This window comes from Myxocyprinus asiaticus, chromosome 50 (assembly GCF_019703515.2).
Source record: "Myxocyprinus asiaticus isolate MX2 ecotype Aquarium Trade chromosome 50, UBuf_Myxa_2, whole genome shotgun sequence".
NCBI lineage: Eukaryota > Metazoa > Chordata > Actinopteri > Cypriniformes > Catostomidae > Myxocyprinus > Myxocyprinus asiaticus.
In genome coordinates this window covers 23,292,155-23,423,864 of record NC_059393.1, presented here as the reverse complement: position 1 = coordinate 23,423,864, position 131,710 = coordinate 23,292,155, and the positions used below count along the sequence as shown (strand labels likewise).

Here is a 131,710-nt window from a genome sequence, read left to right as displayed (position 1 = left end):
TTGTGAACGTGTGAGCTCCAATTTCCAAGTGAAATGTCCACAGAGTTAGGCCATAAGTTTTTAGTTGAAATTTATATAATACAGCATATTTTTTTAACACTACCTTCTAACCCAACCCCAAACCCTCAACCTAACCATCATTAGAGTATAAAATTTGACTTTAGAGTGAGAAATGCAAACTCTGCATTGTGCTCACCATTATTTATGTGAACGTGATTACTTACTGGTTCCAACGGGACAAGAACCCATTGATTTCACAGCTCAAGATAGTCACTAGCCACATGGGAGTGTGCGGTCACTGCAGAGCTCTTTTGGCACACTTTGTTGGCCATGATTCTCTGATTGGTTGATCTCACTTCAGGATCATGGGTAGCGTAGTCCTTCACTAGGAATTCAGCTATTAAACATAGCTTCATCAGAAGAATATACCATCGATTAACAACCTCAGAGCTCACAGTATGTCTGTCTTTAAAGGTTTTCTAGGTTATCTTAAATAATCAATTCCCCTTTAGAAAAATGAATGGGATTTTTTACTTCCGGAAACATACTGTTGTGCTCTGTTATGAAAAGAGGAGATAAAAGTGTGTGAATAAAGTCACAAGGTTGGTGAATAGTATGTAGTTGGAAATTGGCCGTGTTCCATGCTGTATTTGCGGCTAAACCTCTAATCGTACCGGGGTCAGACCACAAGGGCCGGACTGCTTGGCTGTAGTCTCACCCACGGTGCCCCTCTGGGGGCCAACAATAACAGCACCAGGGAGGTAGGGAATGTGGCCAGGGAACCTATATTTCACAGCACACTGAGCCACCGAGGGACTACACTAGAGTGTCAACTTTCTCCACAACAGAGAATTCCCAAGGATTTCCCAACAGAATCCACTTTAAAAGTCAACATGAAAACAAAATCAGCATTATTTATGCTCTAAATGCATGTTCTTCATCTTACTGAGCATGACTCATCAGTGCATGTTATTCCAAAGCAAAAAAAGTTGTTATACAGTAACTTTACAAAATGGTACGTTCACCTCACATCGGAATAACCGTAATTATGAGATTCCGAAAATCTCTTTCACGTCTTCATAGAATTCGTACCCTGATAGCACACGTACATAGCCCAGACAGCTATTTGATGTGTGTGTCTGGAGTGCTATTTCTTCATTCTTAAACATTTAGCAAGAACATATAGAGCTGATTTAATATGCTAATGTAGTGATAAACATTTCGCTGTTATCAACAACTAAGGCGTTTTGCCGTTGAAAGTGTTGCCATAGAAACAAATAAATTCCAAGGTCTGAGGACATGAACAGCTCCAAGTACAGTCTCTGATTTGTCGTTTTGTAATGTAATTCCGGTGTAGGGATGGGCTTTAGGGGAAGAGACCAATGAGATTAGGGTTATGGGTGGGTTTTAGGGGTAGAGACCAATGAGATTAGGGTTAGGGGTGGGCATTAGGGTTTGAGACCAATGAGATTAGGGTTAGGGGTGGGCTTTAGGGGTTGAGACCAATGAGATTAGGGTTAGGGGTGGGTTTTAGGGATTAATTGTATCTAGTATTCCATTCTGAACATTGACATTTTTTCTCAGTCAAGAAAAACATGTAGTAGGTAAAAATGTAGTAAGTTCAACAAATTGCTTACTATGCACAGTATACGTACTGCACAGTGCATACTGCAGAAATAGTATGGTAGTATGCAATTCAGATTATAATATTTTCCTGCAGAGCAAAGAATGCAAGTCAACTGTACTTAAAGCATAGGGCGCAATGTCGCATTTGTTGAGTCACATTTGCTTTTTGGGGGTCTAATGAAAGACAAGCCGTGCATGATTTACACAGAACCTGTCGCTTTACATTTCGTTTTGATGCATAACATAAAAACTAAGTGTCTCTCAGTGAATTTCCATGTTCCTTTATTGTCAGGCCAAACTGATGTCTTTGACTGTGTGGTTTATTTTGTCGAATTTACATCTGTATAAGGTTTATGGTAAAAATCAAACAAAAAAATTTCATGATATATTTTGGCCTTTTCTACATCTGCGTTCACTCTTCTGGATCAAAATGAAGCTAGAAATGAATTTAGACACAATGTTAACTTGTTCTAATGGTTTCACCTAATGGTCTGTTTGGAATTAAGCATATTCTCTTTTCAGACTGATTCAAACTCATGTTTCCAGTATGTAGACCAACGTTTTCAGGTCTTATCCAATTTGGAGAGGCCGACAAATGTCTTGTGGAGGCGATATAAACATGAGGTAAGATTTGCTAGCATAATATCCTTGTTTGATTCCTCACAGTTTGAGGGGTATTTCTCAAATATCCGTTTATGGGATTAATTAACATGTAAACGTTACCTTAAATCACGCTGATGTCATGTAGAAGCATAATAAACATTCTGGGGTTCAAACATTTGAAAGTAGTTCACACTCTGCTAATGTTTAGCAGAGCCATTGCTTCTAATTACCAGCAATGGTTGTAATTCTATTAAACAACAGATGCACTTCTTTTTCAAATCATTTTGAGATCCTCACAGACAATAGAAAACTATTTACCACATGACAACAGAAAGAGCAATGAATTGATCAATGATTGTGAGCTTTTTTACCCCATATTATGCTCTCTCTTTTATAGTTTTCTATAAACTAGCAGTTTAAGAGTTGAGGTTAAAGGAATAGTTCACCAAAAAAAGTGTGATTCTCATTCTTTATTTACTTATCCTTATGCCGTCTCAAACTCGTATGACTTTCTTTCTTCTGTGGAACTTAAATGAAGATATTTTGGTATGGTTTGTTTATATCCAAGTCAATGGGGTCCAAAACTTTTAAGCGCAGTGTAATCAAGCTTCAAATCATGAGAATGCAGGTGTCCAGATATATACTAAAAAAGAAGTTACATTTTGGTCAATTTCTCACCCAAAATGATGCCTTTATGGAGCTTAAAAACTGTGGACCCCATTGACTTCGTATTGTATGGATATAAAACATTATATATCTTCATCAAAATATCTTCGTATCAAAGTACCTTCCAGCCCAAAAAAGCATTTGCCAATCGAGTTAAAAATTGTCAATGAACGTCAACTGAATTTTATGATTTTGAATGAACATTACATTTATATAGCACTTTTCTGACACTACACTCAAAGCACTTTACACAGTGAACAGGGGACTCTCCTCAAACACCACCAGTGTGCAGCATCCACATTTATGATGTGACGGCAGCCATAGTGCACCAGTACACTCACCACACACCAGCTATTGGTGGAGAGGAGAGAGTAGATTTACAGAGCCAATTATTGGATGGGGATTATTAGGAGGCCATGATTGATGAGGGCCAATTTGGCCAGGGTTACACTCCTATTTTTTTTCAAAATGTGTCCTGGGATTTTTAATGACCCCAGAGAGTCAGGACCTCAGTTTAACATCTCATCCAAAGGATGGTGTCTTTTTACCTTGGCCTCCCTAATACCTCCTCCAGCAGCATCCTTAGTTCTCCCCAAAAGGTCTCCCATCCAGGTACTGACCAGGCTCAACCCTGCTTAGCTTCAGTAAGTAACCAGTCTCGAGCTACAGTGTGATATGGCACGCTGACAAGATGTATTTTAATGTATTTGTCCATTTGAAAAGTGATCTATTTACATTTTACATTCACTTTACATAGTTTTTAATTATTAAAAATACAACTTCTTCATTTTTAAGTGTCAACTCCAATACTGTCCCACTTACCAGCTATAAATATTACTTTGTAAACACCTGCGACATGCTGTTCAGATATAAACTAAATAATGCAGACATGAGATGATGCTTGTTTTGTGTCGTAAACATTTAACTGTTTTTTTGGCATTTAACCATCAAAAAGACCACTGAAGTCATCTTTAGCTCCAAACACATCTTCGAGTGACATTACGACATGCGGTTTCCCAAGTCTTTCATCGTCATTACATGATCTCAGGGTTTCTCCATGTGAGATCATTGCTTGTTTTCATTTCATGAATGATTATCATTATCCAAGACTATTAATTCTGTTCCGACTGCATTATCCACAAGGACACACTGTGCTCGTAAGGCCGATAAGAACCGGATGATAATAGCGACCATATGTGAAAACACATCTGTGTTATAGGATGTTGCTAAGAATCATAACAGGCATGCAGTGGTTTCTGGCAGACAGTCTTTTCTGGGTCAGTATTCAGCGCTTAAGTTCATAAATAGTGTTAAAAATGGAAAATCCTTAGAATTTAGCTGGTAAAAGGTGAAATGTGTCATGAGTTTAGGTGTTTGTTTAACCAATGAAGGCCATGAAGAGTGTTTAGGAAACCAGTATAAAAACTAGTCACTATTATTTGGTGCCACTAATTGCTCAGAAATTCAAGCACTTCCACTGTTTTTATTAGGAATTACCAAAAAATAAAAAGGTTAAGCATTCTGATGCATTACGGTAATGGAAATGTTTAGCAGCAAATGTTCTTAATTGACATTAAATAATGTCAAATGAAAATATTTTGGAGGAAGATTTCATGAGATTCATCAAATCAGCCACTGAAACATAAAAAAGCAATCAAATCACTAACTGTGCATCGTAAACTGTATGAGGTGGGCTAAGGGTTGGGTGATCCAAGAATGTTATTTAGAAATGCATTTGATATTTTCCAGTTTGTGGTTAATGCATTGGGGGATTACCTCACCTGCTATTAAAAGGTGCTAATCAGTTCCCCATTCACGGTCACACACAACATTGAAACCAGAACCGGCAACAAAAGACCAATTGACAACTCGACCACCACACAAGCAAACTCAAAATCAACAACATAGCATCTGTATCCTGTTCCATCTAAACTGCATCCCCCACTTGTCGCGGCCAATCATGAAGAGTTGCCACTCTTTCAGTAACGTCCATGATTGCTCTCGGGAATGCACCTCAATTCACTGACAGCAAGACCTAAATTACCTCATGATTATAAGATGAAAATTAAGACAGCCATAATGTAAAAGCAGTTTTGGTGTAACTACTTTGAAACCGTAGCTTCCCAAACTACTTAAGTAGTTCAACTAGTCAAGCTATACTATTTAGAAAGTTTTAAACTACACTACAAACTACTAGTAACTAAATTGAAGCTATTTAAGAGGGCAATATTGTATTTAAAATATATAATAAATATATATATAATTAATATATAATTATCAGATGATAATTTGGCTTCACAATGGCACAAAAGACAATTAGCTATTAGTCAAGAACATTAAACTTTTTCAATAAATACAAATAATAACTTGAAAACACTAATTTATAAAATATAGTGATGATCTGCTGCACTCAAAAGAAAATGTAAACACAGACACAGAAAGAACTCGAAAATAATCGTTGAATAATTTTTTAACAGGTTTTATTTATGTGCACTGTTTGAACAAACCAACTCACTAAAATGATTTGGACTTCCATATGTTATAAAGAGTGGACTTGCTAAGAAAGTGCGTTTGTTCAGCGCTTTAGTTTGCTTAACTATGAGAAAAAACAGCAATGTAATGTTTTGTCATTCTATACCGCTGCTTGTTGGAAAGAGTAGCTTGATCCTAGAAATGTAAAAGTAGTTTACTACATGGAAGCTATTTAGAGGAGCAATATAAACTAAACATAATGCTTTCAAAAAGTAGACGTAAAGTGCCGCACAATGATTTTCTGTACAGCAACTCAAAACAATTGTTGAATCGTTTTTTGAATAGGTTCATTTACTTGAACTGTTTGAACAAATGGATTCACTAAAATGATTCAAACTTCCGAACGCTACAAAAAAAAGGACATTCTAGGGAAGTACATTTGCTAAGCACTTCAGTTTGCTCAGCTGTGAGAAAAGTAGCAATGTAACGTTTTGTCGCGCTACACTGCCATTTGTTGAAAAAAGTAGGTTGTTGTTGGAGAGTCTACTACACTGAAGTAACTAAAAATAATTATTATATAGATCATTAATTTTTTTTTACATCCAGAGCAGTGTTTATTTGGCACAAAAACAATATTTATATATATATTGTGATGGAGAGCCTTTGCATCAGTCTCCATCACGGGATTTTAATGTGTTCAGTGGACATATTTATAATCTTAGTCAACTTTTCAATATTTATTGGGGTTTTATTGAGCAAGTATTTTTGTCTGTCTCTTGTTCTTATGTATTTATTCCATGATATTGTATTTAAGAATGGGGGGTTGAGGGTTAATTTGATTTAAAATAATGGTATGTTCCAATTTGCAAAGATGGGAAATTTTGTATTAAACCAGCTGCCACTAGGGGAAAAACAAGATGGACGACGAGTGTTTGGAGCACATGGACAAGGCTGCTAGCACTGCTTGAGCACAATATACTCTGGCATCCATTGTTCAGGAATGGGAGTTGGTACTGCTTTAGTATCTAAAACAGGTCTAGTTTTAGACTGTTTTTCTTTTTAATGTAACCTTGTTTTTATGATTGCTTTTAAACACTATTTATTTGCACCTCCAGCAAAATGAAAGTGTAACAAAACAGAAGTGTAAAATACCTCACAGGGACTTGTCTGCAGCAACTAAAAATAATGTTGTTGTTTTTTTGCATTCTGTTTGAAGGAACCAATTCACTAAAATTATTCTGACTTCCCAATGCTAAAAAGGAAAGACATCCTAGGATAGCACATTTGATTATCAGTTCGCTCAGATCAGATGTGCAAAAACCAGCTACAGTATGTAACACTTGGTTGCATTGCACCACTTCTTGGAAAAAGGAGTGGTAAACCGATACTACTGTCACACTACTCAAAAATGTTAAATTAGTAGCATTTCTACTTTTACTTAGTTACTAGCTATCACTGCACAGGACATCAAACGAAATGATCAAGAGGGACAATCGCAATATAATACCCCCATATGGTTTTGTCACGTAAGCATCTCTCAACTCATTAAAATTTTTCAAACTCATGCAACAGGATTATCCAATGCTTTGGAATTTGGTCGTTTGAATGCAGGCCACACTTAAATTCAACAGAGCGAGGTCTGCGCGTAGTCTGTTTAGGCATCTGTTTGAAAAATGACCTCTTTGCAGGCCGAGAGTGGATTTCGCTGAGGAAGAGTGCATTCCACTCCCATCTAAAGTGGCCATGCTCTACTAAATGTATCCCGTGCTGTACTGGGCATACTGTGGCTTCCAGTACCAGCAGAGTGCAATCAAAAGCCAAACTACAACAACTACCAGATGGCGGAGGACATGTTTGAATGAGGCTCTGTAAAGCACTTCCCTTCCTGAGACCACACACCTTCCAAAACAATGGTGGTTTTACCAACACTGTAGATTCAAGGAACATGTGATGCTGCAGAAGAAAATGCTTTTGCTCAAATGTTGCTCTTTCAGGGCTCAGGAGATTTACTCATGGTCTCAGTCATGTTTCATTGAAGCATAAACTTAAGGAAAGTTCATCAAACCCATGTGAAAACAAGAACAAGCAAACTCGTCAACCCTGAGAGAGTGTGTAAATAATAGTTTCTCAGTTATGCTTAATTTAATTCTTAGATTTGTCTCAGATTAAGATAAAGTTAATTTGCAGAAATACAAAAAGACATAAATGCAAATAAGATTCCCAGAGGAAAATCTTTTTACTCGAAGGTTGCCCTTTCATACTCAGGTCTCAGATGTTTCTTCTAAAATTCCTTTGGACAACCAAACAGACCTCAATGTCTCAAATAATGTCTCTAGTAATGACTCAATTAAGACAATTGTTGACATATAGTAAGATTATAGAGCTATAAAATGAATGTGTATGGCAATAGCGTAGCTCAGATCATTTGGTCTTGGGAGAGTTTGATGAGAAATATTTGAGTTCATCTGAGCACAGTTTGAGACACTGTCAAGATCTCTTCTGAAACTCAAAACAAGATGTGACATTACTGGGGTCTTCTTCTCAGGAGTAAAATCTGAGAAGTAGGAGACATCAGCAGAAGTCTCCATTATTGTTCCATTTAATCTGGTTGCTGTGTAGGAGAAACAACTGAGATATTAAGGAGATTTTTTTAGCTGCTTTGGGTGAACAATGACGATAATATTACAATGAATGTTTGACATTCAATCAGTGACCCGGCATATAATGGAAGGTGATGAACTTCTAATTGTCCCCAGTGTGTGGTACCTAACAGCTGGTTGGCTTCACCCAGCAGTAGATGAACACCCCCACTCTCATGCCCGGCGCCAAATGTTGACTTCAAAGCAGCTGTCTGGAGTTCCTCAGAGGTGCTGTTCCTCCACAACCTTCCCTGACAAGATCTCACTTGCTAATGCTAAGCAAACAGACATTTGACTCTGTCTATGAATGAGATACCAGACCATAAGAAATAAAAGTGAAAACTAGATGTCTTTAATATCTTGATTGTTTCTTCTCAAGGGCAATGAGATTAAATGGAAATCAAATTGAGATGAAGTTGATTCATTCAGCCTGAGCTCATGAAAATTACGTGAATATTACGTCGTTCCTTACATGTATTGTGTCAGTTCCAAGGTGAAATGTCCTCTGTGTAGTGCTAAAAGCAAGTTAAATGTTCTTCCAAACAGATGAGGTATTAAGTTTTAAATGAACAAAACCTTCCTCCTCTAAATCTTAAACCTAAACCTAACTATGTCGCGTGGACTCGGTGCTCTCCGGTCCTTTGCATCGCAAGTGCAACGCTCTATCAGTTGAGCTAGCACGCAATGATGCTTAAATAAGTTTGTAAATGTTGTTATGTCATGCATAAGTACATGTTTAGATTTAATAAAATAGCATTGTGTGAGGAACAAGGTGAAAAGTAAGTGTTTACAAACCAGCGCTTGTGAGCTGCGAGGAGCGAGTTGTCGCTCAAAAATTCACTCAATTCAATGCTCAAGTTCAAATGTCATCGTTCTGCTCATGGGCGCTAATAAGCGAGAGTGATGTTGGAGCGGAGTGGCTGCATGCCTCAATAAGAAGTGAATGCACTCAGCCTTCTACCACGTCACCTTAATACAATTTTACACATTAACAAAAAATATCTCTCTAAATTCGCTAGAAATTCCTACTTGGATTTTTACGTTATGTTTATCATTTGAATCATTCAATGATAATAAATAGCCTATGTTTGATATGATTCATTGTGCTTGTGTAACTCGTCCTGCTCGACCCGCTCAGAGCGGGATTCGAACCAGCGTCAGCCAGTATGTGAGGTGGGCATGCTAACGAGGAGGCTAAAGGCCATTTGAATCAGGTACAAAAATAGCAAAAAAAAAAACACATTATGTAGGCATACGGCTTAATCTTTCTTGGCGCAAATGATAAAAACTGCTTAAACAATGTCTTGTTTTACTTAGAAAACTAGCCTCATTCTCTTTTCAGTGTGTGTTTTTTTTTTTTTTTTTTTTTTTTACTGCCTCTGTGCTCTCACCTCCTGAGACGTCTGTTGTTGGTTTCGACCTCTTTCACCAGCAACCTGCAAATCTTTCCGAGCTCGTTACTAACTGCCTCATCCCTGACAATCCACTCAGTTTAAAGTCTTGGATCTAATACAACCGCTAACACCAGATATTCGTCAGTGTAAAAGCGCACACATATTCATGCACTGAGATGAAGCAATTATGAACAACAAAAATTCCCTTTTTAAACAAAGGAATGAGCGTAAAGGAGCTAAAACTACAACAAAACCTGACATACAGTATACCCCAGGCTGTATATACCAGACTATTTCCTCACATTCTCAGGGTTGGTGTTTCCCCATGAACTTGCTTATGTCAGAATACGTGTGTTTGCAGAAGGGTGTGAATGGGTTGATGCACTGGGTTTCCTATTTAGCTGTCAGACAAAGGCAAACACAGCTGGCCACCTGATCCAAACAGCTGAAACTGACCATCTACAAAATGGCACAGAATGTGACCACAAAAGTCCAGGAGGAGTTTGGTGGGAATGACTTTTTGAACCTTATTATTTTACTTCCTGAGCTGCAAAAATCTAACACAAAATATACTCAGTAAGGCTCCTTAGATTTAACATGAAATCAAAATTGACCCTATTTATTTTTAATGGACGTTACTGGTCCTGTTGTGCACAGTTCACTGGTGCATGTTATTCCAATAAAAATGTTTTGTTTTTTTTGTCTTCATAGTCTTTCATCACAATAAAATCACTTCCGAAATAACTTACCTTTTCAGATGATGTCACAAATCCCTCACATTTTCTAGCCACTCCCCTCCTATGACCCACCGTTTTAAGACCACTTTTCACCATCCAGTCAGGTCCCGCCCATCATTTTTCCTCATTGAATTATGTCGTACAGAAGTAGTGTATTGCGAACAGAATTTCACATTGACTTTTAAGCAAGTACTCACTTTTTTCCACATTTCTTAAACAAGAAAATAATACTAAAGGAGAATATGACTTTTTGCCATGTACACACTGAATGCTGCTCTTCCGTTATTCCTAAAGCAACTGTTTTATATAAAAGCTCACTTCTCCATAGCTTGAAAGCACAAACCAGAGAGGACGTAATGCAAAACATTGGTGATAACTAGCAGATATGAAAAACTAATTGAGAATGGTAAGACTCTATGTCTTTAAATTAACCTCAGCGTAAAAATAGCATCAGAATTCCCAAGCGCACAAATACTGACCTTCATACCAGTGCTATTAGATATTTTGCACTGTAGACTCGGTACAGGTAGGATGTTCTGGTACTGAGCCATCAAGCATCTGTTGTTTCCAGCCAGTCTATCCATTTCTCCATGGTACACCTATTTACTTAATTTTCACACCCATAAAAAAGGCTGTTTGATGCTGTTTTCCACAGCACAGCGGTTTGTTGAAGCAACCAAAGGAGACAAGTCAGGCTGTTTAGCATTATTTATTAAAGCTCTTATTAGAAAATGCTTCAGTTCCAGATTCATGCCATTGTCCTATAAACCTAGGATTTTCAATCGGGGGTTCACGAATATAATATAAATATAAAATATATAGAATATAAATCATACATCACTATCATTATACCTCATACTTAAGGCAGAAACATACTTCACTCAAGTACTTATACGCAGATGCGAGCGCTTGGCCAAAGCATTGCTGACATGCAGTCCAGTTTCAATCTTATAACGTGTGTTCTTGTTTACTGTGGCGGTAACAAACCTCAGTACTCAAGGAGGCGATTGGAGATACCTTCAAACGTGTTAGTATGTGTTGCTATAAATACACTGACCTTATCTTACTTGCTCAGCACTATTCTCTTTAAACCATTGTTCTGAAATGACAGTAGAAGTAGTAGACTTGAAGTAGTAGACAGTAGTAGACTTGAAATTAGAAGTGGACAGTTTACACTTATGTCCCCTATAGCACCCTTTGTGGCATTGTTGAGAATGCATCGTGCACTTGCGTTGTGTTACCAATAGAAGTTGGACACATTACAGAACGTAACGACGCATGAAATTAAGCTTGCGTACCTAGAAGCGTCTTCGTTCGAGTACTTACGTAGAGTATACTTTGGACTTCAGGATTCGTCATTTGAACAAACCCCTAAATTTTAAACTTCAGCACGTTACTTCACACTTACAAATTATTTTCACATGCAAATGAGCTTGTAATTCTCCGCAAATTTTTGCCAGAAGTTTGCAGCTCTTCATTGGTAGTGGTGAACCTGCAGTAAACCTTTGGCAACAATGGACAATTTGCTGCAAATTTGGGACAGCTGTGGGCTGTCCCATGCTTGTGCTATAGTCGTAAATGAGGACGGAACGATCAAAGCAAAAAATATAAACCTGCAAAATATTTCATAAACTTATATTGAAGGAGGGACCCAAGCCATATCTAGAGACCAGAATACCATTGAGACTTGTCAAACACTTTTGACTTGAGCCAGTAAGCAGCCACCTTAAGCACCCAAGCTACTGCATAGCAACATGCTTAAAACAAATCCCTCAGCAATTACATAGCATTTCTCTGGCAACCACTGACAACACCCTAGCATTGTGGCAGCAAGATTTACACAGGCAAGCACTCATTTTGTTCATGAAAACATAAACATGTAGTAATGAATAATGTAATTTTTCAATGTAATAATTAAAGTTCTTAAAGTGTTACCAAGAAAATGTGGCTTTTTTAAAATGGGGGGTCCTTGGATCTGTAAAGGGTTGAATGGTCATTCTTCAAGAGCCCTACTGTGCTACACTTACTGCAGAGTTTTCTCTAGTGGCATTATATAACCCACTTAGTTTGCAGTATCTCACAGCTTTAGCTATACTTTAAGCATTGGAGAAGAAATGTCTCTATGTTTGCTTTAAAAAGGATCTTTGCATGAATTGTGATGCCATTTTCACCTTAGACATTAGGTGGGTGGTTGTCCGCTGGTTGAGCCATCTTTTTTAGGTCACTTTCAATGTAAATAATCAGCATTGGTGTGAGTAGATGAAGAACTGCTGTGCAAATAATCGCAGATCTGGACTGAATCTAGGTTTATAATTGCTGTACTGAATGGCTGTCTTCTCTCTTAAAGGAATAGTTCACCCCTAAATGAAACATCTGTGGAATACAAAACATGTTAGGCAAAACGCTAGCCTCAGTCACCATTTTTTTAAAATGTAGTTTTACATCTACCTTTAGTTAAAGGTGCTATATGTAATATTTTACTGTACTAAATCATAAAATGACCATAATATGTCATTAGAGAATTAGGAAACCTGCTAAGTTGAAATACTGGCTTCTCCAATAACAATGCTACAGCCAGTATATTGTACTTTGAAGTTTCCATTCCGGGCTGAAATGTCTATTTATGTTTTGGCCTGTGTGATCCCGCCCACTTCCCACTCACCAATAGTATTTCAACACCGCCGGGTTGCCAGATTTGAACAAGTCTGCAGGCAAACAACACTGCGTGCTGCAGCCATGGAAGCCAGCAAACTAACTGGATCAGAGATAACAGATTCCACCCGACCTAAAAAGCCTCACCATCTGTCTAAAATCCACCATGACCAGAGGCGTAGTAAAACAAGGATAAATATTGGAGATGCCTTTGGAAGATGGAGACAGCTTAAACTCAGAAATAATTTAAAACGGATGCTGAGTTGGCTAATTTACGTGTCAACATTCTGGAAACCTGCGTGAGCTTCGAGTCTGGGGCAGGGCAGACCACTCTCCAATATTTTGAATTTGGACTGCAGTACCCTTTTCAAACACTTGTTGTCAATCTTACATATAGCACCTTTAAAGCAATAGAAGATATTCACAAGGAAGTGTGAAGTAGACATCATTGTTGGGCAACTTGGTGACACAACTATCATTCAATACAAGGTGCAAACTCGTAATTGTTCTGATTCCAAATGCTGAAAAATTTGACCAAAGCTTCACCGCAAAGAGTTAACATCTGCATACCTAAGAGAGGAAATTGGCGAGGATTAGGTCCACAGCAGGACATACTGCATCGTAAATGTCACCGTCTGCAGTAAACTACAGTCAAAACATGTCAGAGTTCTTCTGTTACCCTACTGAAAACCAAAAATGGACCTCCAAATCCTTATCTGAAACCTGATATCTGCTTTTGCACACACCCATGACGCTTTTTGCCCCAGCTTTGGCGACTGCACAACAAGGGTATGTCTAAATTCCACAGCAGGACACTTGCTGACAAAACTGCTTCACAAATGGATCCAGTTGCTGAAGTTTCCAGACAAAAATTTTAAAAATGTTTAAAAATTATCATTGGAACAAACTTACATGACAAGTTTACATTCGGGTTAAACCAAAAACATTCAGGTGTATGAAGACAAGTCACTTTTTGGTTCCCTGAAGAGCAAATAATTTTTATAGCATGGCCTTTGTCTGCTTGCGCTAGTTTAAGGATTTGCATTATCAAGATGTAGCCACCGAGATTAGCTTCCCCATTCTTCGTAATTAACTGAAATTCAAAACCTGGTAGTCCACATCTGATCTGTAAGAGGTTAATGACGGAATAAAGCAAAGGAGTCAAAGTAGTTTTTCATTTTCTTAATTATTGGTGTTTATTCCGTCAAGTTGAATGATTCTGTGGTTTATGAATGGTGTGGGGTGAGAATGGATATGTTCTCGTTGGGGTGGAGGTTAGTTTGAAGACGAGATGGTCTGTGCAAAACTGCTCAGGCTGTGAATTTCTAATCAGGGCCGGATATTCTGTGACCTCATGGCCTGTAGTATGTGGGTGTATTTAAAAGAGTGAGTTAGTGGTTTGGCAGACAGCGTTTTCGAGACCATTTCGACTTAAGACTGGCTTCAAGGTGCGTTACGTCTGATGATCTGGAACAAATTCAAATTAGCTTCATGGAATATTTAAAGGCATACTTTACCCTGAAATGAATTTTTCATCATATACTCACCGTCATGTCGTTCTTAAGTTGTTTGACATTTTTTGAGGCTGTCAAGCTGCACAAAACACAAAAAGCACCACAAAAGTAGTCCATACGTCTCAGCGCTATCTTGCAAGTCTTAACAATAGCTTTGTGTGAGAAGCGAACTGAAATTCAAATAGTTATTTGCTTATTTTATCATGTTGAAGTCAATGATGACTGGTCACAAGACCAGATGAGAACCAATTAAATTTATGTCATGATGTCATACCTGGCACAACCTGTCAACAATAACAAAACATTGTTTACGCAGATGCTTCTTGCTATACAAGCTCAGTTCCATGAGTCACTGCATTCCAATATGTGTCTAAGTGTAATTCAAAAAGCAAGTACATTTAAACTATATCGCCCCCTTGAGTATTGAGGTTTGTTACCACCACAGTAATGCAGGAACTTATTTCGCATTTGCATCCGCATGTGCAAATTTGCATTCAATAAGTTTAAACGTACAGAGTGGAAAAGAGCGCATCACTCAAAAAGTAGAACAAAGACGGAAATGCGTTCATGATTTTCATTTTCTTTAAATAGATTCAGATTCACCTTAAGGTTTTGTTATGACTGCATGCAGTAAATTCCTGCCGTTTCTTAGATTCTCATAAGGCAGAATGTTTTATGTGCGTTAGAGAGTGAGAGACATGCTACATCTGAAATTCATTACTACAGGGTGCAGTTCACAAGCAGACATTTCTAGCAGCTCTATTGGAATTCCACCTCATTGCCAGTTCTTCCTAAACCTAACATTTCTGTATTTTTGTAGTCACAAGGGCCTTGGAGTTCATCAAGTTGTCTTCCAGGAACTTTCAACATGTCCGAGTGATTCTGAAACTCTGCAAACCCTGATATATATATATATATATATATATATATATATATATATATATATATATATATATATATATATATATATATATATATATAAAACAGCCATATATATATAAAACAGCCTTGTTTTTTTACTTTCTATTACCTGGTATCTCAGCCTGGTCAGGCTAGACAGTTTGCTGGTTTTAGAGGGGTTTATGAACTTGTCAGCTGTTCAATCATAGAGACCAGCTAATCAACATATTGGCCAGAAAGGGAGGCCAGCTACACCAGCTAAAGGCCAACTTGGCCAGACTAAGATGGTTTTTCCTGGTCTCCTAGCCTGGCCAGGCTAGACTGTTTGTTGGTTTTAGAGAGGTTTTGGGCACTTGCCAGCTGTTCAGTCTAGGAGACCAGCTGAGCACCAGCTTGGCCAGGCTGAGAGACCAGCTAAACCATCTGAAGACCAATTTGGCCAGCCTAAGATGGTTTTACCTGGTCTCCCAGCCTGGTCAGGCTAGTTAGTTTGCTGGTTAAAGAGGGTGTTTGGGCACTTGTCAGCTGTTCAATTTAGGAGACCAGTAAGCTGACCATCTAAACCAGCTGAGCACAAGTTTTGCCAGAATGGGAAATAAGCTACACCAGCTGAAGACCAACTTGGCCATCTTAAGATGTTTTTTCCTGGTCTCGTAGCCTGGCCAGGCTAGTCTTTTTGCTGGTTTTAAAGAGGTTTTGGGCACTTGTCAGCAGTTCAGTCTAGAAGACCACCTGGCCAACCATCTAAACCAGCTGAGCACCAGTTTGGCCAAGATAGGGGACCAGCTGAAGACATACATTTACATTTACATTTATTCATTTGGCAGATGCTTTTATCCAAAGCGACTTACAAAAGAGGAAAACATAAGCGAATCATCTTAAGGAGACCGTGCTACGAAAAGTGCCGTATTACAAAGTTTCACGAGCATCAGAATAGTATTCAAAACAGAATAAGTGCAACAGGATTTTTTTTTTTTTTTTAATGACTGGTTAAGTGCACATGGAAAAGTCGATTTTAGTTGTTTTTTGAAGACAGAGAGTGAGTCAGCTTCACAGATGGAGTTGGGAAGGTCGTTCCACCAACGTGCTATGATGAAGCCGAATGTCCGGGAGAATATTTTGGTGCCTCTTTGTGTTGGTACAACAAGGCGACGTTCCTTAGCTGACCACAGGCTTCTAGTGGGTGCGTAGCTCTGCATAAATGATTTTAGGTATGCTGGAGCAGACCCAGTGACTGTTCTGTATGCCAGCATCAGAGCCTTGAATTTGATATGTGCATCAACCGGCAGCCAGTGGAGAGAGACAAGAAGTGGTGTAACGTGCTCTCTTTGGTTGATTAAAGACCAGACGTGCTGCTGCATTCTGGATCATTTGCAGGAGTCTAATTGCACATGCAGGGAGGCCTGCAATGAGAGCATTACAGTAGTCCAGTCTAGTTATGACAAGTGACTGGACAAGCAGTTGTGTGGCATGTTCAGAGAGGAAGGGTCTTATTTTCCTGATATTGTAGAGTGTAAATCTACAGACCAACGTGGTTAGCCTAAAATGGTTTTACATGGTCTCCCAGCCTGACCAGGCTAGTCAGTTTGCTGATGTTAGAGGGGGTTTGAGCACCTGTCAGCTGTTCAGTCTAGAAGACCACCTGGCCAACCATCTAAACCAGCTGAGCACCAGTTTGACCAGGATGCAAGACCAGCTACACCAGCTGAAGACAAACTTGGCCAGCCTAAGCTGGTTTTGAGTGGTTTCCCAGCCATGTTAGTCTTTTTGCTGGTTATAGAGTGATTTAAGCACTTGTCAGCTGTTCAGTTTGGGAGACCAGCAAGACCAGGAGAAGACCAGCTTGACCAGCCTAAGATGGTTTTACCTATTCTCTCAGCCTGACCAGGCAAGTCAATTTGCTGGTGTTAGAGGGGTTTGAGCACCTGTCAGCTGTTTAGTCTAAGATCACCTGGCCAACCACCTAAACCAGCCTAGCACCAGTTTGTCCAGAAAGGGAGACCAGCTACACCAGCTGAAGACCAACTTGGCCAGCCTAAGCTGGCTTTGAGTGGTCTCCCAGCCAGGCTAGTCTGTTTGCTGGTTTAAGAGGGGTTTTAAGCACTTGTCAACTGTTCAGATTGGGAGACCAGAAAGACCAGCAGAAGACCAACTTGACCAGCCTAAGATGGTTTTACCTGGTTTCCCAGGCTGATGTTTCATTGTTTTAGAGCGGCTTTGGGCACTTTTTTAGCAATCCATTCGGGGGGGACCACCTTAAGACCACTTTGGCCAGGCCAGAAGACCAACTAGACCTGCTTCAACCAGCTAAAACCAGCATAACAGCATGGGCTAGTTCAAGAATTTTTTTTTTCAGCAGGGAAAACTTGCTTTAATCTCATACCAAATTCCCTCAAGCTTTATATCTGTATCTGTTTGTCACTCCCCCCTTCTTGGTGTTCTTAGAAGCAATTAAGCAAACCTCACTTCCTGACAAAGTAAGAGCCAGATATCACAGGTCATGTTGTAAGCACGTGAGAGTGTTTGACATTGAAAAATAAAAACAACCCAACCAGTCCTCCAATTTATTTTTGGGATGACAGTCTTGTAGGTTGAAAACAGCTTGCGTTTGCCTCCTTTGAAGTCATACATACTTCCGCCACTACATTGCCGGATGTCTACAGCTGCCTCAGAGGAAGGTGAGGTTAGCGTTACAGACTTCGAATTATTAAAAAAAAGTACAAGGTGTTTCAGTTTTGACTTAAGGGCTCTTGAGATAAAAGCACCTGAAATAAGAGTGATGTAAGAGCCACTTCCCAAAATAATGTTGAGTGTTCTGCTCCTCTGATGTTTAGGTAAATGAATGAACGAAAATTCAAGAAAATAAAACAGCCCAATAAAGGGTTTTATAGGAGAGTAAATAGTGGACTCCTTCGAATGATGACCACAAAGTTCCTCTTTCCTCACCACAAGGGCATCTAACAACCTTCTCAATGATGAGCCTGACATGACCATTGTTTTAAGTTTGTTAAAGGAAGAGTACACTCCAAAAAGAACATTTTGTCATCATTTACTCACCCTCATTTCATTACAAATCCGAATGACTTTTTTTCTTCTGTGGAACAGACAATGATGTTGACGTTGGTCTTTTTCTTGCACACATTTTGCAGAAGACCATGAAGGATGTTCTCCTCTGAGTGTAAGATGTTTTTCGGCTTACATTTTTACTAATATATACTCAAGTTGTTTATTCCTCAATCCTAATGCCAGACCACAGAGTTGAAAGCTGGGAGTCACGTTCCTATCTGACCCCTGCGGTCACCACCGCAAACCCAGATCTGAAATTAGTCCAGGCCTCAGTGATTCAATGCTTGCTTAACAACATAACCAACTCTCCCTCCAAACAGGAGAGTATATTCATTCACTAGTTTTTCATTGCTATTTTTGTGTTCCACTGACAAAAGAAAGAAACATGTTTGGAACAACAGGTTTTTTTATTTAACCTTTAGACTTTTCTTGACTACCTTAGACATGCGAGCCAAATAAAAACTCTTTTTAAACACAAGAACCCAAACATATGTGCACGCTTATAGCTTCCACCGAACTAATGTACATAACATTCAATCAAATTCTTCTCTAAAATAAATGACAGGGGTCTCTTACCTTGGCACTCAGTTGCAATGCTCTGAAACACACTGATAACGGATTTCAGTTGAGATGTCTTTACCGGTTCATCATTAACCTATAGAAGTTTCTAGTTTCAAGGAATGTCACAAACCTTCTGCCATTCAATTAGGATCAAGAAAGTATCTGATATCCTCCAATTATCTCTATTTGCTCTTATTTAATCTCATTGCTGTCTTGGAGAAACAAACAAGATATAGAAGATCTCATTTGTGATTTTTCTTTCCTAGGGGTAGTGATTAGTGAAACATCCATTGGTTTGTGTTCAAATCAAAACATGGCCTTGAGCTACCTTGAAGATGAGGAATCTGGATCTGGTCAAATTAGCAGTGCCATTCACAGAACTAATGTGGGAGCAGAACCATATAAGAAACAACTGGATTTTCATCTGTTTTATGTGGAGTTTGTCATTTCTCATCTATAAAGCAGCTCTGGGAGGGCCTCCAGACGTAGTTTAACACCATGTCTGGAATCCTGTTTGTAATTACTTATTTTCTGGGATGTACGTTTGCAATCTAATGACCTGGCAGATTTCAAATTGGCAAATTACTTTAGAGTATCTTGCTATCAAATACTGAGAAATAATAAGGAAACAATTTGTTTTTTACTCAAAGTTAATAAGAATATTGCTTAAGCCGGCACCACACTAGCCGATTTTTCCAGTGATTTCCAGGTGTGAGCTTAATTTACATAATCGCAGACCAGTAGGTGAGAGACAGAGCCCGCATTAGCGTCTGCCAGCGAGGTCGTTAATTACTTGACCGTCAGGACTCCCTGCTGAGTTTATGGCTTCAAAAACTGAAAAAGCACATCCAAGTGAACAATTATCTTCTTTTACTGAAGAACTGACTTATTTTGTCGAGCTCCACGTGACAGGGAACCAGAGAGAGATAGTTGCGGTTAGTCTGTATGTTTGTCACCTCTCCACCATTTTGTATCGTCAAGTGTCTCATACCTCTAACTGAAGAGAGCAAGATCTCAGTAAAACAGTCCGTATGTGTGACACCCTCAGCCAAATTCGTGTTGATTGGAGCTAGTGTGGCGCCAGCTTTACTCATGTAAATCTTGTTTGCAAAATGATAGGTTGTTGTGGGTGGTTGTTACGCGGTTACTATGATGTTCTGATAAGATGTTTTCTTTTTACATGTTGCTGTGTGATTGCTAGGGTATTCTGCATGGTTTCTATGCCGTTGCTATGTGGTGGCAAAAGGCTAGGGTATACTTCATTTTTCCAGGTGGTGTTAAGTCTCATGGATAGTTGAGCGCTGTTGCTTTTCAAAGTATACTCTTTGACCAAGACTTCATATGGTGTGTTCGATGCATGCACACTGTGACTAATTTGTGATGCTCTTTAGTAAAATCAACAACAGGTGCAGACATTGCGCAAAGGTTTTTCGATTTCCTCAATGATAACAATTGGTCATTTTGCACATTATCGTCAACTAAAATATGTTATTTTCTTTGCCTAAAATTATATGGCATTTTAGTCTGAGTAAAATTGACTAAAAGTAAATATTGACACATTTTAAAGGACTGTTTCCTCAAAATGCAAAAATGATTATAATAAAAATTATTTAGTTGCACAAGGAAAACCAAAGTATACTTTAGCCTTAAGGTGTGCTAAGTGGTGGTAGTGGTTTTTGTTGCCATGTGGTTTCTATGGAGTTCTGGGTTGTTGCTAGGTGGTTATTTACAAGCTCTAGACAAACGAGCCCAAATCTCTGGTGTTCTGGTCTCTAGACATGGCTCAGATCCCTCAATATAAGTCTATGTTTTATCATCCACTAGGCGAAAATCAAGTCTGATTGCATGTTAATCATAAAGAGCTGCATGATTTGAGGAATCATTTACAGTATGTACGGTGTGGAATTAGTTACATGCTAAGGTTAAATACTTTTAGGAGTTTGTTCAAATCTCACTACAAGTACATGTATTATCAATAGTGACAGTGATGCTTGCCTTAGCAAACACCATGAATATTCAGGAAAAGTATTATATTAATCCAAAGAAAACAGTGTTTTATGATCAGTTTTAGTTTATAATACTCAAAGTAAACAAAACCCCTTGTTCTAATGAGATAAGAGGTAAAAGCAAAAGACTGTTTGACGCACGTTGCATCCTCTTTGGTCACAAACATACAGTACTGTTAAACAAATTCTGTCAGATATTGAGGGGGAGTCAGGCATTTTTTCCTGGGCTCAGCAGACAATGTGGTTCTGTTTAGGGTGAGCAGAGTCAGTCTTGGGCGGACACACTGCCAAAAACAATTGCTCCCATACTGTTCTATTGCATACACTCCAAGGACGAAGGGGATCGGAAAACACACAGCAAATCATTTCTATGACCCTGCAACACAAAGAGTCTACAGCCGGTTTGAGATTCCACAACAGTATTTCATATGATGTGGATGTTGTACTCACGAGATATGCTCGAACAGTTATGCGCTGATTTCTTCAATTTGTTTTTCCAACATTGGGCACTCCCCTGGGAAAGGAAAATCACAAATGAAATCTTGTTAATTTCTCAACTGTCTTTTCTACACAGCAATAAGTTTAGACAGAGAGCAACTGGGGATTTCCCCTGATTCTCAGATTAAAGAGACACTTGTAATCTCAAATCTATTTCCTCAGGAGTTTCAGAAGAGATCTCAACAGTGTCTCAAACAACACTTGAATTTGCCAAAGATACCAAGATTACTTATCCAATTCTTTCATGACCAAATAACTGAGCAATGCTTACCATATTAATGTTAGATCTACACTTTTACAATATTTGCTAATTGTAATTTTTACAATAGGAATATTAGGAGACACATCTGAGACAAAGTTGATACTTCAGTGAAAATATCTAACTCCATTAAGTCTCCTGAGCTATGAAAGAGCAATCATATTTCCCTCTGGATCATATTTTAACTGTTGAACTATAACAATAGAGAGCAAAACTTTGGCAAAACTCACCATATCTTGATAGTTTTTCACAACTGAGGGAGCGCAATTCATCAATGCTTGCTCAGACAACAAAGACTAAATGTTTTTTAAACCTGCTGACTCACTTTGGCAGTTTCCAAAGTGTTGTCACCCAGAGTAGGGCTGTGCTCAGCTGTTTGGCCACCCAGGTAGCCTGTCGGTCCAAACAAACAATTCAAATAAAGCATTCTGGGGTAAACCACAGGTTAGAAGTGATGCTAGGTAGCAATAAAAATGCAAAGTGAAAACACAATTCCGTGTTCTTTCACCTGCATTTGATTTAACACCACTGAACCATTCAATACAACAAAAACACAATAAAAATCACACAAATTCTAAATATGCTAAATTATTTATTTTTTTAATGTATCAATATCTTGTGTGTGACTTAAAGGAATAGTTAAAAAAAATTTTTTTTAAAAATGTCATTTAAGCCCAAAGTCTACTTAGGCTTTGACGCGAATGCTAAAAATCTGCATATAGTCGAACACTCAGTACATTTTATTTGACTGTGCGTGCATATACTGTACAGGTGGTTGGCGCATGCGCGCTACAACTGCTATGAGATACTCTAATATTTCTCTCCAGAAGTTTAGACCCATAAAGATGTCTTTATATTCCTTCAATCTCAAGTTAAACGCAGGTATCTTCTGACGTGTTCTTGCCGTGCACATCCACTGTTGTTGTTTCTACGTTTGTCTCGTGTTTAGCAGCAGTTACACATTTTTCTAGTGCTACCTTGTGGACTCGCTATTACTGCAAATAATTCAGGCGCATACTGCGCGTTCAGAGTACACAAGGTTAAAAAAATCAGGCCGCATGCGGTTAGAGCTTGATTACTTGAAATCTGCGTCCCGCATTCTGTACGCACACGCCTAGCGTTCACGACTAACCTAAGTATAATTTGGGCTTTACTCACCCAACGGTTGTCGTGTCATGTGAACGATTATGATGTGGCAGTTTGGATATGCAGGGCTGAGAATGAGATTTAAGAGCTGCTGCGAAAGATTTGAAGTGAACAAGGACTTAAATTTTTTTTCTTTTCTCCCCAATTTGGAATGCCCAATTCCCAATGCGCTCTAAGTCCTCGTGGTGGCCTAGTGACTCGCCTCAATCTCAGTTGCCTCCGTGTCTGAGACCATGCATTTTATCACGTGGCTTGTTGAGTGTGTTACCGCGGAGACATAGCACGTGTGGAGGCTTCATGCTATTCTCCGCGGCATCCACGTACAACTCACCACGCGCCCCACCGAGAGCGAACCACGAGGTGGTTACCCCATGTGACTCTACCCACCCTAGCAACTGGGCCAATTTGGTTGCTTAGGAGACCTGGCTGGAGTCACTCAGCATGCCCTGGATTCTAACTCCAGGTGTTGTAGTCAGCGTCAATACTCGCTGAGCTACCCAGGCCCCTAAATTTTGTTCTTTCATTTTAAACTCGAAATTATACAAATACATTTTTAATAAACATACATAAATCCATATATATATATAATTGTTCTTTAATATTCATTATTATTTCTGTAAAATAAATGCTGGCACATGGTTGTATTGCCTTATCATGGTCATACTACCTTTCTCAACCATGACCAAATCAATTAATCATGAACAATAAAACTGTTTCCACATTAGGAATAAAAAAAAGGGAAAACGTCAAAGTTTTCCTTTTCCTTTCAGTGACTCTTTAAATTCCAGTAAATGATGGCTCATTCTTGCACTGCAGCAGGGTTTTGAGGGATGGTGAATGGGTTCAAACTCCCTCCTTTCTTCAACAAAAGTACCTCCCCTCGACCTATCAGGATATTTAACTTACTTTTCTCTTTTTCTCACAAGGGCTTCAGTGCAGTTTTCCATTCAGGAGAATATATCCCGTGACAATAACGGACTCCTCCAGCAATTCCGACACATCTGAGGTATTTCTGCTCCAATAACCTTATTATTTCGGCATGATTTACTTGCATTCATTTTTAACAAAGCGCTCGCAGTTTGCACGGCCGAAATATATTTCAATTTATTAAAAGATCAAATTTAAGGGCAATTAAGAAGTTGGCTATATTGTAACATTTCATTTGAAGGAGAAAAAAAAAAAAAAAAAAAAAGTCAGTAGCGAAGTCAACCGGCTTTTTCCCCCCTTACAATCTGTTGACCGGCAAACGCGAATAAAACATAAATACAACTAAATAGTCTGGTACAGTATTAAGTCTGAAAACAATTTTAAGTTTAAAGACATTAAAAAAAATAAAAAAATTAAAAAAAATTAAAGTTTAAAGACTTTTACAGTTGTTAAACGCATTTAAGTACTATAAACGCGTAAATTACCCCCGGGATGTTGGAACAAGTGAACGAAGTTAACTGCGAAATCTGTCGTGAAGCGAAACCCTTTGGCGTCTAAACGCGTTTACCTCACCAAACTTTTTCTCCACACCACTATTTATTTCTTCTCCTCACAAAAAAAAAAAACGCTCACATGCTCTGATTTTTTACGTCATAATTAAAGGATGTCACCATATGCCTGACGTCATAAATAACGGAAAAGCGGGCGCAGGAATTCGCGGGAATACAGTCGAACGATGTCACTCATGAATGTATTTTTTTTTTTTTTTTTTTTTTTTTTCTTTTGTTCGCGCAGCGGTTAGACCCGCCCCCTTGAAAACTCAGACTTTCCCTCCCTGACTTTACCAGTTCTGTCATCATGGATGGTCGGTAATTTAAAAAACTCATTTTAACTTTATCTTCTAATTAAACCAACTTTTTAACTAGGCAACCCCCCTTTTATGTAATACAATAATTACACTTATTAAAAAAAAAAAAAAAAAAAAAAATTACTGTGTGTTCAAGTCAATTTACTGTAGACTTTAAAATTGTTTATTTTTTTTTTTATCAGTATAGTGGGGCCGAAAAGTCTTAAACCACATTGATTTTTTTTCCCATTGAAACTTAGAAGTAAACAACTAGTTTTAGGATTTTAAAAATGTTAAAACATTTCCTGATATTTTATGTGTGTTTACACCTACAACACATATTATTATTATTATTATTGGCTGAATTTGCTCATCTGCAATACGTCTATAAGATGTTTCCCCTCGGATGTCCGTAAGACATTCAGCAAATGTCTTTGAGACATTTGTAAATGTGATCTATTTAAGATGTTTATCAGATGTTAATTAGAATGTGACGATGTCCAGTTGAAGTGCTCTTAAACAGACATCTCGGAGACGTATGTGTGCTATCTGGGTTGCAAACATTTCAGTACACACACACACACACACACATATATATATAGAGAGAGAGAGAGAGAGAGAGAGTGAGAGAGAGAGAGAAGATATATATACATGTACAATGAAGAAGACCTAACAATCTGCACTATTTCTAACACATAAATCAAATGTATATACTGTATCAATATAATAAAACTTTGTTAAATTAGAAAATTAATATGAGTTTTCACTAGTGGTCTCAGACTTTTGGACCATACTGTGCATCAAATAGGTTACATATCCAACAGCCATACAAAATCTGGGATGATCTTGTAATGCATTATGCCCACTTTGCAAAGGTATATCTGCCGTTAATCCTTAAATATATCACGGTGAAAAGAAAACAATTAAATTTTACAGCACTGCTGTTGCTACCCCCCTGAATTTGAAACCAGTTTCTGCCATGGTTCTTAATCTTCTGGGACCCATTATTTAGTCTAAAATCTTATTTTTAATGAGCCAGTTGAGGACAGAACCAGGAGTCCAGTCTTGGCAAAGAGCGAATGCACGCTAATGCAGTCTAAGTGGGCCTGTAAACGGGTGCGGGCTGGCATTTAAAAAGTCAAACGGTTTGCCTGGAATAATACTACAGTTTATAAAGAACTCCATCATTGACTGCAGGCGATTTAATGGCTAAATTTATGTGGTAATGCATTTGTTCTTACATTAAAGGAATAGTTCACCCCAAAATGAAAATTCCATAGCTTCACAAATAGATTAAGTTGTAAAATGAATGGAAATAAGCTACCAAAATCGATGAAAACACAAGGCACAAAGTAAGCATTTTGTCTTCTGGTAACTCAATTACAGCCTTCAGTCTGGAGTGCTCTTGAATCACTCGCTTGAAGATTGCATCTGAAGAGCTCATTGGAAGGGAACTGTTTTATTACGGGTGAGGCACGTTTAACGGGGGCTTCAGGAGTCACGCAGCAGGGCCCAATGGGAGCATGGAAGCTGGCCAAGGTGGTGCTTTGGTGGGCCGCAGTCTATTCGGTGCAGACACAAGGCGATGGAGACATCCAGGCCAGCCGATTCACTGGAAAACCTGAGGGGGAGGTCCAACAGAGGGTCCGTCGGCGAGGCCAGGAGTCCCTCAGGGGGTAAGACTTTTTTTTTTTTAGCTGCGTCCTGCCCCTATTTTCTGTCAGTTCCATCCTTGAAGTGAAAATGCTAATGGTTTAACCATAAGAGGCACAACGAGGGTTTAACAACATTTTTATTGCCCGAAGTACAGTATGTTTTATTCTGAGGACTGGGATATTTTGCCTTCAACGCTTGAACTGGTGTCTAGACGACACAATTCAAATCCAAAATCAGTGTACTCAGTGCATCAATTTGCTGATGTAGAAATCTGCGGTTACTACCTCTTGCTCTGTTTGGGTTGGAGCCAAACTGCTGTCCAGGTTGAATGCATGATTGTTCCCTAAAAAAGCAACATATGTGGTGGTGCCAGCTGAGAAATTGTCAAATGTGTCTGAATCGGCTGTGAAGGAATTTTAAGTGCTGAAATGCCTCAGTGTGTTGGTAATGACAACAAGAGTGTTTCAAGAGCTTGGTCACTGTCAATTTTACTTGTGTTTATATCTCAGAAGAATACATGGTGATTTTTGATCCAAAGTTTTTATTTTTTGGCTTAACTATCCTTTGAAATATATTAAAAGAGGACACATAAGGATTGCATGATGGATAGGCTATTTTTCCAAGCCCTCCAGTGCCTTTCAAACTTGGGGTGGGCATTTGTGTTCACAAAGCCAGAGCTTTGTAATTTTCTCATTTTTCAGAAAACAATGGCTGTTTTGTGCTTTGCTGTCCTCATTCATTTGAATCAGTTATTCTAATCATCCTCTCATCTGTACTTGCTTATAACTCCCCCTGCAAAATGCAACAGGAAATGAGGTATTCTGATTACTCAGGGCCTCCAACAAGGGACGTTTGTTTGCAATCCGCAGGTGAGAAAGAGCATTTCAATACATGGAACCATATTTAATCAAGATACATCAACACAAAATCCAAAGGGTTTTTGTTTTTCAATAAGGTCTGAATCAAATCAAGACAGGTCAAACAAACACTTTGAGTCAGTTGCATTGGCACTGTGGTTAGCGGTCCAGTTGATAGTGGACTTCAGAAACAATAGGGCTATTCTGTACATGTTCACCAGTGCCAGAAGTGGAACCAATTGGACTCGACCGGAATTCCACACAGAGGTGAGCTAATTAGACATTTTGGCCCATTTTCCAGCTAAAGTGAGAGTATGTGACCCGCCGTGTTGCTTTGAAACTTTTAAGGGTCCATGCAAAACATGGACTGACCCAAAGGTGTCCTAGACTTTCAATACTTACACAGTTTCCAGATTATTTCCATCCAACAATTCACTTTTCAAGGCAAGATGCTAATCTTAAAGGTGCACTGTGGAGGATTACTTGTTTGATTTTCCATTATAAATACCAAAATACCATTATTGAGCCAGTACATTAAAAATCTTCTTCAAGTCTTCAAAACCGCATTCTTGCTGTACCCCGAGTCACTATGGTAAGCCTACAATAATGATTTTACATTTAGAGCAGTTGGGTTCAATTTGGCAGGAAATTTCAGGCTTCTGTCATTCAGCTTTGCATGTTTACGTCATGTCAGTAAACAAAGAAAAGAAGGTCCAGCACAGAAATGCTACTGACTTGCGTAGGCAACATATTTTTCTGAAACATACGTCTTTGTAGGACTTTCTTCTTACTATCAGTATGTTTACATGTGCAGTTATAATCAAACTACAGTGGGTTTTTGCATATTCAGGCTGAAATCTCAGTATATGCAAACTATGACTTGGCCAGTTGTGGTCAGATTAATGTGTATATATGCTGGAAGAAACTGAGCTAGAATCTCATGATCTAATTCATGTAAAGTCTCGGGCTGCTGTCAAAAGTCCACATTTGATCTACCGCTGACCAATCAAGCTGAATTATTCTGGGTCAGCCGGTTTAAGAGAGCTGCAGTAGGTGATTTGGAGCTTACTGGCTTTCCTCACTAAGCATAATTTGGCTGTCACGTTGTAGGAGTCTGATGGCTTTGCAGTTGGGGCCCCTGAAATAAAGGCAAAGTCTGGGAGACTGCTGTAAAAGCAATGGTCTTGGGGTGAGAATATGATTCTGTGGTCCTTGTTTATCGATGTCAAGCAGATTTTGACGAGTTTCACAGAGTATAGTGCCAGCTAAATGCTCAGGGTAGCTGTTTTAATAAGTTTAGCTAGCTGGCTTGGCCAGGATTCTCAAAGCAGAGAACCGTTTTCATTTGCTCAACATGTCTCCAAGGCAATGTCACTTCCACTCGACTCCAAAGATGGACTCCAGCTCGTCCAGAACGCTTGATGTTTTTTCCCCAGAGAGAGTGAGCTCTTTGTCTTGGAACTGTATTCTTTGAACAGCTGAAAGCAAATGCCAGTCAAAAGGAAAACAATTTTTATTGGATACCGAAGGGCCTGACTAGAAGCCAACAAGCATTTTTAAGTTCAAAACAAGAAAAACATATTTAGCAAAATTTATGTGGCATCTAGATATGGGGCCAAATTTAATATCTCATGTGAGAGGGACCCCACAAAATAGAAAAACATACTGCAATGATTCAATCCATAATTGAAAAGGAAGACACAGATGTGATAAGTGTATCCTTATGTGTGCAAAATAGCATGCCCATAAATTCTTATCAACATATCAAATGGACTCATTGTGTCATGTTGTTCTGAACAAGAAAAAACAAAATTCCTAATTACTTTCTGTTACTCATCATTGTTCCCATCAGTCGCTATAGAACTGTAATTGTCAAGTGAAACAATCTTTGCGAGAACACAACATTCCCACAGGGACTCGTGCAATAGCGTGAAATCATATGGAGGGTCTTTCTTTGTCATTGCATCGAAAATTTGTATGGTCTAGACAGCAGTGTGATTTGAGTTCATTAGGGTCAGCTACTTGAAACAGGCCAAGCTGGACATGGAAATGCCTTCAGACCAAAGTATACTTAATTTTCCTGTGTTCCAGCACTTCTTGGGAACAGTCAGGTGCTCCTGCCTTTAAAAGTATACTCTTTTTTTTTAACTGCAAGCGATTTTGTGCTACCCTTTAGGACAGTCAATTCCAGATACATGTGCAGACCTCTAAAATGTCTCTTGAAACAATCTTGGCAAGAACACCACATTCGACTTGCAAGAACGTTCAAGAATGATCCCCATCTCCTCTTTGTCATTGCATTTAAAGTTGGTATTGTCTAGATGGCAATGTGATTTGAGTTCAGTAGGGTCAACTGATTGAAACAGGCCAAGTTGGAAATGGAAAAATTTGAGATCTAGGATCTTTATAAACTTAAAATGAGCGTGCATTGAGCTTACTGGCTCTCAACTAGAGCAATCCTGGGGGCTGTAAACAAATGCCTCTGAACTAACCTTTACCCCTCTTTAGGACTGTTAGCCTTGGTCTAGATAGCTCCCAAGCCTTCACAGGGGCTCCTCTTCAGTTTTTATGACCTCACCACAAACTGGCCACAGGCCGTCAAAGCACGTCCTAATTTCCTGACCTTTTAGCTTACTGGAATTCAGTTTGCAAGGGGTCTTTAGTGGACCTCCCCCATTAATTGTAAAGTTGACTTGGTTTATCCTAAGATCTTTGGCAGAGGATGCTGGCCTTTGCCTGAGGCCTGTTAGCTCTTGTACATGTAAGCAAATTTGACGTAGTATAGTGACGTGAATTAGTCCATCCATTTAGAAGGTGTCACATGGTCTTCCCAGGTGTTTGCCTTGTAGCAGATCTCTCTCTTTTTTCTTTGAGGTGCTGGTTTGCATTTAGGATGCTGGGTTCCTATGTTTTTTATGGAGTAGTGGTAAACTAAACTTAAAGGGATAGACCACACATAATTTTAATTTTCTGGGTGAAAAAATTGATTTGTTTGTAGAAGAGTCCAGTAGGATCCATCGTGGCGTCTTCAACTCGTTCTCTAGGAGTTCAAGATTGTTCAGGCTGCTCAAGTCTCTTCTTAAGAAAGAAGACTCTCTCTTTTCATTTTCTGGCCTTATTTTCGCTGCTGCTTTTGTTTTCAACAGCCCACTCCCCCAACCCCCCAAACTTTTCACTTCCACTTGTTTTCTTTACCTCCCACCAATTCTTGCCCTTTTTCCAGCATTTTCTGTTTCCATTCTCCAACATCTAGCCATTTATCTGCCTCCACTCTCTCTTGCCTTCCAGTTACCTTTACTCTTAGCAGTTGTGTTGTCTGGTATTACCGTTTGAAATCCATCAAACAATTTAAACTACAGCTGGTTGTCCCCAGGTGACTGACATTTGTAAACATCTTGACTTGTAGAGGAAAGGAATTTATGCATGTGTGTAGAAAGACAGATGTACCTTGTGTTTTTTTTAAAGCTCCATTTATGGCAAGCTTAACTTGTTGATGATTTAAATAAAAGTGTCTGTGCTGCGAGAGTTCAGGTTTGACGGATATCATCAGGGCTTGTTAGAAAGAACCAGCGAAAGATTACATTTGGCCTCTTAGGGTACGTTTACATGACAACGATGTACTAAAAACGGAAAAGTTTTTCCTTTGCGTTTTTGAAAAGTTTCGTGTACAGAAGACAACGTTGTCAAAACGATCCCCGTTCACACGGATCCATGAAAACGACTAAAAAGGCTGTATTATGCATACCAGGCCAGTAGTTGGCAATGTCACTTTGTAAAGAAACACTACGCGCCTGCGCACATAAGCATTCTTCCACAGAGCAGTGAATACAAACAATGAAGATGGCGAACGCTGGTCGAAGTAGTGATGCAGTAAATCTACACTTTGCTGGAGAAGCGTCAGTAAACTCAATCTTGAGCAGCACAAACACAGTCCTGTAGTCCGCCATTGTAGTTTTGAATGTCTCGTGCATTGTTTTGAAGTCCTCGCACGCATGCCTATAGGCTGAACATTTAATACGCGTGCGCATGACGTCATCGTTTTCACAAATTCGTGTTTTTGTGTGTTTACACGGAGACGATAACGGCATTGTTTTCAAAAATGTGCACTTTGAAACCCGTTTTCAAAAGTTTGCGTTTTCAGGCCCCAAAATGCCATAGTCGTGTAAACGAACAGCCAAACACATAAAAAGTTTTCCGTTTTTAGTTGAAATCGTTGGCGTGTAAACGGCCCCTTAGCTGTCATTGACCAGTGAGAACCCGTCACAGTCTGCGAATCCATCATGGATGCTTGTTTGAATAGTTCAGCTGTCATCCTGGATCAAGACATATACACTAAACAGTGGCCCTCAAAACATGCTACAGGGCTTGCTTGTGAGAAACAGTACTCAAGAGAAGAATGTTAAAAGTTGTGCTTAGCCCTATAATTAATATCACAAATATCAAGACTAAGACAATCTCATTCCTCTGGAGTAACTCTCACAGTTGGCAAGAAAGTCAAATCGGAGCCAAAAAACAGCTCATGGATAAGTACATTTAGGAATGTAAGAGTGGCTTTGGTAAATATTTCTGTTTCAGGAAGTTTAGTTATAGTCCTTCTCAAAACAAACGCACTCTTTTCTCAGTTGTTTCCTGGAGCAACGTATAAAGTCCGTTGGGGCCATTGTATGTATTGCGCCGTATTTCTTCTCAAAGGTCACAAGGTCTTTGAGACTGTAGAAATTTCATTCTGCTGTATGTGTCTGAGAAAACTTTGTTATTAATATTTGGCTTTTAGATGAATTTTTTTTTTCTCTCCATTTCAGGCCCAATGTATGTGGCTCACGCTTCCATTCCTATTGTTGTCCAGGATGGAAAACACTCCCCGGAGGAAACCAGTGTATAGTTCGTGAGTATCTCCAGTATCATGTGATGCAGGAAGCTTTTGTTTTTAAAGTTGGGGGCTGAGGATGTTAATTAGCAAATGCTTACTTATCCAAAGTAACTTACTATACAATTACAACAGAGTTAGGGTTTACCCTGTGGTTAAAGGGATAGCTCACAAATTGAAATATGAATTGCCCCTTCTGGGGTTTGACCCCTATGATCTTTAGGTTACCACCACAGACCTTTAACCACAACCCCCACAAGAGTTGACAGCTTAGTACAGGAAGATGGAGGAAATGCCCACCAACAGATCTGAGAAACAGGCTATGTTCAGAATGGAATTGTGTACTGCATTGCATAGTATGTACTGCATACTGCACATTTAATAAAAGTTATATGAGAAACAGTATGCTGCATGTAACAAAATTTTTTCAAACTGCAGGTATGCTACAGTACATTTTTGTCACGTGACCTACTACATCACATTGCATCAAAGTATTAAAACGTTTGCAAGACTTACGCTGCTAAATTAAGGTGGAATTGCATCTTCACAGTCTATGAAAGGGGTCCAGAAAAGTGCAAATAACTTATTAAAAGATATGTGTGTGTAATGTCTTTGTCGAAAACTTCTCATGAATATTTTTCTCGCTCCAGCAATCTGTAGGAACTCGTGTGGAGATGGCTTTTGCTCCAGGCCCAACATGTGTACCTGCTCCAGTGGTCATCTTGCCCCCAGCTGTGGGGCAGCCACAGGTGAGTTCATTAATTTCAGTCTCTTTGCATCCCACAATTATTGCAAATTTTCTGCCAATGTACCAATATAAGCAGGGATCCCTATGGCCTGACTGACATGTTGTAACCATTGATATTGGATTGACTTTGATGGGCTTTCAGATAGAGGTAGACCGATATATATCGGTTTTACCGATTAATTGGTGCCGATTGGTCATTGATCAACTATTGGTCATTGGCAAAAATCTATGCTGATAGTTGCTGATAGATTTTTAATAATTTCTTAATTTCAAATTAAGAGTCCCACCACCTTCGTTATCGGCAACTTTCAACCTCTACTTTCATAGTACATGGTTATCTCATTGCATAGAGTAGAAAGAAGACTAGAAATGAAGGGGAACAGATGGGGTAAATATGCAAAAAAGGAGTGAGCTACACTGTCTTGTTTACCAGTAAGAATATTTAAACTTCCTTAAAACAAGATGTATTTTTTTTATTCACTCACAAAATGTTGTTTGAAAAAGAAAACAAAAAAAACATTTCAAAATATGTTCCCTGAAAACAAGTCTTAAAACATAATACATTTACTTGAGAAGCAACATTTTCAATAATGTTAATGTTATTTTTACTAGAAATCAAGACAAAAATATTGATTGAAAAAATTATTGTTTGCAGTGAAAAGGAACAGAAAATTATGAAATCAGATTCTCAGAACATTTTGGAGCATGTGTGTTAGCCACTAGGCTACAGATCCAACAGTAAATGTGTTTTTGTTTTTACTTTTCTCTACATTCAAGGATTTAATCATAGATTTGAACATTCTTTTGACATGTTCAATGATTTATTAGGTTTAAAGTTCTCTCAGTTGAGAGGTGAAACTGAGCAGATATACTGCCGTCACGGAATACCGTGAAATTTCTCTGACAACATATAGTGTTTCGTTCTTTGAATCATTAGCCGATGTCAAGCTATGAGTGTTTTCTGTTGAGATGTGCTAAATTTGAAACCATCTGCCCACCGACGAAACCTTCCAAAGTGTTGTTTTCTATGACAGACTTCGAGAAGGTTTTGATTGATTTTGTTTAGATTGCAGAAAAGTAATGGCTGTAGGTAATTCCTGGATGAGGTTGTTTAACATTAGTGTAAGTTTCTGTTACTACATGCGCTCTGTGCCAGCCCCGTCTAGCCGTTTCTCACCGAATTCCCGGAATATGCGGTCATACACAAATAAACCCAAAGGTACCTAACCATAGGGTTTGGTCTCAAAAGATGTAAAACCAGAGTCAATTTATTCGCCAATGAGAAATTGACCATCTAATTCTGCCGCCAGTTTTGGAGTCATCAGAGTGTTTGAAAGTGAACGGCAAACATACACTTGTTTTGGCGGCTGCATGGGATTTGGGAGATCTGTAATTCTGTCATTACGCCCACTTGACCGCGTACCGTCTGCAGTGGTGGGGAGCGGCCGCTTTTATGAGTCAGCTATGAATCTGCAATTACTTCATAAATAACAAGCAGCCACAGATTTTAACCATTGGCATCCAAAATTTTGCAGCTGTACTAGAGATAACGCTAAGCCCTTGTTCTACCCGCTCAGTAGTGTTTAACTATAATACATCTTTATTTATATAAATCGAATCCCTGGATTTATATGAACGGTTGTGAAACAGCTTTTATTTTGGCTTTCAGTCTGAATCTATTTGCTTTAAAGCCATCACTATGCTAGTATTCTTCAAAAGTTGACAAAATGAACTTTTAGCTTATACAGTATACACATTTAAAATGAGCAGTCTTTTTCATTTTCATTTTTTTTTTTTTAAAGAGACCACCCCTTCAGTATGTCCCGCCCAAACTTCCTGTTCCAATAGGAAATACATCAACACAGGAAACAAAACCATCAGGCAATCCCTGCTGAAATAACCAGCATAAACCAGCCTAAGGTGGTTTGCTAATCTTAGCAGGTTTAAGATAGTTTACTATAGTTCGTCTCCCAGTCTGGCAAAGCTGGTGTTTAGTTACCCAAAACTCCTCTAAAATGATCAAAACAGACCAGTCTAACTAACCTGGCCAGGCTGAAGACCAGCTAACCACCTAGACGGCATAAAAACAAATTGGTGCTCTTGCGCGGAACGCCAAAAACACAAGATGTGGTGCAATGGTCAGATACATTCGTCTGGGGCATGTTTACATTGGGGGAAAAAACAGTGCACATAAAAACACGTTCGGTGTGAACGGCCCTATTTAATCCCAAAGTATACTTCGGTTTTGACGCGAACACTTAAACGCTAGCTTTTAAAAGTATTCTTCATTCAATTGTGCGCGCATACATAGGCAGTTGGCGCATTCGTGCTACGACTGCTATGAGATACGGAACTATTTCTCATCAGGAGTTTAGACCCATAAAGATGTCTATATAGTCTTTCAAACTCGAGTTATTCAAATGCAGGTATCTTCTGATCTCCTCCCACACGTGTTCTTGACATGCACATCCACTGTTGTTTCCACCTTCATCTCCTGTTTAGCAGTGATTGCTTCTAGCTCTTCTTCGTGACAACAACGGCTCTATTCTGAGTGTCGCCACCTTGTGGACCCACTAATTAGTGCAAATAATTCCAGGCGCATGTCCATACTGTGCTTTCAGAGTACGCACGGTTAGAAAAATCGGGACACACGTGTTTAGTGCTCGAACACTCTGCTGAGGACGGAATTTGCATCACACGTCCTGTACGCAGATGCCTAGCGTTGGCGTCTGACCGATGTATACTTTAGGGCTGCAACTAATGATTATTTTGATAATCGATTAATCATCGATTATTTCTACGATTAATCGATTAATCTGCTAAAAATTACATTTCTTTTCCTGTATTTGATTAAAATATGATTTTTCAAAAGACAGATATAAAGGGCGTAAGGATTTGGTTTGATTTACATTACTGAATTCACGATTCTATACTCTCACAAAACTTTGAACAAAGCCTGAATCATGAAAAGTTACGTTTCAAATATCAGGACCATTAGCATTATTATACATTATATTCAGCATTACATACAGTTTAATATAGTACAATCACCTGTAAACGCAGTGCAAACTCACTCTCGCGCTGAAAAGACTCATCCCGGTACTCACTGTATTACATGAGCAGGAGAAAACACTTTAAAACCGGCACACCTTGACTGCTGAGACTTCTGTCTGATATCCATGAAAGCTGCACGATTGATTACATTCAAACTGAAATCGTGGTATGATGTAGGACAGTTCAATCAAAATGATTGCGCTCCTTTTCTCCATTGCGATCAGTTTGATTGACACGGATGCGCACGCTCACTTGCACATTAGAGTTTAACAGAGACTCGCTTCTGGTAAGAACAAACAGTTTTGCAAAATACACAGCTGATTTTGAATTCATAACATGTTTATATTATAAAACAGGAAATAGCTGTAAAATGTAAGTGATGCGTTGGAGAGAAACAGCACAATCACTCAACGCACCTGACGCAGCAACCGCTCCACATTAAAATGTATGCTTATTATGATCTTTTTTGAAGTGTTTATAAAGTGGACATCTTGGGTCGTGTTTTTTCCACTTCAGCTTGTCTCCGCTGTTTTTCATTAGTTTCATAATGCAATAAATTTTTCACTTGGCTATGAAGTGATGTCACTGATGGGGCTTCTCCGTGCTCGTGGCAAATATCCAACTAATCAATAATGAAATTTGTTGTCGATGATTTCCATTATCGATAATTATCGATTTTAACGATTAGTTGTTGCAGCCCTAGTATACTTTTCACTTTAGACTCTTTCAAGTTGTTTTAACAACAGGAAATAGACTGCAGAATGCAAATTCGCACCTCTTGCTACATACTTTCTCTTAAACTGCACGAAGTCTCCGCAATTAACTTGCCAATGACAGGCAATGATTCCCCATGCTAAAACACAAAAGCGCTACAGTCATAAAGAAGCTCTGTTTCTCAACTTCGCTCATGTTTCCTGCCTTCAGTGTAGCTCGTAAAAACTGACAGATGTGACTGCTGCACACAGAGGTGTATTGTGGAGTGGGAGCCTCTGGGAGCCCCGTTTTGGGTGTGTGTGTGTTAGTGTGTGTGTTGCAGCACATGCAGCTCTCTTTGCATGGGTCAGCACGCCAGAGCGCACCCCTCCTCCACCTGTAGGGGGCCATCAGCAGGTTTAGCCAGTGAGCTCATTTCCTGTGCTGTAGGAAAACACAAGCTGTACTTGAACACTTACAGGCTGCACTGTTGAAAGCATGCAATCACCTAAAACAAAACAATAAAGTAGTCACGTTTGATCTCTTGTTTGATGTGAAATCTGATGAAAATCATAATGTTTTCAGGCAAAACTTTTATCTACGAACTCTATTCAACCTTTACCCCATTTTTGCTGTAGTCTTTTTTTTTAAAGAGATTTTGGCTATGTTTTCGGAAAGGAATACTAACTCATTACTTACTGAACAGCGTTGGGGGTAACACGATAAAAGTAACGTGTGTTACGTAATCAGATTACTTTTTAAGTAACGAATAAATAACGCAATATTTGTTATTTTAGACCATAATATCTGAGTTACATTTTAAATAAAGTAACGCATTGCTTTTGTACACCTCTACTTTCCCTGTATTGTGAGAAATCAGGAGTAAAAGTGTGCAAACTTCAGGGAGGAGACGTAGTGCATGATGGGCATTGTAGTTCTATAGAGTGTGAGGCCAGAGACTATTTAGCAGAGATGAGTCACTTCTATTCAAATGAAGAATTGGAGAACTTAGAAATTGGAACTCCCAACCAAGAAGCTCTAGCACCCAACAGTCAATGGATGTAGTACCTTGCAGGTAAAAGAGCCAATCACCTTTTAGATACAGATATCACCTGTCAATCAACTCCCTAACGCACATGCGAATTTCGTGTTTTAGCGTAAGATGAGGTCAACATTCGGTTGAGTGAAATGCGGTTGATTCATGTGTTAATACACACTGCATTAAAAAAATCAGTAAATGTGTTTAGGCAGAGGGATTATAAGACTAATCTTCCACTGAACACGACATGATACACAGGGTGAAATACTCACTCAATTCACTGACTTACGCAGCCGAACTGCTCCGTGATACAACTCCCCGTAAATGGGAGCATGGGATGATTAAAGCTGACTCAGGATCAGTGACTCAGAGCTGTAAAGTTGTTTAAATCGCCATTTTTACAGTAATTTTAGGGTTTGTTGACGTTACATCATCATGGGAACAAATTTGTCAAATTTGCTATAACTTTACACGGAAAAGGTTAGTGATTTTATCACACTAAAATCATGTTTACGTGCAAATCATTCTTTGTCTTGTGGCTATACTTTTGAAAAAGTGAGTATTTTAGAGTTCAAAATTTGTCCCCATTCACTACCATTGTTGATTGAGCTTAACTTGTATTGAACCCGGAATATTCCTTTAATGCTTTTTTTTTTAGTTACAAAATTCGATTTTTTTTTAACGCTAACATTAAAAAACTAAATGCTTTTAACCTTTACTTTTAGTTTTGATTTAGTTTTACTATGTTTTTTTAAAAGATTAGGGTTATGTTTTCAGAATGGAATACTTGCTCACAATTTACTGAATACTGCGCAGTATACTATATTTTTTAAATAGTGCTACTTTTTTTTATATCTATTCACGACATTCTTTATGCGAAATCAGACGAAAAGGTCTTTTAAATGGGAAAAGTTTTTAAATTATTTATTTTTTATAAAAACTATGAACGCTTCTCAGTCTTTACCGCCTAGTTTGATTTAGTCTTTTTTTTATTTTTAAGAGATTAGAGCTATTTTATAAAATAAGGGGTGCAGCAATAATAAAACTAGTATGCTAGTATGCTATTCCAAACATAGCTTGGTAGGTCATGGCAAGAGTAGATGAAAGCAATAAAGGAGGAACTGCTATAAATTCACATATTTCTTTGTAATCGAGTAAATTAGTAATCGTATGAATGATGTTTTTGGCTGAAACGATATGGCGCAACGCCTTTGTTTAGACAGATTCAGAGACAGAGACAAAGTTTGTTGTGGAATGCTTTGATGTGACAGATGGGGAACATTAATCTTATTTTAAAAAACGTGACGCAAGAGTCCGATCAGAGATGATTGATGGTGCTTATGTCATCGTAGTCTGTCTGCGCTGTTTTTCCAATTGTTATTGGATGTAAACATGCACTAGATGGATGTCTTTGGCTGTTGCGCCACGTCTCACTGTTCTTTTAGCGTTGACTTTTAAAAGCGTGTTTCAAGACACTTGCATTTGTTTCTACAGTGCTGTGAAAAAGTATTTTTTCTTCAGTTTTTGTGTACAACAAAATCTAACATAAAACAAAGGCAATCTGAGTAAACACAAAATACAGTTTTTAAATGGTAATGTTATTTATTGAAGAAAAAAAGTTGTCCAATACCAACTGGGCCTGTGTGAAAAAGTATTTGCTCCCTTAGTTACTAAATCCCCAAATCAATGAAACTCCATTCATAATGGGGTTCAGCTGGACTAGACACACCCATGCCTGATTACTGCCAGCCCTGTTCAATCAAATCAACACCTAAATAAAACTTTTTCAGCAGCATGAATTTGGCTAAAAGGTCTCACCCAGTAGCACATTTGCAAAGGTCAAAAGAAATTCCAGAAATGATGAGGAAAAAGGTTACTGAAATACATCTGTCTGGGAAGAGTTACAAAGCTATTTCAAAGTCTCTGGGACTCAAAAAAATCACAGTGAGAGCAATTATCTTCAAATGGAGAAAACTTGGAACAGTAGTGAACCTTCCCAGAAGTGGCCTACCTTCCAAAATTCCTCCAAGAGCACAGCGGCGACTCATCCAGGAAGTCACAAAAAAGCCAAGGACAACATCCAAGGAACTGCAGGCCTCTCTCGCATCAATAAAGGTCACTGTTCGTGACTCCACTATCAGAAAGACACTGGCCAAAAATGCCATCCATGGAAGAGTGGTGAGGCGAAAGCCACTGCTAACCCAGTTTTTGCCAAAACACACCTTGATGATCCTCAAACCTTTTGGGAGAATGTTCTGTGGACTGATGAGTCGAAAGTGGAACTGTTTGGAAGACAGGGGTCCCGTTACATCTGGCGTAAATCAAACACAGAATTCCAGAAAAAGAACATCATACCTACGGTCAAGCATGGTGGTGGTAGTGTGATGGTGTGGGGATGCTTTGCTGCTTCAGGGCGACTTGCAGTAATTGAGGGAAACATGAATTCTGCTCTCTACCAGAAAATCCTGAAGGAGAACGTCCGGTCATCAGTCCGTGAGTTGAAGCTCAAGCGCATCTGGATTATGCAGCAAGACAGTGATCCAAAGCATAGGAGTAAGTCCACCTCTGAATGGCTCAAAAGAAGCAAAATTAAAGTTTTGGAGTGGCCTAGTCAAAGTCCTGACTTGAACCCGATTGAGATGCTGTGGCAGGACCTTAAACAGGCAGTTCATGTTTGAAAACCCCCCAATGTGGCTGAACTAAAGCAGTTCTGCAAAGAAGAGTGGGACAAAATTCCCCCACAGCGTTGTGAAAGACTGATCTCCAGTTATCGGAAGCGTTTGGTTGCAGTTGTTGCTGCTAAAGGTGGCACAGCCAACTAAGTTTCAGGCGGCAGTTAGTTTTTCACATGGGTGATATAGGTGTTGGATAACATTTTTGCTTCAATAAAAAATATATATATACCGTATATATATTTAAAAACTGTATTTTGTGTTTTCTCAGGTTGTCTTTGTTTTATGTTATATCTCGTTTGAAGATCTAAATCAAATTAGTATGAAAAATACACAAAAATAGAAGAAATCAGGAAAAGGGCAAATACTTTTCACAGCACTGTATTTGTTGCGCTGTGTCTAACTTTTTTGCGCAAGAATGCGTTCAGACGGAACGGCCCCTTGTACAGTTTCTAATCACCTGTCTTTGTTGTACAGTCCAGTCCTGCAGCGTCAGATGTATGAACGGAGGAGTTTGTAATGAAGACGCCTGCTCGTGTCAGAAGGGCTACACAGGAACTCACTGTGGACAGCGTGAGTATATAGTTCATTTTCAGAGCATTCATTTATACAAACACACACACACAGACACAACAATACAAGATCTCAAAAATGTTTGGCTTAAGCTACTTCTTGCTAATTTAACTACAAGCTGTTAGAAAGTTACAAAAGATACATTTTCTAAAAAAAAAATAAATAAAAAAAACCTCTTAATATCTTGTGCAACTTGGCTTCTTACCTATTTTTACTGGAAAACACGAAATGAGCGTTATTGAACATAGTATAAAAAAACACTGCAAAAAATCGTATTCTTAAGTATTTTTGTCTTATTTTCTAGTAAATATATTAAAGAAGCAAATTGCCTAGAAATTTAGGCTTCCTTTTCTTGTTTTAAGGATGAACATTTTTACTGGAAAATAAGTTATAAAAACACTAATTAAAAACGTAAGATTTTGTTTGTAGTAAAAACATAATAAACTCTTACATCTGACCAATTTCGCTTTCCGCAGCTGTGTGTGAGAATGGATGTCAAAATGGCGGTCGTTGTATCGGGCCAAACAGATGCGCCTGTGTCTACGGTTTTACTGGACCTCAGTGCGAGAGAGGTAAGCTACCGTGATTTCTCCAAATTTCCCCTCATTTTTTCTCGTTGTGTTGGACTCTTGAAGGAATATAAGCCATGTGAATACATAACTGGCTCAGAGAATTTAATCAATATTATTGGATAGCATTTCAATTGGTACTCTAGTTATTCTGAAGCGCTATAAAATGATTGGCTACTATTTCCTCCCAGAACATCTGCCGCTGAACGCTAGCAAACATGAAATTCGTCAGAGCGTTTTGACTGCGCGCTCTAAACTGCAAGTAACAATTGCATTTTATAAGAGAGCCACAGTGGTTTGAACTTCCATTTTCATATGTATTTTGTGCCAATTTCAAACACATGGGATGGAAAGGGCGTTTTATTCGCAAACTGTTTTTGCAGTATTCCAGATTTGTGCATAAATGAAATTCGTAACTTGGATGGAATCATGATAATTGATGCTATATTTGAACATAAACGAGTGCAAATGAGATTTGAGAGCTACGGAGAAGATGAAAGTTTTCAGCTTTTTAAAGATTTTTGTGAAAGATGTGAGGTTTGTTTACCATGTTTAATACCACACGTTGGGTTAATGCAATGGCGTGACCCAGATACGCTCCGGGAGAGTAATGTACTTCAGCATTGAGGCAGGCTTAAAAATGCGCTTTTCCCTTCGCTTCTAGTTTGAAATGAATATAACAGTTAACATTGTGGCCACATCTCTCAACGCTGGAACAATGAAATCCTTGGTTGGTGTTATGAGAAAATGACAGACTGAGAGGACTGTAAAGACACCGTTCCCATTAGGCCGTCTGAACTGTGGGATAAGAGCGCCCTTAGGCACACAGGGCCGCATACCTGGCCCCTTTTTTTGTTACCCCACCCTCATCTGTCTGTTCTACCCTGTAAACCCACCCCGTCATGAAGCCCCCTTGTGCAGTCGTGGGTCAGTTCCCTTTGAAAACACAATGCAGGGAGGAGGAACGTTTGGGAGACATCTGACAGGGTGGAAATGACAAGGGAGTGTTTCTGCAGACTTTTCTGACAAGAACGAGTAGGTGGGGATGAAATACGGGAGGTGTTCTTTAAGAAATGGAGACCCCAGCTGTGTATACACAACCAGGCCTGAACTAGCACAAACAATCTGATCTTCACACTGAGAGTGTCGTCCACGGGACACCAGATGCCCCCCATCAGCTACCTCCTGGGCCACCTGACCACATTCTTCACCAAACTCATCCTAAAAGCTCTTGCTTGTTTGGAGAAGGTAGTAAAAATATCACACTAAACCATACGCTAAAAATAAATGTGAAGACTTGAGCAGAAAATATCACTTTGGGACAGATGGACAAATACCACTTTATGGATGGATTGAAAAGAAATATGGATGGATGGAAAAGAAAAGAGTGATAGACAGACAGATGGACAGATGGAGAGATGGATAAAAAAGACAGAAAAAATTAATGATGGATGGATTGATGGATATACAGTGCATCCGGAAAGTATTCACAGCGCTTCACTTTTTCCACATTTTATGTTACAGCCTTATTCCAAAATTGATTAAATTCATTATTTTCCTCAAAATTCTACAAACAATACCCCATAATGACAACATGAAAGAAGTTTGCTTGAAATCTTTGCAAATGTATTAAAAATAAAAACGGAAAAAAATAAAATAAAATCACATGTACATAAGTATTCACAGCCTTTGCTCAATACTTTGTTGAAGCACCTTTGGCACCAATTACAGCCTCAAGTCTTTTTAATTATGATGCTACAAGCTTAGCACACCTATTTTTGGGAAGTTTCTCCCATTCTTCTTTGCAGGACCTCTCAAGCTCCATCAGGTTGGATTGGGAGCGTCGGTGCACAGCCATTTTCAGATCTCTCCAGAGATGTTCAATCGGGTTCAAGTCTGGGCTCTGGCCGGGCCACTCAAGGACATTCACAGAGTTGTCCCGTAGCCACTCCTTTGTTATCTTGGCTGTGTGCTTAGGGTCGTTGTCCTGTTGGAAGTTGAACCTTTGCCTTAGTCTGAGGTCCAGAGCACTCTGGAGCAGGTTTTCATCAAGGATCTCTCTGTACATTGCTGCATTCATCTTTCCCTCGATCCTGGCTAGTCTCCCAGTTCCTGCCGCTGAAAAACATCCCCACAGCATGATGATGCCACCACCATGCTTCACTGTAGGGATGGTATTGGCCAGGTGATGAGCGGTGCCTGGTTTCCTCCAGACATGACACTTGCCATTCAGGCCAAAGAGTTCAATCTTTGTTTCTCATGGTCTGAGAGTCCTTCAGGTGCCTTTTGGCAAACTCCAGGCGGGCTTTCATGTGCCTTTTACTGAGGAGTGGCTTCCGTCTGGCCACTCTACCATACAGGCCTGATTGGTGGAGTGCTGCAGAGATAATTGTTCTTCTGGAAGGTTCTCCTCTCTCCACAGAGAAACGCTGGAGCTCTGTCAGAGTGACCATCGGGTTCTTGGTCACCTCCCTGACTAAGGCCCTTCTCCCCTGATCGCTCAGTTTGGCCAGGCGGCCAGCTCTAGGAAGAGTCCTGGTGGTTCCAAACTTCTTCCATTTACGGATGATGGAGGCCACTGTGCTCATTGGGACCTTCAATGCTGCAGAAAGTTTTCTGTACCTTTCCCCAGATCTGTGCCTCGATACAATCCTGTCTCGAAGGTCTACAGACAATTCCTTGGACTTCATGGCTTGGTTTGTTCTCTGACATGCACTGTTAACTGTGGGACCTTATATAGACAGGTGTGTGCCTTTCCAAATCATGTCCAATCAACTGAATTTACCACAGGTGGACTCCAATCAAGTTGTAGAAACACCACAAGGATGATCAGTGGAAACAGGATGCACCTGAGCTCAATTTTGAGTGTCATGGCAAAGGCTGTGAATACTTAAGTACATGTGATTTTTTTTCGTTTTTTATTTTTAATAAATTTGCAAAGATTTCAAACAAACTTCTTTCACGTTGTAGAATTTTGAGGAAAATAATGAATTTAATCCATTTTGGAATAAGGCTGTAACATAACAAAATGTGGAAAAAGTGAAGCGCTGTGAATACTTTCCGGATACACTGTATATATACTATATTCTGTTCAAGGTGATGTTTGGAATTTGTCTCCAAACTTGAATCTCACAGGGTTTTCATGTCCATAACAGCTCACCACAATTTACGGCAAATAAAAAACAATGAAATTTATCTAAAATGTAACTAAAATGTTAACTTTAAAAACTTTAGGATTTTAGAGCAAAGTAACCTTGAGAAAAGCCCAGTGATTCTGTGGTTGTGTCCACTGTCTCGGTCCATTAACTTGGCTGAACTTCAACAAGAGTCGGCCAAGCATGCAATTGTTAATGGAAACAAATTTACTTGAGACTTTGGCACACACCTGTATGCTTAAGTCAATGAAAGGGGACAAGCATTCTATTTTAGTCCTTTTTTCTGGAATAGGAACCCTGTGAGAGAAGTGCTTTCCCTTTTGCTTTTGTTCCAACAAGTGTGAATCCCACATGAGTCATGCCTGTTTATAAATCTTCTGTGGCCAATTAAAAAACAAGAATGTTTCCAAAAGTTGATGCATTTTTACAAAAGATCCAGTGTCTGCAGTAATCTTTCTGTTTGGTCTTTGCAAATCATCTTCTAAGAAAGAAATACAGAAACAAAGAAATAAGATCCTGACAAAAGAATCAATTGTGCAGCTCAATAGATGGAAAGTGTTTTTAGAAAGTCAATAATCTGCAAAATAGTTCTACAAACAAAATGCAAGCTCAGCTATGCACTAGGCACGGATTATAGAGGAAGTTTAACAAGTTAACAGTATGAATGGTGACAGCCTCATTCATCTAATTCATTTTACGCGCTGCCATGTGTGTTCTGCGTCAACACTTACTCTGGTCTCCACCGAAGAAAGCTATGCAGTCTATTTATTTTGCAGTCTATTCCTATAAACATGACCTCACATCTGAAACTAAAGCCATGGTCATTGGTCTCTTTGGAACTCTTAATATGCATTTCTCTTTTTTTGCCACCAATGCCATCAGTATTTGGTTGTGGCAATGGATTCAACAGAAAAATGGTTTTCCGAGCAACAAAGCATTACTAGTTATCCCATAACCACAAGAGTATGAATGAATCAACTGAGGGCCATGGACTAAAGAATGACTCAAATGTGAGGCATAAAACTACAGAATGCTTGACTTGCTGGTCATTTGTGCAAGAGATAAGATAGATTTAAAGATGCTGCCTCCTCTGTTTAGCTGTATTGTAAATCTTTGCGCAGTAAAAGTGTTTGTTGGTCAGTCCATGAAACATCAAAGCTTTTCACAGGAACCCCTTAAACAGCTAATGTTTCCTTTCGCCTCCTCTTCTCAATACTTGACGTCTTTCCTTTCGTCTCCTCTTCTTTTTTCTTCCGACCTATGTAAACGAACCTCTGCTTTTTCCATAAAGTAAAAACATATTTCTTGACAGTTTCCTTATCTCGATGTGCACTCTGATTAGAACCAAATTAGGTCACAACAAAACGGAGTAACTTTTCCCAGTCATTGACCATAGAGCACGTTTTTGGCTGTGTCTTAGGTTTCCACCTGCATTAATTGTGCAGCTGGTCCCCAGAGGCTTGGCGTTCCAGACTAGATTACCTTCCCTTCGGCTGATTTTTCATTTTAAGAAGGTCTCTCATGGCAGGCTATCCCTTTTGGTCCATGTGCATTGGGAGATCATAAAAACAGGTCAAGTCTTTGGACTGTGAAGACAACCGGAGTTCCTTCATCAAATTACGCCACACACAACTTACCGCCAATCTCTGCATAAGTGTGAATGCCATGCATTAGTTATGTTCAGTCATGATTCATTTTAATTTAGGATGTTATGTGAAAGAAGTAATAGTTGGCAGAGACTGCTGGCAAGCAAATGTGGCGGTGACGAAACGGAAAGGAGATGTGAATGAACGTTTGGCGGGAAGAGGGTGCTGGTGAATGGTTTTGATTTGACAAGTCACTCGAACTGCAATCAAGGCAAAATTACTTCAGAATGTTGTCTACATCTCCAGCACATCCCCCCTTCTCAGTTCCTGGGGTATTTGAGCATACTTGTTTTAGATCTGTCAGGCGAAGGAAGGCTGGTTAACCCCAAAGTCTTGATGGCAACTAGACCTTATTTCCCAGAAACGTGTTGTTGCAAGATTTCAATCTAATCTATTATTGAAGTTTTTGACCATTATGCCATGTCTTGCTAATCAGAGTCTTGAGGAGCAGCACCTCAGTTTTTTAGACACCATTTTTACTTTAAAAAACATGAGAGACCTGTGCTCTGTTACAATTTTTGCACTTTGTCTAAGTGTTTTTTAGCGCTAGAATGTGTTCGGTCTGAATGGCCCGTTAAGCAAGCTCGAAGGGTTCCAGCCTTTCGTTTTTGCCTTACCATGTTGCATTGTGTGATTCTTTGACCATGTGCACATACAGATGGAGCTGTGCTGACCTTGGCTAGTTTGAACAGAATAACGTCTTTCGACTGATGTTGGCCAGAGTTTTCAGACTGCAGGGATACACTTTCCTTGCAGATCAAAGTGGTTTCAAACAGACCTGAGAAGCTTATAGGATGTTCTCATGGTAGCCTGTTCTCACCTCAGTTCCTTCAACAATTTGGCCTCTATTGCCAAGCAACTTGTGATCTTGTGATCTATTTAGCCCTCCGTGTAAGACTTCCATGACTATACATTTTACTAAGGCCAAACAGGCGTTTTTTCCTGTAAATATGATTACTAACAGTGAAAGTCAAAGGAAGATCTAGAGAGGCTGATGCGTTGAGTACTGGATACGCATGAACACATCTGGGCCTTCGCTTGTCCCCCTGTAGTTCCAACTAGGTGCAATTAATCAGTCCCAGATGTGCATAGGACGCTCGCAGTGGGTCGCCTCAACTTGGAGAGGGCTTGCATTCCTGGACTCAAATCATCTAGGAAGAATGGTCAGGTCAGGGGGGCACAGGAGAGAGGAAGGATGAGGGGATAGGGAAGGGATTTAAAGACACATGAAGGGGAAATTCTCCCATTTTTGTCTTCTCCTCTTGACCTACTTTCTTAGTGTCATATTTCCGCCTCTCTTGGGTAAGGATATATGATTTATCTTTAGTTTCAAATGCAATAATATGAAGTATACTGAAAGATTTGTCTATTTCTTTGAGAAATGACTGGGAAAATCACGGGGTCAGGAACCGGTTCATTTCCTGCCCATGAAAAACAACACTTGTGAAATACCCCAAACAAACGCTGGGCCTCATTCTTTTACTTTCTCAAAATGTCACTTGCAGAGTCACTGAAGTAGAAATACTGCCTACAATCCCTGTTGAAAAGACTAGCATTACTGGTCACCAGTATTTGTTGTGTTTTGTATGAAATGCTGGTGTGCTGGTGTCCCTTTCAGGCTTTTTAACTTGCTTAACCAGCATAACTTCCCTGGTCAACCAGCTTCATCAGAAAGACCATACTGGTTGATAGCATTTTCTTGCAGGTAAATAGCATGGCTATGTTGGTCCACCAGCTAGACCAGCACCAGACCAGCGTAAGTCAGCTTGGACCAGCATGGATATTAATGGAGGTCTAAGTGTATCTCTCAGCACCTGCTGAAATTAAAAACAGCATAAATCAGCCTAAACTGGTATGCTGGTCTAAACTGGTTTAAGATGATCTAGCTGTCTTCCAGTCTTGCCAAGATGGTCTTCCAGCTAGTTCAGCTTGTCAGTCAACTGGTCTCCCAGATTTACCAGCTGAAGTGTGCCCAGAACCCCAATAAAACCAGACCAGCTTTACCAGTTTTGGAGGTACCTGACCAAGTAGCTAAAGATGTTCTAGGTTGTTCCCCAACCTGGTCTAGCTGGTTTTCAGTTGGTATCCCACTTTTACAAGCTGAAAAGTACCCTAAACCCCTCTAAAACCAGTAAATTTGACCAGCTTGACCAGGTTTGGAGATAGCTGACCAAGTAGCTGATTTAAGATGGTTTAGCTGGTCTCCCAACCTAACCAAGCTGGTCCTCAGCTGATCTAGCTGGTCTTCAGTTTGTCTCCCAGCTTGACCAACTGAAAGCACCCACAACCCCTCTAAAACCAGCAAACCAGACCAGCCTGATGAGGTTGAGAGACTCGTTTAAGACCCTCAAACCAGCTTAGGCTTGTATAAGCTGTTCATTCAGTAGTAGAGCATTTGCTTTAGTGTAAACCTTTGAGTTTTACTAAATTGATTGATATTCAAATGCTCAGACAGTTTATTTCAGCATCAAGATGGTTTGTTTGATATGCAAAACATTGTTAGCGAGATTAAGTCTCGATTGGCAACCAGCACAAAGAAGAAACTCTCAGCCAAACCATCAAAACTGTCCCAGTACCATCTGTTCCAATCCATACCTGACGATTTCAACCTCAGCCAAAAATAAGATGGTTTGTCATGGAGATTGCCATTATTAATGAAATCCTGCAATTTCTTACTCATTATCTAGTTATCCCATTATGAGCGAGTGAAAGAGCACCACTGTCAGAGCATTCCCAGACCAATCTCCAGTTCGGGAATGCTTGAGAAACAGCTGTGTGGTGGAAAAGATTAATTTGCTGAAAATGGTGGCGTAGTGGGCTAAAGCACAGAACTGGTAAGTAGAAGGTTGCTGATTCAATCCCCACAAACGTCACCATTGTGTCCTTGAGCAAGGCACTTAACTCTAGGTTGATCCAGGGGGATTGTCCCTGTAATAAGGGCACTGTAAGTTGCTTTGGATAAAAGCGTCTGCCAAATGCATAAATGTAAATGTATTTGCCATCATTCTTGGCTTTCTTTATCAAGCGCTGATGTGATTTCTTGTGGTCGTACTTTCGCAGTTGCATGTCACATTGTTTATTAGTGCTTGTCTTTTCAAATAATTGAAATGTTGAAAAAATTAACCAAGGCCCTGCTGAAAAAAAGAGCTTAAACCAGCCTATCCTGGTTTAACTTGGTTTTACTGGTATCTAAGCCTGGCCAAGCTGGGTTTTCAGCTGACTTAGCTGGTTGGTCAGCAAACCTCCTAGTCTGACAATCTGACAAGTTCCCCAAACCCCTCTAAAACCATCAAACCAGACCAGCATGACCAGTGGAAAGCGGCACAGTGTCCAGCTAAGACCAGCAAACCACCTTAGGCTGGTTTAAGATGTTTTTTAATATGTGCTTTTTTTAAAGTGTATTTTTCCTGCTGAATAAAAACCAGCTTAAACCAGTCTAAGCCTGGTCAGGCTGGTCTGGTTTGCTATTTTAAGAGGGCTTTTGAGTGATTGTCAGCTGGTCAGGCTGGATGACTACTAACAACTAAACCAGCTGACTACCAGCCTGGCCAGTATGGAAGACCAGCTAGACCAACTCAAACCAGCTAATGTGAGCCAACAACTGTAGGCTAGTTTTTTCAGCAGAGTAACCCAAGGACAGGCGTTTTCATTGTATGAACAAACTTATGTAGCACATTTTGATGTAATGTTTTATTAATCACTTACACAGCTTGCAAAGTTATTGCTGTTTTGCTAAATTCTTCCTCTCTCTTTCTCTTTCAGACTATCGGACCGGGCCTTGCTTCACACAGGTCAACAACCAAATGTGCCAGGGTCAACTGAGTGGCATTGTGTGCACCAAGACACTTTGCTGTGCAACCATTGGCCGAGCGTGGGGTCACCCTTGTGAAATGTGCCCTGCCCAGCCGCACCCTTGCCGAAGGGGCTTCATACCCAACATTCGGACTGGTGCATGCCAAGGTGAGAATGACCAAGTGCCCGTTGCTGGTGCCAAACGGTAGTAGACAGACAGACAGTTATAGAGAGAGAGAGAGATGAGAGTTACTATATCAACATTCCATTCAGTATTTACCTCTCAGCATCTGGCTCACATGTTTGCAAAATTCTTGCCCTAATGACCAGCCTGATGTGCCAAATGATACTGAGAGAGGTCATGACCCTTGTAAGGTAAACCATACCAACACTCCAGACCATGTCCATGTATGAAGACACTTCCCATTGTGTTGGACAGTAATGACAAATGTTTAGATGACTTCCATTAAGACAATTTTAAATGGGATGGCTTGGTGGCTTGTCACATTTATTACAATTATGGGCTTGATGTTTGGACAAATTGTTTAATTTTCAAGCACATAGTTGGACATGGAGCCATTTAATAAGTGAAAAAAAAAAATAGCTCAAAGTCTAGTTGTCTCCAGTTCCTGCCCTACCAGAACATTCTTGTGCCAAAATACCAAATGCCACCCTGACTTCACATATAATCTCAAATAATCCCTAGAATTCCCTCCCAATGATTAGAAATGCCTTTCAAGAAAGAGCTATTAAAGTGGCTCCTCTTTAACTTAAATATTCTTCTCCTCCCTTCAATATCCAACATGAGAGAAAGCTCCTATGTCTGGCCTGGATTTACCCAAAGACAGAGAGCCTTTGGAAAAGTTTTTCTGGCTGAATTACAAAGCACACACATGTGCACTTTTGAGCTGGAGGATCTGTGTGCCATACGTTGAACTTTCCAGAGTCTCTTTGTGTTCAGTTGCATTTAATAGGTGAGACTGTTTTAGAACTATATTAGAAGACAGAACCAATGGTTTGGTGCTTATTGGATGCAGGTTGAAGGCCTGAAGATTGTTTCAACTAAAGAGGAAAACTTATTAGTCAGTGGATCACCTGAACGACTAGTCAACTAAGCAATCTTATAGAAGGCCAGTATTATTTGGCTGGTTTTGGGTTCATCTCAACCTGATTGCATGAGTTTCTTAGAGGCTGTTTACATAAGCCATGCTCTTGAGTTTAAAAAACAGCTAGATGACATGCAACAGAATGAAACACAATGCAGGGGCTCAAGACTACTTTTAACTTTAAATACTACCTTGAAACTGCAACGCTCCACTGCAAAAAAAAAAAAAAAGAAATCTTAATGAATATTTTGTCTTATTTTCTGGTAAAACTATCTAAAAACCCTTAAAACAAGAAAAAATTACTAAAAAGAAAGGCATAAGATATTAAGTCTTGTTTTTGGAAAAATCTAACAAAATTTGGTGGGGTTGTTGCTTAAAACAAGAAAAAAATATTTGCCAATGGGGTTAGAAAAATACATTTGTTTTTGCTTTGAATCAAGTTTTAATTCTTACCCCATTGGCAAATGTTTTTTTCTTGATACTCACCGAGCACTTTATTAGGTACACCTGTACACCTTCTTATTTATGTGATTATCTAATCAGCCAATCGTGTGGCAGCAGTGCAATGCATAAAATCATGCAGATACAGGTCAGGATCTTCAGTTAATATTCACATCAACCATCAGAATGGGGAAAAATAAATGATCTCAGTGATCTTGACCAAGGCATGATTTTTGGTGCCATTTGGGCTGGTATGAGTATTTCTGTAACTGCTGATCTCCTGGGATTTTCACACACAACAGTCTCTAGAGTTTACTCAGAATGATGCCAAAAACAAAAAACATCCAGTGAGTGGCAGTTCTGCGGACAGAAACGCCAGACTGGTTCGAGCTGACAGAAAGGCTAGGGCAGGGGTTCGGCAACTTTTTTGACATGGAGTGCCATTTTTGATTTTCCTGGTCAATGGCTGTGCCGACACAGGTTTCCAGGTTTAATATGTATTTTGAATAGACTTTAGATTTTTAAACCCCACGATGTGGGTTTATGTGTTCTCTTTTAATCATTTAATGTAATTTTGAGTGTGACCATGGTTTAAGGAGGGTGTACCTGTATGCTGGGTTGGAAATCTCAAGGATTAATAGTGGTGTTTTCCTTTTTACATCATGTGTTGTTCTGAAAGCAAAAAGAAACAAATGAAACACAGAATGCAGGCTGTCATCCGCGCAGCCTGACCGAAGTAAAGCGGGCGCGTTTACTCGCGTGATTAACCGAAAGTGAAGCGCTGACAGCTCGTGATGCGTGAATGGCTTGCACTCGCTGCACGAGTCTTTTGGGTATACTGCAGTCTCGTCATATTTTAACTTTTTGTTTAGACTCCCATTCAGCTCATGAAAACACGCTGTGTGATCATGAGGAAGGACTGCATCAAGATGTAGATCAGAATGCAGGTGCGGAATTTCATATAACTAAAATAGTCTACTCCTCTCTCGCCGTTGCTGGCGTGCCAGTGATTACACCTCCGCATGCCAATGCTGGCACGTGTGCCATAGATTGCTGACCCCTGTGCTATGGTAACTCAGATAACCCCTCTGTACAACTGTAGTGAGCAGAATAGAATCTCAGAATGCACAACATGTCGAACCTTGAGGCGGATGGGCTACAACAGCAGAAGACCACGTTGGGCACTTTATTAAGACAATAGTGTTTCTAATAAAGTGCTCGGTGAATGTACATTTTACGAATTTTTGTTCGATTTCTCTGAAAACTAGACTTAATATCTTATGTTGTTTTGCTAAAGTAAATATATCTTGTTTTAAGACATGTTTAGATATTTTTATCGAAAAACAATTTGAAAAAGTTAGAAAAAGTTTTTTTGCAGACGAGACACTTAGCACAAGGGTTCCATGCGTGAGACATAATTGTATGCGGAAAAGCAAAGTATACCCAAGCCTTAACAGCTAAAACACAGTGGGCTGCTAAAAGCACCACCATGAAAAATATCAAAACTAAGAAAAACTAGTTGGTTGTTGGACAACTAGTTGACTCGTCGCTCATCGTGACCCATCCCTTGTATCAACAAGTATGAAAACAAATACAGGACAAGAATTAGACATCTAACACAGGCATTGGAGAACAGACTTGGCTTGATGTTAGCAGTGTTTGTGTGCTAGCCAGACGTAACTGCCATTCAAAAGTCCTTCCAAAAATCTGTCCAATTCAGACAGTACCACAGATTTAAGTTGTGTTATGGAGTCCAAGGGCGATGAGTTTGTGCGATGACTACATGACCAGACAGTGAGCTATCAAAGAGCAAAATTGTGAGGGCAAAGTCTGAGGGAATAATAAATGTCTTCAACTCTCTTAAAGAAAACACCTACAAGAAATACTCACAGAACCAAAGTGAAATCCATACTCGGTCTCAAAGGTTTAGATGCTGCTGTTGTAGTTATTAGTATTTCCTTTCAACAAAATAAATGTTCTTCTGTGTGTTTAATTGCAATAGGTTTTCCATATTATCTCACAATAGATATAGAACTGATGGTTGCAATGTTCTTCATGTTGTTAGATGTGGATGAGTGTCAGGCCGTTCCTGGACTGTGTGCTGGAGGGAACTGCATTAACACCGTGGGATCTTACGAGTGCAAATGTCCCGCAGGCCATCGGCAGAGTGAAACCAACCAGAAGTGTGAAGGTACGTCACTCAATGCACTTATTTTACCAATGCAATTAAAAAAAACCTAAAACACGAACTGTTGAAGATTGACAGTAGTGAGTGGATTTTATAAACTAGCAATGATTTCACTCCCATTCTGAGCTCATAATTGGGGAAAAAAGCTTGAGTCATGCATTTGGCTTTTTTCTGTTGCTGAAATATACATGTTGACAGTGTCAGGTCCAACTCTCCAGTAAATGTTGGCTGGAATCACTTTTGTGTGCTTTCTAGTTTAAGCAGCAGCCTGATTGAGTTTTTAGCCACAGCTTTTTTCCTCTTTGGGTCCATCTTGGTCATCTTTAATGTTAGATAGTGCCGCTTGAGTGGAATTTAAACAATGCAGAGTTAAAACAAGCGGGCGTGTTGTAAAGCGGGGAATCTGTAGTTGTTGGAACCAAGCCTGCCCTTTGGGGGTATTTAGATAAATCTTAGTGAGATTGACAGATAGTGGATTACAGTTATGTTCACATTCCAGCATGTGTGTTCTTCCTTATATACCACAGTATTGTAAATGTCTCCAAATGTGAACATTGACAACAACTTTTATTTTTATTGCTCAGAGGTTTTGCATTCATGGCTAAAAAGATTTTAAGGTGTTCTTAGTTCTGTTTAATTGAAGTATCAACTGTGTCTTTGGTGATGTTTCTCGAATGGTTAACATTCCCATTTGTGGCTTTGGTTGTAGTTCGGTCTGATTTTGACCTAAAACTCGGAGTTAAAAGTTAAGAATGTTCACCAATAGGGACCCAACACACTTCTAGTTAGTCATCCAGAGATAATCCCAACCTTCGAGGTTATTAGCTTGACTCCTAATCAGATTCTGACCCCAGACGGCGTGTCCGCAACTAAGTGAAAGTTTGGAGAAGAAACAGAACCTTTGTGTGCAGGCCTGGACAAAGCAGCTATTTTCTCAAGGTCAGAGACCAAGAAAACCAGAGAGAATTCGGTAATTAGGTGCTCAGTTATCGTCCATGGTATCTTCTGTTCACTAAAACAACCAGTACTAGAGTCTGAACGGCTGGAGTTTGACTGGAAAACTGCTCTCTGATCTTTGAAGCCGTATGAAAGGGTGGAAAAACCCAGGTAGGAGTTCTGTTGGGGTGGTTAATTACAAGACAATTGTGTAGTGGAAAAAGTCTTGCCCCAAGCGAGGTGGTAGGACAAACCTCTTAGTGCTGACTAGGGCAGTTTGAGACTTGGTGTGGTGGAAAGAATTCAAGTTTACACCAGAAAGCAATTGTTTCATAGCTGTTTCAAAGCTATTTTCTTAAGTTTGCATGTACACTAAAAATAAATCCACCTCGTATCAAGAACCACTTCTTTTTGAGTTGGCTAATATATTTCTTTGGAGATGAAGAAAGTTCTTGATGCTATGTTTTAGGTTCTTATGGATCAGTGTATTGTTCTAGGTATCATTAGCGACGTGAAGCTTAAGGTTTTCATATGGAATTATTGGAACTAAATTGGAACATATAACTGGAACTAAAATGTTATAGGAACTTAAAAATGTTTCTTCTGTAAAGAACCTAAAAAGGTTTCTATAGTACATAAAGCTCTGAAATTTTTTTACAGTTTTAAAATTCTGGGTGGAACCATTTTTTTGTCCAGTCACATTTCTTTTCACAAGGAACCCAAATGATGGACTTGGATAAGAAATAATGGGGCTGCAGTGCTGTAGACATTATGTTTTCATTGATTCTTTTTTTTTTTTTTACATCACTATTAATCTTTTTTTCATATTTTTTCCCCTCCTCCTTTTAATTTAAGTGCCAAGCACTCTGGCAGTGAACCTGATGTCAGTATCTGATCAAAGAAACAATTACATCTGGAATGCCAAAACCACAGAACGCTCTCTTGTCATGTAAAAGGGCCTCTAATGACATGAACAGACATGTGAATACGCACGCAAACTCAGTGTACACGTGATCTTGGGCTGTACAGTGATGTTTCTTTGGTTGAGACCCTCACAGAACCCATACTCTGACCAGGGGCCATTTATCCAGGTGGCAAACGTTTCCCTCTGAATACAACTTCATGTCTGCTTTGTGTAAAGTCTGGGCCGTTCTCGGGTCACACTGACAAGCCTGTTTGTTTTGCCGAGGTTTTTATGACTCCAGCAGGACCGTTCTCAGTCGGTTTGGGATGTTGTCTTCCAAAGTTGGTCCACATACACATACTCATCAAACACGCAATAATACATCATGTTCGTACCACATCCTGCCTCAAACTCATGTGACAAACCCTACACACAATGTCTACATATAATTTTACTAAAAAAAATCTAATTGCACGTGTGTATAAATATAAGAACGACACACATTAAAAACCAACATCTTCCATCTGTTACAGTAGTTCACTCTGAGTTTCGGTTTGGAATTTGCAGTTATAGTCGCGTTATGTACCATATGAATGTGGATGGTGTCAAGAAGCGACAATTTGTTACTGCTGATGCTGTTGTCTAGATTTGTCGAACCACTGGGCTCATCTTTGATGAAGTGTTGACGTGCATTGTTTATACAACTGCAGCTCTCAAAGTCTCAATAGGAAAGTAAAGTCACAAATGAGATTTCTTTAGGATCTCCATTGTTTCTCCAACATGGCATTGAGATTAAATGGAGACTTTTGCTGAATTCACATGCTTCTCAGATGTTTCTCCTGAGAAAAAGACCCCATTAATCTCATGTTTCATCAAGTTTTAGAAAAGATCTCACCAACATCTCAAACTGTGCTCAGATTTGCCAAGATGCCAAACTCTGCAAAACAAACTCTCAACATAGACTCAAAGATTTGTCATCAACCTCTGCCAAGACCAAATTTCAGAGCTATGCTATCCACATACATTTTATAGCTCTATACTCTTACTGTACGACAACAATTGACGATTTTAACTTCTCCTAAAGACTTTTTGGCGAATCATCTGAAATAAGGTTGATACTGCAGAGAAACACAACTATAAACTCCATAAAGTCTCCTGAACTATGAAAAAGTAACCTCTGACCATTAAAGAAATTTCTTCTGTGTTATTCTAACTAGAGGTTTGTGATCACAATTCAGAGTTAACATGTTTGGAAATGCATCCATCAACAGGATACTTCTGGAGATGCACAGCTGATTAAATTAATGAATTCTACATGAAGTAATGAATGAGTTTGGAGTCTTTTTAGTTTCTCAGCTATGGTGCTGGCATAATCAGATTTGATTTCATGCGAGCGTCTGCAGCTGCAGTGGTTTTCTGCAGTAATGCTTCAACTACACTTGGGGACAACCCAAGTATGTTTATGTTTCGATTCAACAGCAAGACTTTGCTTTTAGTCTGGAAACCAAGTTTAACTGAAAAATCGCAAGTGATAATTCTGCGATTTTTACAGTTTTTATCAAGGCAGAGGATGCATCAATAAAAAAAAATCTTGTTTTTGTGTTGTGTTTCAGATATCGATGAATGCACAACTATATCCGGCGTGTGTGATGGTGGAGAATGTACCAATACCGCCGGCAGTTACGTGTGCACCTGTCCGCGAGGGTATGTCACCAGCACTGATGGATCCAGATGTGTTGGTAAGACTCTTTCATCCTGATACAGAAACACACACATGCATGCAAGCACACATTTGTACCGCTGACCTTACACTCCTGGGCCAAATCTGAGATGTACTTCATGTTGCTTGTATGACTCATGACAATGAACTCTGTGTGGTCAACCACTTTAAGCATAGGCAAGTGTGTTTATATCTGTGTGTGTGCATTTAACTTAATATTTCAGTACAAAATAAACTTCTCAGTGAATGACTTCTCAACGCTACATGAGATAAAGGACAGTTTAGGCTAGTGTGTTTGATTATTATCTCAGTTCCTTTGGCTGTAAAGCTGTATTTGCATGTGACATTAAAACCAGTATTGTGATACAACACCGCTACTCTTGGAAAAAGTAGCTTGTTACTAGAAAATTAATAAAGCTGAGCTACTATCATGCTTCTGAAAAATGTCAATAGTAGCTTTGCAACTTTTAGTCTTTTGTAGCCAAACACTGCGAAACAGCTTCAAGTGCGTGTCTTTGTGAATAACAGCATTTCTTGTCGTGTCACTACGAGGCGTCTTACAGGTTGTCCGCCTGTTGTGGGTAGATGAGCAAAAATGAAGCGTGCATGAAATACATTTGGATGAGGAACTTGTGAACTGGTTTCAGCTTCGTCGTATCTTGTGGGTGGCGGGTGCTAGTTTCACACCCTGGCCACTGTTTAATATATTTGCAGACTTCCCAGATCAATGGTTTTGCCATTTCCCGATATTGTCGATCATCGTCTGTTCGCAATCGGCATTGGGATCTTTGTAAGACATCATTGATATCTGATTATATCATCTTATTGCCCAGCCCTAGTACCTTCAGGCATTTGGAAATTGCTCCCAAGGATGAACCAGACTTGTGGAAGTCCACAATTTTTTTCTGAGGTCTTGGCTGATTTCTTTTGATTTTTCAATGATGTCAAGCAAAGAGGCACTGAGTTTGAAGGTAGGCCTTAAAATACATCCGCAGGTACACCTCCAATTCAGAACACCTCCTATCAGAAGCTAACTGGCTAATTTTCCAAGCTGCTTAAAGGCATAGTTGTATGTAAACTTCCGACCCACTTGAATTGTGATATAGTCAATTAAAAGTGAAAACATCGGTCTGTAAACAAATGTTGGAAAAATTACTCTTGTCATGCACAAAGCAGATGTCCTAAACGACTTGCCAAAACTATAGTTTGCTAATATGAAATCTATGGAGTGGTGAAAAAATTAGTTTAAATGACTTCAACCAAAGTGTATGAAAACGACTGATTTCAACTGTAGTAAGGGTCTATTTAGGCAGGCAACATGAAATAATGCAACCTTTTAACTTTAAAATGTTGCTGGTCTTGGTGTGCATGAATCATCAATGTACATTATGCACAATGATAGTTTTTTAAATGTTTTACATGTGAATTTGTTCTGCTTGTGTTTTATAAATGTGACAGTTTTTGTAAGAATGTTTTTTCAAATGTTTTATATGTGAATTAAAACTGCTTGTATTTTATCAATGCGACAATTTACGTAGGAGTAGTTTTACGAAGATTTTCGTTCTGATCGTGTTTCATGAAAGCCCTATTTACACACAAAAAAATTTTAAATCTTTTACATGTGAATTAATTCTGCTCGTGTTTCATGAATGCTACAGTTTGAGTAAGAACGGCTTTTTCAAATGTTTTGGAAATTAGTTCTGCTCATGTTTCATGAATGCAGAAATTTACACGAGTGGTTTTTCAAACCTTTTCCATGTGAATTCTCTATGTTCAACAGTTTGTGTAAGAATGGCTTTTATGAATGTTTTACAAGGAAATTTGTTCTGCCTGTGTTTCATAAATGTGACAGTTTGCATAAAAATGGATTTTACAAAAGTTTTACTTTTAAATTCGTTCTGCTTGTGTTTCATGACTGCTACAATTTATGCAAGAATGGCTTTACGTATGTTTTACTTGTAAATTCATTCTGCTTGTGTTTAATTAATGCAAGAATTGACGTGAGAATGGCTTTACGAACGTTTTACATTGAAATTCGTTCTACTCGTTTTTTATGAGTGCGACAATTAATTTCAGAATGAATTTACGCAATATTTACCTGGAAATTCTTTCTGTTCATGTTTCATGAATGCAACAATTTGCGCAAGAATGGTTAAATGAACAGTTTCGACAATTACAACTGTTTCATGAATGAGGCCAACATTTTTTTCCAGATGACTGCAAGAGCAGATTTTTCAGCTGATCTAGTCAAGTCAGATTTATTTCTAAAGCACATTTAAAACAACAAAAGTTGACCCAATGTGCTGTACAGCAGGCAGATAAAGGAAAACAAGAGATTATTATAACAACAATAATAGTAGAAATATACATAGCACAAACATAAAATATAGACAAAAAAAGTAGGAATACTAAAACCATTTACTCAGAAGCTCTATATACTCCATCAGAAGGCTTAAAAGGATAAGGAATAAAAATGGACCTTTAGGCTAGATGTAAAATAAGCTATAAAGGGTGCGGACCTGATGTGGACTGGAAGACTATTCCAAAGCTTGGGGGCAGCAACTGAAAAAGCCCGATCTCCCTTCGACCTACGTCTAGAATGGGTAACAAGAGAAATTTATTACTTGACTTTAGAGACCTAGATGGCGAGTAAGGGTGCAAGAGATCGCCAATATATTGTGGGGCCAGACCAAGTAGGGCCGTAAAAACAAAAGTAAAATCTTGTAATCAATTCTATAAGTAACTGGTAACCAATGCAAAGAGGCCAATATGAGAGAAATGTGCTCTCGTTTCTTTGTCCCTGTTAAAAATCTGGCTGCGGCATTCTGAACCAACTTTAATCAGTGGGAATAAATATGAAGTGTTGTGTTGACATTCAGCTGTCAGTTGATAGTCAGTTGCCAGTGTGTTATTAAGTGAAGTATGAAATGTGGGTCCAGTCTGAGGCTAATAAAGTGCAGTGCTGATATATGTATCATGAGCGATCAAGAGTTCAGAAGTCTGATTGCTTGGGGAAAGAAGCTGTCATGAAGTCGGCTGGTGCAGGTCCTGATGCTGCGATACCACCTGCTTGATGGTAGCAGTGAGAGCAGCCCATGGCTCGGGTGGCTGGAGTCTCTGATGATCCTCCGAGCGTTTTTCACACTGCCTGGTATAGATGTTTTACAGTAATCCAGTCGAGATGTAATTAACGCATTGACCACTACTTCCAGATCCTTGCGTGTGAGAAAATGTTTTAATTTGGCAATAGACCTTAGGTGAAAAAACTTCCTAAATGACAGCATTTATTTGCTTCTCAAAACTCATAGTGGAATCAAAAATAACTCCAAGATTTCTCTATTGTGCACATTATTAGATAGGTAACCTAACTGACTTCTGAGGTCAGCAGAGAGATCTGATGAACCTAGGATAATAACTTCAGTTTTATCCTCATTCAACTGAAGGAAGTTTTTTGCCATCCAATGCTTAATGTCTTTCCATACAGTTGAAAAGATTGCCAAGAGAGCAGTTACTGTCAAGTCTGATGGGGAGGTAAAATTGGGTATCATCAGCATAACAATTATACACAATATTGTACTTGTGAAAGATGGAACCCAAAGGAAGCATGTAAATCGTGAACAATAAAGGACCCAAAATAGATCCCTGGGTGACGCCGCAAGTTATAGATGCAGATGCTGAGGAAAAACACCCTAGATTGACAGAAAATGTCCTGTCTTTAGAGGCAAACCAACACAAGGCTAAACCCTGGATACCAACCACTGTCTCAAGCCGGTCTAGGAGAATGTTGTGGTCAATGGTATGAAATGCTGAGCTAAGTTCGAGCAAAACTAAATCAGCACAAGACCCTGAGTCAAGGCTGATCAAAATGTCATTTGTTACTTTCAGTAAAGCGGATTCAGTACTATGAGCCTGTCTAAAACCAGATTTTAATCTGTCTAGAACATTAAAAGTAGTTAAATATGATGAAAGCTGGGGGGCCTGGGTAGCTCAGTGGTAAAATACGCTGGCTACCACCCCTGGAGTTCGCATCCCAGGGCGTGCTGAGTGACTCCAGCCAGGTCTCCTAAGCAACCAAATTGGCCCAGTTGCTAGGGAGGGTAGAGTCACATGGGGTAACCGCCTCGTGGTCACTATAATGTGGTTTGTTCTCGGTGGGGCGCGTGGTGAATTGAGCGTGGTTGCCGCGGTGGATGGCGTGAAGCCTCCACACGCGCTATGTCTCCGTGGCAACGCGCTCAACAAGCCACGTGATAAGATGCACGGGTTGACTGTCTCAGACGAGGAGGCAACTGGGATTCGTCCTCCGCCACCCGGACTGAGGCAAATCACTATGCCACCACAAGGACTTAAAGCGCATTGGGAATTGGGCATTCCAAATTGGGAGAAAAAGGGGAAAAATCCCCCCAAAAAATAAAATAAATAAAAATTTGATGAAAGCTGAGAAAACACAACTTTTTATAAAAGCTTAGAAATAAAAGACAACTTTGATATTGGTCTATAGTTATTAAAACTAGGGATGTGCCCGAAGCCGAATACCATATTTAGAAAGGCACGAATTATGACTAAAATACAAATATTGAAAATATTAGTTTGACTGATTATCCTAGAATCACAAGGATAAAGCGACATTTAACCAAAATTACAATTAATTTATGAATCTATGCAGCCAGTATTTCTAGTGTGAACCTTATGGATGAAAATGCGCACGTTGCGATTTCAGATCGGATGGGCACAGTCTCGACGTTTGTGGTCTCTGTTAATTATGTGCGTCTGGAGCTTGTCAATTGTAACATTAAGATATGACATCATATACACATATACACATATATATATATATATATTTTTTTTTATTTTTAAATAATGGTGTCCTTTCGTAAAAATTCCTAGACTTACGGGACTTTCACCTGTTTGTAAGCTATATTGATTTATTTTAATTTATTTTAATGTTTGAGTAAATATTATTCACTGCTAAATGTGTGTTTGACACTTCACATTTTGCTTAGCACCTCCTGCCTTCAGAATAATGTTGTTATACATGCACAGACAAATAAAATTCTGTTTCATGAAAATAATAATATCTGAAATACCAGGAGAAACCACAATTAACCACATATTCCATAGTTAATGTAGCCTACAAAATCAGCTTCATATGGTAAAAAATAAGAATTAAATAATAATGTAATTAAATAATAATTGTATAATAATAATAATTATTATTATTTTATGGAAAGGCATATTTTATTAATAGAAACTATAAATGTAAGAGTAGCATTTAAAAATGGTTCATTTAGTTTTGTATATCATATACATCATATGATAGCCTTTTGAAAGTCAATATGCAATTAAAATAGACCTTTTTCTTAATACATGTTCCTTGTCTTATTGTGCATTATACATTTGTGTTTTTTTTTTTTTTTAAGTATTGTCATCTTAATGAATCACCCAGTTCCATCCTGTCCATCCATCTACAACTTACTCCACCTCTGAAACAACTTTCCTTAAAAGTTGGATAATGTTAACCATTAGCAAAATAGCTATTTAAGCATTGTTTTAGGTAATGTGGCCTTTCTACTGTATTATCTTACCAATAGTAAACATTGTAATTTAATGCCAGTTCACGCTAATGAAATAAAAGCAAATAAAAGCAAATAAAGATTGATTTGAAAAAGAAGTGTTTCCATTGGGATATGCTGAGATACTCTGAAGGGTGACCTTGAAGCAAAATTGGTTTCAAATGCCATTTCATGTCTACTACACTGCAAAAATTTAATTTCTTACCGACAATGTAGTCTTTATTTTACGGTAAAAATTTTTAAACATCATTAAAACAAGAAAAATTACTTGAGAAGCAAAATGACAAACAATATTGAGCCTTGTTTTCTGAGAAATCTAACAAAATATGGTGTGGTTTATGCTTAAAACAAGAAAAAAACTATTTTCCAACTGTGTAAGAAAAATAAACTTGTTTTCCCTTTGAATCAAGTTTTTTTTTTTTTTACCCCATTGGCAATAGTTTTATTTGTGTGTTATACGCATAAACGCAAGAGGTTGACCGATAGTGGATTTTGCCGATACCGATAACTATGGTGGTGGGAAAGGCCAATAACCGATTAATCGGCCAATAGTTTTTAAAAATCTATTTATTGAGCATTAAAAAAAATCGTATTCTTTCCTTACTATGACGGGCGTGGACAAAGAGTCTAAAATGAATAAAATCTCAGATGTGGTTATGTACTATTGTGCAACCAAAATCCCAATAATAACCAGACCAGGGACTCTTATTTTGAAATGACGAAATGCTGAAAAAAATACCGGCATAGATTTTTCCGATAACCGATAATTCCAAAATGCAACGATATATCGGTAAAACCGATATATCATTCTACCTCTAATAAATGCTACTAAATTTAGTTACATTTAGTTACATAAGTAAGTAAAAAGACTTAATATCTTATGTCATCTTGCTTCTCAAGTAATTTATCTAGTTTTAAGAACGTTAAGATATTTTTCTGGAAAACCAGACAAAAAATACTAATAAACGTGTTTTGTTTTTTTTGTTTTTTTTGCAATCTAAGTTCCACAGATAACTTTTTATTCGCTGGTTCATTAGAAAACCATCTATTAGCTGGTGTTTTAAAGAACTCAGAAACAAATACACTGATCTGAAGAACCTAGAATTAAACATCAATAAAAAAATTTAATCTCCAAATTACCATATAGCATCTCAAGAACACTATTCAACCAAAAATGGTTTTTGACAAGAAGAATGTTCATTGTGAGCCCTGCATTGTTGCCTCAACACCTCCCTGTATTTAAAACAAACCCTTCACCTTCATTTTCTACACAGCTTTCTGCCTTGGCTGGTGCTTTGTATCTTACAGAACCAGACCGTTGGGAGTTATTTAGGCAGATGCTAATCAGCGCTAATGCCTTGTCGCTGTAAGTTCGCTCTCACTTGATATAGCTACAAACACAAGAAAGCTCACATTAGAGCAAGAGGGAAGGTCTGGTTCCAATTGAAACCAGCATTTCCATCACCACCCTACCTCCCCCAGTTGGGCCAATCCCAGGGGGTTTGGGGTTGGAGAAGCGTGTAGTATGGACTCTGCAACTAGACTCGCCAGATGAAAGGCTTCTTATGTCCAATGTAATTGGCTAAGATTACTCCAAATGGACTTAATTTATTCTAGTCTGCTGGCTCATTAACCAAGTTTATCGACTTTCACCCCTGTCTTGCCCCTTTAACATGGTTTACACACACATATGTGCTTTCTTGCTGACATCCGTGTATGTACCTAGCCCCCCTCGTCGACTTTGACCGGGTGAAACTTCCATTTGCAATCCTATTCCAGGGGGCTTTTGGAGCACCACTGGTTTACAGTGGCTTCCTCAAATTTTACAGCTCTCACCTCATAAATTAACTTCCTACTAGAGGACAGTGTAAAGGACACACATGAACATGACTTCCTGTGACCGCAACTGTACTCATGAGAAAAGTATTTGTTTTATTTGGAGACGTCTGTTATGTGTAACGTCCATTCCATGGGCACGGTTTTAGTAAACACTATCTTAAAGCACTTTGCTTGCTAGTATATGCTAAATTATTGCTTTGAAATAGCCTAAGAGGATTTTCAGACCAAATACATTTTAGCACTTAAAAAGGTATAGGCAGTGCAACAAATTGAACAGAACGCATGTGTCTCAAGATGTGGTTTTAAACATGCATGCTTCTGCGAGGAAACCCCAGCGAGATGCGGCGCAACACTCAAAGATGTCTGTCTAGCAAATGTTCACATAAAACTATTTTTTAATCTATAAAACATAGATTTTTTCTTTGGAGTAACGAGCATTGATAAAACATACACAATTGTAATCGTACGTAAGTCCAGGAAGGTGTATTAAATAAATCAGACGTAAAAAACGTTTTATGTTGACTAGGTTTCGTCAGTCAGATCAAACTAGAAAAATCACATTTGTTATTACTTTCAGTTCATACATTCCATGCATATAGAAAATGTGCACATTGTATACAGTTTACTTATTGCATACTAACATATTTACCTAACATAACTGACCTCTCTCTCTCTCTTTCAGATCAACGTATTGGTACTTGTTTCTCGTCTTTGGCGAACGGTCGCTGTGCGGGTGAATTGGCCGGTCAGTACACTAAGATGCAATGCTGCTGTGAAACGGGTCGCTGTTGGGCGCTCGGACATATTCCAGAGATGTGCCCTGTCAGAGGTTCAGGTGAGTGCGTTACTTAAATACTTCAAAAACAGACTAATTCTTTTAAGTTGTTTTCATGTCAAATAATTTTTGTCTTGTTTTCCAGTAAAAATATCTAAACATTCTTAAAAGAAACAAATTACTTGAGAAGCAAGATGACATGAGATATTAAGTCTTGTTTTTAGAGAAGTCTAACTAAATTTTGTAGCGTTTATGCTAATATCAAGCAAAAGCTATTTGCCAGTGGGTTAAGAAAAAAACTTAATTCAAAGGGAAAACAAGTTTATTTTAAGTTCCCCATTTGCAAATATTTTTTTCTCGTTTTAAGCATAAACCGCACCAAATTTAGTTAGATTTCTCAGAAAACAAGATTGAAATATCTTATGCCATTCTGCTTCTCAAGTCATTTCGTCTTGTTTTAAATTGATAGTTTGCAGTGTAGAGACTTTGGGGTTGACTCTTGACTTGAAGCCAGTAACCTAGCAATCACATAATAATGCTTAAAACCACTCAGAACACCTTAGCAACCACCTAACGACACCCTTCCGAACATCAACCCCTTAAAGTGTTTTGTATGAACAAACACCAGTTACATTTTCTTGAGAAAATTGTGTAAATTTTTTTGAGAAAATTAAAAACATCTAGTTGAAATATCACTCTTGACATAAGAATGCGTGTGGTATTTTTATGTAGTTTTGAGCCACACAGATGTGACCTTAAAGTACATCATAATCCTGTCATGATGAGCCAAAAGTACTGTAGTTATAAATTACACTTCTCATACTGTATTACATTCAAAACAACGTTCAGAGAAGGAATTTCTTCAGATGTTCAAGAGTTGGACCTTTATGTAGCGCTCTTTAAAGACTTACTGCACAGAGTAAAATCAAGAAAAATACATCTCAGGTCAACAGAGCGACTTCAGTTCTTCCCACAAGATAAAACATTCTTTCATTGCCGCCTCCTTCATCCCCATGTGTTTTGTGTTCTTTTCTCTTTTTTGACAATGTCATGTTTGAGCCGCAAAAATGCACTGAGGTTGCCAAATCCCTTGCCAATTCCTCAATTTTCTTGTTTAACACAATTAGAGCCCAGTAGAAAGGCATAGATTATTATTTACAAGGGAGTAATTTGTCCCCAAGTATTGTTTTAAAATTCTGAACATAAACGTTGGCTGAAATTGGCAAAAAGTTGAAAAAATGGAAGTATTTAAGTAGCTGAAACATTTTAGCGATTGTAATTTACGTTTTTTCCGACTTTGACCATTTTTTTTACTATTGTAGACGAATACAGACGGCTTTGCATTCAGAGGCTTCCTTTTGGAACTGGCAACGGTGGTAGCATCCACGGCGGTACCATCAACGGTGGCAGTTTCAATGGTGCCGATTTCAACAGCGGTGGTTTCAACGGATACGGCATCAAAGTTCCTGCGCAAAATGGAAATGGGGGCGGCTACCCATCTGGAGGCATCGGTGGTGACACAACTGGAAACGGCAACGGCGGCACGAAGACGCAAATCAGTATGTTGCCAACTTTGTCAACAAATCCCCAACTTGGTTGCGAAAGCCACAAAAATAATTCTGTCTTGTTGTTCGTTATCAGGCCAGTTGAACGAGACTACCATCGACGTGTGCAAGCATTTCACCAACCTGTGCCTGAACGGACGCTGTATTCCAACGCCAACAAGATACCGATGTGAATGCAACATGGGTTACAGGCAGGATGTACGCGAAGAATGCATTGGTAAATATGTATATAGGTGCCGGTACTAGGATGTGATTTGGAGGGGGGTTTTGACCTGTAGGGTGGGCAATAGGATCCCTATTCATCTGACCAGGGGAGTCCCCTGTAGTTGTTTTACCATCCATCTTGGGGGGGTGGGTGTACAAGGAAAATCTAGGGGCCAATGCTTCCCCTTAGACCCGGCCATGTATGTATACAGTATATTCTAAACATATTCTCTAAAACTGTGAGATCTTATGGTGGAATTCAGCAAAAAATAAATAAAAAAAATTTACAAGTCTCCTGGACTTGTGAAAATGCCCATCTAAGACAGCCTCTGCTGCCATCTGTAGGTGATTCATGCCATTGCATGTCTGTACCTCAGGCCTGAGCTTGCTGAATATAGCAAAAGTTGCAGATTGTGCCATTTTATTTGGAAACATATTCTTCACTAATTGTGTTAATGGTCTCCCAAATGTCTGCTTTCGTACATCAGATGTGGACGAATGCATAAGTAACCCTTGTGTGAATGGAGACTGTGTCAACACTCAAGGATCGTACCATTGCAAGTGTCATGAGGGATACCAGGGCACCCCTACCAAGCAAGCCTGCATTGGTATGTTCCATATTGGTTTCACCTAATGGAATTTGAGTTTCTAGTTTTGTGCCTAGAGCAGTTTTTGTGTCAGTTTCAAATGTTTGGGGTTTGAAAATGTCTTAAAACCACCTTAATAAGCACATATCTTTGCAACGCTCATATTACTTACAGACAGTATTCTTGTAGATCAATATTTTTTCTGTTAAAACCGATAACTACGATTTGTTCCGTAACAGAGTTGAACTATTGTGCTTGACAAGGCCAATAACAGTGTAAATGTAATGGCAGCTTATCTCCGTTTGAACCACTTTATGATGTCACTACCTGAAATATGATGTTACAGAGATTTTTAAGCAGCAGTGTTCAATAGAAATTGCAGGAACAAAGAGAAATTCAGCATTTTCTCAGAAAATTCATTAAGCATTTTAGAGTAATAAAAACTACATTACAGAAAAAGCATGATATTTTCATTTTAATAAAATCGAAATGTTGGTAGAATTTAATTTTATATACTATATAACCCATTAAAATGTAACGGTGATGAAGAGAGACCAGCAAATTGGCTGTTAAACAATCATTTGAAGATTCAAAAGTCAGCATAACTTTTCTTTACGTGGCACAGCACCCTATGTCGGACAGTTGGAACTAACACATTTCTGTTGTTTTAGACATTGACGAGTGTATCGTGAATGGGGTGATGTGTCGAAACGGCCGCTGCGTAAACACAGACGGCAGTTTCCAGTGCATCTGTAATGCTGGCTTTGAAATCAGTCCGGAAGGCAAGAACTGCATCGGTAAGCATTGAAATTGTAACTCTGTAAACTACATACATACATACTTTTTGGTGGAATATGAATAACCTAATCTATATCTTTCCTTCAGACCATGATGAATGTGCCACCACTAACATGTGCCTCAATGGCATGTGTATAAATGAAGATGGAAGCTTCAAGTGTATCTGCAAACCAGGATTTGCTTTGGCACTCAATGGACGCTATTGCACTGGTGAGTTTGAAACATTGAAACATTCAAATAAAATAAAAGTTCCATAAAAGTAGTCTGTAGAAAATCTTCCCATCGTAACTCTCAAATTCAGCAAATATTTGCAGTTTCGACATCAGTGACAAACAATCATATTGACTTAAATAATTAACGATCACTAGATTTGACTACAGTGACATCATTTATGTCAAACCTGGCTTAACATGTCTTGAAACAGCAGGTTTGATGTCAGTGTTATCGATCCTCATTGATTCTCGCCTCTCATGATTCTTCTCCATTGACGTCAAACCTGTCGGGAAGTGTCTTGAGGCAATTGAGTTTGCTTTCCTGCAATATGATTTTTCAGTAGTGGTTGATGAGTCTTTATTGATAATGCAACCCTTATTATAAATGCTTCAATAAGACAAACGCCTGACTTTCTATGTATTAATGTTGTATAGCAATTTACGGTGTTTGTGCAATCTCCTTTATTCACGTTTACAGACATCGATGAATGCCAGACTTCGGGTATCTGTATGAATGGCCGCTGTGTAAACACCGAGGGCTCTTTTCGCTGCGAGTGCCCACCAGGTCTGGCCATCGACATGGACGGGCGGGTGTGCGTGGACACCCACATGCGCACAACCTGCTACGGGGCCATAAAAATGGGCACCTGTTCTCGCCCGTTTCCCGGAGCAGTGACGAAGTCTGAGTGCTGCTGTGCCAACCCGGAGCACGGATTCGGAGAGCCTTGCCAACCCTGCCCTGCTTTCAACTCAGGTAAACCACAACAATACTAATATTTTTTGTTATTAACAATTTTTATTGATTCCAATAACAGATCAAACAAACATAACAGGAAACACGGAATCAAACTACATGAATTTAAACCCTTCCCTCCGAACATTCCCATAATCTCCCATAATCTCTTGAGAGAAGTTAAAGCTCCATCCCCCAGGCTCTGAATTAACAGGGAGTAATACATTGATGCCTCATGACATTTTCCAAAGGCAGTAATCACCACTTCCAGAGTATCTGCCGCTTTAGGGGGGTTTATACTACTCCTAAAAATAGTACAGAACAGGTGGCGCAGCTGTAAATACTTAAAGAACTGAGATCTGGGAATCCCAAAATGTTTAACCAAATTTTCAAAAGATCTCAACCCTCCACTCTCATATAGGTCACCGAGTGTAGTAACCCCCCTTACAATCCACTCTGACAAGCAGAAAGGGGACTTATTAATACATAATTTAAAATAAAAAGTATTTTGATTACTGAAGAGATTACTTTGCATTTTATTGTCATTTGTTTCATTTAATATTTAGTCCTTTCAGATGGAAAACATTTATACATATAAATGATGCGATCCAAAGTGCATTGGAACAGCGGTGAAACACTTTCTTATGATGTGTTACATTCATACGAGCAGACAGAGAAGTAAGTCTGAAGTAAGTTTGGAGCAGAAGAAATAGAAATAAACCTTGTGTAAATTGTCAGCTTTACGATATTCTAAAATGCTATTTCTAGCCATATTACATGCACATGTTACCAGACAAGATCGTACCTTTTTTATCAAGAAAATTCACGTTGGATCATAATTTATTTTTTTCTAGTAAGACCTTTGATATTAGGGCAAAATATCATTCTTGATGATAATTTTTGTATTGTTTTCCGGTAAAAATATCTAAAAATCCTTAAAACAAGATCAGTTAGATTTATCTTGTTTTAGAAACAACACTGCATAAGATATTTAGGTTTTTTTAAGAATGTATTTTTATCATGTGTATTTTGTCTTACTGTACTGGCAGAGTTTTTATAGTCTAAACAAGTGAAAAAATCTACCAGTGCTGAAGAAGTAATCCAAAGTATTTAGATTACATTATTGACCTTGAGTAATCAAACAGAATACATTACACATTACATTTTACAGCATGTATTCTGTAATCTGTAGTGGAAAACATTTCAAAAGTAACCCTCCCAACCCTGCTTAGACAAACACGAAACTGAACTGGTCAGACTATAAAACAGAACTTTTTTTTTCTTTTTTTTAATTAGTCAAAAAATCAATAAATCAGCCACAATGCTGAACACATCATTCATCGTTATTACTTGTTATTCTACTCATTTCACACACTCATTGTTTGTTGATCATTTTCACTTTTTTGAATATAGAAGTTTGCCATTGAAAATGTTTATTATTCTGTTTGAATTATCACTGCACATTCATATTAATTTTCTTGATTTATATCGAATGACTTTACTGAGTTAATGATTTACACATTTTTGAGTTACAAATATTTTTATGTTTGATGGTTTTGAGCGGCAAAGTGTACTCAGTACTTGTATATTTGAGGTAAGCTGTTTTGACGTTGAATTTTCTGAGCTTTGATTGATTACTTGGATGCTAGAAGTGTTATCAGATGGCTAACGTAATTTGTTTATTCTTAGCTGAGTTCCAGGCGGTGTGCAGCAGCGGGCCTGGAATCACCGCAGACGGGCGAGGTGAGTTTCGGTCTACGGCACTGCTGTTATATCTAAAAATAGCACATTTGTTCGTACGCAGCTAATGGCGATTGACTGTATTGTGTTTCTATGTAGACATCAATGAATGCGCTCTGGATCCAGACATCTGCCAGAACGGAATCTGCGAAAACCTGCGCGGGAGCTACCGTTGCATCTGCAACATCGGCTACGAGTCCGACGTCAGCGGCAAAAACTGCGTGGGTAAGTCGAGCTAGCTACGTTTTTTAGTTTTCAGTTTACTTTATATGTATAGCATTAACCTTACAAAAAAATCGAGAGTTCTGGCAAACTAGCCGCAAACTTGCCACAAATACAGTATGCCGCAAATTTGCCACTCGTTATTTACACATACAAATGAGCTTGTGATTCGTCGTAAACGTTTGCCAGAAGTTTGCAACTCTTCACCGGTAATGGTGAACCTGCAGCAAACCTTTGGTGATAATGGACAATTTGTCGCAAGTTTGCCACAAAGCTCATTTGCATGTGAAAATGACCAGTGGCAAATTTACGGCAAGTTAAATTTTTGTACACACTGTATTGTTCTAAAATAAGCTAACGCAAGACCACGTTTGTTATGAATGTTACAAATTTGATTTACGTTTTTTTTTTATACGTGCATAATAACAATATTTGGTGTAACACCTGTTTAATAGTTTAGGGTAAAAAATATGTAAATACATTTTTCGTTAACTTATGTTGTGTATTTTTCAGACATTAACGAATGTTTGGTGAATCGTTTGTTGTGCGATAATGGAATGTGCCGAAACACACCTGGCAGTTACACCTGCTCTTGCCCTAAAGGATTTTCCTTCAAAGCAGACTCCGAAACATGTGAAGGTAACTAAATTTCCTTTTTCAAATGTTTTAAATTTTTTGACATTTTCATCCTTTTTCGCGAAAGTGACGTTGTCATATTTAATGTATATTTTTGTGTTATTGATTTTGACTCATGATTCTCTCATTCAGACATCAACGAATGCGACTCAAACCCCTGTATTAATGGCATTTGTCGCAACGTGGCCGGTTCCTTCAACTGCGAATGTTCTCACGGGAGCAAGTTGGACTCTACAAACACCATTTGCGTGGGTGAGTACGATCATTCGGTTTTGGCTAAACGTCAGCACAATTTGTTTCGACAGCTATATTTTTAAATAACATATACAGTGGCCTTCAAATTATTTTCTAGCAGCATGTGTTTGCAGATGATACTCAGTTTGAAATATTGTTTTCTAACATTATACATTTTGAAAAGTGTGACTTAACTTTTTGTGGTCTGTTATGTCTAAAAACCAACCAAAGAGAGACTCTATCACACAATGTTAATGTAGTGATGTGCATGTCAGTGTTTATTTCCTCCTTTTAAAAGTGACTGGATGTTATTTTGCTACTTTCATTGTGCCTGTTTTCCAAGTGAGGGGGGTTTCATTTATCTGAAACTGAACGTTGTTTGATTTAAATTAATGGGGTGTGAAGGCAACAGGTTGAGCGTTTGTGCTTTCAGGATGAATGTCCATTATGATTCTATCCCACTACGCTATGGGGTGTCCGTCGCAGACATCAGAATTAGTTTATATCTGCAGAAATACATTGATTCTCGGTAGGGGAGCCATTCTAAATGTCAACGTGTCCATTTATTTTCTTTCGTTTGTTGATTTCGTCCATGCAGACAGCATGAAAGGCACCTGCTGGTTAAATATTCAGGATGGACGCTGTGAGGTGAATATAAACGGGGCAACGCTGAAGTCGGAGTGCTGTTCAACGCTTGGGGCGGCCTGGGGAAGCCCGTGTGAACGCTGTGAAGTTGGTTAGTTCAGCTATATGCACATACACACTCACACACATTTACTCAGCAATCTGAATGAGAACATACAAAAGAGTTATTTAATTTTTATGTAAAAGCGAATTATAATTAATGTAGACAACACCTAACCCAAACGCTATCCTTAACCCTGTTTTTTTGCATTTTTAGAATTTAAAAAAAGCATTATTCACTTAAAAAAAGTCTTAATTAGTATGTTTGTCTTGTTTTGTTTTTTTCAGTAAATATATCTAAACATCCTTAAAACAAGAAAAATTAAAATACATTTAAAATGAGTAAATATTAAAGAGCACCTATTACGTTTTTTCAAATATGACCTTTCATGTAGTGTGTTATACAGCTGTTTGTGAATGTAAAAAAGTCTGCAAAGTTTCAAAAATCAAAGTGCACGACAAATGGAGTTATTGACTCCCAAACAAAAGAACTGATTCTGAACATCTGAAATGAGTCGTTTGTAATTCCAGACTTACTTCCTGTACTAACCTACGTAATTTGGTAACAAAAAAACCCACCTCTGGTCTTCACTGGCTGCTAGCGAACAGCTTTGACCCGCCCTCAAACACTACACTAAGCGATAGACCAATCACAACAGACTGGGACATCTGACCAATCAGAGCAGAGTATGCTCTCTGAAAGGAGGAGTTTAGAATGAATCCTTTAGAACGGATCATTGAACGAGTCGTTTTCTTGACACTGAGCAAAAAAGGTAATGCTGCAATTTAAATGATGAGCAAATTAAAGTGTTTTTTGACCTTGGATGCAGGTAAATCTATTGCATGAGACCTTTAAAACTAAATTAGGCACGTTTAAAAACCATAATAGGTGCTCTTTAATGCCTTAATTTGGTGTGATTAATTATATAAAAGATAATAAGGAATATTCCTACCATCGAAACAATTCAATCTTGAAGTACCACCTGTTTTCAGCGGGGGGCAGTAAGTAAAACTCCATCTGTATGGGCAACGTATAGCTGTACAGAGAACAAACCATACTCAGCTTGCATAAAAATACATTTATCTTGACACAGTGACCTAAAAACTTTAAAGTGACACAACCAAAGTGAGATGCTCTAAAAGCGTCCGTCTGATGCATGTGTACATTGACGTGTCCTTAAAAAAAGCCCTTATAATAAATCTATTCAGGACAGATTTATGAATTCAATTGCAAAAAGGCTTTCTGTGGACTGTGCAGTAGTGAGGAAATAAACAATATACTGCCGTCTACAGACACTTTTTGTATTGTCTAATTGTTTTTCTCATCTGCCACAATAATGTAATGCATTTAAAAAATATATATCATTATTTAATCATTATATATTGAATGATTGTTATTCATGAGCCTTTCTCAGCAAATATTTTATATAAACGATTAATCACGATTAATTCGATTAATCGGCATATCATGTAATTAATTTGATTTAAAGATTTTAATTAATTAAAATATAAATGAACCTAATTTATATTTTACATTTATATAACATTTATTTATTAATATTTTTTCCTAATGGAAATAATAACTTTATTAATCAGTTTTCTCTTTGAAGATGTGACCAGAAAAGGTTTTGTCGGACAAAATTTTAGCAAGTTAAATGTTCTGCAATTTTGTCACCAAAACACTCAGATACACAAATTAACAGTGCTGTGCAAGTTTTCACATTCGTTAACCTGACCCATATTTTCTCCTCACAGATACGGCCTGCTCGAAAGGTTTCGCCCGGATGAAAGGACTCGTGTGTGAAGGTAATTTTTAGCCAGAGTCCTTTGCTGCATTTACCTCCCAGAATATCTTGTGCAGTTGCATAAGACATCAGACCTATTATACATCACATTTCTGTTCTGTCTTTAGATATTAATGAGTGCGAGGTATTCCCTGGTGTGTGTACGAACGGCCGCTGTGTGAACACCCAGGGCTCGTTCCGATGCGAGTGTCCGGAGGGACTTACACTGGACGGAGCCGGACGAACTTGTGTCGGTATGAGAACGCAGCGCAAATGTCTTTTAATATTGTACTCTGTGCATTTAATTTTCCTTTTGAAATAAATCATGACTTTGGATGATTTATTGGTTCAGACAGCACAATATATCATTTACTCAAAGTTGAATGTTTTTTTAATTAAAACCAGAAACTAGTAACTTTATTTCTGACTGCAAAGAAAAAAACGAATCCAAAACAAACTTATTTTTATTCATCCGATAACATATGTAAACCATACTATGAAGAGCGATTTGGTTGATTTGGAAATGTTTGTGTGTGTGTGTGTGTGTGTGTGTGTGTGTGTCTGGCAGATATCCGTAACGAGCTGTGTTACATGAAGTGGGACGAAGATGAATGTGTCGAGCCGTTAACGGGCCGGTACCGTGTTGATATGTGCTGTTGTACGGTGGGTGCGGCATGGGGTGTGGACTGTGAGGCGTGTCCCAAACCTGGCACGCCCGAATTCAAAACCATCTGCCCACGTGGACCTGGAATTGCCAACCGGGGGGATATCCTGACAGGAAGACCCTTCTACAAAGGTTTATTGTCAAAGATGTCTTTAATTTCTGAAAAGTTTTGGCTCTGTATTTTTTAATGACAAAAGAGTAGAAATTATCATGTATAAAAATTTGGACCGATATCTATAATTTTTTATTAATAGATATTATTTCTATTCTGTTTAGTACAAGATTTTACCATTTGAATTGGGAAAAAAACAGTTCTGGCATTTTTGGTTTAAAAAAATTGCAGAAACAGACCAATGTCAATATAAATCTATACGGTTTAGTATTTTCAAAACCTATTGTAGAAAAAAGAGTTTATCATTTGAATTGGAAAAAAATATGTTCTGACATTATCGTTTCCAAATATCTGCCATATCAGACTGATCGTTTTGAAAATACTAATATTAAAATGTAAAAGTTTAAATTGGGAAAAAAATCAGTTTTGACATTATCGGTTTTATAAAAAAAAATAGCAGAAACAGACCGATTATTTTGAAAATAATAGTATTGACCAATGTCAAGATAAATCTATACTGTTTAGTATTTTCAAAACCTATAGTAGAAAAAAAAATTATCATTTGAATTGGAAAAAGAAATAAGTTCTGATATTATCGGTTTCAAACCGATAATTTTGAAAATAGTAATGTTGGCCGATATCAGCAGAAATGTATACTGTTTAGTTTTTTTGAAAAATCTGAAGTAGAAAGAGTTTACCATTTGAATTGAGGAAATTATAAGTTATAAAAAAAAAAATTTTTTTATCATTTTAATTGAAAAAAACAAAACAAAAAAAAGTTCCCATATTATCACTTTCCAATATTGGCCTTATCAGACCGATAATTTAAAAAATACTAATATTGACCGATTACAATATAAATCTATATTGTTTAGTATTTTCGAAACCTATAGCAGAGAAAGAGTTGATCATTTGAATTGGGGAAAAAAATTCTGATATAACTCATTTCCACTATTGGCCTTATCAGACCGATAGTTTTGCAAATACTAATATTGGCCGATATCAGTTTAAATCTTTACTGTTTAGTGTTTTCAAAACCGATAGTAGAAAAAGATTTTATAAATTGAATGGAAAAACTAGTTGTTATCGGTTTCAAATATCTGACGAATCAGACCAGTAATTTTGAAAATAATAATATTGGCCAACATCACTATAAATCTATATGGTTTAGCATTTTCGAAACCTATTGTAGAAAAAAGAGTTTATCATTTGAATTGGAAAAAAATACGTTCTAACATTATCGCTTTCAAATATCTGCCGTATCAGACTGATCGTTTTGAAAATACTAATATTAAAACTTAAAAGTTCAAATAAAGCTCTAAAACGTATAGTTCATGCAAAACCATTTTGTTTAATCATTGACCCACAACACTTACTTAGTTTACTCATTTTAACCACTAATAGTTCTAAACATAAATATCTAATATTGGCATTATATTCATTCATTTTCTGATATAGCATAAATTCACGTACAAGGACCTTTTTGATAAAATACTTATTAAGTTTCATCATTTCAGCCTTAGTTGCGCTATGAATATTTTGATTATATAAACATTATAGTTTTTAAGAAATATAACATAAAAGTTTAGAAATCTTTCATTGACTGTTATGTTCATGATGAGCATACTGGACTGTGATTGGTCATTTCTGGTTGTGAGTGTGAAATGGTATGGTTATATTTCTGTTCCCTTTTTTTTTTTTAGATGTAAATGAATGTAAGGTCTTCAGAGGTCTGTGCACTTATGGAACGTGCCGGAACACCATTGGAAGCTTCAAGTGCCGCTGTGACAACGGTTTCGCTCTTAACATGGAGGAGAGAAACTGCACAGGTGAGCCGCTCAATTGAGAATTTATTACTGTATGTTTGACGCCCTCAAATGAGCGCAGTTTTCTTTCCTGTGTTGATGTACTTCCTATTTAAACAGGAAGTTCGGGGTGGAACATATTGAAGAACATAACATAATTAAAAAGAAACAATATTCAGTATATTTGATTAAACATTGATCTTGTCAGCTTTTAGGAGTGCAACGCATATAGATGAAAACAACTTCAGTTTTGATTTCATGGGCTCTTTAAATGTATCGATCACACAATTTCTGTGTTGTTCTTGCAGATATTGACGAGTGCACCATCTCTCCTGACCTCTGCGGTCACGGCACATGCGTCAACACGCCGGGGAGCTTTGAGTGTGAATGTTTTGATGGTTATGAGAGCGGCTTTATGATGATGAAGAACTGCATGGGTAACATGCACACACACACACACATTTTCCCCTCGAGGTTAACCTTTAACATTCTTGAGTGTCTCGAAAGCTCACGTTTCTCATTCACGTCTCTCTCATAGATGTTGATGAATGTGAGCGAGACCCTCTGCTTTGTCGTGGGGGCACGTGTGTGAACACAGAGGGCAGTTATGAGTGCGACTGCCCCCCAGGACACCAGCTTAGTCCAGACGGATCTGCCTGTGAAGGTACCAGAGTCCTACCGTACTAGAATATATAGAACATATGCTATATCTGATATAGAACATGCTGTATTTGTGTGTCTTCTGTTCAGTTTTAAATTGATTGTATTTATTATTTAATTAATTATTACATATAAAATTATAGTTTCATTAATTATTTAATATGATGTTGCACTGTCTTCTTTATTTAATCATTTAAAAATAATTCTCATCCTCCTTGCTAGGGGTACTTTCTCTAAACAATTTAGAAACTTGTATTACAGCACTGTGTTATTATTACCTCCCTAGGATGATTAGCTTCTGTTGTTCTCCTCATTTGTATGTCGCTTTGGATAAAAGTATCTGCTAAATTAATAAATGTAAATGATGTAGAACAAAAGTTCAGTTTTAAATTGAACATTTATTTATTAAAAAAGAAATTATTAAATATAAATGGATAGTTTAATTAATAGTTAAATTCAGTTTTAATAATTAATTAAATTATTAAACTATTATTATACTTAAATAGTCAATTAAATAAACCATTATTTAATATTAATAATTATTTAAATTTATTTTATATTTAATAATTTATAAATAATTAATTAATAATTAATTATTAAAACTGAATTTACTTATTAATTAAACTATAATTGTACATTTAATAATTTAGTTTTAATGAATAAATGGTCAATTATTTTACATTTTAATTTTTAATAATTAAAATGTATTAAAATGTATAAAATAATGTTAAAAATAATTTAAATTAATTAATAATATACTTGTTTAAAATTAATTGTTACTTAAATTATTATAATTTATTAATTAAAAATACATTATTATAAATAATATTTATTTTTACTATTTTATATTTACCATAAATATATATATATATATTTTATAATAATAATAATAATAATAATAAGTATATATTATTATTATTTTATACTGTATAATAGAAAATTCTATATTATAAAAAGACACAATCATTTATGTGTTCTATACAATTTATGTTTTTAAGAATTTGAAAAGGATAGACAAGTTTAGTTTTAACTAAATCTTTTCTTATGGTTTGACTTTGTAAAATTGTTTTTATTTTTTCAGTTATGTGCCAAAATATCAAACTCTGCCACTCTCTTATTCCCTTGTCCTCTCTTTCTGTGTGTTTATTTTTGTTCCAGATGTGAACGAATGTCTGTTAAGTGACAATCTGTGTAAGAACGGTCAATGTGTGAACATGGTGGGCACCTACCAGTGCTCATGTGACACGGGTTACCAGGTCACGCCCGACAGACAGGGCTGTGTTGGTAAGACACACATCTGAAATATTACTAAAATAGGTTAATAGTGCAAAAGAATTGTACATATTGTGCATTAAGTAATTTCCGGAAGCACTTTATATCCACTTGCTGGTAATACGTTTTAGTAAGAAAGTGTCCAAAAACATGCATTTTAAATGTAAATGTTGTTTTATATGATTGCAGATATTGACGAGTGCACCATCATGAACGGCGGTTGCGATACACACTGTACGAACTCCGAGGGCAGTTACGAATGTAGTTGTAGTGAAGGTTACGCCCTCATGCCTGACCTCAGGACCTGCGCTGGTAAGACACATTCACACAAACACACTTGCACACAAAAAATGTGCTTTTCCTCACAAACTGACCCCTTTCTTTCTCTGTAGATATCGACGAATGCGAAGACACGCCTGACATTTGCGACGGCGGCCAGTGTACGAACATCCCCGGAGAATATCGTTGCCTCTGTTATGACGGCTTCATGGCTTCCATGGACATGCGCACCTGTATCGGTAAGAGAGAGAGCGCCCCCTATCTGTAGTTCCTCAAAACAGCTTCAAAGTTACTATGTATATGTGTAACCATGAGAAACTCAATCTGCGTAATATGTTTGTGTCCAGACGTTAACGAATGCGACCTGAACCCAAATATCTGTCTCCATGGAGACTGTGAAAACACCAAGGGTTCCTTCATCTGCCACTGTCAGCTGGGATACTTCGTCAAAAAAGGCTCCACCGGTTGCACTGGTACTGTTAAATGTTTATATTTCAGTTCTTCTTGCAAAGTTCTTACATACATTTAATTTTGAAAGTCGTAATTGTTTTGTTGTAATTGTGTTGGATGAATTTCCATTTCTTTTCTGTCTTTTTAACTCACTGAAACTTGATTGTTGCTGGTCCAAAGTGGTCTACCAGCCCTAACCAGCTTGAATAAGATGCTTTACCCAGTTAAACCAGTCTACCAGTCATTAGTCCAGCGGAATAACCATCTAGTCCAGCTTGGACCAGCCAGAAAGCTTGTCAAACCAGTTTCGATCATACTCAACTTGAAACGTTGTTTTTAACCCATTTTACTTCATATTTCGGAGTGAAACAGAATGTGTATTGTGATAAAATGCAGGTTGAGACTTCATTTTATCCACCAGAAATTAACTGGATGGTGAAAAGTGGTTGAAGGGGAGGGGATGAAACAAGAGGGATTGGTGACGTCAGCCAAAAAGGAAAGTCGTTTCAAAGGCAGAACAACTTATTACATTTTGATTTAAGATTATAAAACAGCAAAAAAATAAAAATTAGTATTTTTGTCTTGTTTCCTAGTAAAAATATGTAAACGTTCTAAAAAAAAAAATCACCGGTACTTAAGCAGAATGGCTTTGAATATTAAGTCTTGTTTACAGAGAAATCGAACAAAATTTGGTGCAGTTTTTGCTTACAACAAGAAAAAACTATTTGCCAATGGGGTAAGGAAATAAACATGTTTTCCCTTTTAAATCAAGTTTTTTTCATAACCCTTTAGTAAATAGTTTTTTCTTGTTTCGTGCATAAATGTTAATACATTTTGTTAGATTCCTCTGAAAATGAAATATATTATGCCATTTTGCTTGTCAAGTAAATGTAACTTTTTTTAATAATATTTAGATAAATTTTAGATAGAGACTACCACCCCTGGAGTCGCGAATTCGAATCCAGGGCGTGCTGAGTGACCCCAGCCAGATCTCCTAAGCAACCAAATTGGCCCGGTTGCTAGGGAGGGTAGAGTCACATGGGGTAACCTCCTCGTGGTCGTGATTAGTGGTTCTTGTTCTCAATGGGGCGTGTGGTAAGTTGTGCGTGGATCGCGGAGAGTAGCATGAGTCTCCACATGCTGTGAGTCTCCGCGGTGTCATGCACAGTGAGCCATGTGATAAGATGCACAGATTGACGGTCTCAGAAGCGGAGGCAACTGAGACTTGTCCTCCGACACCCGGATTGAGGTGAGTAACTGTGCCACCACGAGGACCTACTAAGTAGTGGGAATTGGGCATTCCAAATTAGGGAGAAAAGGGGATTAAAAAAATTTAGTTAGATTTCCCTTAAAACAAGACAAAATATCTAATGCCATTTTGCTTGTCAAGTAAATCTATCTTGTATTTTTACTGGAAAACAAGACAAAATTACAAATTATGAATAAGGTTTTTTGCAGTGTAAGATCAATTTAGATTTTATGTTGATTTTAAATGCCGAGCCACAGTAAAGCTCAAGAACGAACGTACAACCTGATTGTAATATTAATAAGCTGTAAACCGACAATGTTTTTGCGATGTATTTTTACAGATATCGACGAATGTGAGATCGGCGCGCATAACTGCGACATGCACGCTGCTTGCGTCAACGTTCCAGGGAGCTTCAAATGTCGTTGTCGTGACGGATGGGAAGGCGACGGAATCAAATGCATTGGTGAGTGTCCAACAGAGCGTAAACGTCACGTTAACGTTTATCTCAAAGTAGTTTGAGATTTATTCTGTGGCACTATATGTTTTGTTGCATCATGGCAGATGTTGATGAGTGCGTCACTGAGGAACACAACTGTAACCCGAACGCCGACTGCATGAACACACCAGGGTCGTATCGCTGCACCTGTAAAGAAGGATACAACGGAGATGGCTTCACCTGCTCTGGTAAGAGAGGACGTACCGGAATCTATTGCTCGTCTTTCTAATGTCTAGGAGAAACTAGTGAGATATTAAAGAGATCTCATATGTGATTTTTCTTTCTCTAGATATGGATGAATGCGCGGACAATGTGAATCTTTGTGAGAACGGTCAGTGTTTGAACGCCCCCGGTGGATACCGCTGTGAATGTGAGATGGGCTTCACCCCCACTGAAGACAGCAAAGCCTGCCAAGGTAAAAACACATTTTCTTAATCAGTATTTATGTTTTGTTTTACAGTAAAAATGTCTAAACATGTTTCTTTCTTTTTTTTACTTGAGAAAGCTTGTTTTCAGAGAATATATTATATTAAGCTTATTTTCCTTGTTTTATGCATGAACCTCTTGACATTTTCTTAGATTCAGGTTTAGAAACAGACAAAAAAAATTTGTTTCACAAGTAAATTTGATCTTGTTTTAAGGATGTTTAGGTATTTTTACGAAAACACAAGACATTAACAATAACACATTCACATCACTCTGTGTCATCCGTCAGATATCAACGAGTGTAACTTCCAGAACATCTGCGTGTTCGGATCATGTCAGAACTTGCCTGGAATGTTCCGCTGTGTGTGTGACTACGGATACGAGCTGGACCGCAGCGGAGGAAACTGCACAGGTGAGAACACACAGGCATCCCTCAACGCTCATCATCATGGAGATGTTAATACTGTCAACACAGTGACAGTGTTTTGCACTGAAAACAAGTGTAGCCTTGATTTTAAGCTTCAGGTCCACTATAGTGACACACACTCAGTAGGGTGCATGAAATGAAATGTGGAGACCACTAATGTATTCAAACCCCTACCGACAGTAACTTCCAGAGTGAGTCAACCATGAACACACACTTCATGCAATCAAAGAGACCATTAAACACACACAGAATACACAAACATTCAGCACTTAAGTTGAAGTAGAGAAATCTGCTCAAAAGTGCAGTATTTCTCAGTTATGTCTCATTTTCGTCTCACTTTCTCACATTTGTCTCATGGCTGCCAGTTCTTTCACTGTGACAGAGCACTAAACACTGATGCATTCAGATCATCATGCATTCAAGCATTGGAGCTAAATTTGAGAAATCTGTATTTTTCAGTAACATCTCATTTTCATCTCACATTCATTGTTGTTTCATTGCCATCTATTCCTTTACAGTCCCAGAGCAGCACAGCCAGGAACAAACTCTTACTGCATGCATTCAAATTTTGAGCACTGGAGCTGAATTTCAGAAATCTGGTCATAAAAGCAGTACTTTTTAATGTCTCATTTTCAACTCACTTTCGTCTCATGGTAAAACAAACAAAACGTGGAAACATCTCTGAAGCTACATTTGAGAAAACTTGTCAAAAATGAAGTATTTCTCATTTTGATCTCACTTTCATCTCAAATTCGTCTCATGGTTAAAACACAAAAGGCAGAAATATCACTGGAGCTGAATTTGAGAAATCTTGTCAAAATTGAAGTATTTCTCTTTTTTTATCTCAATTTCATCTCACATTGGTCTCATGGTAAAACACAAAACTCAGAAATATCACTGGAGCTGAATTTGAGAAATCTTTTTTTTTTTTTTCTCCCAATTTGGAATGCCCAATTCCCAATGCGTTTTTAAGTCCTCGTGGTCGCGTAGTGATTCGCCTCAGTCCGGGTGGTGGAGGACGAATCCCAGTTGCCTCCGCGTCTGAGACCGTCAACCCGCGCATCTTATCACATGGCTTGTTGAGCGCGTTGCCACGGAGACATAGCGCATGTGGAGGCTTCACGCCATCCACTGCGGCAACCACGGTCAACTCACCACGCGCCCCACCGAGAACGAACCACATTATAGCGACTACGAGGAGGTTACCCCATGTGACTCTATCCTCCCTAGCAACCGGGCCAATTTGGTTGCTTAGGAGACCTGGCTGGAGTCACTCAGCACAACCTGGGATTCGAACTCACGTCTCCAGGGGTGATAGTCAGCGTCTTTACCACTGAGCCCTCTGAATTTGAGAAACTGAAATTGAAGTACTTATCTTTTTTTTTATCTCACTTTTGTCTCACATTGTCCTGCATGGTAAAACACAAAACGCAGAAATATCACTGGAGCTGAATTTGAGAAATCTGGTCAAACGTTAACTATTTCTCAGTTATGTCTCATTTTCATCTCACATTCGCCTCATGGTAAAACACAAACATTCATCACTGAAGCTCAATGATGGAAACTTGGTCAAAAGCGTGCTATTTCTCAGTGAAGTCTCACTTTCCTCTCACATTGATCTCACTGTTGTCTCATGGCTGTTTCTCAGATATCAACGAGTGTTTTGACCCTGTGAACTGCATCAACGGTCTGTGTGTGAATCTGCCCGGCAGTTATCTGTGTAACTGCCCTCCAGACTTCGAGCTGAACCCTACAGGAGTCGGCTGTGTTGGTACGTACTGTACAGAGCTAAAACGGTGATGTTTATTAATGACAATCCCATGGTAACACAGGCAGGTTCATATATTTATTGTGCATGTCAGGTTTTGATACTCTCATCCTATAGTCTTGTGTAAATGTTTTTTATTGTATAAATATTGGCTTTACCGTCTTGTTTTAGTTGTGATGTGTAAGTAAACTGCTCTACAAAGGCAAAACACAGTAGGGTTGTTCCATGTTAAATCAACCAAATTTCAGAAACTTCACCTGCTCAAATTAATGTTTTGATCATTTTTTCATTGATGACAGATAAAGCAAAAATATTAAATACCATGGATCAGTTTACAGAGTAATCTGTTACTTTGTAGAGGGGGGTCAAAATGACAATTAAAATTCACCTATGATTTTGGAGCAAAACTACAGGTTTAAAAAAAAAACATAGAAAGGTGGCAACATCATTGTTATTTTTGCACAGAGATAGGTAGGTCTATTACTAAAATCAATTGACTCCAGCACTTCTTGCTGCATTAAATGCCAATGGCGTTAGTCCAAATATTGGTAAATGCACTTTTTTATGATGTTTTTCCAAAGTTGGTGTGCCTTTAACACCAGAAGTTTTAAAGATATCTTACTCTCCATTTAAATTCTGGTTCAGAACAAATATTACTTTTTGTATCCCCATTTTTAAAGCCCTATATGGTTAAATCTCAGAGATATGGGGCTCTAAATATGGCAAAACAAATGGCGTTTTACCCATTTCTAATGGTCAAATACCAAACGTGGGTAACATGGCATAAGTGAAACATGGCTCTTCAGTTAGTGCACTCCTATATCTAGATTTCAGAAATATACATCTGGAATACATCATTAGAAGTCAAAGCACCAAAGGAGCTAAAACTTTACTGTATTTGTACTCAATATTTTTCTTTTGATTTTTCTACCCTAAAAGAGTCTGTATCAAAAAAAGAAATTGAGCCAGGGACCTCTGGTTGAGTTGACACGGAATGACCTTGTAACTACCCCAACACTTAAAATAAGAAAAATGGCTTCCATTGCACCATGTTTTGCCATTTTTCATTGTCTTGCGCATGATCAGCGCATTTTAAAACGCTGTTTTTAAAGAACTTTTAAAAACAATGTTCTGTTCTGTTCGCTGACCGTTCAGTCTGAACGATCCCTTACTTCGTTTTGCCTTTGCAGGCCAGTACAACATTTTAATTCCATCCCATTGTTCATGTGACTATAAACTTTGGCTAGCTTTGCTAAGTATGTAAATGATATAATGTATGGCGGCTTTTCTTTTTCCGACAGACACTCGTGTAGGAAACTGTTTCCTGGACACTCTGGACCGCGGAGACGGCGGTATCTCCTGCAGCGCTGAGATCGGAGTGGGTGTGACCCGCGCGTCCTGTTGTTGCTCTCTGGGCGGAGCTTGGGGCAATCCCTGCGAACTCTGCCCTCTCCTTAACTCAAGTATGCAACGTTTTGATCATTTTCACAAATTTTTATCAAAAGGTACAAAAGAATAGAATCCCAATATGATTGGAAAATGACGCAAAAAAAAGAATCAAACTTGCATTTTCAGTATGAGCACCACAGCTCAATGTGTTGGAGCACCAACCACTAGGCCAAGGTTCTAACAACCCTAAAATACTTAAAATATATGCTATTTGGTTTCAAACCCAGATAGTCCCTTATACAAGTGCTTTGAGTCTAGCGGAGTCTAGAGTATCAAATAATGCTTGATTGCTTGATGCATTTACATTCATTATTTTTGCTCATTTGATTCAACAAAACCTTAATTCTGAGTTATAATGGTCGAACGATTTGGATGATCCTGATATCTAGATACTAGTGAGGCTGAGGGGTGATTTAATGCAGATATACAAAGGCACAGCAACCATTATTACTTTTAGAAAGCTTGTCCATACGAGTTTTTGAAAGCTAATAATTAGCTGAAATTAGTTATTCATTGACAATGGCCAATATTGGCTATAAATTGACCATGCCGATATATTGTGTTTTTTGCATATGAGTTATGGTTTGAGCCATAATTCAGTTCTTAGACCATGTCCACACTAAAGGCCGAAAACATGCTTTACGCAATTACATGAACGCTACGCTTCTAGCTACGCAAGCTCGATTTTGTGCATAGTTGCAAAATGTGTCAGACTGCAATTCAAAACACAATGCAAGTACGCGTTGCATTCTCAACATTGCCACAAGGGGCACTATAGTGAGATTACTGTGAACTTTCCACTGCTATGGTGAGTTTTCTCTTTCAGCTCAACTGCTGTCATGCTGGAGCAACAGTTTGAAGAGAATATTGCTAAGCAAGTATGTTTGAGTCAAAATATTTATAGCAACTTAGCAGAATAATAACACATTTAGTTTTATAGCATAGACGTTTGAAAGTAACTCCATCACCCCCTTGAGTACTGAGGTTTGTTCCTGCCATGGTAACGCAAGTTAAGCATGTTCAACCAGACAGCACGTTGGCAATGGGGTGGCCAAGACGCTCGCATCTGCATACTTGCATTTGCGTAACGTATGTTTCTAGCCTAATAGGTTTTGGTTGAAAACACATTGATTTCGCTACGTTTTCGCTCCTCATCCACAATAGAACGCCGTTTTCCTCCACCGAAAACTCCCCGGAATGTTTCAGAAATGCTCTCCATTATCGCATACGTTGGAAAACGATGCCATTAGAAAACCGAAAACTGAGTTTTCAAACAAAAAGAAATTAGTGTGGGCATGGCCTTAGATGCTTTGGATAAAAGCATCAGCTAAATGTCTAAATGCAAATGTCTTAGTCACTTTGTTTTAGTTTCTGTTGCATGTAAAATACCTGACAAAGGCATTTAACTATGAAAAAAAAATCTCCCAGACTCACTTTTGCTGAAATCGAGGGTTTTCTGGGTCACCATTGCTTCAGGGCTTGTCCTGATATAATGGGTGGAATTCACACTTCACTGACACTATGATGAATTTCGTCTCTTTACAGCCGAATACAAAACTCTGTGTCCTGGGGGAGAGGGCTTCCGGCCGAACCCCATCACAGTCATTCTGGAGGGTAAGGACAAAACCATGTGTGTGTGTGTGTGTTGGTGTGCGGCACTCTGGTTCGTTTAATGATTGATTGCACTCTTTCTTTGTCCAACACACAGATATAGATGAATGTCAGGAGCTGCCCGGTTTGTGTCAGGGTGGAAATTGCATCAACACGTTTGGCAGTTTCCAGTGCGAGTGTCCGGCCGGGTACTACCTCAACGATGAGACCCGCATCTGTGAAGGTGAAACAAGAGACCCCAACTAATTTGGATATTACTCACTTTATCTCAATAATCCTGTGTAATTGAACACTTTCACGCACGGAATAAATCATGGCTCACTGCGAATAGCACATTTTACATATTTTTCTTATTTTTCGATAAAAGTATCAAAACACTCTTAATATAAGTAAAAATTACTTGAGAATGTTGTAAGATATTCAGTCTTGTTTTCAAAGAAATCTAACAAAATTTGGTGTGGTTTATTCTTAAAACAAGAAAAAACTATTTGCCAATTGGGTAAGAAAAATAAACTTGTTTTCTCTTTAAATCAAGTTTTTTTCTTACCCCATTGGCAAATAATTTTTACTAGTTATAAGCATAAATGTTACTAAATTTTCTCAGATTTCTCTGAAATCAAGACAAATGTCATTTTGCTTCTGATAAAATAAAACAAAATACAGTCATGTTCCTGAGAATGAGAGCTTTCATTTGATATATGACATGTCTATTTAAGTGCCATATGAAAGACTTTTATATTCAAATTAATATTTCTACCCCATTAGCTCTAGGGGGCGCTAATTTGCGACGCAAATGTTTTCAGGCCTTATTTTGTTATTTTGTATTACATAAATGCAAAAGTGATGGTGTTCTCTGAAAAATCCAGATTCTAAGCTTTCAAATGATACCTCATATGCCTGACCTATGTATACAGGGACTTTTAAGTGAAAAAAAAATATTGCAATATAGCGCCCGCCGGCGGGTCCCCAGAGTTTAACGATAAGAATGTTAAGATATTTTTATTGGAAAACAGGACAAAAATACTGGTTTTTTTTTGTTTGTTTTTTTTTTAGATTGATTTTTTTTGCAGTGCACCCCACCATTTTCTCATAGAATATCTAATTTCTCTCCAAAATAAGTCACATTACATATGTACAATAGTTTGCGAATGGTGTTTATTCTACATTTAATGGAAGCTGCCTTTTTGCGTTTATTCATTTTTTCTTAAGTTATGCTTGTGCTCAGAACTTGCTGATATTTGCTTTTAATGTGGGACCAATTCCACCAGTTACGTATGATTTTGAAATGTTATATTCACTTTTCGCACCCAGATATCGATGAGTGCACGGCGCACATCGGCATCTGTGGACCCGGAACGTGCTACAACACGCTGGGTAACTACACCTGCGTCTGTCCGCCAGAGTACATGCAGGTGAACGGCGGAAACAACTGCATGGGTAAGACAAGGGAAATAATCTGCTGTATTGACATTGGATCACAGGCCTCTTTGAGTTAATTGTTTTTTTGTTTTGCAGATATGAGAAAGAGCGTGTGCTATCGGAACTTTAACGACACCTGTGAGAACGAGTTGTCCTTTAATATGACGAAGAAAATGTGCTGTTGTGCATATAATGTCGGCAAAGCCTGGAACAGACCCTGTGAGGCCTGTCCGACCCCTGCTACCTGTGAGGAACACTTTCAATTACTATTTTCACACAATAGGTCTCATTCATAAAACACAACAACAAATTTTTGTGTAAATCATATATTTGTCACTATTTCTCTCTCTTGTAGCGGAGTACCAGCTCTTGTGCGGAAATCAGCCTCCTGGTTTTATTATCGACATTCATACTGGAAAACCAATCGGTAAGTCGAATTAACGTAACGTAATGCAACGCAATGTAAAAGGCTACATGAGTGGATTAATGCAAACAGATCACAAATGTTTGTGTGCGATGCCTCAGATATCGACGAGTGTCGCGAGATTCCGGGTATCTGCACTAACGGAGTGTGCATCAACCAGATCGGAAGTTTCCGATGCGAATGTCCCATGGGTTTCAGCTATAACAACATCCTGCTCATTTGTGAAGGTATTAACGCTTAACTTCAACTGTATTTTTTATTATGAAAGATGTTTATGAATTGCTTATGCATCACTTGTTTGCGCACTCATTTTTCCCATCAGATATCGACGAGTGCACCAGTGGCGACAACCTGTGCCAGCGTAACGCCAATTGTATCAACATCCCCGGCAGCTACCGCTGCGAATGCTCGGATGGATTTAAGCTCTCTCCCAGTGGTGCTTGTGTTGGTGAGTTCGTCCCCTGGTATCCAGAGCCAAGGAATGTTTTCTTCATTGTCCACTAAAAACTTAACAAGTGGTGAATTCACGAAACAGTTGAAACAGTGCTACTTCAGCGCACAATTGTTAGCGCAAAACTCTGCATTTATTTACACTCACGCGAGCACTTTATTAGGAACACCTACTTATTCATGCGATTATCTAATCAGTCAATCGTGTGGCAGCAGTGCAGTGCATAAAATCATGCTGATATGGGTCAGGAGCTTCAGTTAATATTCATATCAACCATCAGAATGGGAAAAAATGTGATCTCAATGATTTCGACCATGGCATGATTGTTGGTGCCAGATGGGCTAGTATAAGTATTTCTGTAACTGGTGATATCCTGGGATTTTCACACACAACAGTCTCTAGAATTTACTCCGAATGGTGCCAAAAACAAAAAAACATCCAGTGAGAAGCAGTTTTGCGGATGTAAACGCCTTGTTGATGAGAGAGGTCAATGGAAAATGGCCAGACTGGTTCGAGGTGACAGAAAGTCTACGCAACTCGGATAACCCCCTCTGTACAATTGTGGTGAGCAGAATAGCATCTCAGAATGCACAACACGTCGAATCTTCAGGTGAATGAGCTACAACAGCAGAAGACCATGTTGGGCACTTTATTAGGACCGTAGTGTTCCTAATAAAGTGCTCGGTGAGAGTATATACCACCCATAATCAAACTTAACCATGGGCTATTTGTGCTGGTATATAATAATTTTTTTTTTTTGCACAAACACGCCTCATTTCTATACAAATGGGTCTCATTATAGAATCCAGCTGGCCGATCATTTAAACCAGACACTTGTCTAAATTTTCTAGTCATTCTCGCAAAGATTCTCCCCTTTTCTCCCCAAACTGGCATGCCCAATGCACTCTAAGTCATCATGGTGGCGTAGTGACTCGCCTCAATCCGGATGCCGAAGGATGAATCTCAGTTGCCTCCACGTCTGAGACCGTCAATCCGCGCATCTTATCACGTGGCTTGTTGAGCGCGTTACTGCGGAGACCTAACACGTGTGGAGGCTTCACACTATTCTCTGCTGCATCCACGCACAACTCACCACGCGACCCACCGAGAGCGAACCACATTATAGCGACCACGAGGAGGTTACCCCAACGTGACTCTACCCACCCTAGCAACCGGGCCAATTGGTTGCTTATGAGATCTGGCTGGAGTCACGCAGCACACTCTGGGATTCGAACTTGTGACTCCAGGTCTGGTAGTCAGCGTTTTTACTTGCTGAGCTACCCAGGCCAACCCTCAAAGATGTTTTTAAATTATTTTGAACCTCATGTGTATGCACTTTGAATTCCCGATCTAAAAATGTTATTGCTTGCTCTCTTTAGTCATGTGTCTGGGTGCAATTCTAAGCAAAACTGTGATCAGCACTAATTTTGTGGGCCTGATTTGCATAATTCCTGTAGTGAAATGGGTGCTAAAACAACACAGATGTGTGCAATAAATAACGCTATCAGTGGCAGCAATTTAATCTAGTGAATTCCCATTTAGGTCTTAATCATTGCTGACTATTATAGATTACTTTGATTAATTATATTCAAAAATTATGCGTTAAAAAATTTGCACAATTAGTAAATTCTGTGATAAAAGTGCACATTTTCCTACAATCAGAGCATTTCAAGCTTGAAGTACATTTTTCAAGTCACGTCAGCAGGGGGCAGTCAGCGCGCCTCATCAAACCTCACATGCAGTGCAGCTACAGATTCAGAATAAGAGTCAGTCACACAGGACACATTCTTGACAGCTGGACGAAGAACAACAGATGGATCTCGAGATGCGATTTTCATATTTTAAACCACTTTTAACTTGACACAGCGTCCTAAAAATGCAGCGTTTATGCAGCGAGATATTCCTAAAGTGTCCGTTTCACGCACATGCACATAGAAAGACGATTAAAAATAGCGCAGACTTGCAAGATCGCATCTTGTGAGAACATGACGAACTCAATTGCAAAATGGACTTAGGCCTGTGTAATGATATGGTAATAGTACAAACAATAAATTGACCTTTAAAGACACATTCCAATCTGAATTATTTTTATTATATATATATTTATAATTATTAGATTTTTCATGTATTAGTTATAGTCATTTTATAGACTTTTATAGTTATAATAGATACTGTATGTTTGTCTGAACTTTCATCTATGTTTCTCAGATCGTAACGAGTGTCAGGAGATCCCGAACGTTTGCAGTCACGGAGAGTGTATCGACACGCAGGGCAGTTATCGTTGTCTGTGCCACAACGGCTTCAAGACCACACCAGACCTGACCATGTGTATGGGTGAGTATCTGTCTGACTTTGAATTTAATGCATTTACATTCAAAGTGAATCTCGGTAGTTTATTTGATAATTTTTTATGTCATTCTCTCTGGCAGATATTGACGAGTGTGACCGACAGCCGTGTGGAAACGGTACCTGCAAGAACACAGTGGGTTCTTATAACTGTCTGTGCTTCCCCGGGTTCGAGCTCACCCATAATAATGACTGCATGGGTAAGATTAAATGAAATCAGAACAATTAAATAGAAGAAATATCATTTAAGAAGCTAAATCTACAATTAGGGGTCTGTAGTTACAGTATAATGAAACATGAGATATTATGTTTACAATATTACCATTTATTCCAATTTATGTCTTTATATTTGTTTGTTATCTGTTTAATCAATTTTAAAGCTTTATACAATTTTGAAAGGTTTATCTGACATTTTCTTTTATCTCTTCACACAGATATTGACGAGTGCAGTGTGCATGCCGGTCAGGTGTGTAGAAACGGCCAGTGTTTCAACAACATGGGTTCCTTCAAGTGTTTGTGTACAGATGGATATAATCTCACACCAGATGGCAAGAATTGCGTCGGTAAGAGAAGAGCTAAGAAACCTTCTGTCTGTTACTGTAGATCTATAATCCCGCTCTGAACCCTGTTAAAGGTTTATAATCCTCACCATAGATTTCCAAATCCGTTGTATTGATCCGCAAGCTTTTTCAATTTTTCCAGAAAGTGTTTCATAGATTCGCCGTTACTTTGAGTTTAATTATACACATAAATATCCATATGATCAGCGGAGTCCGAGCAGAGATCCTCAGAGTTTCTGTGCTATTTTTAACTTGGATCAGAAACACATATAGTGACTGTAACCTGTAGACTGATTTCTATTGCTGTTTAGCCTCACAAAATAACTTTTTAAATTTACAAATAAATATAGATAAATGTTTTATATAGATATTGCTGTTACATTTTTTTATTAATAACTTATTTGATTTCTTTTCATTTACATATTCAAATATTTATACATTTTATATACAATAAATATTGCTACTTATCGCAATTATTTGAATTAGTTAGATAAACTCATTTAAGTTTGATAACTTTTTAGATTAAATTTCTATTTATTAACTATGTTGCATAAATATTGCTGATTTTTCAAAAATGTTTATGATTAAGTTACATATACTGTATATCAGTAGTTTTTAGTTTTAATTATTGTATTTAGTGTAAATTATATAAAAAATAATGTAAATATATATATATATTGCTGTTCATTACATACAAATATTTAATTGATAGTTCTTTTCATTTGATATATATTTAAATATACATTTTATATACAGTAGATATTGCTATTTATCAAAATGTTTTGAATTATTTAGATAAATTCGTTTATTTTTTAACTCTTTAGCTTAAATTTCTTTATATTTTATATAAATCCAATATTTATATTTTCATAAATATTGCTGTTTATTAAAAAAATTGCAATTTAGCTAGAATTATTAGAGTAGTTTAGTTTTATTTGTTGTATTTAATGTAAATTATATAAAAATATAAATGTAAATATTGCTTTTTATTTCTATGTTTTGATTTATAAAAATATATATAAATATTTCTGTTTATTACATAAAAAAATTCAATTGATAACTTTATATATTTCTTTTCATTTGATATATATTTAAATATTTATACATTTTAAATACAGTAAATATTTCTATTTATCAAAATGTTTTGAATTAATTAGATAAATTAGTTTATTTTTTTACTCTAGCTTAAATTACTTTTCTCTATAAAAATTAAAATATTTATAAACATTTTGCATAAATTACGCTGTTTATCAAAACAAAATTGCGATTTAGATATATTACAGTAGTTTTTAGTTGTATTCATTGTATTTAGAGTAAATTATATATATATATTAAAAAAAGTAAATATAAATATTGCTGTTTATTACTATTTTTTGATTTATTAAAATATATATAAAAATATTACTGTTTATTACATACAATTTTCTATTGATAATTTTTAATTTAATTTTATATATATTTAAATACTTATACATTTTAAATACAGTAAATATATCTATTTATCAAAATGTTTTGAATTAGTTATATAAATTAGTTTATTTTTTAAACTAGCTTAAATTTCTTTACATTTTATATAAATATTTATATATTCATAAATATTGCTGTTTATTACTATTTTTTGATTTCTAAAAATATGTATAAATATTGCCATTTATCATGATTGTTTTAATTAAGTTAAAAGTGATTAGTTGTATTTAGTGTAAATTTAATGTTTATTTATATAAATGTTAATTTAGAAACAGGTATTGCCTATCCTGTATACTTTTATGATTTGTAATGATTTTGCATCTTGACTGAAATTTAACTACTTTATATTTTTAAAGTAGCTTTTAGTTTGGCAAGCTACAGTTTCATAGTATGTTCCCCAACATTAAATGATATAATTGTAAAATGTGAGTGTTTATAATCCTTTAGATATCAATGAATGCGTGACGCTGCCGGGCACTTGTCAACCCGGTACCTGCCAGAATCTGGACGGCTCTTTCCGATGCATCTGTCCACCCGGATACGAAGTACAAAATGACAAATGTGTCGGTAAGACTTTGTACTGATTATCCAAAACCAGACTGTAGTGGTTTAAAGTCACAGTGAATATTTGACTAAATCTGAGCAACAGGAATGACTTTATTTACCCACAACCACATATAAAAAAATAAAAAAACATGGTGTCCATCTGTCACTGGGTTCCCATGCCGCTTAATTTGCCCCCGGCCACATGCAGGACATGACCTCTGATACATTTCTACCTATTTTTCTGTTTCTCCTCCACAGATATCAACGAGTGCAACGTGGAGCCGAACATCTGTCAGTTTGGCACATGTAAAAACACGCCGGGCAGCTTCCAGTGCATCTGCCAGCCTGGTTACGTGCTATCGGACAACGGTCGCCGATGCTTCGGTACGACACGCTCTCTAACGATCAGCGCTCAGACCTCAAGAGTATAGATCTTGGTGGCACAAATATAGCATATTGTATTCAATTAAGTCTCGCCCTACATTTTTGACTCATCGAATATCTTGTTTCACCTGTAAATGTCACATTATGAAAGTTAAATGTGTTGCGAAAGCTTTATTTAGTATTTATACATAATTATTTACATGAATGATACCTCATGTGCCATTTCTTTTCTAAGCAATCAAAATTAGGATTTTGTAAAACCTATATAAGTAGTTGTAATTTATAAAGTGTTTTGAATTCGTTTGCCGTCAGATACACGCAAGAGCTTCTGTTTCACACGTTTTGAAGCTGGTAAATGCACCGTACCCAAACCACTGAACACCACCAAAGCCAAATGCTGCTGCAGTCTGCTGCCGGGCGAGGGCTGGGGCGACCCCTGTGAGCTGTGCCCGCGAGAGAGTGAGGGTGAGTCACACACGCATTTCCTTACCTATTTATACCGGCACATACTATAGACTTCGATTGCATTTAAATAGCTGTTGAATTTAAAGCTAATTAAATATACTAACTTTAGTACTAATTTTAAACCACACCTCAAATCTACCCCTAAAAGGGAACGTTTTGCATTTTTTAATTAAGACACATTATTTGCTTTATTTACAATTCATTTTTCTAATTGAGGACATCCCCCATTAAAATAATATATTTTAGCTTATTTTTTTATTTTATTTTTTAATTTTCATCCCCTTTTCTCCCAATTTTGGAATGCCCAATTCTCACTACTTAGTAGGATCTCGTGGTGGCGCAGTTACTCACCTCAATCCGGGTGGTGGAGGACAAGTCTCAGTTGCCTCCGCTTCTGAGACCGTCAGTCCGCGCATCTTATCACGTGACTCGTTGTGCATGACACCACAGAGACCCACAGCATGTGGAGGCTCATGCTACTCTCTGCGATCCACGCACAACTCACCACACGCCCCACTGAGAGCGAGAACCACTAATCGCGACCACGAGGAGGTTACCCCATGTGACTCTACCCTCCCTAGCAACCAGGCCAATTTGGTTGCTTAGGAGACCTGGCTGGAGTCACTCAGCACACCCTGGATTTGAACTCGCAACTCCAGGGGTGGTAGTCAGTGTCAATACTCGCTGAGATACTCAGGCCCCCATTTTAGCTTATTTTTAAGATTTATGCATTTTAATTTCATAAAAGAAATTCCATCAAATTTGTGTAATTTAAAAATGTAAATAGATATATATATATATATATATATATATATATATATATATATATAAAATATATTTTTATTTATTTATCTATATACATATATATATATATTATTTTTTTTGGTTTTGTTTTGTTAAAGATTAATAAATTCAATTTTGACTGAATTTTATTATGAAAATATATATTTTTCACAAAACATAAATTGCATATATATATGTATTTTTTTAAATAAAGACAATTATCATTATTACAGAATAACCTTAACCCTAACTCTTTTAAATTTTAGCTATTTTTATACTTAATTTTTTACTAAATTATACAAAAATTAAGAATTCTCTTTATTATCATTACGAATTTAAATTTAATTTAACCTGAACATACATTCACATATAAGATACTTGATGTTGTGGGATTTCGGTGACAGACATTTTATATATGTAATAAAAAATTATCTAAATTATAAAAAAAAATATATATAAATTGCCTTCATTAATAATCTGATAACTCTTTACAAAAAGGTTCTATTCGTTAACATTAGTTAATGCATAAGTTATCATGAACTAACAATAAATAATGAGTTTTTTTATAGCATTTATTAATCTAAGTCAGTGGTCATTTATCAAAATACTATTAGTTCATGATGCATTTACTAATGTTAATTCATTTGTAACATTAGGTAGGATAAGTAGGATATGTTGAATTTAACATTAACAAAGATGAATAAATGCTTTAAAGTATTGTTCATTGATAGATAATGTTAACTGTAAAAAACATTTGTTATATTTGTGGTAAAATACAGGCAGCTGTGGTTGCCGGAAATTTCCCGTAACAAATATGATGACCATGTTTCAAGCTTTACGGGATGTCATTTTGATACCTGTACATTTTATGTTTCACTACCGTTTATATTATTAAATGATATAAACTTGATATACTAACCTTCTGGAACTATAAACATCTGTGTATTTAAAATATATTATTAATATAATTAATACACGTAGAAAAACACAAAACACCATCAGACATATGACACTAAAATAATGCAATAAAAATGAACTAAACTACATAAAATATAACACAAAACACCCCAATGTATGTAACTGATATTTAAAATAAGGAGAAACATAACTATTCCCATAAAATATAATGAAATGTGATTGGTCACGCAGGGACTTTTGGGAACGCATGGTTATTGTTTTTTACTATGATTTTAACAATAGTTTACTGTAAAAATCTTGTTAAACATAATATACATTTTTACTGTTAATTATACGGTAAAATCATACTGTTTACATCTAAAATTGTCTTATAATTTAAAATTTTACAATTACGGACATTTTTAGCTAATGTTAACAAATACAACCTTTTTGTAAAGTGTAAACAATAATATTTTCATTTAATTTAGAATATAAACGTTTGCACACTTAATCAGAAAATGCATATGCGATGTCGCCATACAGTATGTCTGTGTTCCAAATGTCAGAATATCTTTTGTGAGTTTGACATCTTTTCTCCATTCTCTCTTCAACGGCAGCTGCGTTTGACACTTTGTGTCCCTATGGCCATGAAGCCGTCCCAAGACCTGGAGACATGGGACGTGAAGGTGAGAAAACCCACTGAAATCCTGTCATCTGAAGTTCATCACTACTCTGCTCTCCACTGACCTGGATAATAATGTCCTCTCTGTCTGCACAGACATGAACGAGTGCGTTGAAAACCCGGGAATCTGCGGTAACGGCTTGTGCATTAATACTGACGGCTCGTTCCGCTGTGAGTGTCCATTTGGCTATAACCTGGACTACACGGGCGTCAACTGCGTGGGTGAGTTGATGTTAAAGCACGAAGTTTCCTGTGTCAACTACATTTTGTAATATGTTGAAATGAGAGTGAAAATGATGTATGACATGACAAAATTGCAGCCAATCAACACATTTTGATGTTTAATATACAGGTATGTGGAGCGGAACATTTGACCAATCAGATTTCATTGTGGGCGGAGCTACCATTGAAACCAATAACCAATAATCTTATTGCACTTAACTGGTTTGTTTTAAGAACGGAAAGTCAACGTGAAATCAAAATAGACTATGTACCTTCTTCATACTCGTTTTTGGTACTATTGTGAACAATTCTTCAGCGTTTGCTATTCTAAAGAAAAAATAATAACTGTCTCCACCTCTGAAGCAACTTATTTTATTTTTTTTTATAAATAAAATGAATAAATCAGCCACAATGCAGAACGCACACAAACAGAAATGAGGGGGTGAGACCATAATACACCCACAATGCAGAACACGCACACTAAAACGCAAACACACACACACACTTATAAACGGGTGAGACTATCACAGCCAGAAGACAAAATGCAGAACACACACACAAACACAACTAAATAATATTAAACATAAACTAATTTACTTTATTTCATTTTGATATTTGAAATAAATTATTGTTAACAAAATGCTTATTCTGTGTCTTCTCTTTGTAACACCATGGTCAGGTTTGACTGTAAACACAATGTGACATTATTGCAAAAACTGGCACTTCAAAACCATTTAAAAAAAAGTTACACTTTGACAAATAATAGTTTGATAAATGTCTAAATATATATCCAAACGCATAACTTGTGATAATCTAATCTAAATCTAAAATTAGATAATCTAAAATTAAGTTACAACAGGCAATCAGACCACACAGTCTCCGCAGCCATCTACTGGTAATTATTATGACATGATTTTCAAGTCATGTAATTGTTCTTTTTTTTCCATCTGATATCAACAATCTGCCCCAGTACAGGACACATTGTAATATTTTCTTCATGTTTGAACTTCTAGAAGTGTCGGTTTTTATTGACGTAAAGTTCCAAGAAATGTGCTTATTTGCATGTGCAAATTAACTTTACAGGTAAATAAGATCAAAATAGCATATAATTACGAAGTGCATATGTTTTATTGTTATTGCTTCAGGGAAGCAGAAATGTTATCATTTATTTAAAAAAAATAAAAATAAAACAATTACATCCATACTGTTTCCGGTCAAAAATGACCGCGAACAGCCAAGGTGTCAACCTTTATTAAACAGCCCAGGAACATTAACAACCATATCATTTTTCACAGCCTCTGCTGAACTGCTTCACAAAACTAATATTGCACACAGTCTACAAAGAATTAATTTGACTAGTTTTAGATGGAATATACACTTAATTAATATTTAAAATGCAAAGTCTTTTGTGCCTAACTTTATCGGTAAACCTGATATTAAAGAACCGATAACCGATTAAGTGGAAAAGTATAAATATTCGGTCAAACCAATTATCGGTCTATCTCTGTATTCACCATCCAATTAATTCCTTTTAGATAAAGTCCTGCCCAACATTTTTGACTCGTTGAATATCCTGTTTCACTTGGAAAAGTTACATTACGAAACTAAAATTAGTTGCGAAAGCAGTATCGTGTTGATTGTTTCGTGTGGTTAGGACGTGGCGTAACAGTTAAACCTTGATTATGACACTATATTTAGTTTGCTAAATATATAAATGCTAAATAATAGGTGTAGGTTTAAATCCCCTTGGTTACTACATTAGGTTGCTATTACTTTATTTAAAAGCATTATTCGTTTGTTATGAAGATTACCGCCAGCACCTTTAATCGTAGTTCTTGGTCTAATGGTTAATTGTCTTTTTTACAGATACTGATGAATGCTCCATCGGGAATCCTTGTGGAAATGGCACTTGTACGAATGTTCAGGGTGGATTTGAGTGCTCATGTCATGAGGGTTTTGAACCCGGACCCATGATGACCTGTGAAGGTGAGTTCAAGACAGATGAAATTAGGGTTGTGGTTTATAAGCAAAATCTTATATCACTATATATATATTGTTATTGACCGAAACTGTGACAATATCACAATATACACATTTTTATGGAAAAGTTATTCATAATTAACTGGAAAAAATAATGAAAATTTGTTTTGACTAAAAGCAATGTCTGAAGTAGGCCTATGTACAGTGTTGACAATGTAAGAGCTAATTATAAATACTACTGACTAACTTTAAACCACACCTTCAATCTAACCCTAAAGGAAAACATTTAGCATTTGCATTCTTGAATTAAAAGCACATTATATGCTTTATTTACTTTTTTTTTATTTTTATTTATTTTATTTTTTTTTTATCAAAAATCAAAATCACAGTCCAAAGTCCACACAGTCCAAAAAATAGTTTTGGCGGCATGATGGGGACCTACACAATATTAGACAGGTGATTTTAATGTTGTGGATGATCGGTGTATATTGAATAGGTTTTCTTACCCCACTGGCAAACTGCTATTTTATTTTTTATGCATAAATTAAACAAAATGAGTTGTATGCTTAAAACAAGAAAAAACTATTTGCCAATGTAGTAAGAACTTAAAAAACGTAACTTAAAACTTAACTTAAAAAAATACAGTCTTAATACATTACACAATTTTGCCTCTCAGGTAAATACAATAATTAATTTATCTTGTTTTAAGAATGTAAAGGTATTTTTACTGGCTTAACCCAGTGCCGACACTTTAGTTGACATGCAAAATTTGTAAATCATTTATTTATTTATTTATTTATTTATTTATCATGGTCTCATTCTCATCTGTTTGTGCATTTGGATGTATTTTCTGTCTTCAGACATCAACGAGTGCGCAGTGAACCCCCTCCTCTGCGCTTTCCGCTGTGTTAACACCTTTGGCTCGTACGAGTGCATGTGCCCTACGGGATACGTGCTGCGCGATGACAACCGCATGTGTCGAGGTGAGAATCTGTCGCCCATCTTTCTCTGCTGGGCATCTTTGACATTACTGGCCTCAATATTAGATGAATAGTTCACCCAAACTTGAGAATTCTGTCATCATTTACGCACTTCCTTTCTTTTTAGAAATGCAAAAGGAGATTTTTCATGCCGCTCTTTTCCAAAGGAATAGTTTGGGTGAACTATTCCTTTAGTGTTCCACCTTTAGTGTTGTACTATCTGTACTGCAGAAAATACATTCACTAAATGATGTTTTTATATACAGGATATTGAGTGCACCCAGCACTATAAGCAATCCAGTATGTGAATATTTCTCTCTCCAGATCAGGACGAGTGTGCTGAAGGGATTGATGACTGTGCGTCCAGAGGCATGGCTTGCAAGAACCAGATCGGCACCTTCATGTGTATCTGTCCACCTGGCATGACCCGACGCCCTGATGGAGAGGGCTGCATGGGTGAGAATCCTGTCTGTGTGTAGGTGTGAATGTATCTGACCTGGCAAATGAGAAGTACTAAAGAAAGAGTGAAGCAACTATGCATCATCAACAGAATATACAGTAATCGGACAACAAAGATGTAGTTTTAGAAATAGTATTATTTCAAAGAGGGCTGTTGATTTAACTTGTTAATTTATTGCGGTTAATTATATAAAAAAAAAACATGTAAAAAACATACGCAATTAATCATGTCCCCTATTCCATACGCAAGTTCCGTAATAACGAAAGTTCCTACCATCAGACCACACTTGATGTACCACCTTGATGCAGTAGGGGGCAGTCAGTGCTACAGGCAACACACCTCATCAAACCAACGAGCAGGCAGCACAGCCTTTCACAAACAAGCTTTTGCACTCAAAGACAGCTGGACCGAGCATAGCAGAATGTAGGGATCTCGAGACGCTATTTTAAACTTTTCAAACTGCATATATCTTGACACAGCATCCTGAAAACACAGCGCTCATGACTAGAGACACTGAAAACTAGTGAAACGCAATGCAACCGAAGACGTTCCAGAAGTGTCCGTTTGACGTATGGTCTCTCAAAGTGCACTCTTTTAAGCGAAACCATACAGACACGTTTGACACGTGCACTACGGCTACTTTGTGATACTTTATTTGCACAGTCAACGGCAGGCACATGTGCGGATGTCGTTCAAAGACGCGGACTGTCCGCATGTCTTGAAAAAGTAGGCTTCACGCGGACAATCCGCGCATACTGTGCTGATGACGAAATTTGCATAGCGGCACATGAAAAACTGAAGTATACTTTGGTCTTAAGTAACTTGGGATAAAAGTATCTGCCAGATGCATAAATGTATTGTACTGTGGTGGAAACTATGGTAACCATGGTAGTTTACGCAAGGGCACTCTTCCTATAGCCTCATATGCTAAAGCATGTGATGTAACCTAAATATTTACTGTACAGTATATTGTGTGCTTTAATATTTACTTAATTTCAATTTTGAAGTAATGATTTAAAATAGTTTTTATACAGTATGCATGTTGTGCTTTTGCTAGCAGTCTCATTGCATAAGCTGTCACTGATCACAAATGAATTCTACTGCTCTCTCTCTCTCTCTCTCTCTCTCTCTCTCTCTTTCTCCTCTGCATGGTACCTCGGCAGACCTCAATGAGTGCCGCACTAAGCCTGGAATCTGTAAGAATGGTCGCTGTGTCAACACGGTGGGCAGTTACCGCTGTGAATGTAACGAGGGTTTCGAGCCAAGCTCAACGGGCACAGAATGCATGGGTAAGATTGACTGGCCAATGCACATTAATGGACACATGTGCACAAGTTTACACAGGGCAACTCATATGTGCCCACTGTTACCAACACTGATATATGCACACTTGACAACACAGTACACACTCAGACGTCCTGAATGTGATAGTTTGTCAAAAAATAAAATTATGTACGTTAGCATCTTACGTCGCAAATGTTGTCATTCGCAGATAACAGGAAGGGCTTCTGTTTCACTGAGGTTTTGCAGACGATGTGCCAGCAGTCTTCCACCAACCGCAACACCGTTACCAAGTCAGAGTGCTGCTGTAATGGCGGGCGCGGCTGGGGTTCACTGTGTGAGCTGTGCCCGCTGCCTGGCACAGTACAGTACAAGAAGATGTGCCCACTCGGACCGGGATACACCACTGATGGCAGAGGTTTGACTTTTCAGACTGAATGTTACTTTTGAATGTTTTTAGAGAGATTTTAGAGAGCAACAATAGAGAAAAATAATTCTATCATTAAATTACTAGTGATATTTGGCATTTTTAGACAAATTTAATGATGTGCAAGCAGGAATTTCTGATATTTTAACATTTATGTTGTTGAAATCAATGTGTACTTTTTTATTAAAAAAGTATTTATTATGTCATGTTTATTATCAGCTTTTTAAAATATTAATATTAATGCATTTTATTTAAAAGAAAATACATACAGTAGATGTTTAGTAAAGAGCATTTTCATATTTATATAAATGTTTTAATTAATGTGTAAACTTATTAAAAACTAAATTATAAAATGTCCATTTTTATTTCATGTTTATTTGAAGCTTTTTAACGTATATTAATGCACTTTAATAAAAAAATTACAATTTGTAGTTAAGAGCATTTAATAAAATTCAGGCATATCTTTGGTAGATACGGATATTTAAAATACAGTTTAATATATTACTGTTAATGTTATATATAACACAATAATATAAATATATTTATTAAAACATTATTAGAAATATACTGTACATAAAATACATGACAATTATTTTATTATAACATAACATAAAATATAAAATGTTGTTTATTTTATGTTTATTATCTTTTTAATATATTAATATTTATATAATTGCCTTGTCTTAAAAGTTTTTTAGATGTTTAGTTTTATTTGATTAAATTTAGGCATGTCTTCGCTAGATTTGGATATGGATGTTTAAAATACAATTTAATATATTAATAATAATGTTTTATTTAAAAACGTACTGTTTATTAAATAACTACTTTATTAAATATATTTTGAATATATTTTTGGATATTTGAATATTTAAAAAAATAACATAAATGCATTTTATATATTAATATTTATCTAAATAATTTTTTATTAAAGTTTTATAAATGTTTAGTTTTGAGCATTTAATGAAATTTTGGTATCTTTGGTAGATTTGGATATTTAAAATACATTATAATAAATATTTCATAAATATTAATTAATTGTTTTAATATATGAATATTAATGTTTTTAATCATACAATAATTTTTATTAAATTATTATACATTTATTATTTTTATATGTATTAATCTTTTTGATACTTTAAATGTATCATTTATATTTTTAAACTTATATATATTAATATTAATACTTTTTAATAAAAATGTCTTTGCTAACCATAATATATCTGTTTTTCAGATATCAATGAATGTGAGGTGATGCCCAACTTGTGTAAGAATGGTCAGTGTATGAACAGTATTGGCTCTTTCCGCTGTCACTGTAACGTGGGTTACACCACTGACTTCACTAGCACCTCCTGTGTTGGTACGTTCTCCTCATTATAACCTTATTTGAAACAACTGACAAACTTGCAATACCATTTTGAAAGCCTTTTGTTCGATACAATATCAACTATCAATAATTTATTCCAAGACATGCCTTTCTCATTGATGCTTTCCGGTTAGATGCGGACGAATGCTCTCAATCGCCCAAACCGTGTAACTTCCTGTGCAAGAACACAGAAGGCAGTTACCTGTGCTCGTGTCCCAGAGGATACATCCTACAGCCCGACGGGAAGACATGCAAAGGTTAGTACACTATTAATGAGATGTGCATTGAAGCTTTGTGCTTGTTGTATTGGGATAAGTTCAGCTTGCAAAGTTGGTCTCAGTAATAAAAATAGATACAAACGAATCAATTATTGACATACTGTAAGAGTTGCTGTCTAGGAAGAACAGACAAGATATTAGAGATATTATTTGTGATTTTCTTTCCGATGGGAAATGAATTGCCTCGCCTACATCTTCTAATTTGAAAAAATGCTCTTTTTCATTCCAGACTTGGACGAATGCTCAACCAAGCAACACAACTGTCAGTTCCTGTGCGTCAACACGATTGGTGGCTTTACCTGTAAATGCCCTGCGGGCTTCACGCAGCACCAGACTGCTTGCATAGGTGAATGATATTAACTCAAAACGCCCCGCTAACAAGCCAAGAACAGAGTCTAAATAATTCAGCATATCATTTGGTGCTAAAATTGCCTCTGTGCTTCATCTCTCAGACAACAACGAATGCAGCGGTCAGCCAAGCGCGTGCGGTTCCCGCGCCTCCTGCCTCAACACTCCCGGCAGCTTCAACTGCGAGTGTCAGAAGGGCTTTTCTCTGGATCCAACCGGGATCAACTGCGAGGGTTCGTTTCTGTTTACCAATGTTTGGGAAGCTACTTTGAAACTGTAGCTTGTCAAGCTACTCATAATTTAAGGTAGTTCGACTGCAGTCAAGCTACTAGTAAAGTAAAAACTCACAGGAACTTATAAAAAGCTGCTGAATACACTGAACTCTTGTGCTGTGTTCGTTTTGTGCCAACACATTTTATGTTCCCGGTCAAAAATGACCGGCCCACTAAGATTGTTAATAAATCACTCATACTGCATATGGGGAATACATTTTTAAATATAGCTAAATATAAAATAGATTTTGTGTCTCCCTACCAAAAAAAGGTGTTAAATGTCGCCTCTGATCAAACGAACATGTCATTTGATTTACTGAAATGAATTGGACTTCCCAGTGTTTCATATGAGAGAGTGGAAATCAAATGACATTTATTGACATTTTGTTTTCTTGGTTTCGTACAGATGTCGATGAATGTGGAGGAAACCACCGTTGTCAGCACGGTTGTCAGAACATGTTAGGAGGATTTCGCTGTGGCTGCCCGCAGGGTTACGTTCAACACTACCAGTGGAACCAGTGTGTGGGTGCGTACACTATTTACTAGTCGCCTGGAAAGGAGTCAAATAGTTGGCGTGTCAATGTGAACATCGTGTAAACGATGCACAATATGCTGTTCAGCATTAGCGGTTTTCGAGGTCCAGCGCTGTGTTAATGGAGAGTGAGTGGGAAGATGGAAAAACCATTCTTATGTAAATTGACGCTTTCAATTCAAAGTGACGATTTACGCAAGAATGAAAGTTCCAATTGTCTGTGGCTGAGAAACTAAATCTCCAATCCCAGATTCATGAATGGTCAAAAAACAGTCATGTTCGGTTTACTTATAGCTTCTGTCAGCCTCTGGGCTACATTTGATTAGTTTCAGGGCGATTCAGGGTCATTTTGGCTTATAATGTTCTTTGTGAACGCAAAGCGCTTGAGGTTCACTTTAATTTCACTTGTGCTATAATTCCAAATAAATGTAGCTTCTTTAAGCTAGTCAGCTCAAATTCAACGTGTACACTAGCAAAGGTGCAGCAGTTGTCAATCATGCATTTCGCATTTTTATGTCTCTTTTCTTTCTACCCAGATGAGAATGAATGTTCCGGGAACCAGGTCTGCGGGTCGGCGTCTTGCTATAACACTTTGGGCAGCTATAAATGCGTGTGCCCATCAGGCTTTGACTTTGAGGCCACGGCTGGGGGCTGCCAGGATGTTAATGAATGCTCCCTGGGCAACAACCCCTGCAGCTACGGCTGCTCCAACACAGATGGAGGATACTTGTGCGGATGCCCCGGAGGCTTCTACCGAGCAGGACAAGGGTGAAAATTCAGTCTAGTGTACAGATGGCCACTTATCATACAAGACTGTTCTCATTTGTCTATTGCAACATAATAGGAATGGTGTAACTTTTTACTGTTCCTTTTTTCAGGCACTGCATCACAGGTGTTGGTTTCCAGGGTCAGTTTGCTGCGGAGGGAGAAGACGACGAAGACGCCCTCTCACCGGAGGCCTGCTATGAATGCAAGATTAATGGTGACCATGGAAAGAAAGGCCGTCCTAGGCGTAATGCTGGTGATAATGAGCTCAAGGTACATTTGCGCAATGGCAATCTTGCTTTGGTTGCGTTTGCGATCACTATGGCACGTTCTCACTGCAGCTAAACAAGGTTGACGCTCCTTGTCTGAAAGCTTAATCTCGTTCAGTACTGAGTTTGGTTATTTATTGGAGTGACAACCTCATTTTACGGCCCAATTCATTGTCACTTTACAATGTGAAAATTTACAATGTGTACTTGGCCTATAAAAGCCTTCAAAATGCTTCAACGTCTGTCTGATTCTTCCAACTGTTCCGTACCTCTTAGGAGACCGTGAGCATGGCCAGCATGGATGTTCAGACCTCCATCCCCATGAACCTGAGCCTGGCACAGCTGCAGAACAAGGAACCCCTGCTGGAGCTGCTTCCTGCACTGGAACCCCTCGAGCACCATGTGCGCTACATCATAACGCACGGCAACCAGGGCGAACACTTCCGTCTGCTGGAGCGCCGTGACGGGAAGAGCGTTCTGCGGTTGGGTCGGAAGCCACCAGGCCCAGGCTTGTACCGCCTGGAAATCGCCAGCTTACCGTTGTTCGGTCCACGCAAACTTCAGCAACTGGAGGACCAACATGACAGCAATTACCTTGTGGGCGAGATCGGCGACGCACTGCGCATCAAGCTGCACATCCACCTGCACTGAGACTGCCTGAAACCTAACCCCTTGACCCCAGGCCCTTTACCGGAGGGCATTAGCTCTGAGAAACTGTGTCCATTTAACACAAATTATTTTGTTTTGCTTTGTATTTGACGCCCTTCTACGCCAACCACCACTGATTTCATTGTTTTAGTGAAGCAGATTGTAGTCAGGTTTGGTGGAATACATACAAACACCACCTTAAGTTGACAGGCATGCTTTAGCACTATCATTAGCCGTTAGCATTAGCACCCACTTTTAACGGAGGGACAATCAAGTATTTGTCGTAAGGGCTATTATGTTTTAATATGGTTGTTACAGTTGTAAACTGTCAAAATGATTATGAAATGACATAACATTTCAGTCTTTAGTGCACATAAAAACATTGCAGTATATAGACCAATTATGAATTTTCAATCACCTCGTTGTAACTTGTGCTGGGGTCAAAAGGTATTCCATTCAGTATTTAGCATTGTTCGTCAAGTATTGTACTGTTTTTGAAGAAAGAAAATCATCACACAAAGGACTGCAGCAACTACCACATTTTTTCAGGTTTTAACAAGAGTTCGAAAACTCTTGAGGAGACAGTGTAGCAATATGAATCTTGAAGCTCAAACGTGATTTTTGGGGCTTTCTGGAGTGTTATGATGAGCTGCCACATTGTGTTACCTCATTTCACACATGCACAAGGACACATACATACAGCATTTTGGACAGGAGTGGTGCTAAATGCTTCCAATTGCACTGAACCTGCTACGAATGCTGAATACACAGTGTATTTAATCAGGGAAATGGCGACTAATGTCCAAAGGGTTTTCAAATATGCATGCAATCTAGCACAAAAAAAAACAAAAAAAAGTTGCATTTGCATTTATGCATTTGCTACGTTTGAGTTTCTTCTCCATACTTCTGTGCCTAGAGTGCTTCGTATTTGACAAAGGCACTCTTTACAAACAGAGCACATGCAAATGGAGTATGCCTGATGGGTAAACCAACCAGCAGCCATTTTTGATTGCAGCTGGAGTCATGCATTCTCAATGGTACATACGGATTGTTTGGCAAGCCATCCTCCAAATACACTCCAGATGTGGACATGTAAACACAATTTTCCAACCTGTGTGGAAACTACAGCCAACCCTCATTTATTTCCGCAGGATTCGAGGAAACAAGGTGCTAAAATTCCAACTTACGCTGTACTACGAAAATGCTTGATTAGTTGATTGCAAACGTGCTATTTTTAAAGGTCTTGTTTTTTTTTTTATTTTGTGATTGTCTTCTGTACTGTCTCAATGCTGAAAAAAAAAAATCAATATTATCGAAATGCTTGTTAAAAATTAAATTTGTATATTTTAAAGTGAAATGTAGATTTTGTTCGTCCGTTTTGTATTCTTGAGCATCAAGACTGACGAACCAAATATTTACTTGTAAACGTGTGATAAATAGCCTTTAAGTGCTGTTGACTGTTTTTCTCTGAAGAAAATGAACGAACAATTCATCCTTAAGTAACTGTCACCGAAGGCACTACGTGACAGACACCACTGTTTACATGAAGTTGTCCTTCAAGCAACGTTAGAATAATATGGTTTGTTGCGATGACCATCAACACGTCCTGCATTCAATCTTCAGGACATTTGATTTAAATGAGTAACTTGGTGCTAAAATTACGAAATTGCTTTTCAAACATCAAGGTAACTGCACTGTACAACAGCCTGAGCTATATTTATGCATAACCATTTGTCTAACATGGGAACTTTGTACACTTTCATATCTCTTTTTTTTTTTTTTTTGATGCCACTACATATTAACAAACAAATGTGCATGACTGTACTATATTTCAAATATCAGAAGCAAACTTGAAATTATTGTCATCAAGCTGTAGTGTTGAGATTCAAACTTCAGACCAAAGAAAGAGGACTTGTGTGCTTGAGATAACATTGAACTTTCAATTCTAATAAATATCTGAGAAATATAGAGAAATCTGAACAAATGTTTATTTTATTTTTACAAGCCATACAGATCCATGATGGGGACAAGCACCCTTTACACTAATTCCAAATGCATTGTTTTTATACTGCAAAAAAAAATCCCATTTTCGATTGGATCCATCCATCTGTCATTCACACAAGATTTGTAAACATCTGTAAGAAATAACTGGCAATAAAACAACGTGGGTTATATTTTTAAACCTTTGTCTTTCCATTCTTTGTCAGCAGTGTATTTTTAGCAACATTAAGGAGATTTAACGAGTGTATTGAAGTAGAAATGGCTTATTGATCTTGGAAAGGTAGAAGGCATCTGCTCCAGTACATTTTGTCTACTGAGGATATTGGAGATTGAAGTGAATTTAGTTTTTACTTCAAGGAATTGCACCAGCTTAACAAAAATGAATTAGGAAAATATCCAATCTACTTACAAAACTCACAAAGCAATGCAGGTTCCTCCATTTTTGAAACATACAATAATCTTGGCACATTACGTATGACACTCTTGGTACATCCGTCCTATTAGAAGACAACACGTTGGCGAAAGGGAACTTCAAATCTGAGTCTGGATACAAAAATAAAGTATTTCTGCTGCTTCTAATTCTCATTAGTTCACAACAGTTTCAGAAAGCTTGGCAGATTGGCAAACAACCAATAACATGAACATATTCAAGAGATAAGAAAATATGGCTTATGTACATATAGTAAAAGGAGACACAGGACAGGAAAGAACCAAACAACAACATTACAAGGAATGACATTCAGTTCAGAAGTCTTAAAGGGTTTTTCGCTCCTGTAAACACAACCTAGGGAGCACAAATCCAGAACGTCCTCCGAAATATAAAGCACAAAGTTCAGAAATGGTCTGTCGAAGGCAGAATGCCGGACTGCTGACAAACTTCCAACAATGCTGAAGGTTTCCTTAAAGATGTATTTGCTGTAAAATAATTACTGTTCAAAATCATGCTTAATAGACAAGAATTATACCTAAATGACCTTAGTCAGGGTAGATGGCATATTTAATTTGACACAAATGAATAAAAAAGGGTGGAAAATACATTCCATTCATTGGGCATCATTAATGAAACACAAGCAAAATTAAATTTTACGCAACTCATTTGTAAAACCATTCTTATGCAAAATTATCACATTCATTTCAATGCAACAATTTAAGTAATGCGACAGCACTAACCGAACGAATTTCCGTAAATCGTTCAGAAAACCGTTCTTGCGTAAACTATCACATTCAGTGCAATGTGGCAATTTAAGTAATGCGGCAGCACTAAACGAACAAATTTGCGTAAATCGTTCTAAAACCATATTAACATAAACTGTCACATTAAATTCAACGCAACAATTTAAGTAATGCGACAGCACTAACTGAACGAATTTGCGTAAATCTTTCAGAAAACAATTCTTGCGTAAACTGTCACATTCAATGCAATGTGGCAATTTAAGTAATGCGGCAGCACTTAACGAACGAATTTGCGTAAATCGTTCTAAAACCATATTAACATAAACTGTCACATTAAATTCAACGCAACAATTTAAGTAATGCGACAGCACTAACTGAACGAATTTGCGTAAATCTTTCAGAAAACAATTCTTGTGTAAACTGTCACATTCAATGCAATGTGGCAATTTAAGTAATGCGGCAGCACTAAACGAACGAATTTGCGTAAATCGTTCTAAAACCATATTAACATAAACTGTCACATTAAATTCAACGCAACAATTTAAGTAATGCGGCAGCACTAACCGAACAAATTTGCGTAAATCTTTCTAAAACCATATTAATATAAACTGTCACATTAAATTCAACGCAACAATTTAAGTAATGCGACAGCACTAACTGAACGAATTTGCGTAAATCTTTCAGAAAACAATTCTTGTGTAAACTGTCACATTCAATGCAATGTGGCAATTTAAGTAATGCGGCAGCACTAAACGAACGAATTTGCGTAAATCGTTCTAAAACCATATTAACATAAACTGTCACATTAAATTCAACGCAACAATTTAAGTAATGCGACAGCACTAACTGAACGAATTTGCGTAAATCTTTCAGAAAACAATTCTTGCGTAAACTGTCACATTCAATGCAATGTGGCAATTTAAGTAATGCGGCAGCACTAAACGAACAAATTTGCGTAAATCGTTCTAAAACCATATTAACATAAACTGTCACATTAAATTCAACGCAACAATTTAAGTAATGCGACAGCACTAACTGAACGAATTTGCGTAAATCTTTCAGAAAACAATTCTTGCGTAAACTGTCACATTCAATGCAATGTGGCAATTTAAGTAATGCGGCAGCACTAAACGAACAAATTTGCGTAAATCGTTCTAAAACCATATTAACATAAACTGTCACATTAAATTCAACGCAACAATTTAAGTAATGCGACAGCACTAACTGAACGAATTTGCGTAAATCTTTCAGAAAACAATTCTTGTGTAAACTGTCACATTCAATGCAATGTGGCAATTTAAGTAATGCGGCAGCACTAAACGAACGAATTTGCGTAAATCGTTCTAAAACCATATTAACAAACTGTCACATTAAATTCAACGCAACAATTTAAGTAATGCGGCAGCACTAACCGAATGAATTTGCGTAAATCGTTCTAAAAACATATTAACATAAACTGTCACATTAAATTCAACGCAACAATTTAAGTAATGCGACAACACAAACAACGAATTTGCGTAAATCGTTCTAAAACCATATTACATAAACTGTCATTAAATTCAACAACAATTTAAGTAATGCGACAGCACTAACACAATGAATTTGTGTAAATCGTTCTAAAACCATATTAACGTAAATTGTCATTAAATTCAACGCAACAATTTAAGTAATTCGACAACACAAACAAAACAAATTTGTGTTAATTGTTTATAAAACAATTCTTATGTACATTGTTACATTCAATTCACCACTTAAGTTTATGAGACAGCACTAACAGAACAAATGTGTAAATCACTTTTAAAACCATTCTAACGTAAATCGTCCAATTCAACGCAATTCGGCAATTAATATAAAGCAACAATACAAACAGAACAATATTGTGTAAATCACTTTTAAAACCACTCTGAAGTAAATCGTAACATTCAATTCAATGTTTTACTAGCTAATCGATTAACACGACAACAACACAACCCATTGAACAATGTACTCCATTTGTGCCACGTTAAAGATGCCGTCTACCTCTGATTAAAGTCCTTAGGGGAGTTAAAATCTTGGATTCGTAACATCAACTACAGTTATCTACAGTAATTATAATTATAAGATATCTACAGTGGTTCACCTAGAAACTGAGAAGTGTAGTCACAGTTCACAGTGAGTATTGTGCAGGTCTGCCTGAATTTTACAGTATGCGATGCTCCACACAATTTCATTCTAGATGTTGGTATAGAACAGTCAGTGTTTGTTACTGATTTAGTCTTTTTTTGAATTCTAGATGGAGGTTTTGTGCCCCTGAGGAAACAGCTAAAGCATCGGAAATCGACAACCCTGTTAATTCAGACATGGTGGGAAATCAGCATCCAGTAGGAATTTACATTTATGAATTCACCAGACAACAAAGCGAATTAAAAGAGAATTCAAGGTATACATGTTGTCGGTCTGTGTTTCTGTGTTTCCGGGGAATCTAACCCATGACCTTTGCGTTGTTAGTGCCATGCTATACCAGTTAAAGTTGGCCCACAGATTGGGCTAAGGCAGAGGATTGAGGTGTCTTTAGGTCCCTTGGTTTTGGGACTACACCAGGGCATAATCGAACTGGCCCCTCTCGAACCCATCCTTGTGGTCGGTCCAAGAGGAGGCGGGCATTCGGCTGTAAGGGTCAAGCAAGATACGGAAGCATCGTACCAACAAAAAAATCAAAAACAGCATCAGGAGACCCACAAAAGCAAAGGCCGTCCTTTGCTCAGCATCTCCACCAAGTGGTGGGCTGCTTGAGGCCCCTGAAAAAGAAGGTCCCTGCGAGAGCAGCTCATAGTCCAGGGTGGACACATCGCTCATCCTCCAGGGAGGGCGACGGCAGAATTTGCAAACTGTCTGAAGGGTGGGGTGAACAGAAAGGTTGGCCAGATTGGGACAGCGACCTCAAAGTGGACAAAAGTGGCCGAAGTCAACCCTGGGAGCACTCCCGTCCCTTGACTGCCACACGGACACGTACACAATGACACAAGTGGAGAAATTCCGATGCGTCCAGGACCTTGCTGCTCCCAGAGGGGTTGAAATGACAAGCCTTCTTATTTTAGACCTGTCAAATCCAATCTGATCCTCAAACACAGTGGCGTCATGACACAACAGCCTGCCACAACTAATAAAAACAGCAACGTGTGCAGAGGACTCAAGCCACACGCTCGTTTTCTCCTGCTTGCTCTTCGTTGCAGGGATCTGGCTAATTGGTTCCAGATGGGATATGGTTTGCAGGTGTTGTCCGTTCTCGATAGTGCTTTACGCCAAAGGAAACGACAACAAACTGACCCAACAGCACATTTCCTATTTCAAGCTTGTGCTGAAAGTGTCAGAATGTAAGTGTACAAATTAAGATTGAACCTCTAATCAGATCAACAGGGCACTAGATCAATATGCGAATCCGAGAGGCCACAGCGAGCATTAAGTAAGCCATTTTTCGAGGCAAAGGCGAGGACCATAGTTTGATTAGTGGGCTGCTGTCACTCCAGAAGGTGTGCATTAGGTTGATGAGTCAGGGATGACCTGTTCTTTCTTGGTGCCTCCGTATGTGTTTCCACAGACAGAATGTGGAGAAAACGTCTTTTAAGTTTGAAACGTGTGGATTTCAAGGCCAGGATCAAATGTAGGCAGACAGTGTTGAGTCAAAGAAATTACACCTTCAGGACTTGTTGAAGGCAACACTGCAGATGTTTTTGGCTTCCGTTCATCAGTTGTATCTTGTCGATGTCTCACTGTAAACACAAAACACACCCATATTAGACATTTAAGTTGGGTTAGTGGCATGACCATGAACTGTTGAAATAACCATGAACATGAACCTGACTACTTACATTGCAAAGATATTAAATGCCTTTCAGAAATCTCTTTGCTTTGAAGTAACACATCTTTGGATTTCACTGAAATTGTGCTTTTATCAAGTTGTTGCATCAAAAACAAAACCTCTTGGCCTACATGTAGGGTTAGGAAACAAATTTGAATTTCAGATTAATCTAAATCTTCATTCGAACTATACTTTTATTCCGTCATTTTGGTACCTGCATGCAGTTTGACAGACAGATATGGATATGTGTCTTAACTACTGTAGTCAAAAGTACCGGTACTTCGGTACCAAGTTGATACTGAAATAAAAAAGATGTAACGATACCAGTGTTTCTACAGTACCGGTAGTACCGAGCACTGACTCTATCCGGTACCAGCGCACAGTATGATTGACACACGACAGCTTTAGAATTATTTTGAACGCATGCTCTGTTGCTCCTTTTACACTGAAATGGACAATTAATAAAATTCAAATCGTGACATGTCCTAGTGTGATTTATTAAACTGCTAAAGGCTGCAACCTTACTGTGGATTCGAGCTGCGTACTTTAAATGACCGACCGTTCAATTACTGGAAACTCCACAGACACTGAGAATCATTCACTTTGTATCAGATGACAGAACAGAGCACTAATCCACAGTAAAGCGCGTATTAAATGTAGACTATATATTTATATAATGAAATCACAGCCTTTGCGCTTTAATCTCAACTTTATTTATATAGCATTTAAAACAACAGAGTTGACCAAAGTGCTTCACAGTAATCAAATTTAAAATATAACATATAACATGCATAGCATTTCAGATATGCATGTTTCCTTCAAGTGTTTCTAACACTTGTTTGTTTTTAAGCAGCGTCCTACTGATTTTTCCCCAAATCCTTTTTTTCCATTTTTTTTTCAGAATTCCATGTTTTAAAGTTTAATTTAATTTTATTATCAAAATGGTGTCTAATCAAAAAATGTTCCTTAAACTTTTAACAAGTAAAAAATTACTTAAAAACATACCATTGCATTTTTAACTTTTTTTTTCAGTACAAAAGCACTTTTGCTTTTATAAATTGCTTAATTTATATTATTATTACAATCATTATTCATTAATAATTATTTACTATTATTATTTCTACAGTGATGATTACATTTTACTATACAGTTATAATATATTTCTGTTGCAATTTCTTCAGTTTCAGGCGTTTATCTTTTATTATGAATTGTGCTTTTTATTTTGACGTGTATTTTTGACGGAAGTTTAACTTCTTGTGATAAACAGTTCGCTACATGGTCCAGTGTGTTCGTTTAAGTGCAAATGCTGTGATTTAATTATATAAATTATATAAAAATAACGTTTCAGAGTGGATTAGTGATCTGCTCTGTCATCTCTAATACAACACGAATTAAATTTTATCATATAAGCATATTTTAACTATGGTATTGAAATTGGTATCGAGAACCATGAAATTTCACTGGTATCGGCACCGACTACTGAAACTTTTGTTACTGTGACAACACTAGTCTTAACTGTAAAATACACTTCAAATTTCAATAAAAAAGCCAGTCTTGGTGAGGTATTAAGGTAATTGCGGTCATTTATGTCTAAAGTGAATGTAAACAGCAGGTCAAAAATGCATTTTTGTATCAAAATATCAGACTTAAAGAGTAAATGCAGCCTAATAGACATGCTGCTGTCTAGTATGTTGTTAATATTAATAAAATGATCAAACAGTGAAAAAGTTTAACTAGTATTGTTACATGTAATGGCTTTGAAGGCTGACTTGAAAACTTTAAGCTTAATTTATATCTTTGTTCTATTGTTTTATTGGTTCTGTTGCTTTAATTAGTTTCTTTGTTCATACTTTATTACTGACATTTTACTTGTCTTGAATAATTACATTGTTAGTATTTTGTTGCGGTATCAAAATTGATATTAATAATCGTCAAATTGCTTTCATATGTAAGCAAAATGGACATAAAAACTGAAATATAGGGGCCGTTTACACAACAACATTTTCAACTAAAAACAGAAAACTTTTTATGCGTTTTGGTTGTTCGTTTACACGACAACGCCGTTTTGGGGCCTGAAAACGCAAACTTTTGACAACAGGTTTCAAAGTGCAAATTTGTGAAAATGATGACATCATGCGCACGCGTATTACCTGTTCAGTCTATAGGCATGCGCAGAGACATTCAAAACTACAATGGCGGACTACAGGACTGTGTTTGTGCTGCTCAAGATTTTTAGTTTATTGATGCTTCTCCAGCAAATTAATTGTAGTAATAAAGCAACCTCATCGTCCGCCCAGACAAAATTGCTCGATGCTTTCGCCATCTTCATTGTTTGTATTCACCGCTCTGTGGAAGAATATTTATGTGCGCAGGCGCGTAGTGTTTCTTTACAAAGTGACATCGCCAACTACTGGCCTGGCATGTATAATACAGCGTTTTTAGTCGTTTTCGCGCATCCGTGTGAACGGGGAACGTTTTGACAACGTTGTCGTCTATACGCAAAACTTTTCAAAAACGCAAAAGGAGTTTTTTAGTACATCGCTGTCCTGTAAACGTACCCATAGGCTACACAAATTAATTGGAACAGAATCGAATTGTAATCGGAATCGAAACTGGAAATCTATTTTGAGACCCAGCCCAACTAAAATGACAATAAAATGTAAAAATATAAATCTGTGTTCGGCCTTCAGCTATAGGGGGGACTATATAATAAAGGATTCAACGGTTTTTAAATATTTATTAAATAAAATGACGACTGTAATATACCTAAAAAAATCTGTTTATTTAGGTAAATCTGCTAATTATGCATTTGTCAATGTTTAGCACTTTAGAGAAGATAACCATAGGGGTGGGCTCTTTTGACTTGGACCATTAAAGAACCAGCTAGCAACCACCCATAACACCCAAGGAAAAGCAACAGAAAATGTAAATGTCATTTCGACATGCTTGGCTGAAATTTTGGTGCTCTTTAAACAGCCAAAATGTGTACTATTTTATAAAACCACAGCTTTCACATAATTATTTAGAACTGCACCATTTCAGTCAATACCTTTAAATAGTGCTTTGACAAATTCAAGCAGAACTCCCATAATTACTTTGACATTCTGCATAATGAAGTTCATCCGATGATTACAACGTTGTGATACCAGCAATAGAGGATGTTGTAAATGTCGTCTATATCTATCAGCGCCGCTTTAACGAATCATTAGCCCACTGCTGGAGGAAACTTAATAACTTTTCGTGAATAATAGGAGTCACTTTTTTGCATCTCGCTCGTCTGGGATCACAGCATACGAAATGTCAGCAGCCGATTATCTTTAACTTATGGTCAGCGCAACGTAATTAACGTGATTGGAGGAAGACAAGTGGAAAGATGGATGCTGGTGCTGAAAGGATGGAGCTTAACTTTATGATGGATGACAATAATATGTGAAGATGTGTGTGGTAGGCTTGAGATAGAGCCAGATCACGCTACGCCTCACGAACACAGACAAACTATCTCGTGCACAGCGTGAAAGCGATCTCTCATTGTCCTGTTCTGTTTGATGCTAGCACTAGTCGTAGCCACTTCATCAAGGGGACTTAATCAATCAAGTCGTCCTAAAGATTATTTTCCAAAAGCCAAATATTAGAAAGTATATACTTCTCTACTTCTAGCCAAAGTATTGTTCATACTTTGAGATATTTTAACACTGAAATGATCCATGTTTGTTGCAGGTCTTAATTCTAAAAAAGCATTTGTGTCACGTCTGCTGGGCAGAAGAGCACCAGACTCAGTCCATATCACAGAGCAGATGGCATCACGGCAGGACTTCAAAATATCACAGGTCACAATCACAGGATGAGCCAGTGTGAGGGAATCAAGATACCAGCTCAAAACCAGTGTACAACACGGAAGAGTGAACTCGCTTGTTAATTTCACACTACTTGTCTTGTTTTTCAGTAAAAATATCAAGATAAATGTAACATATATTTTCAAAGAACATATCTTGAAATAAGTTATTTTGACCACATTCGCATTTATCTAACGGTACTTGCAATAGTTAGATTTGAGCTTAAAACAAGAAATCGCCTATTTTGCCAATGGAATTAGAAAAATAAACGTAATTCAAGAAATATTAACTGAAAACAAGTCTTACTAACTTAACTGTTGTCTCTGAAATATATATAAAAAATTATTAATCCATTTAATATATAATCATATATTTATTAATAGTATTTAAAAGATATTTTAAATAGAAAACTAGACAAAAATACTAAGGATGGGACAATATGTTATCTCACAATTCGGTTCGATATACAATATGAGGTTTACGATTTGATATTATCTCGATTCGATATGATAACACTTAAATGACAAAGTATGGCAGAAAATTGTGTTTATTTTGGGGGTTTTTAATGTTTCCGCCAAATGCACCTCATAATTTCCCATCAAAATACTTTTCACTGTAAGATCACAAACAAATAATCTTTCAAAAATAGTGGGCTACATTCAGGCTGATCAGGTGCAGAACAAGCAACAGAACTGAACAGAACCTGTCCTGAAAAAGTATGTGAAACTGTATATATATATATATATATATAATTTCTGTCTTGATTATTAGAATCACATTTAAACTTTGGTAACACTTTATTTTGATGGTCCCCTACAGATATTCAACTGACTATAAGTGACTTATCAACTGGCTTGCTATAGCTAGTAAATAGTGTTTCAACAAACATTCAATAGACTATCAATAGCCTGTATAACAGCAGCAAAATGACAGCTTATCGACTGACTTACTATAGCTAGTAAACAGTGTTTCAACAAACATTCAGTAGACTATCAATAGCCTGTATATAGATCTCTATTAATGATCCTTTTAATGACTGATGTTCTCAACAATAATGTAAGTAGGTCATTAATAAAGATCTCTATACAGGCTATTGAAAGTCTACTGAATATTTGTTGAAACACTGTTTACTAGCTATAGCAAGCAAGTTGATAAGTCACTTATAGTCAGTTGAATATCTGTAGGGGACCATCAAAATAAAGTGTTACATTAACTTTTTAAAAATATAAAAATTCTACTTTCTACCAATTAACATTATAGGTAGTATTGAAACATCTTAGCGCAACGACCTATTTCTCGGGAAAATAGCAAATTGCGCTTCGTGCCATTTAACTTAAAATACAATACACCCACAGTTTGCGTGTCTACACCCACAAAAGCGCAAATACTCCCACCCATGCCCATCTGCGCTTTGCGTTGGCACGAAAATTGCGATTAGAATTTGCGCTCTCACGAAAATTGGATAAGACGTTGATAGAGGGATGAGACAAAAATAGAGCCCTACTTCTTGAAATTGTAAATATAATAATACGAGCTGTCAATGTTTGAAATAATGTATCCAATTTACAAGTAATAACATTAAGTTTATAATCATTTGTGTAAAAAGCACTATAACGGTACTGTCACTTTAAGAGTTTAACATGCATCTCACAGACTCGCGCAGGTGTTGCGGTTCATTTATTAATGAGACAAGTCTCGTTTTTTTAGTGCATCCGTGCTATTTGTGATCAAAATTAATATTTATTTGTACTTTTTTAACTGACTGTAAAGGGTATTAAAAGATACATTATACAACGAAAGTGGAGTGCCGGATCTCCTCTTTGATGGACACACATTACACGGACAAAATGGTCTGTTTTATTCTCAAGCACTTTTCAACAAATTAAGGCAATTTTCCAGGTTTTCCAGGATTTGAGGACCTTGTAAACAGTGTAGGAAAAAAGCGCAGCAGGGGGAAATCAAGCAATAGAGAGATTGTGATGTTTGACAGGTCATTTCATTTATGATCACATGAATAGAAAACATTGTTTCATATTTCGAAATATCGAGTTGTGCTTCGATATGGTTCGTAATTTTTTTGGTTCGTAATGTATCAAAATTTAATATATCGTCTCATCCCTAAAAAATACTGATTACGAAAATTGCAGTGATCCTCACGATTCCAGGGAATCAAGATCCAAATCCAAAATAATTCTCGATCTCAATTTTATAAGCAATAAGTTGTTGCGCGAATCTTTGTGGAGTTGAGGTGGCTTGTTGCCAAATTTTGTGTTAAGGTTTAACGTAAAAACTACATTAAAATATTACAATTAATTCAAGATATATTTTGTCACAACAAGTGAAAACAAGAAATGTTTCTTTTTAAGTAAAATTATGTTAAAGGATGTTTAGATACTTTAATGGAAACAGACAAAAAAAATTATTGCGTACTTCACAAATGATTGTCAATGCATCTACATTTTTCAACGACAGCGTTGTTGCACAAATCTTTGTGGAGTAAAGGTGGTTTGTTACAAAAGTCTGTAAAAAAGCTGCAATAAAGGTCAAGCTCACACCAATACATTTCTCTTTGAAAATTAATTGACATTACAAAAACAAAAACAACATCTCTATTCACTGTTCAGTATGAGCGAACACACTCAGGGACGAATTCTTTTATTTATTTATTTTATTTTATCCCCTTTTCTCCCAATTTGGAATGCCCAATTCCCACTACTTAGTAGGTCCTCGTGGTGGCGCAGTTACTCAACTCAATCCGGCTGGCGGAGGACAAGTCTCAGTTGCCTCCGCTTCTGAGACCGTCAATCCACACATCTTATCACGTGGCTCATTGTGCATGACACCACGGAGACTCACAGCATGTGGAGGCTCATGCTACTCTCCGCGATCCATGCACAACTCACCACACGCCCCATTGAGAGCGAGAACCACTTAATCGTGACCACGAGGATGTTACCCCATGTGACTCTACCCTCCCTAGCAACCGGGACAATTTGGTTGCTTAGGAGACCTGGATGGAGTCACTCAGCACACCCTCGCTGAGCTACACAGGCCACCAGGGACGAATTTTTAACGAATCACCTGTCAGATCGTTCTAGTGTGTGGCCACAGTCTCCATTCAAATGACCACAAACAACTGTAACTTCAGCTCATGCAATCCATTTCTCAAAACTACAACAACATTCATAAACTGATCATTTATCAGCCAATTATAATGCCAGTTAGGGCTGAACGATACAGCTAAAATACATCAATATTTTTCACGGTTTTTATGACATTAAACATATATCTTGATATTTAAGTATATGCTGTGAAATTACTTAAAATGCAAATAAACATGGGTGGAAATTTTTTCAACATTGCAACAAACAGCCACTGTTGTCAATTAGAAATGATTGTAGGCATACCTAATACCTACACTATTTGTATCTAATTTTATTCTCATTTATTCTATTCAATTTAACAGTATTCTATTCTACCAAAATCACTTGAATGCACATGTAGTAATTGGGGGGTTTTGTATGAAATTGCAACTTTATGTCCCAGGGTTGAATTTTATTAAAACAAACAGATTTAAACTTTTATTTATTTTTGTTATGTGAAAGTCTCATTAAAACTTTTAACTAGGCCTTCATCATTTATTTCTGATACTTTTGTGTATAGATTTGATTGTTTTAGCCTTGTCCCAGACCCAGACTTTCAATACTAAACTATGATAATCTCAACAAAGAGTGAAATAAACTAACCATTTATTTTGCCCACCAAACACCACACAAAACAATTTTGCCCCTTATAAATTTCTGTTCAAAAGTGAGTGTACTTGTTAACCAAGTGGACAAAAGTGTCAGTGAAGAGCATGCTTGAGATGAAATATGAGACAAGCGATGTTTGAAGAAAATCACGGGAAATGTTTTTCTTGACAAAAAATGACATAAATCTCCTGTGATGCATGTACAGACACTGTTGGACATTGTTAGTGCACAAATTAAATAAAATGTTTTAACAGGATTTTATTTCAGGCCTGAAAGTTCCACGTAGTTGAAAAAACACCCAATTACAATTTTCGAACTCACTCGCTTAATTCTACTCTATTCTTTTCTAGCTCTACTCCATTCTAATGAATTTCATATTAAGCTAGTCCAGTGTTAATTTTCAGTTTTTTTATTAAAGTCATAATTTTGGTCCTTTGATGAAAATGTCCTTTACATTTAGTCAATATATGAATATGTCATATTCATTAATTTAAGTCCATTTTAGTCATTTCAATTTAAATGTTAAATAACATTTTACTCTCTGAAAACTCTAACCTACCTAATATTCAAATATTAGGTTCAAATATCAAAAATGTATAAACGGCTAGCAATTCAAACATGTATCAAACATAATTAAGATTAATATGTTTAATATTTTATGATTAAACGACAAGAAAACTACTGAAAACCTGTCTTATAACTTAAAAATGAAAGCATGTAATGAATATATTAAAATATTAGCTACTTTGTTGTGAATTTCTCATGTTTAACAAGTTGTAAAGGTTTATCGTGGCACGTAACATCATAACAAAATGCAATGATGAGGGAGGCCTGGGTAGCTCAGCGAATAAAGATGCTACCACACCTGGAGTCGCAAATTCGAATCCAAGGCGTGCTGAGTGACTCCAGTCAGGTCTCCTAAGCAACCAATTGGCCCGGTTGCTAGGGTGGGTAGAGTCACATGGGGTAACCTCCTCGTGGTTGCTATAATGTGGTTCTCGCTCTCGGTGGGGCGTGTGGTGAGTTGTGTGTGGATGCTGCGGAGAATAGTGTGAAGCCTCCACATGCGCTAGGTCTCCGCGGTAACACGCTCAACAAGCCACGTGATAAGATGCTCGGATTGATGATCTCAGACGCGGAGGCAACTGAGATTTGTCCTCCGCCACCCGGATTGAGGTGAGTCACTATGCCACCATGAGGACTTAGAGCGCATTGGGAATTGGGCATTCCAAATTGGCGAGAAAAGGGGAGAAGATCCCCCAAAAAATAAAAAATGCAACGATGCACTTAATGGAGGTGGGATGGGTTTTTTCATTATTACTTTAGCGTCTGTTCTATCCAGTATGCACAACGTCCTAAGCCTACGCAATAAAATAAAAAAAATTAATAAATAAAAAAACAGAGTTAGTGCATTGTTATTATCTTGCAATGTTTTTTTTCATCATATTTTTGTCCACAGAATTTTTTAATAGAAACCGTTTGATTATCGTCATGTTGCGTCTTTTTCATCTCGTCTTCAGTATCGTTGCCAAACTCAAACACAAACATTTTCGTCAGTAATTTTGTTGACGAGATTAACATTTTTATTCAACTCTAATCTACTCCGAAGTGTTCCAAAGTGTTCTATTCTAATGTTTAATCAGCGATGCAACATTTTCACGAATTAACTGATCCCTGATCAACATCCCATAATACATCAGATCTCCCATTACATCTACGAAAGAAAATGACCACGAATATCCCATTATTCACTAACCACGCTGAAAATTACAATGGGCGAAGCGCCTGAATTTGCAATTATTTGTTCAGGAATGGCATCCAAATCTAATTAGAAGCCACAATCGAATGATAAATGAAGGTGTTTAACATCAAACCTTACTCTTGCCGAGATAAATGCTCCTGCGGTGAATTTGGTTAAACGGGGTGTTTATCAAGATAAATTGCGTCTGGTCAACCAGGCATGTACAATACTTCAAAAATAATTTCCTTATTCACTCATGTTTTCAAGTAAATGTATCTAAACATCCTTTAAAGAAGGTAATTTCATTTTAGAAGCAGAATGCATCTCATCACATTGGCAAAAAAATAAATAAAAAAATATTGTTTTAAGCATAAACTTCACTAAATTTAGTTGTGACGAGGACATCTGGCCCAAGAGATGATGCCATCCATCACTGCAGTTATTGATGACACTCTTTGATTCTTTATGTGGTATTATACTTCTGTGCGTGTCCATTCATCAATAATAGATCACTGTCGACACAGTGGCAGTTTTGTGCCTATTGCCGAATACGTCTGGGTCACCTTGAGTTAAGGACAACCTAAAATGTCATGTGAATGAAAGAAAATGCTATTGCTATGAGCTTTCAACTTTGTCTCAGATCAGATGCTTCTCTGAAAATTGCTTAGGAGAGAAAAAATAGAAAAAAGTAAGTCAATTGTTGACATACAGTAAGAGTATAGAGCTATAAAGTTTAAGTAGATAGCACAGCTCAGATCATTTTTAGAAGAATTTGATGAGAAATGTTTGAGTTTATATAGTTTCGAGATTTCCGACTTTAGATTGCAGACTTTAGTATCTTGGAAAAACGAATCACAGTCTACTAATCACGTTGTTGAGATGTCGTCTGAAACTCTAGATGAGACATGAGAGATTGCTCTCTTTTTCTCAAGAGAAGCATTTGAGAGGCAGGTTTTTCAGAGAGTCTCAATTTGATCTCCATTGAATCTCAGAGAAACAACTGAGATATTAAAGAGATTTTCTTTTCAATTAGTAACCTCTTTTTGTAGAGAATTTGATGAGAAATGTTTGAGTTCATATCTGACTTTTGACTGCAGAATTTGGTTCTTGGCAAATCTGAGCACACTTTGAGACACCGTTGAGATCTCGTGAAACTATAGCGGAGACGCAATGTGAGATTGCTGGAGGTTTTTTCTCAGGAGAAACATCAGAGAAGCAGAAGACTAAACAAAAGTTTCCATTTCATCTCCATTTAAACTCACTGCTATCGAGGAGAAACAATTGAGAAAATAAAGAGATCTCATTAGTGATCATCTTTTCTATTTGTAACGTCTTGTTGGAAATAAGTTGATGAGAAATGTTCATATTGAGATCTCTGGCTCAATATTGCAGACTTAGTATCTTGGCCAATCTGAGCACAGTTTGAGACATTAATGAGATCTATTCTGTGAGATTACTGGGGTCTTTTTCTCAGGAGAAACATCTGAGAAGCAGGATATTCAGCAAAAATCTTAATTTGACTACCATCTCATCTCATGGCTGTCTTGGAGAAATGAGATATGAAAGAGATCTCAATTACGATTCTTCATTCAAATGGTTATAATTATACCCAACATAGCATACCATCTGAGAGTACACCGTGAATTGATTAATTTCGTCTTACAACAGGTTTAATTTGGATACTGTTTTGTTCACCCACACATCTGTGGAGTGTGTGTGTTGTAAAGACAAACGAGACACTTTAAAACTGCTGACCTCTGAAAAAATACCATGACAGGAGAAAAGAAATGCTAGTTTTATATTCATGCACTCCTGCCATATGTCTGCTCAGGTGTTTAGCTGAAGCGCTGGATTGTTGGCCCATCGTACATTTGAGAAATGGGCCACACAAGGTTTGCAGGCGAAAGAAAAATGGGCCATTATTGTTTATAAATTGTATGTCAGCTTTCCGAGTCTCATCCATCTCTACATTATTCTGATACACAATGTGTGTCCAAAGGGGACAATCTGTATTTTTAGACAAGGTTATTTATGTCTGGCAAAGACTCAAGTGAAAAAAAACTCAATGACAGAATTTTTATTTTTGGGTGAAATATTCCTTTAAAAATCTCTGTATCATTGATGAATTATCACCCTAATAATTCACAATACAATAGCCACAAAAATGCACGACTCTGAATGGCAGTACGTAATAACACAGATATTTTAAACCCAGCTGCTTGTTCGTAAAAATGGACGTGCCATTTTCTCTTAAGTGCCCATGTCACCAATATCTGTCAGACAGGAGAACCCAGCGGCCCTCTTTAAAGACAGCGTGTTGCTGAAGAGAGTGTTTTTTAAGAGCTGGACAGTCTTCACTGTCAAACGCAAATGGCCTCTCAACTGCCAAGAAGACTTGCTGTTTATAATAGCTAATTTAAATGATAAAAGATTGTGACATTTTAAGGCAGCTTTTCCTGCATGCTGCTGAATCTACAGTGGCACCACAAAATGATAATAGTTTGCATTCTGAATTGAATAAAAAAACAAAAACACTGTGAAATTATATTACCTTTCCATTGTGTTGACTTTTCTGGCTGTGCGCAAAAGCAAATCAATGCAATTCGCAAACAAATGACTAACCATACAGTGTGACCATTTACGAACGAATGACATTGAACCAATGCCATGAGTTTAGGGCGGGACTATCTTACGATCCAACAAATGGCAGACAGTATTGTTTTCAGGAAACTTGTTTTGAAAAAGTCATTATTTTTGCAATTGCGTTGGTGACATTCGTGGTGCAGAAATGACATACTTCACCCTGCGAAAGAAATTATATTTGGGAGTTTGGATTTGCAAGTTTGCAGTCTGAATCAGGGATAGGGCTAACCTAACCCTAGCCTAACCCTAATGTGATGAGATAAACATTGAAAAACAAAACAAAAAAAGACAATAGACAGCACATCTTTCTATTGCGTTGTCTTCGCGCAATAAAAAAAACAGTGTAGTCCAATTCACAAACTAATTACTTATATTCTTTTATTAAATTGGCCAAAAGCAATCACAAACGCACAAGTTATCAGTTTGAATTGAAACAAATTACTCGCTTAAACTATCGAAGTGTGATTAAAAAAAGAGGGTTGCAAAAACAAACAAAATGCACCCAGTATACAAAAATACATACGATGTGACCAACTGCAAACAAATGACACTGATACAACCAATGGTGTGGGTTTGGGGGCAAGACTTCCTGCTCATTTAAACAAATATACAATGCAACGAATTGTGAAAGCATAACATTGGCTCAACCAATTGTGTGGGTTTGGGGGCGAGACTTCCTGCTTATTTAAACAAATATACAATACAACGAATTGTGAAAGCATAACATTGGCTCAACCAATTGTGTGGGTTTGGGGGCGAGACTTCCTGCTCATTTAAACAAATATACAATGCAACGAATTGTGAAAGCATAACATTGGCTCAACCAATGGTGTGGGTTTGGGGGCAAGACTTCCTGCTTATTTAAACAAATATACAATACAACGAATTGTGAAAGCATAACATTGGCTCAACCAATGGTGTGGGTTTGGGGGCAAGATTTCCTGCTCATTTAAACAAATATACAATACAACGAATTGTGAAAGCATAACATTGGCTCAACCAATGGTGTGGGTTTGGGGGCAAGACTTCCTGCTCATTTAAACAAATATACAATACAACGAATTGTGAAAGCATAACATTGGCTCAACCAATGATGTGGGTTTGGGGGCGAGACTTCCTGCTCATTTAAACAAATATACAATGCAACGAATTGTGAAAGCATAACATTGGCTCAACCAATGATGTGGGTTTGGGGGCGAGACTTCCTGCTCATTTAAACAAATATACAATGCAACGAATTGTGAAAGCATAACATTGGCTCAGCCAATGGTGTGGGTTTGGACGGGACTTCCCGTCTGTCCAAACAAACATACTGAGCGACAATTCGCAAACAAATTATATTGGTTCAACCAATGCTGTGAGTTTGGGGCGGGACCACATGTTTATTGAAACAAACATACAGTTCGTCCAAAATCACGTACTGTCAGAGTACATACTCCATTTGAAGAAGGATGCACTTCTCGGCCGGTAAAACAGTAAAACATTTTAGGTATGAATGGGAGTAGCATTCAGATTCTGGACATACTACATCTGGGGACGTGGGTATTGACCTATGACCCAAATATATGACGGAAGATTACTTCACTTTTAGTAAATAAAACTAAATATTACGAAACTGGTATCATTTTGTTTAGAATGAACTTACGATCAATTAAAGGGCGTTTGCGGGGGTCTATGATCTAGTGGTTCAAGTTAAGTTTTTTTTTTAAGGACTGATGGTCCTAGATCAGTCTAAACAGGTAACTGCTAACCTGGAAACTTGGAAGTCACTGCCGGAGATGGAGGAAATCTATTAGCCCTCCTGACATCTTTCATTCACATCCCAAATCAATTCATGAATTATTAAGCGTCATGAGGGAGTGATGGACTAGGCGAGTGGTTGTGAGTGAGTGAGTGGGTCGGACAGTGCAGTCCTTAGTGGGTCATTCTCAATAGAGCAATGTGTCAGAATGAACGGACACATTCGCACGGTGTCGGTCAGGAAAGACGAGGTGCTCCAATGGGGCTTACTACAGCGTCAATCAGTTTGAGCCAGCTTTAAAGAATAGTTAACCAAAAAAATCATAATTCTGTCATCATTTAGGCTACTCATCCTTGTGTCCCTTCCAAACCTGTATTACTTCCTTTTCTTTTTTTTGCAACATATTGCGTGATAATCTAGTTCTTTCCATTCAAACAAAGTGAATGCTGACCAGGAGCTGTCAAGCAAACAAAAAAGCTGCATAAAAGTTGTCCATACGACTCATACACTAAATGTAATGGCTAGTTAGAACTGGTTAAATGGCTGGTTAAAGCGGAATGAAAAAGGCCAGGGGGCAAGTAACAAATTGTAGGCAAGTCAGTGGTCGCAAATGAAGTGGGCAGCACTTTCAACACCTCACTGTGCCCTGCATAAGGTGGCATAGGTGATGTGGCAAAACTGAATACTGTACAGCTGCTGCCCATCGGGGACGGATGCGTCACGTCAAACCTCAGCAAATATGAGATGAAAAGTGTGCCACTGTTGGGAGGGAAAGACTGAGACACCAGAAGAGATAAAGCGATTTAAGTCAAATCTTCATAACGGCAGATTCCAGCGCAGATGTACAAGAATGGTTATTAAGAATGGATTATTAAATCACGGCAGACGGAAATGAAAACGCTGATTCCAGGAAAAAGCAACAATCACTTTGCCAGCATCCAGATACTGCACTAAAAGCTCAAATTTATCTTTCAACACAGTAAAAAAAAAAGCTTTAAAAAAGACAAAAATTGCCTCTGAGGCAGCAGCACTGCGGGGCAAAGGAGAGGACAAGGTTAAAACTTGAAATATATCCAAGAATATATATTATCTTGCCTCATGGAACATAATTTAAAAGAAAAGCACACCAAACAAGCTTAGAAGAGTCTTTGCGCAGCTCTTTGCCACATCAATAGCTATAAATTATCAAGTCTATCTAGAAAGTTATCTAGAAATCGATATCTATATATTATCAAGTCTATCTAGAGTTATCTAGAAATCGATATCTATAAATTAAGTCTATCTAGAAATCAATATCTATAAATATAAGTTTATCTAAAAAGTACTCATTGTATATCAAACAATTTGTGTGTATTTTCATAAACTCCTGCAGATAGAGACACGCCCTCTAGTGGTTCACGCTGAGCAGCGCAGCAATATAAAGTAATTTATCATTACAATTCAACTCGCAAAGTTTGTCAAAATGACCGCTTGCCAAATGTTAGCTATAGATGCAGTGCACTTGAAACACGTCACAGAACAAAGCAATAATTAGCGATCTATCTGAATCATCATAGCAAAAGGAGTGGTGGATGTTTGATTCTCCCATATATAGCCTCTCCATGATTTGATGAAGCGCCAGTAACTATCACGTAATTAACGGTTTTTTATGGGTTAAAAGAAAAGAGACCATTCATCAACATGCGCACGCCGAGGCCAGTTTTGGTCTTAAGCTGGTGTATACATGCATGACGGACGAAGATGAGCTACAATAACACTGTGTACAATCGTCCTGGGAATATTACAGTTGGAGCGTGCCACACACGTGCAGATGATCAGATCGGGAGCGGCATTAAGACAAGCGCTATGAATCCTTTTCTCTTCCTTATTTAGCCTTTGGTGGATTTACAACGTATCTAACTATATATCTCGATTTAAAATAAAATAATTAAAAAAACACGTCGAGACGCAAATTTTAATTAATCGGAAAAACAGCCCAGCCCTAGTTACTGCAACCTGTGGTTCCAGTCACTTTACATTCTGAGAGAAAACGACAAAGAGTTAGCTAATAAAAAGCTGCATTGACAAAGTATTTAGTTTTCAATCTAAACACAAACACGGGCTATCTGCAAACTTCTCCGGAGAGGAGATTAGCAGTGAATAACAACTTGAATTTCAAATTTTATTTTTGCGTGAACAATTTTTTAAAAATATTACGATGGTGATAAACGTCTCGGGATGAACTTGAAAGCCCGTAGGTGCTTTTTTCAGTGGAATAAATTATTACAGCGTTGGGGTTTATTCAGTTAATACAGGGATACTAATATTTCCGAGTATAATTACCTGATGCTGTAATTAACAGTGACTGAACATTGTACTATTTCTGTGCTGGAAACCTCATGAATAGTTTCCGTCACGTACTCGCTGACTAAGATTAATAAGGCTGAACTTCCCAGCATGCTTTTCAACGTTTGAAATATGGATATGCAATACAGCTCAGAATGAGATATAAATATCTGCTCTGTACCAGAATACAATCTAATAGTCTTCTTTCATTATTAGCTCATAACTGCAGTTTAATTAAATATTTTATCAGACTTGCCATAGGCTATATAATTAGGGTGACCAGATTTTTAAATAAAAGGGATTATAAAAATTACATTTTGTTTTTATTTAGTACTGCCCTGAAGAAGATATTCGACATAACAGATACTCACATACTCTATATTCCACAAGACAAATATAGTAACTGAACTTACACCAATGATCCCGTTCAAAAGTTTATATTCCGGTTCTTAATATGGCGTGTTGCTTTCTCGATGATCAGTGACTGTTTGTGTAATTATTGTTCATGAGTCCCTGCTTTGTCCTGAGCTGTGAAGCTGCCCACTTTTCTTACGAAAACTCCCCCGGTTACTGTACGTTCTTTGGTTTCCCAGCATCTTCTGCACATATGAGTTCTTCCCAATCATGGCTTTATGACATTGACATTCAGCTTTTGACACTTAGGACAATTGATGGACTCATACACAACTATTACAAAAGGTGCAAACATTCACTGATGCCCAAGAAGGCAACACAAGAACCAAAGAGATGCAAACTTTTGAACAGGATGATTTGTGTATATTAGAGGAAATTTTGTGTTATGTACATTTTGAAGAGCAGAACTACATACAAATATTTGCATACATTCTAATATTGGTGAGAAAATGTATAAAACAAAAAGGGTATGCAAACTTATGCACTTAACTGTATATATTGTTTGTGAAAATGCATATTTCGTTTTTCACGATTTAACCACATTTGAGCTTTTTTAATGTACAAATTCCACGTATCCCATTCTATCCATATGATGTCATATTGCATGTGTAATTATG

General features: G+C 37.6%; 1 protein-coding gene and 1 long non-coding RNA gene across 2 annotated transcripts; one reads left to right on the top strand and one right to left on the bottom strand.

The window, feature by feature from the left end:
• Positions 1 to 20,498: 20,498 nt before the first annotated feature.
• Positions 20,499 to 21,975, bottom strand: LOC127438854 (uncharacterized). The gene is made up of 3 exons (XR_007896820.1): positions 21,919 to 21,975; positions 21,287 to 21,350; positions 20,499 to 21,212 (listed from the first exon to the last, which is right to left on the bottom strand). It is a non-coding gene; the product is annotated as an uncharacterized LOC127438854 (long non-coding RNA).
• A 1,715-nt stretch (positions 21,976 to 23,690) lies between these two features.
• Positions 23,691 to 113,382, top strand: LOC127438809 (fibrillin-2-like). Its single transcript, XM_051694663.1, has 65 exons — positions 23,691 to 23,745; positions 25,900 to 26,189; positions 31,829 to 31,911; positions 32,544 to 32,642; positions 40,577 to 40,672; positions 41,149 to 41,244; positions 49,805 to 50,002; positions 53,447 to 53,572; positions 57,023 to 57,148; positions 65,224 to 65,376; positions 66,639 to 66,875; positions 66,958 to 67,098; positions 67,574 to 67,693; positions 68,344 to 68,469; positions 68,558 to 68,680; positions 69,161 to 69,436; positions 71,105 to 71,158; positions 71,255 to 71,380; positions 71,891 to 72,016; positions 72,146 to 72,265; positions 72,846 to 72,983; positions 74,687 to 74,737; positions 74,844 to 74,969; positions 75,284 to 75,511; positions 77,195 to 77,320; positions 77,605 to 77,733; positions 77,835 to 77,960; positions 79,115 to 79,240; positions 79,418 to 79,540; positions 79,621 to 79,746; positions 79,855 to 79,980; positions 81,547 to 81,669; positions 81,768 to 81,890; positions 81,992 to 82,117; positions 82,418 to 82,540; positions 84,204 to 84,326; positions 85,625 to 85,786; positions 87,318 to 87,386; positions 87,481 to 87,606; positions 88,695 to 88,820; positions 88,899 to 89,048; positions 89,158 to 89,229; positions 89,328 to 89,453; positions 89,549 to 89,674; positions 91,886 to 92,011; positions 92,107 to 92,223; positions 92,458 to 92,586; positions 94,498 to 94,617; positions 94,855 to 94,980; positions 95,293 to 95,445; positions 97,743 to 97,811; positions 97,904 to 98,029; positions 99,896 to 100,015; positions 100,870 to 100,992; positions 101,314 to 101,445; positions 102,613 to 102,738; positions 102,942 to 103,148; positions 104,389 to 104,514; positions 104,655 to 104,777; positions 105,028 to 105,144; positions 105,251 to 105,379; positions 105,825 to 105,944; positions 106,487 to 106,718; positions 106,829 to 106,988; positions 107,261 to 113,382. Exons 2-65 carry the CDS (start codon positions 26,029 to 26,031, stop codon positions 107,633 to 107,635), a joined length of 8,643 nt encoding a protein of 2,880 aa, XP_051550623.1. The 5' UTR covers positions 23,691 to 23,745; positions 25,900 to 26,028; the 3' UTR covers positions 107,636 to 113,382.
• The last annotated feature ends 18,328 nt before the right edge of the window (positions 113,383 to 131,710 follow it).

Coding starts and splice junctions, on each gene's coding strand:
- LOC127438809 (XM_051694663.1), top strand. CDS start 26,029: ATGGGAGCATGGAAGCTGGCCAAGGTGGTGCTTTGGTGGGCCGCAGTC. Junction 68,681..69,160: donor CAATGGACGCTATTGCACTG/GTGAGTTTGAAA, acceptor TCACGTTTACAG/ACATCGATGAATGCCAGACT. Junction 77,734..77,834: donor GATGATGAAGAACTGCATGG/GTAACATGCACA, acceptor TCTCTCTCATAG/ATGTTGATGAATGTGAGCGA.